Source organism: Teleopsis dalmanni, chromosome 1, assembly GCF_002237135.1.
Source record: "Teleopsis dalmanni isolate 2A chromosome 1, ASM223713v2, whole genome shotgun sequence".
In the NCBI taxonomy this organism is placed as follows: Eukaryota; Metazoa; Arthropoda; class Insecta; order Diptera; family Diopsidae; genus Teleopsis; species Teleopsis dalmanni.
In genome coordinates this window covers 196,144,142-196,279,562 of record NC_051846.1, presented here as the reverse complement: position 1 = coordinate 196,279,562, position 135,421 = coordinate 196,144,142, and the positions used below count along the sequence as shown (strand labels likewise).

General features: G+C 28.9%; 14 protein-coding genes and 1 long non-coding RNA gene across 20 annotated transcripts; 7 read left to right on the top strand and 8 right to left on the bottom strand.

Moving 5' to 3' along the window:
- The first annotated feature begins 15,402 nt into the window (after positions 1-15,402).
- LOC119671104 (uncharacterized protein DDB_G0283357) lies at positions 15,403-76,792 on the top strand. Of its 4 annotated transcripts, XM_038081617.1 has the most exons (10): positions 15,403-15,734; positions 46,897-47,475; positions 68,346-69,069; positions 69,532-69,691; positions 69,760-69,931; positions 72,515-72,633; positions 72,732-73,182; positions 74,014-74,667; positions 74,736-74,968; positions 76,178-76,779. In XM_038081617.1, exons 2-10 carry the CDS (start codon positions 46,986-46,988, stop codon positions 76,211-76,213), a joined length of 3,039 nt encoding a protein of 1,012 aa, XP_037937545.1. In that variant the 5' UTR covers positions 15,403-15,734; positions 46,897-46,985; the 3' UTR covers positions 76,214-76,779. The 4 variants fall into 4 exon arrangements, with proteins under 4 accessions (XP_037937545.1, XP_037937542.1, XP_037937544.1 ...); XM_038081614.1 differs by lacking the exons at positions 15,403-15,734; positions 46,897-47,475 and adding an exon at positions 60,440-61,864 and having other exon boundaries at positions 76,178-76,792; XM_038081616.1 differs by lacking the exons at positions 15,403-15,734; positions 46,897-47,475 and adding an exon at positions 60,441-61,864 and having other exon boundaries at positions 68,817-69,069; positions 76,178-76,791.
- Positions 76,793-81,639: 4,847 nt separating this feature from the next.
- Positions 81,640-83,786, bottom strand: LOC119671103. The gene is made up of 3 exons (XM_038081613.1): positions 83,631-83,786; positions 82,781-82,955; positions 81,640-82,705 (listed from the first exon to the last, which is right to left on the bottom strand). The coding sequence occupies exons 1-3, from the start codon at positions 83,657-83,659 to the stop codon at positions 82,151-82,153; spliced, it is 759 nt and encodes a 252-aa protein (XP_037937541.1). The 5' UTR covers positions 83,660-83,786; the 3' UTR covers positions 81,640-82,150.
- Positions 83,787-85,161: 1,375 nt separating this feature from the next.
- LOC119671102 lies at positions 85,162-86,889 on the top strand. Its single transcript, XM_038081612.1, has 4 exons — positions 85,162-85,795; positions 85,860-85,976; positions 86,448-86,785; positions 86,850-86,889. Exons 1-4 carry the CDS (start codon positions 85,448-85,450, stop codon positions 86,854-86,856), a joined length of 810 nt encoding a protein of 269 aa, XP_037937540.1. The 5' UTR covers positions 85,162-85,447; the 3' UTR covers positions 86,857-86,889.
- Positions 86,890-88,571: 1,682 nt separating this feature from the next.
- Positions 88,572-90,075, top strand: LOC119671101. Its single transcript, XM_038081611.1, has 2 exons — positions 88,572-89,159; positions 89,248-90,075. The coding sequence occupies exons 1-2, from the start codon at positions 88,674-88,676 to the stop codon at positions 90,004-90,006; spliced, it is 1,245 nt and encodes a 414-aa protein (XP_037937539.1). The 5' UTR covers positions 88,572-88,673; the 3' UTR covers positions 90,007-90,075.
- Positions 90,076-90,620: 545 nt separating this feature from the next.
- Positions 90,621-92,387, bottom strand: LOC119673221. The gene is made up of 4 exons (XM_038084466.1): positions 91,445-92,387; positions 91,274-91,387; positions 91,084-91,224; positions 90,621-91,028 (listed from the first exon to the last, which is right to left on the bottom strand). Exons 1-4 carry the CDS (start codon positions 91,660-91,662, stop codon positions 90,725-90,727), a joined length of 777 nt encoding a protein of 258 aa, XP_037940394.1. The 5' UTR covers positions 91,663-92,387; the 3' UTR covers positions 90,621-90,724.
- Positions 92,388-93,467: 1,080 nt separating this feature from the next.
- On the top strand, positions 93,468-95,601 carry LOC119673213. The gene is made up of 4 exons (XM_038084453.1): positions 93,468-93,913; positions 93,980-94,384; positions 94,438-94,524; positions 95,287-95,601. Exons 1-4 carry the CDS (start codon positions 93,569-93,571, stop codon positions 95,566-95,568), a joined length of 1,119 nt encoding a protein of 372 aa, XP_037940381.1. The 5' UTR covers positions 93,468-93,568; the 3' UTR covers positions 95,569-95,601.
- A 797-nt stretch (positions 95,602-96,398) lies between these two features.
- On the bottom strand, positions 96,399-105,424 carry LOC119671098 (thioredoxin reductase 1, mitochondrial). 2 transcript variants are annotated; one of them, XM_038081608.1, is made up of 6 exons: positions 105,241-105,424; positions 98,155-98,372; positions 97,961-98,091; positions 97,663-97,889; positions 96,842-97,598; positions 96,399-96,774 (listed from the first exon to the last, which is right to left on the bottom strand). In XM_038081608.1, exons 1-6 carry the CDS (start codon positions 105,254-105,256, stop codon positions 96,645-96,647), a joined length of 1,479 nt encoding a protein of 492 aa, XP_037937536.1. In that variant the 5' UTR covers positions 105,257-105,424; the 3' UTR covers positions 96,399-96,644. The 2 variants fall into 2 exon arrangements, with proteins under 2 accessions (XP_037937536.1, XP_037937535.1); XM_038081607.1 differs by lacking the exon at positions 105,241-105,424 and adding an exon at positions 104,391-104,614.
- LOC119671099 (C-factor) lies at positions 103,784-108,472 on the top strand. 2 transcript variants are annotated; one of them, XM_038081610.1, is made up of 7 exons: positions 103,784-104,209; positions 104,909-104,946; positions 105,013-105,193; positions 107,640-107,691; positions 107,761-107,951; positions 108,015-108,164; positions 108,223-108,472. In XM_038081610.1, exons 3-7 carry the CDS (start codon positions 105,068-105,070, stop codon positions 108,445-108,447), a joined length of 744 nt encoding a protein of 247 aa, XP_037937538.1. In that variant the 5' UTR covers positions 103,784-104,209; positions 104,909-104,946; positions 105,013-105,067; the 3' UTR covers positions 108,448-108,472. The 2 variants fall into 2 exon arrangements, with proteins under 2 accessions (XP_037937538.1, XP_037937537.1); XM_038081609.1 differs by lacking the exon at positions 103,784-104,209 and having other exon boundaries at positions 104,783-104,946.
- Positions 108,473-108,662: 190 nt separating this feature from the next.
- LOC119671097 (transcription factor Ouib-like) lies at positions 108,663-111,218 on the bottom strand. Its single transcript, XM_038081606.1, has 6 exons — positions 111,044-111,218; positions 110,383-110,978; positions 110,268-110,329; positions 109,990-110,062; positions 109,213-109,323; positions 108,663-109,148 (listed from the first exon to the last, which is right to left on the bottom strand). Exons 1-6 carry the CDS (start codon positions 111,158-111,160, stop codon positions 109,055-109,057), a joined length of 1,053 nt encoding a protein of 350 aa, XP_037937534.1. The 5' UTR covers positions 111,161-111,218; the 3' UTR covers positions 108,663-109,054.
- A 4,412-nt stretch (positions 111,219-115,630) lies between these two features.
- Positions 115,631-117,117, bottom strand: LOC119673203 (C-factor-like). The gene is made up of 5 exons (XM_038084443.1): positions 116,668-117,117; positions 116,409-116,460; positions 116,151-116,341; positions 115,948-116,097; positions 115,631-115,891 (listed from the first exon to the last, which is right to left on the bottom strand). The coding sequence occupies exons 1-5, from the start codon at positions 116,791-116,793 to the stop codon at positions 115,667-115,669; spliced, it is 744 nt and encodes a 247-aa protein (XP_037940371.1). The 5' UTR covers positions 116,794-117,117; the 3' UTR covers positions 115,631-115,666.
- A 439-nt stretch (positions 117,118-117,556) lies between these two features.
- LOC119673197 lies at positions 117,557-118,500 on the top strand. The gene is made up of 4 exons (XR_005252024.1): positions 117,557-117,804; positions 118,073-118,135; positions 118,296-118,393; positions 118,476-118,500. It is a non-coding gene; the product is annotated as an uncharacterized LOC119673197 (long non-coding RNA).
- A 1,650-nt stretch (positions 118,501-120,150) lies between these two features.
- LOC119673187 (C-factor-like) lies at positions 120,151-121,288 on the top strand. The gene is made up of 5 exons (XM_038084426.1): positions 120,151-120,376; positions 120,431-120,482; positions 120,539-120,729; positions 120,792-120,941; positions 121,006-121,288. Exons 1-5 carry the CDS (start codon positions 120,254-120,256, stop codon positions 121,228-121,230), a joined length of 741 nt encoding a protein of 246 aa, XP_037940354.1. The 5' UTR covers positions 120,151-120,253; the 3' UTR covers positions 121,231-121,288.
- A 288-nt stretch (positions 121,289-121,576) lies between these two features.
- On the bottom strand, positions 121,577-123,236 carry LOC119671096 (steroid receptor RNA activator 1-like). Its single transcript, XM_038081605.1, has 3 exons — positions 122,961-123,236; positions 122,454-122,897; positions 121,577-122,378 (listed from the first exon to the last, which is right to left on the bottom strand). Exons 1-3 carry the CDS (start codon positions 123,007-123,009, stop codon positions 122,098-122,100), a joined length of 774 nt encoding a protein of 257 aa, XP_037937533.1. The 5' UTR covers positions 123,010-123,236; the 3' UTR covers positions 121,577-122,097.
- Positions 123,237-124,234: 998 nt separating this feature from the next.
- LOC119673178 (nuclear speckle splicing regulatory protein 1-like) lies at positions 124,235-125,491 on the bottom strand. The gene is made up of 2 exons (XM_038084416.1): positions 125,465-125,491; positions 124,235-125,405 (listed from the first exon to the last, which is right to left on the bottom strand). Exons 1-2 carry the CDS (start codon positions 125,473-125,475, stop codon positions 124,241-124,243), a joined length of 1,176 nt encoding a protein of 391 aa, XP_037940344.1. The 5' UTR covers positions 125,476-125,491; the 3' UTR covers positions 124,235-124,240.
- Positions 125,492-126,212: 721 nt separating this feature from the next.
- On the bottom strand, positions 126,213-127,538 carry LOC119671095 (28S ribosomal protein S29, mitochondrial-like). Its single transcript, XM_038081604.1, has 2 exons — positions 127,505-127,538; positions 126,213-127,435 (listed from the first exon to the last, which is right to left on the bottom strand). Exon 2 carries the CDS (start codon positions 127,423-127,425, stop codon positions 126,259-126,261), a length of 1,167 nt encoding a protein of 388 aa, XP_037937532.1. The 5' UTR covers positions 127,426-127,435; positions 127,505-127,538; the 3' UTR covers positions 126,213-126,258.
- Positions 127,539-135,421: the final 7,883 nt, after the last annotated feature.

The window sequence follows — 135,421 nt, the reverse complement described above, 5'->3', positions numbered from 1 at the left end:
CCATCAATTTACCATCAATTTGTAAGCTAAATTTCCTTACAATTCAAAGTGGTTCTATGGAGGTCAGGACCTTTAATGGGAGTAGTGTGGTGACTGTGGTTAAAATCCAAAATAACGCGGGTAGAATGACTGTATTTATTTATTTTCATTTGATGTGGAGTCAGTATGTGGTTTTCCAACCGTGTTCTCTGACCCATAGAACAACAGAGGCATTAGATAAGTGTCGTTCCCTCTCAAGAAACAAACTATATCTGAACGTATGTCTTCAATTGGTAATGTTGTAATTCATTGGAATTCCAATTGGGTCTGTGGTTAAAATCCAAAATTACGCGGGTAGAATGACTGTATTTATTTACTTTGATTCGATGTGAAGTCAATGTGTAGTTTTTCAACCGTATTCTATGAGCCATAGAAAAGCAGATGCAATAGATAAGCCTCGTTCCCTCCGAAGAAACAAACTATATCTGAACGTATGGTTTCAATTAGTACTGGAATTCCAATAAGGTCGTGTATTATTGCATTCTACTGATATGTGCATTAATAACACAGTGTTGATAAGCCTAAATGGCAGATAATCACGTTAAAAAACTATGAACTCTGTATAGACATATGCATACTTAAGTATGAATGTAAGTAAATGTTAAGTTTGCTGAATTATTACATTTATTATTTTGATTTATATTTATCTATTATGTAGTTAAAAATATACCTATACTTAATTTCACTATTAGTTAATTGTTTTTCTTTGATTAATTTTTAATTTCTGATTAAATGGCAATTATAATTCGTGAAAATTGATAAAGATCGCTGTGTTCCTTTAAAGTTCTAAATATAATAATAGAATTAGAAGAATTGAACTCTAATTAGAAGTAGAATTTAGTAAAAATATTTTAGTCTATATCAAATTATATCTCAGTTCATATATTATATATATATTTTTTGATATTGGACATATAAAATAAATATTTTTACAAATCTAACGACCAAATGGCTGGCAAAAAAGCGCACGTTGCTTCTTATCAATTGTTTGCTGTCTACACAAAAATACATTAGTCAGTGTTTTTAATCTATAATTGTACTTTCTTTTCTACAAAATAAATAGTTGTATTAACTCTATCAGAATATGTCAGAATATATACACTAATACACATGACATGAGAACTATTTCGAAATGTACGGAGAGCAATAATTGCGCTTTGACTGTTGACTGCTGATTGCTAAATCAAAAAAATCGGAAAGAGCGAGCAATATACCGTTCACTTGACGAATGCATCAGCTGCTGAATTCTCCTCTCCAGAACCTTTCCATACATTTTGCTACGTGCCATCAAGCGTATTGTTTGTGTGTATATAGAAATATGGTTGCTGTCGTAGGTTCAGTTCTAGATTAGTTCATTCTTCAATTGACCTTGAAAAAGTTTAGTAACATTTTGAATATTTTCGTTTGTGTCTTCAATATTTTTGTTCGGTATAAAAAAACACACATATATATAAAAATTTATTAGAAATAAGACAACAGAAATTTTTTATTTTGGCACCTGATCGATCTTGACATTCATTTTGTTTTTGCAAATTGCTTCGAACCGTTCGCTTAGAGAGGCCATGAACGGAAAACATTACGCAGACCTAAATATGAAAGTAAATAAATTAGTTCAAGCAAAAATTATTATTCTTTTTCGCCTACTAGGTTATGGTCAAGGAAACTTAAAACAATTTCTTCGCTCTGCCGTTTTGTTGATAATGGGGCATTAGTAGAAAAAACATTTTCTATGAATGCTTACTTTTGCGATTTTATTGCGATAAAAGTCTATTGAACTTTAGTTGTATTATTTTCTATACTTTTTAGAAGAACTTGATAAGAATTTGTTTTTACTTCAGAAATAAAAGGGTGCATCTATGTGTATCTATATCTACCAAAAACTTTCAATTAAATAAAAGAATAAAATATTTTTGATGTCGAATACGTGTTAGATACTGAAGTCAATAAGCTATCAGTATTTGAAAGATATACAATTCTAAAAATAGTTGAACCACTGTAGGAAAACGATCAGATATAACCATGAAATCAATCAACCAATTATATGGCACATAAAAAAACGAAGCTTGGAGTCGATATGATATGTTAAACGTATGCCTAAAATAAGGGTATCATCATGAATATTAGAAAGAAAATTTAGAACAAGAAAACGAGGAAGATGGAGATCTAAACAGATTGATGGGATGACAGTGATCGGCAAGATCTGAAGGAGATGAGTATTAAGAAGACTAGAATAAGAAGAATTTGCAGATAATTGTGAAAACTACAGGGAGTACAAAGAAAAAGAGACAACACGACTTACCAAGCAAATTGCTCACGTTTTAAGATTACAAAATTCCTGTCTGGAAACTTATAAACTAACCATCACTAGCCCGACAATGTTGTCATCCTTTGAAATTAGGGACATGGACAAGTTTATAACCTTCTCAGGTTAATTCAATTTTATTTAGACGCTATCTAAGCCGACTATTTTAGTATTTATACTTGTGTTGAAGATCCACTTGGTCAGTCATACATTTTATTCTGCTAGGAATGAATATTGGATAAAAGTAATTAAGATTTGCATACATATATAAATTTGTAGGAGAATAAATATAATTTTGTTCCATGTTGTGAGGGACGATATCTCGATTAATATACTGATGTATCATTATGTGTTTTGTTACGATGATTTGACATATTACTGACTTTCTTTGCATTTATTAACGCCATGAAATCATAAATGTTATTATTTTCATAATTCATATAATAAGTTTATACTATTTCAAAATAAAATTCCTGCAATTTTTTATCCCTAAACATATATACATTCATGGGCGTACATAGGTATGGACAGGGCGATAGGCGCTCGCTCCCCTAGATTTCAAAAAGTTATTATTGTTTTGAATAAAAATTTAATACTGTTTACAAGAAATGTCTAAAATTTGTCTTTTCTTGTGAACAAAATCTAATTCTTAAATTTTCAATGAACTAGTGTCTTAGCACACTTCAAAATATATAATAATATCATATCAATATTCCAAGCACACCCCCTAATTTCGACCCTGGATACATTTAAATATTAATAAGTACTAATAGTAAAAGTCAGATTATATGAATAAATATAAAAAGTATATATAAATACATTTTATAAAATTAGCTATGTGTAGAGAACTACAGAAATATTATATATAATTGTCGTTAAAATGTATTCTAGGCAACAGCGAAGAAGAACCTAAAACCTAAAAATATAATAAATAATTACACAGTAGCACTCATTACTCGTTCTCTCTCCATTCCATTATATAGAATTTGCACGTTCGCCACAAAATTGCAGATTTTGTTTATATAAAAAAATATTATATATCAAACTAAGTTCTTAAATGTATGCAACATTCCATAAATAATTTAAAAAATAAAAAATTTGTGGAACTTTTATATACGAAGGTGAGATGATTTTTGCTAAAGTCTCTTTATTTGTTTTTAATAATTATAATTATATATCAAAAACTTATTAATTTTTTTTATATAATATTAATGCCTCATTATACCTTAAAAAACTTTCCTCTGTGCAAGTAATTCACATATTATATAATATAATATAATACTTTCGATAGGTAGAAGTACATTTCACCCAACCAATCTTTAACTTCATCTCAATGATATATGTCTAGGTTAGGTTGGGTTACACCGGCGATTCCAAGGGATCCACTTAGGCTTACAGGCCCATTGTGTTACCGTATAATTAAAAACTTAAGGGTTAGAATCACTTAGAACCTTTAGTAAAACTTATAATGCTATTCAGTAGGAGGTCTTGCAGTTGGTCCAGACTCTCAAAAAAAAAGCCCTAAAGTGATAAGGCAGCGCCGCTCATATGCTGGACAGAAACAAAAGATGAGATGGGAGACATTTTCATCGTTCTCTCCGGGACTACGGCAGGTATGGTTGAAAGGGAGATTTAGTCTCCTAGCATGGTTACCTAAAATACAATGACCTGTAAGTAAACTTACTACAACATTGATATCTACAGGGGCTCTTAATGAGAGAGTTTGATTTTCTATCGTTGGAGCGTGGCCAAATTGCATGCAGATGCCTGCATATTGTTGAGTCTTCTTATTTTCTTTTGTTAAAAAGTTTGACACAGGAAGAACTCAGTTTTCACATGATATGTCTAAAATATGTAAAAAATAATATAGTATAAAATAAGCCACGATATCGTTGATTAGAGCTTTTCTAATAGTAAAGGTCTTTCTTCTGAACCATTTTTCGAATTTGGAAAAAACAGGCCAAAGCTATTTAAAGTAAAATTTCAGCAAATTTCCAAATGGGAACTTTTATTTCCTTAAAGTGTTATTAAAGCGATCTATTAAGGTTTCGTAGTGATCATCATTGATAATATGTGTTAATCAATATGTATTCCAAAAAACTGGATATCTTTCTTCCCGATTATTTCGTAGTCTTCTCTGTCTTCAAAAATTGCTCACTCAGTGAGATCTATATTTTTGGCTGTGCCTTCATCTCTTACATATAGTAATTTATTCCTCTAATTACTTTTTTAGACCCTGTGATATGGTGGTTTGAAGCGATATACATGAACGTATTCTGTGTAGAAACGATATAAAATATCTGTCTACTGCTTAAATTAAATTCTTATTTGACTTATCTTCAAAAATTTTGTCGTTTTTACTATTTTTTGATTCAAGTAGGTAGATATAAGCCAACTAGAAGAAAGAGAGGAATAAAATAAGAAATGCTACGGTAATTGAGGACAACCTGTTAACCTCATTTCAATGTTAATGAAGCAATTACGCAATTATTTTTATGTTCCTATTTTTATCTACGTCTATTTATATAAAATTTGGAAATAATAAAATTAAATTTTAATTATATATAGTAAACCTATGACCAAATCAATCAAAATGTAGAAATTTTCAATGTTAAAATATTTTTTGCATATCTTACTTCCCCACCTATAATTAAATATTTCGTATTAATTTGTTTGTGATTTTTTTTCAACTTAATAACTTCCTTTCTAATTTTAATTTTAAAATATATCTCTTATATGTATTTATGTATTCCATATTTAACTATAAAGTTTTTAAAATATTACATTCAAATTAATAAAAATATTGAACGAACATAATAAATAATAAATATAAAATTAATTGATTTATTTATTTAAATATATTATTATTCTTTTTTGTTGTTTGAAAAGTAGAACGAAACCAGTTGTGCTTAAACTCTAAAATGGAAGAACTAGATACTCTATCAGTTAAAGGAAGAGCATATACATGGTTCATCCTTAATACATTATAACATAACAGTTTTAGTCTCGTCCCTATGAATACTGAATAATAACAGAGCAAATGGTCTGAGTTGTCTACATCTTCAAAACTGTATTGACTATCGATAACTCCCACGTTGTTATGTGTTGTCCCCTAGATTGTGTTCAGTGTTGACTCCAATCAGTACCTTGAGGTCCTTTCTCTTTAGGAGTTTATTATGAATTAGTTCAGTGTGGTTCAATATATTCTTAATATGATTTTCTATATTAGTACAAATGATAATTTAAATTATTTTCTAATATTTATAATAGTCATGCAGCAGTCATTAAGCTCCCCTAAAGCCGGAATTCCGATAAAACCAGGACAATTCATACATAATCAATATAAAAATATAGTAAAGAGGTTCGACAGGCCTAAGTGTAGGCTTGATATTGAGGATTTTGAATGGTTTTTTTTTTTGGGTTTAATCTTATCTCAGGTTGATTGTGTTTCTGCCTTAATGAGGACATAAAACAAGAGATTTACTTGAGTAAAAAAGCCTCCACTTATTTCATTTTTAATTTGTTGAGAGTGAGAATGGGAGATATAGTAATAAACTGGGAGGAAAGCATTAAATATCTAGGCATCACGATGGACAAACGATTCACACGGCTTAAACATGTTTAACTGAAAAGAATTAGCTGTGCCAAAATTCTTCATCACCTCCAACCGCTATTCAAAAATGAAAGTATCAATGCTAAGAACAGAAAGCTGTTCTATAACCAAATAATACTACCGTCACTTCTATATGGATGTGTAGCGTTTAGCAAAACCTCAAACACTACTATTCGCCAGCTAAAAATTGCACAAAAACAGGCTCTGAGAAGGCTTTTCAAGATACTATGGTACATCCTTATTATATGAAATGACATCCTCAGGGATCTCAAAATTGATCCGATAAAAAATTCATAAAGGATAGAACCCTGAAATTATGTATGAAAACTGACAGGCTTATTAACATCGCGTTATCGAATCTCAAAATGGTTACAGGCTCTTCGGAGAGATATGCAGATCTGAGGTCAATTATTGCTTAGTCTGATGAAGTGATAAACAATAATCCAATTTTGAAGAAACCAGTTTTGAGTACACTGACTCAACTAGCCTGTACATATATTTATATTTTTATTTACTTTTATTATATATTATATTATATATTTTTATATTATATGTATTTTTTATTTATTATGTTTATAATTATATGTTTTTGCACTATTTTCTTTATTAATTGGTCTTATATATTTTTATTAATGAAAAGCGACAAAACAAAAAAATTAGAAACCTTCAAATACTGCACGTTAGTCTTTAAAAATATTTATATTAAAAATAAATTTATTAAATTTATTTATAAACATATTTTGTTTTAATTTTATACTTGATGAATAAAAAACACTAGAGAAACGCATTTGCATATACACATGTATGGTATGTGCGTATGCATATTTAAAATTCATATTCATATACGTAAACGGTAAGGGTAAGGGGTCTGTGGTGACACCCACGTTCATGGTTATCACAGAAAAAAATATATGGAAAAAGTTAAAGAAAGTAAGCGCGCAGTTGTGAAGCCACTCGAAAGGCAATGAAATTGCAATTAATTATAATTTTTATACAAAATAAAATAAATTTCAAAACATAAAAGCCTTAACCTGAATAATTTATTTGTAAAAACAATTAAACACTCAAGTATTAAGGCGAATATATGGTCGCAAAAAAAAAAACAAAAAAAAACGTCAAAACAACAACAAAAGTAGAAATCAACATAAGTAAAACAACAAAAAATATGGCGTGCTTAACGCTTTCAAAGTCTTATTATTTTTGGCGCGTAAAAAACAAAAAAAAATTTGTTTTGTATTTTCTTTTTTCATTTGTTTTTCTTTTTATTTTTTATTTTTAATTTGAAGATTTGCTTTTTTTATTTAATAATTATTGTTGTGAGTTTTTACAAAACACCAAATATTGTTGCCAAGCTAAAGCAGAATGCTATAGTACGCGTATAAAAAATGATAGTAAAAAATAAAACCGTTTCGACTTGGTTCTTAATGATCATAAAGACCGGAAAGAGGTTGCGCAAATAAAAAAGAAACAAATAATAATAAATAGAATAGAACAAAAAATGACTAATTTTGTCTTTATTAGCTTTTCTATTAATTTGTGTGTTTTACTAAAAAAAAATTAATTTACACACATACATACATATACATATATATATATATAATATATTATAGTTGATGGTGATGATATTATAGTTACACTTTCTTTTGTCTCATTTTCAAGCGTTTTATATAATTCATACGATAAACACAGGTATGGTATGTAAAATACGATATATGCGATATATTCTACAAAATATGTGTTCTCATATGACGCGAATAGTGTTACACATCAGTGACTGTGTATCTATTATACATAGGTATGTAGGCTTTCTTTTTAACCAAATACAAATGTATATAAGTTTATAGCTTGGAAACAAAAACCATTAAAGCCCACTATATTTCTCTTATTATTCACAAAACCTTAAAAATTAGTTAAAATTATACATTATTTAGTGTCATACCGTATACAATTTTTAATAACTTTGTTCTTTCTTTACTATAATTCTTTTTTTTTATAAATAAATCATTTAACATACATAACGTATTTTGTATCTGATCCAATTTCTTTATTTAAATATTTGGATTTAGCTTTAAAAATGGGTGTAAACAAGTGTCAAAAATTTTGTCTTAATTCAAAACAACTCTTTTTCTTCAGCATAACTTACCTAATTTGTTATTGTGCTTTTTAACTTTTTAGATATGTTTAACCTGAATTAATATTTTAATGTTTTTTTTCGTTATTATAAAACAAAACGAAGAATTGCAGAATTATAGAATCGGTCTAACAGGCTTTTGTTGTGAGCTATTCCTATAGCTCACAACTTGTGGGTGTGAGACTTGAACCCACTAAAACCATCTCTTAGAAATGAATGAAGAACATTTCAGCACCAATGTGGAAACTTTCTTCCAGTAATCAGGAAAGAGAGAGGAGATCAGATAGACTTAATACCTAGCGGGCTAGAACATCTAAGCCAGAAAGCCTGGGTGTAATTAGGAAGATAGGATGATAGTGAAGGGGTGGGGTTATAGGCCAAGCGTAGAGGTAAGACTAGCGGTAAACTCTGTGACAAGAGTTACGAAAGCCGCGGTTATATAGGGGGATGATGTGGGGATTACAGTCCCACTCATCAAAGTAATAGGACAGGTATAAGGGGTGTTTGAAGCGCAAGGCTTGAATGCAAACATATTTCTAATAGTTTTAAATATATTTGAATTTAGATTTATTCATATTTTTTTAATTGGGCACACTTTTGTCAACAATCACTCTCTGAAGATGGTACAAAAGGACACTGACACTTACAGATTTTGTTAACTTGTAGGAAATGCTTTGCAATTGCCAGAAAATTTAAATGTAGAGAAATTTTTTTTTATGAAAAGATATTGTCAGGGTTATGATCTTATCATCTTATTTTCTAATGCTCTGCGAGTGTTAAAAAATTGGTTTAAGTTACTCTATAACAAGTAGGATCTAAGTCTTCAATGAAAAGATGTTGTCAGATTATGTTTTTTAATCATTTCTTTTCGTCCTCTTTATGTGGCAGGAAATGGATTTACCTTTTATTGAACGAAATGTGGTCTGTTGTCTTAAATCAAAAGATATTGTCAGATAATCAGTTATCTTTATTTTTTTAGGTAATCATAAAAGTCCACTGAACCATAAAATCTCTCTTGAAGTTGATTCAGGAACAGCTTGTTTAAATCATCAATCGCAAACTAATTAAAAGTCTCCGTTGATCCTTGTGGTATAACCAGTTAAGTATCTGACCGCAGTGTACTTTAGAAAGGAACTCTATATGACTGCTAACAATTTTATTAGCTCAAATAATATTTATCAATCCAGTGATATTCATTTCAACCATAATCCATTTTTTCACTGCCTGTCATATTGACTCATCTAGATTGTAGACTTAGTTCGACTATTGTATTGGCAAGTGTAGGGTATACTTTCTGTTTACCTTCAGTTTATCTGAACTTTTCTTATTTAAAATTTTTCGTGCACATTCCTATTTTGTTAAGGTAGAATTTATAATATAACTGAATTTGACACATGACAAAAATTTTTAGTGAAAATTTTGAATTACTGACTATTTACTTCATATTCTTTACAACATATGTATGTACATATACATATGTATATTTGCTTTATGCTCTTTGCGAATTGCAGAAAGACTAATGTATCTCAAATAAATAAAAATATGTACTTTTCGATGTCTCTTTTGAGCTTTTTTATTTTGTACCCTCAAGTTAAAAAAGTATCTTCTTAGTTGTAGTTATAGTACGCTTATTTGTAGAATGCATACATGCTTAAACGGAATATTGTAGATTCGGTAGCTTACAGATGGATGCTTAAGTACTTTTTTTCAATAATTTAGTTTTTATGTACATAGCCCATGGCTAATGTCTGAGGTTTTAAATTCTTTAATTTCTTTATTTTATTTCTCGTTTCCAAAAAAAAAAAAAAATAAATAAAAATAGGTTTATTTATTTTATTTTCATATGTTTTGTCATATGAGACAATGAAATAAAGAAAAATATTTTAGTGGCTGTGAAATAATTTTTAATGACTGCTTCTTATTATATAATAAAAGTCAATTCAATAAAGGATGACACAATAACCAGTAGGTACTAAAAAAATATATTTATATTTCATTTAAATGATTCCGTTTGTGATAAAATTCAAAACCAACATGTGGGAATAGGTATTACTTTTCGAAACATAATGTTCTTCCCTTCTCAGTGCTATAGTATGTCATATACTTCGATTTTTTTTTCGCTGTGTCACTGCTCTCGTCCTTTTTTCCGAGGACACAATTGACCCATTCATCAAGTATGCAATTTCGCTCGTTTGCTACTTTTATTTACTCTCTTACTCTCTTTTTCACTTAGCTTGCTCTCTTGAACTGATTTTTTCAAGATTTTCAATCGTTTTGTTGTATTAACTAAGTAAGTCAGATATATATTAGGGAATATTTTCTTGTCCGGTTCTGACATATACTTTTCTAAGTACAATAAACAGTTTACAGAATTTTTAACGCTCTTCAATACATGAACAATTCAAATGCTTCAACATTTTGTTTGTTAATTTTTTGAGAGCTTACATTTCGACTGTATATGTAACAATTGGGAATACTTGTACATTTATTATTCAAAGCTTTACAGATTCCCATATTTTTGTCAGTCCTCAAACGTAAGTCCTATTATTGCTTCAAGCCGAAACTTGGTAACGCATTGTTATGACCAAATAAGTATGTTAGTAAATAAGTAATAAAAAGACTAGTTAGTTGAGACTGGTAAACTTTTCTCGACTTGAGCTATCGTACTTACTTACCGCCTGCCAATTCTATCAGTGACTTATTGTCGCCGGTTCTTAGTACCGCTTTCCTTTCAATCATTTACTAACTGGTTTTTGTAATATAGTTCCAGATATCCTCCACCAAGTTTTTCTTCAGCTCTTATCAAATCAAATATCTCTCTGGTCGGTTAATTTTTATCCATTTATGAGGCACCAACCTGGAGAATCCATTGAATATTAAGTAAGATGTCGCAGCGCTGCTTAGCATTCGATCTAATTTTGAGAAAGTTTTCTCTTGAACACTTTTTATTATCGGTATTAGTTATTGTTCAAGTTTCTGCGCGTTATAACAGGGTCGGGATGATAGACGACTAACAGAGCTTGATTTTCGTTTGTCAAGAAACGGCTTTGTTTCTCAGTTACCGACTTAGCATGAACCATCGTCTAATGATAACAGTAAATCTTCGTTGTTTATCTTTGCTGACCCCATTTTGGATACTTGCGTTGACTAATCTACTAATCTTGAAATGAAAAATAGAAAATGTCGTCATATTAAAAAAGTTCTGATAGAGTGTTATTGTTATTGTTTTGTAATTGTTTGTTGTAATTTCTGTAAGATGCTCTCGTTCTGGTAGAGTGTTATTGTTATTGTTTTTGTGATTTTGTTGTAATTTCTGTAAGAGTCGTTGTTCCCTTTGTGAAATTTGTTGTCGTAAGTGAAATTGTAATTATATGTTACATATACCGTCAAATCGATATGCCTATATGGATCGGAAACCTGGCTTGCTAACTTTGAAACCGAAAGAGACTGCAATAATTCATCAATCGATGCCTGTGCAACATATTAGGAATATAGTGGCCTAGAACGATTTCAAATGAAGAGTTATGAAGAATAACGCACCAAACAAATATAAACAGCGAGATAAGAAGAAAGAAGTATGGTTGGATTGGACACACACTGTGTGAGCTTTATGAAGATATCGCGTATGCTGCATTTACTTGGAGCCCCCAAGAGACTAGGCGCAGAGGAAGACCAGCAATGACATGGAGAAGGACAGTTCAACAGGACACGGGCAAATAGTTTAACGAGTTGAGTGCAATAGCACGAAATAGAAACCAGTGGAAAACTTTTGTAGACTCCTTAAACTCGTAATCGAGTATGTAAATAATAATAACAAATCGTTTAATGAGTTGAGAGCCATAGCACAAAATAGAAACTAGTGGAAATAATAATAATAATTATATATTGTAATTAAAATTAAGAAGTGAAAAGACCTACTAATGTAATGTATAACTATCTATATCATTAATTACTGTTAATTAATTTAGACAATTAAACTGATAAGAAAGCATTTCAAAACAATAAACGGCTGTGTTATTTAATAGGTAAATAATGGATATAAAAATTGTGGTAGCTGGTGTTGTATTGTTTTATACATAAATAATGGATAATAGATAAAAGATATACAAAGTCATTAACAGGTGTTAACACATTTACTCCTCATGTACAAAGATTAGAGAACGTTCCTTTCAATGGCGTGATGCACGAAACCAATAAAAACAAAGCGATTGTTGCTTCTACAATCTTCATGAGAATTAGTCATTCAGAGACTGACAAACTTTTTCTTCTTATTGAAAATAAATAATAAATAATTGAATTTTTTTTCATTATTTTAATAACAATTAAGTAATATTGCTTATTATGAAAGAAATTTTCTCAAATTTAAATAACTTTTACACAAAATTTTTTATGTACATACCTATGTACATTAATTTACCCTACGAAAAATTATTTATTATTTATTTCGAAATGTCGGAAGATATTTCATTGTCAGCACCTCTGAATGTGTGGTTTTTTTGTGGTTGTTCTTAAAATTAGTCAGGGCGTTCTTTTAGTTTTCGCTTACGTCACTCTTGATGCCACCAAACCCGCTCGAATTGATGGAACAATTAAAAGTTGCCAACAAGCCAGTAAGCAAGCAAGCAAGCAAGCGATGAACTCAAACAAAGAGTAAAAAAGCGGTATTTGTATGTATATTAAGGCAAAACTAATTGTTAACAATGTAACGTGGTTAAAAGTATAAACCAGTTTTTATACTTTGCATGAAACAAAGAAATACGTTCACAAAGCAAAATAAGAGCAAAAGCTGTTAGACCAATTTCGCATGCAATTTTTTTTTTTGGTTTTCTTTTTTTTTTTTGTTTTTAAAAAATAAAATGCATAACATCAGAAGAAAAACAATAATAAACCAGGAAAGAGAGTAACTTGAAGAGAGCGCGCAGACGCTTTATCAACACAAAATAAATATTTTGTGCTTTTGGCTTTGAGAGGGGGCACGTGATTCAGTTTTCGCATTTTGATTGGCTAACACGCTTTGAAAGTGACACGTGAGTTGTTTAGAGCAGCAGAATTGTTGCAAACACAACAAAGCACAAACCATATCAACAGAGTATGACACAACATATGAACATAGTAAAGCGTAAACTAAGTAACATGCTTGCTTGTATTGCAGCAACACACCTTGCATTTTCTTTGTTTTGTGTTTCTGTTTTTGTTTTGCTTTGCTGTGCTTTGCTCTTACTGAGGCAGTGTTATTTTGTCTCTCAGCTCAAGTTTACAGCTCATCACAAAAGGCAATGTGCATAATAAGTTGTGTACGTGTTATTATGATGATTATTTCTTGTTTGGCTATGGGTGCGATGACGTTAGCGAAGACGAAATAAGATTGCCAACTCATTTTTGTATATAATATATGTAATTGTTATTAAATTAATCAATTTGTATATTTGATTTTAACTTAATGATTTTTTTTTTACAGATAACTTTGTCTGATATCACATTTTGAATTGGTGAGTTTATCATAAAATAAATTTTTTTTTATGCATAAAAATTTAATATTTAAGTTGACTATTTTGAAACTTCAATGCCTTTCATACAGTTCACAATGTTACTGTTACTCCCACGTATCCTTAACCCTCTTTTACTCCTAAATAAAACGCTCGTCTCTTACTACCATGCATACGTCTTTATAATTAAGTTCATATTATCTATTTAAAAGATGTCTGCACGCTACAACAACAACAATCGTATGAAAGACTTAAGCCTTATTCCTGTTATATTTTCAAAACTTATTCTCCGCCGCCCAAACGAAAGCAAGAATATCGAACGTTAAGTACCTCCTAATGTCAAAAGGGGCGAGTGGTTTTCGACCCAGTGACCTCCTCCTGACTCAGATCAAAGCTGCGCAGTCACAGAGAATGTGACTGGAAGTCTCGTCTGCTTCTAATTAGAGTCGAAAATCTATCTCTTCGGACAGACTCATTTTGTTAAGGTGATAACGCAGTCCATGGTGATCTGTTAAATATCCCACCAGCAACCTCAACTCTGTTCTGCTGAAGAAGGATACCTTACTGTGGGGATGAACCAGCTCTTTAGCCAGACGGTTACCTGGAATGTTGCAATAAATGCAATATAATTCCTTAATATTTGTAACAACTATCAAGTTAATTTCTATCAGTTGCTCAAGATTTGTTCTACGTTTATGTTAAGAAACCCAAATTCTATTATTTTTACTTTTCCTCTTATTTTTACTTCTGCACAAATAATTGAATGTATTGTTTTCCATAAGATAGAACGCGTTAGCTTACAGCACAACAGATTCAACTTAAGCTTACTGCTCTTAATATTGCCTACTGAAAAGTTTATAAATTAAATTAAGTTGGCAACCCTTTACACATTTCTTTTGCGGATTTTGTCAACAAAGAAATATATTTATATATTTGTACGTAATTGATTCTTGTCATAAATTACTCTCGGCGTTTTGCTTTAATGTGAGTACTGACTTTGTTTTGGCACAAATATAAATGTACGCTCAACAGATCTCGAGAGTAACATAAAATCATGCACTGCAACGGCACAAGCTTGTGCGTTTTAACAGCACACATACATACACACACTTAAACAATGCTTGCTGCTGAGCTCGTTTTGTTTTGTTTATTCTTTCAGTTTTTCTGTTATAAATTTTCTGATGTGTTTCACCACCAACGTTCGTGTTGCGTTATTTCATAGTATTTGTTGAATTGGCAATTGTTGGACGTGGTTCCGTTCGTCGCAAGGCAAAGTTTGCAATCGCATGTCGTATTGTACAGACGTAATTTAGTGAAAAATAAAATAAGAATATACAGTTAAATGAAGGAAATAATTAGAACAAATTCATGAAAGCAAATTAAAAACACTCAACTAACGTTCACATTATTTCGTAATTTTATTTTAAAAAATGTACACGGATTTTTAAAATAATTTTTTTAAAATTTTTTTTTTATAAATCAGTATAAAAATGTTTTGATTTTTGGCATTCAAATTATAAAAACAAAAAACATCACGTATAACATTTGATTGTGTGTGTGAACCGTGAGAGTAGTGCAGAACAAAGAAAATATTTTCTAAAAAAAAATATTTTTTTTTGAAAACATTAAAATAGGGACTTACTCTAATATAATATATAATTTAAATTGTGGGATTTCAATGTGTGCATATATATATAATTAATGTTTAACTTTTCAAAAATAAAAATAAAATCGTGTTACACAAAAAATAAAAACAAAATCATGCAACAGAAACTTTAAATTAACTGCTATTATTTTTTCGCATTCTATTTTTTTATCAAATCAAAATCAACTCCGCCAACTGATGTTATCTCTTACAATATTACAACTGTTTGAACAAAATAAGTTAGTGATTAACAAATGTAACATTAATTAAATGAAAAAATTAAGAAAAATTGTGTAAAATTTCTTTAATAAAAAATTCGACTATATTAAGTAAAAAATTGTTGCAACGTAATCAACACACAATATCGTCATCCAATAAGCATAGGAAAAACATAGCACACAGCTTGTTTTCTACGTACTCTTTGTTAAAAAATAATAAAAACAAACAAGCAACAAACAGCATATGCGATTAGTTCAAACCTAAAAATAATAAACTGAGTGGCTGACTACATAAAAACGGTAATTAAAATTAATATTGTATTTGCTATGCATATATATATAAATATATATATATATATGTGTGTGAGTGTTTCTACTCTTTTGATTGTGCCAACTCTTCACAACTATTTCTCTTTGTATATTCATAGAGCAAATTGTTTTTTTTTGTTTGTTTGTGTGAATGTGTGTGTTTGTTTTTGTTTGTTTCATGCTAATTTGATTTTAATGGAGATGTTTTAATTTTCTAATTGAAATATTAGAACGGTTTTACAAATAATTTTAAAATGACTAAAATTTCTGTTAAAGCATAAAAATTCGTCAAGGAAATGTTTCTGTTTCCTGGTATTTTTCTTTGTAATATTAGTCAAAGGTTGATATTATTTAATAATTTGGAAATATTTGCAGCAAAAAAAAAAAATTAAAAATGTATACGCAAATTTAAAATTTATTATTTGTTTTATATTATGTATTTGACACAATTAATTTGTATAAAAATTTAAAATATATTAATTATTTTATGTATTTGACACAATTAATTTGTTTAAAAATTTAAAATATAATATAAAATTATTTTATGTATTTCACACAATTATTTGACAAAGTGCAGTATGTTTATAAGTAGTTTTTTTTATAAAAGTGATTATTATTGTAATATTTCGATAATTATTGATATTTTAAGCATTTTATAAATATTTATATATTTGATAAACATTCGTATTTAAGTTTGTGTTAAACATTTAGTTGAAAAATTGTTGTATTTAAGCCTGTGTTAACTAAAAATTAAAATTATTAACCCATGCATTTTTGTTGCAAAATATTATTTGATGAAGTACTTTATGATAATTAAATAAATCAAATATTAACAAAAAATGTTTATTATATTTTTGCATGTGGTGAATAAATTTTTTTTATAATATATATTTATTTATTTCTTTGCAATTCAGGTTTTTTTTTTGTATTTTTTATATACGTTTTTCAATGTCTTCAACAGTAATGAACCTTCAAATCAAAAAACATATTTACATACATATTTATCTTATATTAAAAATAATATTTTACAAAATTCAAAGAAAGCCATTGTGAACATATGTTAGATAAATACAAGAGCTTAACAACAACTTTGCTATCATAACAAGAGTGGGCAGATATCTACCAGACACGAATAGTACTCGTCATAAGCACTGAGTAAATTTTAATATCGGTTTAGGCATCATACGCACTCATACTCTTGTTCACTTACTCACTCGTTTTAATATAACATAACTTAACATCAGCGCCTCATGTTATCATGAAAATTTTTTTATATCAACTTATTTTTTTTTTTTTAATAAACTACAATCTCTTTATATCGACACTTTGATTCTTTTTATATTATTTCTTTTTGTTATATTTTCTTAACAAGTTGAATGCAATGATAAATATATAAAAATGCATATAAATTCATTTACTCACACCCGCACGTACACACACACACAACACATACATACCACGGCATACATCATTTGTATTTATTTTGCTGTTAAATTATTGTTGATAATTATACTGAATAATTTATTTGTGCCGGACGACCATTGTTGTTGGTCCTGATATTTTTCCTTGTTTTTGTTCATTTATTATTGCGGGTGATATTGTTGGTTGAGTTTTATACTCGCAATGATGCTGGTTGAAAAATGCTTAAAAATTTATTTGTATTTGTTTTTTTGTTTTTTTTTTGTTGAGTATTATATGAATATATTATATTGAGTAAAATAAAAATAAAAAATCAATTTTAAAATAAAATATGTGAAATAAATTATTTCGCTAACAAAAGAAACTTTTAATTATTTTTTATTATATTTAATATCAATTTTATCATTGATATGATTAAATGAGGGTTGTTTGAAGAATATTTTTTTATAAGTGACAAAGTAATATATACGTATAGCTTGTCTGGAAATGGATAATATATTTAATTGGAATTTATACATACGAGTACTATCCGACAGTCAAGCTGCTTTAAAGTTCTTTTTTGAATTCAGTCCAATTCACATCTAGGACGATTTTTGATTGCTACACATCGCTAAACGAGGTGTTAACACACTTTAACTTTCCTTTACTCTGAGTAAACGGTCATAAGGATATTTTTGGCAACTGCAAAGTACGCCTAAAAATTCTGGGCATATCGTTGACATTTGTGGAATTCTTTCTGTGCTGAGTAATTTAAAAAAAGATAAAAAAAACTGTATCAAAGCTGGTTACGTTGCTTAAAGTAAAAAATTCGATACTTTAATTGAGATGCCTCGTAAAGATATCCGTCTTGTGATAGATTTGTTGACGGGATACATTTGATTAGGAAACAATTGAATCTCCCTTTTAATCATTTCTGTCGTATTTGTAGAGAAGATAATGAAACTGTCTCACATCTACTTTGTTACTGGACCTTCCTATTAAAGAGTATTTTAAGCTTTGATAAATTCAAATTGAATGTGGTTTTTAAACCTTTGAATTTCTTATATGGTAACACAATGTGCTAATAGGCTTAAGTGAATACATAGGACCGCCGATATTATATATTATGTATTAATGAAACTTAATTATTACTGTTAAAGATTTGACATTATTAATAATTTCATATAAAATTACTTAAACATTTATACTTTATTTTCTTATTTTTCTAATGAGAAACATGCTGCTATCTTCACATGCAATATGTTTCTTTGATGCTTCATTTTAGAGACCGGTTGATCTGATCTGTTAACATTTTAATTCTTGATGGCATACCGACTTTGTCATTTCAAAAGATTTTGGGTATTTTAGACTCCAAAGCATACTAACTTAATACTCTAAAATTTTAGTAGCAAGAGAAGAATTAAGAAACCATGCCTGCAATCACATAAGAAAAATGTTTTAAGATTTAGACAAAAAACATACACAGACACGCTTCTCAAATCAGTTTACAGTTTTTACTACAAACTAACTAGAAGCATAAGTAACATATATATGGTAGATGTATAAAAAAGAGGATATCAAATAGGACACTATCAACTTACTTTTACTAATGGTATAAAAGAGAGAGTGAAATTTGACATTTTTTTCGAATTTTCATTAGTCATAGACAAAGTCATAATAACAGATCTACAAAATCTGATATTAACGAATTTGGAATATTAGTTTTTTTTTGTTTCTAGAAAATAGCATACATATAACACATATTCTTCATTTTAAATGCTGTTAGTGAGCAATCTAGTGCTATACTTGTAGTTTATATTACTTTGACTTTTATTATATGTTTAATATTGAAACACTACAATGTTTATTAACATATTTATATAAATTATATGACATTAGCTACAGCTAATGGTCTAATGTGATTCACGGAGGCTCTTGCCATAAATATTGGCCGTGTTTTATTTGTAGCGTTTATACGTTATCATAATTTCTTAATATAAAACACGCTTGCAAACCCATATTATGAAATGTCTAACTAAAAGTTAGCAAAATGAAATTGTATAGTTTATAGATATTGAACAGAGGAACGTGTGTTAAAATAAAAGTTATATATTTTCTATATTCTATTATTAATATTTTTTTAAATTCTAAATAACAAGTATGATTTGCTTATGTAGATAATTTGCTATTTAATGATATTACCAGAAATATAATGGTACTTAATATAATTAGAGATAAGCACATAAACTATATATTTTTAATATGTAGATAAGCACATAAACTACGTATATATCTGCTTTAATCATTATCGTATTTTCTTATTTATTTTTATATATTTTTTAATATATCTGTTCTGTTATTATTCAATAAGCACGTAGTTGCTTGTAAAAAAAAATAATTAATATGGGAATAGGTTTAGTACTTGTAATTAATTTTCTATAAATAATTATTAACATCATTTCTAATTAAAGCAATAAGTAAGACATTAGTAATGGCTTGAGTCTAGATACAATAAATCAAATTTTTTAAAACCAGAAAAGCAGCGATAGATGTAAAAGATATATGTTTTCAAAAGTTGGATGTCACAAGCTGTCAAGTTTAGTGCTGTAAATTGGTTACAAAAGTACAGTGATTTGTCATTGAAATATTTTTTTTTTATAATGCTTTAAAAAAGAAAATTAGAGTAGTTATAATCACAGTTTTGCCAGTTGTGTGTCGACAAGTCAACGCAAATTGTCTGAAAAGGGTTCAGGCAAAAATGTAATCAAAATTTTAATCTTATGAGTGTTTTATTTAAGTTTAATTTCAGAACCACAAAATGGTTAACCCTGTGTTTATTATTTAAGAGAATTTTCTTTATGAAAATCCCTCTCGCGCACCGCTGATTTCTTAATTATTAAACATTATTTATTTGCTCTTGAAAAATATTATTTATTTTATTTTTTGAATAATGGAAAATAATCATCCTATTATAATTTCTTAATGCGCTTTCTTTTAACGAAAAGTATAAATAATACTCTAGAATGACATATACATTTTAAGATAATAAAAATAAAGAACAATACTTTATTTACTTGTGTATATACAATGGATACATGTATGTGCATAAATATAAGTAGAATATTTGAACACATTTCAAGTGGTAAGGTACTCGTAAGTTTTAACGCAGATTATCACACCGAGGTTTCTCCCTTCCCAATTATTTACATGTTTTTAGCGGCTTATAAGCTGCTTCAAGAGGCAAATTAATTTTTCACTTTTTTCGTTCCCAACATGTTTTCATCTGTATCTCATTGTTTAAATTTATTTTGAAGTTGTTCGTTGTTTGATGTGAACTTCAGAGTGAAAAATACGACAATTTTCACTGTTTGCTATGTGACAGCATTCATACGAACTGGAAGAGTCTAGTGTATACAATTGACATGTCTGTAAGGAGGAGAGTAATGTAATTACAAGCACTTTGGAAGCGAGGAATTTCAAACTGAAATAGTATATATATATATATATATTTTACATATTAAAACTCTTTTTGGTGTACGAGTATAAAACTAATAGATAGAATAAAGTATTAAAATCCAATGTATGGAATAATGAGAAAATAATAAAGAAATGGTGGTCCCATCTTCTAGCTACCACCAGAGTTATCTATGTTTCTTCTTTTAGAAATATAGAAATGTTTTAGAAATAATACAAATTATGAACATGCAGAAAGATAATGTGATATCAGAACCGGTAGAATATTGGACCCAAGAGTTACACCTTATTGTTACCAATTGCCACGCACAATCCTTTACCTAACGCACGATTTACTACAGTACCTAACTACAATAACTAGAAATATCAAAATTTTATATTATTAAACTACACTAAGGGTCGTTAACTATTGTAGCATGAAAGTACAGTTTAATAGTGTTTTGGGCATCTTTCTGAGTTCCACTAGTTTCGGTCCCAAAACTTCGTCTAGAAAAAGGCGAACAGACTTTATCAACAAACCCATAACATAGACTTAATAAAAGATTTAATAATAGATATTTTTATTTAAATTTAAAGTTTGAATTATGAGCTAAGGATATTTAATAGTTAAATATAGAATTCTAAACAAATTAATAAATAAAAGGAATCTTTACAAATAATTTATCCCATTGAGTCCACTAAACACAAAGTTAGATTTCTTAGAATTTTTGCTAATGCAGTCTAGGTAGTTACCTAGGCTTTTGTTTTACAGCTCTATTTTCAACAATGAAAGTACTGAACAACAATGGCATGTTACTCTCGAACTTAGATTTGGCTGCTAGAGACCTGTAATGCTTTTGATTTATTTTCAGGGAGTAGTTTATATTGTTTTTTCAGGATACAAAATGACTGCCTGTAGATTCAAAATCAGGCTGTGATTAAGTTAGGGGCGATTTCTTTTGTTTCTTTAAGAAAAAGAGAAGAAACACAAAAGACAATAGTGTGACAATTTACCAGGGCTTTTGCAACCAATATTGATTAACCTTAATCGCTTTAAAGATTGTATGAGTTCAAATAAAAATAATATTAACATCATTGCAGAAACTCTGACAGAGCACTGTAAATTGAATTTACTCTAATAAAACTTGCGGTGTTTACTCGGCTCTGAAGAAAAAAAACGAAGAAGTCAAACAAATACGTGTCTTATAAATATCAGATAAAGATAAACTTGATAAAGAATAGATAGAGTAGATTCGATTTTACAATTTATTAAGAAAAGTGGACAGATAGAAACACTCTCAATCCATAAATAATTTTTTAGTTAGCAGTGCACCTCCAAATTTATTGATAATGATCGTAAGATATAAAATAAAACGACTCGTTCAACTTACATTTTGATTTCTTTTAAAACTTAATAGCTAGGTATATATTTATTTGATTACATGGTTAATTATTCTCAAGTTCAAAGGTGAATAATTATTAATTCCATTTTTGTTTTTTCTCCAATTGGAGGTTTGTAAAAGTATCAAATCGTTGATTTGTTAATTTATTTGGATGGTCAAGGAGTTGTAAGAAATATCGGATGTTTAAGTCCTTACGGATATTTCTATTTTTTTTTTTAGTTTTATTAACGTTTATTATTCATATTTAAAATTTAATAAATAAATTTGTTCTGAGATATGTAGAACAGCTCTGCCTAAACTGTAGTTATAAGTAAACTTATAATAAGAATATTTTTGCTTAGCAGACCCTTCGAGAGGATTTGTTCAAAATGGAAAATAGGTCTAAAATAATAGTACTAATGATATGAAAAATAGTTTAAATATAAAGAATATCCCATTCCAATTATATATATTTTTTTATAATCTATGAAAAATATATATTTATATATCATATAATTTATGATATTTTTATTATAAATAAAAGAATGCATATAATAATTAAATAAATTTTTAGGGTAGTAACAGTAATAAAAAATAAAGTATTACTAATTATAGTTCAAACTTTTTTATTTTAATTTATAATAAATTGGATATATAAATACATTTTAAAAACAATTATATTGGAAAATAATAATGCATAGCACAATTTAAGATAAAAATGTGCATACTTCGTAGCATCAGAAACAAAAACAAAAAACTGAATAAAAAAATAACAAGATGGAAAAGTATCTGCATACGTATTATTGTATCTAAAAATGTATCTTTATGTTTGTGTTTGCTGCTACGTAATATAATTTGAAATAAACAAATATCGTGTAAAAGGCATTCAAGAATAAATTATAGTACAAAAGTAACAAATAAGAAAAGCAGCAGTAATACGAAAATGAAATACTAAAATACAAACAAACGCATCGGTGGCTACGGGTTAAAGCAATTTTATATGCTGTCATTGCTATTCTTTGAAGTGTTATTCTACAGTCTTCTATAAAATAATTATCCAAAGTATCTCTTATCCTATTTTGCCGTTTCTTATTTTGTATATAGTATTTTCGAGTGTTTTAATGCTTAATGCATGAACTTCAATATTTATTATTAATATTATTTTCAAAGAAATCAAATTATTGTTTATTTTTGATTAAATAATAATATTGAAATTTAATTAATCTGAGTACATACTTAAAGGATCAAATTCGTTCCATGTCTGGTTAATGAGTAACAATAAAACGTGTCATGTGGTTTTCATTCAACCAAAACAAATTTAAAAACTGAAATCGAATAGGTTAGGTTATTTAGGACTAGTGGCTTTGTGCCTAAATCCCACATGAGCTCAAATAATTGTGATATCACGGACAATCGTTGTCCACACGCAGACCAAAATATTTCCATTCAAATATAAGTGAAGGAGTTCCGCTTATGATGACCACTGATACAAGAGTACAGTTTTCTCTTCATCCGGAGTGCCACAATTCTGATAAAAGTCATTAAAGGTTAGACCCGATGGTAATGAGTAAGTTACGTTTTATTTGAAACAAGTGACTGATATGTTTCTGGTTCAATTTGGACTAGGTAGATTTTGAGATCTGGCAATAGGGTTCATCTGTCCTAGTTTGTTTAGCTATACGCAGATATTTTTGTGTGATTGTAAGCTTGGCTGTTACAAGTGGGATACCAATAACCGAGAAACAAACGTCAATAACAGTTCATTTGTTCTGCAGTTGCTCGTGTTGTTCCTGTGTCTAGATACCCATGTAAGCTGGACACTCACACGCATAGCTAGCTCAGCATATAGCTAAAGCGCATACCAAAGACTTGATGGCTGCTTGACTAACTAAGAAAATTATGATATTTACAATGAGGGGGATCGAATAACATTGTAAGATTTATTAGACAGACTTTACCTTTGTTCAATTAAAATAACTATTTTTTTTTAGAGATAACGCAATAGTTGTTACAAGCCCCGGTATACCACTTTTCTTTCCGTAGCAATTGCACTTTAGATTTCAAAAATTATTCTGTGATTATTGATTATTGAACAAAGACTTTATTCTTCAACTAAAATAACTAAGAATTTTTTTAGAGATTGTGCAGTAAATATTACTGACCGCGGTATCAAAGACCTCAAAAAATTTAACCCAAAGGCACTTTGTAGGTTTTACCAATTGTCTGAACTTCTGTACGGGTTGAATAAGAAACTGATTTTAAGGGAACCACTTTCTACTCTGTACTAAGTTATTATTTTAAATTGTTAAGTTATTGATTTCTCTATATTATTTCTTTGCAAAGTGTAAAAATGATGACGCTACATTTTATGAGATATATAATATTTGTTTCCGTGCAAACTTATGATTGACACTTTAAATCTAAAGATTCTACTAACCATATATTCCTATAATCATACGTACACTAATCTGTGAATAAGCAAATCACAAAGTACTTCTACGTTGTGTGTAGATTGTATATGAATTGATGGATAGATAAACAGACATCGGTGCAACTTGAGTGCGCTCTCATCTGTGCTATGCACAAATGCCTGCTGCGTTTGTAACGTGTTGTTGTTGCAACTTATTTTTTTGTTGGCACTTCAGTCGTAAATGATAACAAATACATGCATTCGTCACAAAAAAAAAACTTGTATGTTTTTCAACTGAAAGCATATTTATTAGATGTTACTCATACGCCTCGTTAACAAAACATACTCTTTGTCACTGACTTCTAAGCAACAAACACTGCCATAATCTTTGCACGTATACATAAATAAGTGAGAGCATGCAATTTTGCAACAACAACAGTGTAGTATTGCTGCTACATACATTTAGTATGCATAGAAACAAACACACGCAAAAGGAACAAAAAAAACGAAAAATAAAAAAGTTTTAAATGCGGTTGTAACTTTAAAAGGTGGTGGTGTTAAATGAAATGAAAAGTTTATTATGATTCACAAAAGTGATTTTTGTTCTATAACTGTTTGCAATAAAAAAAAAAACAAAAAAAAATATTTACATTATAAACACATATCAATGTTGTATGTAGTATATGTTGTATGTAGTATGTATGTATTCCTCCACTTGTGTTTGAATGAGTGCGGCAACGTTTGTCCAGCACATTGCCATAATTAATGCTGAATATCCAAAAATATGATTACATTTTGACAGACTGATAAGTGTTGATGGGTTCATGAAGAGCTTTAGCATTGGTAATGTGCTTGAATGACTTGAGCCATACGAAAAAGATTTAAAAATCACTCGTTGCAATTATCAGTAGCAGCGAGTAGTAGTGTACGAACGCTGTTTGTCATATGCATGAGCTGATGTTGGCAAAAATTTTATATGTACATTGTGTATACTCGTGTATTTACAGAGGTCTGTACATTTACATATATGGCTGCGTACTTAGCATGATTGATTTATGCAACAGACCGTATGCATATCTGCAAGTGTGCAATTTTACACCCTCACTTGTAGGGCAGAAAACTCTTCCTGTCATAACCGAAAGTTCCGAAAATCAGAGAAATTTTAAATTCATATATATTTAAAGTTCGTTCAAGTAAATAAGCAATCAGTCACTTAATTATTTATAAAATTACTCATAATAAATAACAAGTAAGTAATTTTAAAATATTTTTTAATTGCTTCCTTTTTAATAACAAACCGACAACAGTTAACCGATAACAGTCAGTTAATGAATGATTTAAAGTCGGATATTTGCTCGGACGTTACTTATATTTTATGATTTTAAGGTAATTTTAAATTTAAGGTTTGTAATAAATGACAGATACAAACGTTCTTAAAGGTACATCAGCATATTATCCAATAGATCTTTTATGCAAAAAGTTCAAATTTTACAAACAACGTACCAGTTAATTGCTTCAATTTAAATGGAACCAATTTAGTAGTACGGTATTGATGTTGACAATTCACTGCGTATTAGGACGGTATGCAATACAGGTTGGTCTTTCCTCTAAAGAATTTTGTTAGGGTCGTGGCCTTACGGATAAGTCCAAAGTGGAAAAAATTCATGGCAGTTAGCTGCTTTAACTAAAGTGGAACCAACTCAATACTACGGCGTAAGTGCTAGTAGATCATTAGGCATTAAGTAGGCATGCAATTAGACTTGATCTACCATCTAACGACTTTTGCCTAAGCCGCGAAACTGCAGATCAAAAGAAAACTGTACTTAATCTTTCCATCTCATGTGTCAGTGTCAATTTTTGACTAGAAGAAGATTTGGTGTAAATTTTCTAACTAAGATTTAGCGTGCTTCATAGACTGCTCAGTTTGTTTTCCTTCTATTTGAATTGGGAAGTTACGCTTTCTCAAAGAGACATGCACTATATTTTTGGGATAACTATTTTTAAGTTGGTTCTTCAGTTCTGGCATATGAATGGTATCTCATCCAAAGCACCATAACAAGACATTATTTGTGCTTAAATCAGTACACCAGGCTGCCAATTTAACTTCACCTTGGTTTTATTCTATATGAATGGCAGAGTTGTGCATTTCAAAATAACTCACTTTATACTCTAAATTTTTGGGACTTTTAACTTTGAAGAGTGCTTTGCATATGGATGGTGTCTCATCCGTGTTTTCCGAACAGGCCATTATTTGTGTCTAAGTCACTGCAACCTTACCTCATCCAACCCTCTAGTCCTCCTGGGCTATATGTCTGTCTTACCTATTACTTGGTTGTTTTGTTGTCAAAAAAAAGGAAATAAAAAAAATTCCGAATTTAACATTAATTTGTATTTCAAATGCATTTTAATATTTGACACTAAAATAAAGTCAACTCTTGGGATCTAGTTAATTCGTTTTAATTTTTTGACTTTCTAGTATTCAGACATTAAAATTGTAAATTAAGTTAAGGAAGCAGTTGAGTGAGCAAATGTATTACAACTCTTTGCAATATTTTGCAATATCCTTCTTTGACAAATGTATGTATTCAGGTATATTTTTTACAAACCAGCCGAGCTGTAGAGAAAAATTTGTCAATCAAACATTCCCGAGTGCTTAAGTGGGTGGTTGATTTGACATGGTTCATACGTTTTATAACAGAAATATATGAGTACGTACACGTATAAGAAGCATTTGTTGTTTTGGCCCTAAGCTGTAAAGTTTTTCTATTTATATTTATATGCTTTTTTCTCGCTTCATTGGTTCTCCAACACATGCATAAGAACAAAGCTACATACATCTATTTAATATATGTTTACACACAGGTCTCTTTGCTCTTTATACCATATTGTAACAACGTTTTAAAGTACTAGGTATAGGGTAAACCTGCATGCACATGGACTTGGGGAATGATAAAAAAATTATGCTACAAAACAAACTTAACACGTTGCATGAGTTCCTTTTGGAATGAAAGTATCCATGCAATCGCCTAAACAGAAGTAAAATAAGAAAATAAACATGCCAAAAGGTTCAAGGCAGCACCATATCGCATATTGTCTGGTCTGTGAACTTGTTTACATAGCAGTTGTCTTCGCATATCTGCATATGTTGAGGTCTATGTAAATACGTGTGTTTTGTGTATAGTTGCATAAATATGCATGTTAAAATGCATTTTTCAACGTATACATTCTTAAAAATTGTACACAAATTTTTGACATGTTTTATTTTACACGCTCACACATATCCTTACATATCCTTACATATCTTACATATCTTTAGTACATAGACGTAGTAGATGTAGTATGTACATGTTTCTATGTAGCAATTATTGATATGAAACGGTTAATTTTAAGCTTTCATGTAGGATTATTATCCTTGTAAAATTGCATTGCATGTATCCTGCTTGCATGCTCGTTGCAATATATATTTCCAGGGATGTAGGGAGCATTCGTTATTGTACTCTTTGTGCGACACCAATTAAGTCTGGTCGGTTTCTTTAAAAAGCGCTAATTTTAATTTACGTAAAATCCAGACAACGTGGAATTTTTTATTTTAATTTTCTTTCCTTTTTCATTTGAAATGTTTCATTGATGGAATTGAGAGAGAACTGCAGTTCTTGTCGCTCTAATTAAAATGTCTCAAGTGGTCTATTGACATTTACGTAAATTAAGTAAAAAGTATTTATTGCTTAAAATAAGTTTTATCTTTTACAAGGCATTTACAAAAATGTTTTATTTTCATAACACTTAATGTTAAAAGAAATCCAGTTCCAGATATTAGTTTCAGTACAACATTTCATTCCTTCTAGCTCAGGATTGCTCAGCCAGACTAACAATAATGTAGAACTACTGTGATGTATGTGTATGGCTTCTTTAGTTATGTGATGTTCATTACTGTAATTTTTAAACTGTTCTATAAAAGTACAAATGATTTCATAATTAAGTATTGAATTACTTAAATCGGGTTTTGGCCTAATACAATCACTCCTCTTCATGCGCCTCTGCTGCGTATGCGTCTTATCCAGTCCAGACCATTATCCAGATTTTTGCCGATTGTTTATTATTTTTCCAGTTGCACATATATATCTTCTATCCGTAGCTTATCCTGATTTTCAATGAGTTATTAATCAATTTTTTTTGTGTCATGATTTCCGACTTACTTAAAATACGACCAACCCAAGATACTAACCGATATAGCTCTTAATTGTATCTTTTTTTCTACATATTGTCATTTTTTTCTACATGATCAAAATTTGTCTGATTTCCCTTTTTTGTTACACATTGTACTATCTTTTTTTTTATATTTGATCTCCTTACGTTTATAAAACCAGCTTAGTTATGAGTTTGGGAGTTAGGTTATAGATGAGTAAATAAGTAATAAAGACATACTTAGGTCATATATACATTGCTTTCGAAAGCAACTGTAAATGAAACACCCTTAACATAAGATAGAATATGATTTCAAACAAATTTTTATTTCAATATATTGCTTTGATCTAACTAATAGCTGTTAAAGAATCCTTAGATCCTTTTATCGGCCATAATTTAATAAGTGTGCGATTTCAAAGTTTAGACAGTTCGATAAAGCTCATCGAATTCATATCACCAAACTGTAAAATCACACGACTGATGAATTTCTCTTGCACCAAAACCAAAAGAAGACGTTAGTTAAGGTCTGTGGCACAGTCCTCTTAAAACCAAATATAATAGGACCTATTGCGAATTTAGTAGTAGTAGTAGCGATCAGAATTCTTATTATTACCTTAAATTGTTTTGCAGCATCAAGCACTACCTGTTTGTAATGTTTTTACAATTTTAATGCTTTCAACGGTTGTTAAACGATCCATATTGTAAAATGGCAAACCTTAAATTATACATTTGATATCCTGGATGTAAAATCGGTTGAACATATATCACCAAAACAGTGCTACCAAAACAGGACCCTGAAGTGGATAAACATATATTATTCAACAGAGATCTTATTTAATTTAAACTGTAGGGATTCAATTTAATATATTATATTAAATGAATAAACGATATCGTGTTTTATAAGAAAAATTATTTATTTTTTGTATATATTTGTATATTGTAAAATATACTTTTTGCTTGGTACTTTATGATATTTTGGAGATAAGTCAACACAGTATCTAATCACAGTATTAAGTCGTGCCTCATGCTATTTATTCACTAGACACTCACCTCACGCATATTAAAGCACGCCAAGAAACTACTACTGCGCATGTGTGCTCATTGTATCTCATGAATTGCACATCTGTCAATGCACTTTTCAATGTTACGAGTGCCGCGTTTGGCGAATTAAATAATGAAAAAACAACTTGAATGTGTAATAACGAAACGAGTAAGTATGTATGACTAGTTAAACATTTAACTACATACTTAAAAGAGCATAAAAAATTTAATGCACTTTGTGTCAATAAAAGAATATTTTAAAATAATGCTTCTAACATTCACAACTATGCAGTTTACAGTTCACTTTTGTTATTTAGTTTATCAACATTAAATAAATATATATTGTGCTATAAATTGTATAGCTTGATGGAAAAATCGGTTACATTTCTATATATAACTTTATTTCCTTTTTGAATTTATTGTCTTTTTGGTATTCATATTAATATTTTATTTTTGCACTTTTATACAAAATATTTAAAAATTATTTTATATTGTATTTTTTGTACAACTTTATGCAACCTTTGTAGTCTTGAAATCTATGTTTTTAAAATACTGTGTTCCTTGATAAGTCCATAAAATAAATACAATTAAACTTCTATAACTTAAACTAATATAACTCGAATTTTCTATAACTTAAATTTCTATAGCTCGAATTTTTTATAACTTGAACCTCTATAACTCGAATTTTTTATAACTCGAACCTCTATAACTCGAATTTTTTATAACTTGTACTACTATAACACGAATTTTCTATAAATCGAACTAAATAGAGTTCAATAGGATTTATAGAGCAAGTTACACACAATTACAAAAAAATTCTTTAACTCGAAGTCTTCATAAGTCGAATTTTTTCTTTACAAAATAGTACTTCGAGTCATGGAAGTTTGACTGTATTAGCTTTGTACAAATTTAATACTATTGTCGTTTTCGATTTTGTAATCTAGATTTGCACTCAATCCGTCACTTTTTGCTCGAATTTTATGACTCAATCAAACATGTTTAAGGTTATTCCCAACATTACAAATACATTTGTTAAATAACATAAGACAGCTGTTAATTGTATAGTAGTTTTATTAATTTGAAAAAAATATCTAGTGCTATAAATAATCTCATATAAATTAATATATATCGTGCTTTAGATTAACCAATTGAAAATGAAAACTGCATTAAAAGTAAATCTCGAGTGGTGAAAAAGTTACTCTAGATCTGCTAATCGAAAACGACCTAAGTTAAAGGTTACAGTCAATCCTTTTACTACTCTTTTATATTAGAGTCCTCGATAAACCTGTCAACAATAATAAACAACATTTCAAAAACTTTGTGTTAATTTTACTTTTACTTTATTTTACATATGTACATACATATGTTGTTAACACAACATTTGCAATTGGGGTGATGAGCTACATAAAGAGTTACTTCCCTACATGCATACTTAACACGCTCTCATACCCACCAGCCATACTACCAGCTAACTAAAGAGCGAGCACAAAAACTAATAACGTTTTTAAGTTTATTTATTTTCACAGACTTGCTCAAAAAGAGGTCCAAATGTAGCCTGATAGGTTTTTCATTTAACTTGAATATTGGCTGGCAATATGTGCCCACTACACTTCACTACTTCTTTTCTGCTGCGCTTCAACTGTATTCTTCAATATGTATTTAGTATGGCTTATCTCTTACTCCATTTTAAGCCAATCGCTTTCAATGTAACTTGTTCTGTTGTTTTCGTTGTTGTTGTTGTTGGTAATAATTTTTTGGTATAAAAACCAGAAAGTCAAGCCGGCAATTTCCGTTTTGAATGCCACAGTTGTAAATATTTTGTACGTCACGTCCATACACACTTACATGTGTATGTATGTAAGTGTGTTTTTTTTTGTGTATATATCTATGTCCATGTGTTGTTTGTACTTACATTTGCAATGATGATGAACAAGTCCAACCTGTATGAAAAACAAAGGAAAAAGTAAATGGCTTCCTTTTTAATATTTTTACAAATAAATACAACGCAAAAACTGGAAATGCAAACTTAAATTTGGTTTACATCGGCAACATGCAAAAGTATTCATTGAAGGTTCATTGTTGACAAAAGAATTTTTACTAAAAAATAAAATAAAACAAATATAATATAATATATATATACATATGTATACTTAATACATATAACAAATTTCTGCATTAGTGCAGAGAGCAAAAAGGGCTTAGGCTTTTGCATAAAAAATATGATCATCATCCGTGTCTATACAGTCCATGTAGGATCTAAGCCTGTCTAACAACAGTCTTCCATTCTTCTTTGTTTTTTGCCTTTGTTTTCCAATTTCTTATGTTTATTTTTTCTAAGTCCTGCTGCACACTGTCTTTTCATCGCTTTCTTGGTCGTCCTCTTCTTATACTGCTTCCTACTTCGTTCTCATAAATTTTAAGCGGTACTCTCCTATCCGCCATTCTTATCGCATATCCAACCCATCTTAATCGCTACTTTTTCATACATTTTTTTGGTTGTATCACCTTCAGCTAGCCGTTTTAGCTCGTGGTTGTATCTTATGCGATACATCCCGTTTTCTTTCACCGAGCCATTAATTTTTCTGAGCATTTTCCTTTCAAATACTGCTATCTTGCTTGCTTCAGTTTCAGTTAATCTCCATATCTCGCAGCCATATGTTACTACTGAGCGAATCAATGTTTTGTACATGTATGTACAGTATGTAATTATACAGTATGTAATTCTTAGTCATAGTCATTATATTTTAATACAGAATACTCCTTGAATGAGTGTACCAATTGCATTAGAGTGTTATACTTCAGATCCTCTATCTAAAAGGTTGGAATTATTCCTTCTGAATACTCCTAGCTTTTTTATGTTTTACTCATCAATCTTATACGAGCTGGCCAGATGCGTTGTTTTCTCGATAATAGCTCTTCTATTAGTTCCAACAGTCAATCAATAGACTTAGATGTCAAGGGGTCGACTTTAAATTTACTATTGCAGTTTTAACTTACTGTATAAATTAGTACACAGTTACTTTTAATGGCACAATTTAACACAAGGTCACATAAACTGGGTTTAGTAATATTAAAAACAATGAAGAAGAATTTCAATATTATAATTAAAGTCACTAACTAAACAGATAATTTTGATTAAAACAAGTAAAATAAAATATTTTTAAAACCAACAAGTCACACAATTTGATCATGTAGGTAGGTACATTCCGCATACTAATAAAATCAGACGTGTTTATCTAAAATAAAACAAACGAATAGTTAAACCAAGTTTTTCTACTTTTTGCAAGTACCTAAACGTACCTATGACCGGCCCCCTACTTCTCCGATTGTGGTTGCAATATTTTTAACTCGAATATTTCATAATAATTGTCAATATATTTGTTTCTGTACACACACGCATATATAATCATTTATAACCAGAGAGAAGCCCCCTATACTAAGTTTAGATGTAATTTAATTCTTTCTTTAATACATAATTTACGTAGATTTTTTTAAATATTTTTTTGCCTAAATTAGAAATAAAAAAATGTATAAAAATATGCATGAAAATGTTATGCTTTAGTCTCATTATTCCATTCCTACTTTAAAGATTCTCTTTTGAATTTTATTTTAAATGAATTAGTCATTGTAACCCTGAGCCCGCCGTCAGCGAAGAAATATTATATTTTGAAGACTGATGCAATTTCTGTCAATTTTATTGAAAATTGATACTTTAAACAGTACTATCAATTTTTCTTAATAGATTTTTTTTTAATTCTAAAAGTATATTATTTCAAAATCAATATTATTGAATAATATGTAATTATATTAGTTTCATTTTTCGTAAACAAATTTTATATATAAACAAAAATATTTATGTATTATTTTTATTAATGATAGTAGAATAAATAATTCGAAGCAAAGTAAAATCAAAAAGAGTTTAAGATTTAGGGCATGGCATTCTATAGAACCTTAAAATGTGTTAAACGATATGTTGTATTTGTAAAATTGTAAATAAAATGTTAGAATTGATATCAAGATTCATAAAGTTTTACATATTCAAAACATAATTTAACTTATTTCTTCAAGTTATTTATTTATATTGTAATAAATATGTAAAATATTACATTTTTTATGTTTTCAAATAAATAATTTTTTTTTTGTATGAACATAACTATGGTTTTCAAAAACTTTTCCGTTCTTGGCCCAACATGTATTTAATCGGCAACTAATTATAGAATTATCTGAACTCTATTCTTTATAACGTCACATTCTCTTTACGTGTCTCTTACACTATGCAAACAAATTTTTGACCTGTGTTTAAAGCTCCCTATAAGCTATTAAGAACTGTTCACCTCAATTTGCTTCAACTAAAACGTAACCTGCTCAACTCTACGGTGTCGGTGCTGATGGGTCACAGTTTACTTGTAAAACTTGTTTTGAGACTGGGTCTACCCTTAAATGACCTTTATCAGAGTTGTGACTCTGCCGATAACTTGAAAACTGTACTTCACTTCGCATGTCAGTGTCCATTTTTGGGTAGAAGAAAATTTAAAATTTTTAGGGCCGCTTGTCTTTCCAACCGCACAGAGCTGTCATCTTGCAGAATTAGAATATTGGCCAAATTTATAGACTTGTTAAGTATGTTTTCTTTCACTTGAATGGGAGAGTCGTGCTTATTTGCATTGTTAGTACGCTGACCTCTAGTCTGCTGATGAATAGTGCTAATCCGTGGTATCACAACGGACCATTATTTGAACTCAAGAGAATTTTTGGTACTAAGCCGCCAGTTTCATCTAATCTAATCTTATCTCATATCTATGTAGCCTAATATCAATACCCAAATCAAACTTTCCAAATGTTCTGTTCTTAAACCAGTGTTTCTCTCGCAACCCATCACAAGTATATGTTTTGTAATTTATTCATGTTCCAGTTTTGAGTGCATACATACACATTAAATTTATTTAAATCTTTAGCTAACCATACAATTGTTTTGGATCCTACAAAAAATCTTACCAGCTATCTTATTTGGCTATATTCATATTTAATTATAATTAGATTGTTAACAGAAACTTTATTCACATATATTAATAAGTTTAAAAAAAAATTTTTTTTTTATGCCATTAAAAAACTAAAGTACTAGGCTGGAGTACACAAACTTCAAAATATTGTCACACATCGTATGTGCGTATATTTTTTCTTTATGTTTTACTGAGTTTAAATGAAATTATCCCCCCTCTAAATGTCACTCAACATGCCTAAGGGACAAAACTTGTATCTAAAAAATAAAAAAAAAAACTTGCAGCTTTGTATTGCAGAATTTAACACGTTGCAGCATAATTTATTTATAGTTACAGCTCCCACCTCCGCACCACTACATTTTTGTTGTTGTTTACTGTTTTTTATTTTTTTTTTTCAATTGAGAGTAATAATTTGTTTATTCACCAGATTCAGATTCAGTTTTGTGGGAAGCTTTACTCTTGTTTTTATTTAGGTGTTCCGTTTCCATTTCGTTTCCTATTTACGTATCAGTGTCAAGACCTTTTCCAATTGGCAAACACTAATAATACCGGAAAATAATTCCTTAACAAAGCCATATTGCAAACAGTTTTAAAGCATTTAATGAATTTTTTTTGAAACAAATGCAAAGAGAATGCATGTTAGTTACGTTTTTATATGTTAAAAAGTGGTGACCTCTTCAGGTTGAAGTATTCTGAAAAAATTAAATTAATATACACACATATGTATGTATGTTTGTATTATATATGTATATTCAGTTATTTTTATTAAGGAACATAGTCCGATTATTTCTATTAACGTAAATTTAAGGACTAGTAGTACTTTTTCTGTTTGAAATTTTTTGTATTATTATTTTTTTTATGAACAAATATAGTGAAATAGGCTTTTGTTCCTAAAATATAAATTTCATTAGAAGTCAATAATAAAATTCGAACTACGATTTCAAACAATTATATTAGGATTTTATTCATATCAGACAATATACAAGTCTTAATTCATGCGATTTGTCCTTTCTTCATTACATCCAACAAGACATCTTTATACCCTTTATTATTGTTAAAAACCGGATTTTAAAATTAGTAAAAGAAAACAGATTTAATTTTTGCGTATTGGACTTTCTTACCCTTCTACTTGTGAATGCATGCAGAGCACGGAAAATTATTTTTCTTTTCATTGACGCGCTTAAAGCGCCTTAAGGAAAATGATGAAAACTACTCATGCAACATTTGAACAACCGACTTAATGTTTATAGTTTTTCTTCGCTTTTTATATGCAATATTCGTTCCATTATTACAATTCATTCCCATCAAAGAGTAGTTTTTTGTTACCACCATTCAACACCACCAACCAGTTGAAAGGTGGTTGTTTGTTTTTGTTTTCTTTTTTTTACTCAAACATTGGTGAAACTGTTCTGCAAAACAAAATGATAATAAAATAAAAAATACAACAAAATAATGAAAACAATGCATTTCTGCGCATGTTTGCTTTTGTTGTCATATTTTCGTTCAGAAATTCGCGTGCTTTTCTTCTTTGCTTTTATCATTCTATTCTTCTTGCGTTGTGTCGTACATTTTTACGTTCAACTACTATTGTTGTTGCGTTTGCGCAGATGTTTGCTCATCTTACTACCATATTCGGCTAAGTCCTCTACGAGCTAACTGAGGCAGCAGCAGCAGCAAACCGGTATTTTGTGGTAGCGAAAGGAAAGGAAGTATGACTATAACGCATTACGCTATCACAGCAAAAATATCAGCATACACAGGTTTTCTATTACTGTGAATGCTTATACTGCTGCAGCTAGCTAGTTGGATTTCAACGAGAATGGTGTTGCTTGCTTAATGTTGCTGCATGTTTACCGAAAATTTGTTTTTGCTTGGTTTGTTTTGTTTTCATTCTATTCTGCCGCATTCTATTTCGTCTTTATGTTTGTTTATATTATAGCCACGTCGCTTACTACTTTCTTGGTGCTGCTGTTTATGGTTGTTTGCATGGCATGATAAATTGTATACATTTTTACTGACTGAGCTCTTGCCTGGTTTAAACTTAATTTTAACTAAACTCTCTCTCTCTCTCTCTCACTCTCTCTCTGTTAATTAAAGTTCCTAATGTTGCACATACACTTAGGAGAATATGTATGTGCATAAATTTAAAAATATTCTTATTAGCATATTGTAGGCATAAAGGATTTATTTGTTTATTTTATTTAGTTCCTCTGTCTGTGAATTATTTTGTATAAAAATCTAATACATATTTGCTTTCCAGACCAACAGTAGCCCTCAAAGTTAAAATCAAAATAAATGCAATAACTTTTGTAGTTAATGACAAATAGCACATTTGTTGTTTGGTTGTTGTTGTTGTTACAGCCCGCAAAAATCTACTCGTGTAGTAGTCCGTTTTGGAAGTGCTGAACGGTAATTCGTCAACGAACGCGACGGGTGGCTCTGGAACGTAAAGGTGTTCCGGCCGTTCTGAAAACCTTATATGTAATATTTACATATACAACAGATTCGTATCATGTTTAATAAATAAATAGTTTTACATATGGTACCTATTTTAATAGCTTGATAAAACATAAAAATAGACAATTTATTTTAAATATACTTAAAAAGTGAGGTAATAAATATTAGACATGCTGCTTTTATGTGTTAGATTTCATAATAAAATTGCTAAATCGTTTGCAAAATTAAGCCATATATAATTTTTTTTTAATTTATGTGTTTTCTACAAACATTTCGAAAATTTTGCTCTCAATGTCAAAGTTCCTTCACTTTTCACATTTGTTTGTGTCCTTTTTGTCGTCCTTTCGATTCTCTTTCTCAGTAGAAGTGTAATTGAATACAGTTCATTACGCACAAGAGCGTCTCTACCGTTTTAATTAGTTCTGTTTCGCTTTGCTGCACACAAATAACATTCTCCGATTTGCCATTTTTTACAGTGTATTATTTTTAAATTTAAAAATTTTTTTTTTACTTTTCATTTTCAAGTCAATTTTCGAACCAATTTCGTATTATATTTATTATTATTAGATTTAAAAAATAATATAAAATAAAAAATTTTTCATGCTTTTAATAGGCTGCAAGCTTTTTGATTTTATTCCCTTTGTGTGCTGCAGGACATTTTGAGCACACTTTGACGATTTCCTGTCTTTGACGTCCTGTGCAAATTTATTGCAGGGACCTACGCGCATATGTTCAAAATGCCCAAAAAAAACAAAAACAAAATAGTACACATGTGTGTGTGCAAATAAAGTTTTGCTCATACGTATGCACTTATGTGTACTTGTAAAAGGTTTTGTATATCCTGAGAAAGCAGTATAGTGTGTTGAAGTACTTTTTTCAATTGGTTTCTTATATTTCGGAATATACTTTAGATTTGTTTTTTTTTTCGCAATTGTTAATTTTAATATAATTCATTTTGTATATGATTAAACAGACAGTAGACAGTGAGGTCGCTTTTTTTACATATGTATGTATATTTTTTTTTTCAGAAACAATTCATTATTTCACATACTATGTACGTTTTGTGATATTTTCTGGGGAGTCTCTTAAATCCTGTATTTTGCACGTTGAACAATTGTTGTTTATCTTAACAAAATCTTCTCATATTTGTTGCTACTTTATTGTTATTTTGATTTTTCCAATTGGAGCTCATAAGCTTATGCAAAACATATAATTATTTATGCACGCAATGTTTTTTTATTGTAATATTTCTTAGCACAGTGCATATTACTATTTCACTTCATTACTTTTCATAATTTGTAACTCAGTTTTGGGTTGAGTTCAGCAATTGAGTAATGTTGCCGTATTACAACTGCTGCTGTATATGGCTATGCACACTGTATTTGTTGTATGTTAGGCACAAGAGAATGTTAACATACATTTTTATACTCTCTTTAGGCAGTAGGCTTGTGTACGGGGAACATTTTAGCATAGAAACATGTAAACAAGTTCTGTGTAGCTGTTAGCTTTGCTGGCATTGCTTGCTGCTGCTGACTGATGTCTTAGCTTGTTTGGAAATGATTGAGTGGTCTTAATTGAGTGTGTGTTTGTATACCCGTATTGTTGTTGTTCTTCTTTTATAAAACCGGGGCGACCTTTTTTTTTAAAGTTAGAAGTAATTTTTTGCAAATAATTTTTATGTGCTACAAATACAATAACATCTTCAGTTGTACTTATAACTTTATAAAATTTACTTAATTTGTCAATTTAAAAGTATGTAAAAAAGTACAATTAATTATTATTAGTTTTTTTAATATAATCGCGGTACTGCCTGGAATCATTTATGGTATGGTAATCGTTAATATAATATAATCATTATAACGGTTAATATAATATAATATAATTAATATAATAAAATTATAATAAATAATTTCTAATAACATACTGGATATCTTATTTCATGCTTAAGTTATAATTAATAATTAATTAATTATAACAATAACTTAATTTTATATTTTTTAAAACTCTAAATTTTTTATTTTATTTCATAACAACAATTTTAGTCTGCATAATGTGTAAAGCTCGTTTTGTTTAGTTTTCATATTGTTTCACTTTTAAACAGAAAACAAAATATTCCCAGTCTCACTCACGACGTACTACAGTAAAATTCATAACAAACAACACAACATAATTTGAGTTCCCAGTTATTCCAACAGGCTAGTGTTGGGCGTCATGTCAGTACAATGTGCGATTTGTTTTTGTTATGATAGTGCAATAGACCAACCGACCGACCGGTCTCTTTGTCTATTCAAAAGCTACCAACATTATTTTTCACTTCTTTTTAATTCATATTCTCCAATGGAATTGAAACAAACCAGAAGCACAAAGTATATACATATATTGTGTTTTGTTTGCAGCCGTCAACATCATCATCATCATCATTATCATGTTTTTTTTGTTTTTGTTTTTGTATTACAAACCAATTCCATAGGGAATTTTATATAGTACGTTGCAATCATTCAGTAGTGGTTGTGCCATCGATGAGTTAAGGTATTACGTGTTTACATTTTGTTTTGCAACAACTGCTCTTATCTTTGCCCATTTAGAAACAAAAGAGCAAATAAACTCTTTCATTATTTTTATTTTTCAATTTTTCTATTTAGCAATGTGTAGATAGCAAGTAGGAAAATAAAGAACTTACTGTTTTGTGTTGTATTTTTTTTATATAGAACGCGTGTCGCAAGCTTATACATGTGTATATATGTATACATATGTGTATATGTACGCGTGAGAAGTGTAAAGTTTTTTTTATATTTTATTAAGCGTATTTCTTTGTTCTTTTCTCAATTTGTTTCCAACAACGCGCAGAAGCTTATAATTTTTTTTTGCTTTTATTAATTTCCTACTCTTCTACAATTACGTGCAGGCTGGCCCATGCCTTGCCATTTACTGTCGAATCATGCGTTGCGTCAGTTTTAGTTTAAATTTGAATTCGTAGTGTAAGGAAAAAGAAAATTATTTCGTGAAAAAGTGCAAAGTTTAAATCAGAAAAATTCTTTAAATTATTTAATTATATTTTACAAAAAAAAACTTCCATAATTTATTAAATGAAAAAGAATAAAAAAAAATATTAGTGTAAAAAATTAATAACAACGTCTACATTTATAAATGCTAATAATAATAGGTAATTAAAAAAATATTTGTGTTTAATTTGTTTATTTCGTAAAATCATTCAATTAATTATTATGTGCATATATTGTGTTTATTATATACACTTGTATACATATATTTTTTTCATTTTGGCAAACCTACAAGTAATGTATTCGTCCTTAATGTCCTTTACTGTGATTTATGTGGAAATAAGTTTTCTATTTTTATACTGTTTTGGCTTGATTTATGCGGAATTTTATTTTATTTTTTTTTTCGTGTTAATAACATAAATAATAATTATGAAAGTTAAAATTTATTTTTATAGATACACTTCTGTTTTAATATTTTTTTTTTTATCAATTCGTGATTTTAGTGCGTTTTTTATTTGTTTATCAAATGATGAATCTATCCAATTCAATTGGCGTATGAACGAAGCTGCTGACGAGGGCTTCCCCTCATATTTTATATCTCGCAATATTTTTATTGAAATGCGTATTAAATATAAATACTTTGTTAAGTTTATTTTCTTAAAACTTAATGGTTTCGTTTTTAATATAACAGTGTTAAAAATAATTTTTTGTAATAATTATAATATTTAAGCTTCAACATAAAGTTCCATTCCGTACTAGTTTATATGCAACATAGCCAACAGAGACCCTTATTTGCAGATTAGCATTAAAGCATAAGGTTTTAGATTTACTTTTTCGAAAAAAGGACGAAATTGTGGCTTTGTGAATAAAATACTTATATCAAATAGAACTAAAAATTATTGGAAATAGTAGTTTATAGTATATTCTCACATGTGCGCAATATAGTTGAGTACGATTTTTTTTGTTGCGACACAAAATAAAGGAGCAACAACGGATTTCTTTGGGTTGAATACACATCAACCAGATTTAGTGAGTCATATTTGTAAGACTCAACGCCAAAGTACAAGTAATTAGTGAAGCATTTCAATTATAAAATTAGAGTTGTTGTTGTAGCTCGCAGAGATCTATAAATTAGATGAAAGGAATCTTAAATACGTATGCATGGGTTACAGTGTAGATAGGTAATAGTAGTGTGTAAGAGAATGGTGAGGAGTGGATCTAGGAGTGATATTGGATTGAAGATAGGTGGGATTTATATTGAAGTCAACAAAAATCAAAGCATAGAAACCCAGTCACTTCTATGGTGTGGCTTCAAAGATCAATTGGACTTAAGTTAGTGTGTGTGCATTGAGACAGAAAAACAGTTGGGTGAGATCATGTAGGGTAGAGCTGCATACATTAGGGATTGATACATCTTTGTGTGATAAGTAACTTTAAAGGAACTACACAAACGTGGATTTAGTCTCCTTCTTTTGCTCTTATGCACATTTACTTACCTATAAGTCAAACGTTTTAATGCCTGGACTTTAAGTTTCCATCATACTTTAAGTTGTATGATTTTGTATATTTTAATAAATAAGCTTTTCTTAAATCATATTTTGTAGTAATATTATGATTACATTAATTGTATTTTGTTGCTGTTGTTGAAGCCCACAATGATCTGCGGTACATCACTCTCAACAGCACTTGGTCGTTGAATTCCGCACGCTCCTGGAATCTAAATTACTTGTATAATTGTATTTTACATAAACGAAAAAATCTTAACTAAATTTTAAAACAAACACCATACTTTAAAGTCATCTAGAAAAGTAGGTAGAATATTAATTAATTACTCACCTCTAATAGTCCTTGTTTGAAAAATTATGTATTATTTTATTTGACTTTTCTGCTTATAATAATATAATTATGTACTTCGTTTTAATTTCCCTTAAAATATAAAATAGCAACCCTAATAAGTATCTACGACCCCTACAGTTATTTTTACATCAGATTATTAAAATCATAGAAACGAAACACAAAATAAAAAAATAAAGGAAACCCACAAACAAAAGAATTTTTATCCCGAGTTGTCAATAGTATTTTAAATGAAGAACGTGACTTTTCCAAAAAAATAAAGGAAGATACTCTTAACATTAAGAAACCGAAAAGAAAATCTCAAAGAAAACACCAACCTGACTAAAACTTTTAAGTAATTTTCTGATTCAATTCCGTAAATTTGCATTTGCTTAATTAAATGGAAAAATTTACAGACATGCATGCATGCTCACTTCATTCTAAACCCAAACCTAACAAGGAAAAAATCCTAAAGTGTTGCAATTAAATAACATCTAAAGTACCTGAACCATTTTTATGGTGAACAAACAGTAGAATAGAAATCAGTAGAATAGTTTCTGTCCTTCCAAAATGACACCTTTTACTATTGAATTAACTTTTAGGAAAATTTAATAAATTCAGTTCTTTAATATACTTTGTAACATAAATATATTATTTATTAACTTAATTATAGTCAATTTGCATAAATTATAAGCTCATCATCTCTAATTCTATAATAACAAAACAAATTTGTAAAATGGTTTTTCCCGGAACATATTTTTATCAACTTCCTCTCCATACCTCCGTCAAGGCAAGCAATATTTTAAAACACATTTCCCAATGAAGCCTCGTATCCGTGCATTTAATAGTCGCATTACCTGTACAAGTTGTTGTTGTTGTTGTTGTTGTTGTTTTTGTTTATGGTGGTGTGGTACCAAAAGTTGGTAATGCCAATTCCATTATTAATATTTAATTACGTTTGGCTTTATCATCTTTTGCCGTTTACCGAGCTTTCTTATCAAGGTGAGAGAAACTGTATATGAATGTGTTTGGCTTCCTCCTGTCATACCTAAAAATCAGCATGCCAACTTCAACATGCAGTGTTGGTTCTCTCGTACTCTCCCGGATTTGTTTATATTGTCAAATTCTTATTATCCTACACGCGGCTCTCTAAACATCACACATTTCTCAGTGTTTTACATTTTATTCATTGACTAGCTGTGTTCCCAGCTGCTTCTCTTGGTATTGTCATGGGAAAAACAACTTCGTGCCATACATTTTTATCATTGGTTGCACACACAAATGCCTTAAGCTACAAATATTCGCTCAGGAAGGAATTTTATAAACGTGTGAACTTGAAAGTGTTTTTTTTAAGTTGGCAAAGAAAAATACATACATATGCAGAAGGTCCTGAGCTTGTTTTTATTGTAATTTTTTTTTTTGTTTTTAATGCGGAGTAGAGCTAACGTCAGTGCAAAGTTCTGGAAAAAAGAGGAGAGAGCAGAGCGCATTTTGTATTCTGCGTAGGTTGCAAACGCCGTACGTAGAGCTTTAGCGTGTTAATGTCCTTTGGATATTTATGAATGACGTTCTATCCTAAGTGTATTTACATACATCTAAATATAGAAGTATTTATTTTGTTATGATTTTTAAAGGTGGTGTAAGTCAGTAATACTTACTTTAATAAATTGAATGCAATGAAAAATATAAAAAAAATGTAAATTATAAAATGCATATAATGTTATTAAAACTTTTTATTAGTTGTAATAATTATATATTAATTAAATTCTATATATTAATTAAGAAGTTGAATCACAATAGAAATCATAAAATATAATAAAATCAGTTTGAACTCGATTCTTTCTTTTTTTTTTTGGTATGTAACTAGTCGTTTCTGAAACTAAGTTTAGAAAAAGAAACAAGTTAATTTACGACGTTATAATTGGTTGGTGTCCATAAAGAATATATACTTGTTATCAACGGTAGTAATCGCGAAATTAAACACAATACATAGGACTTCAGTTAAATCTATTTCCGTTGCAATATACCTCTGAAGTATTTAGCATTTATATACTAAATACTTCAAAAAGATTAGACAAATCTTAAGCCTAATGTCATACTACAAGCATGATTAAAGCTGTCTACATTCAAAATGATGTATTTATTCAACTTAAATAATCAACTTATTGGCTTTAGATAGATTTTGGCACTCTAATATAATATAATTTTCACACAATTTATTTATGAAATTTTTGTCCAAAGAAGAAAATACCATTTATTTGTTTTATCACTGTCTGGTACTTTGAAGACATCAACTATTTAAACATTCTATTTTCTTTGAAGTCTATTTTCTATGATATATCCGATGTAGGCCTGAGGGTCGAGTCCCGTTTTTTAGAAAGCATATCATCCATTTTAAATACTCCTGTTTTTTTTATACCTATATAATGTATGCATGGAGATACATCTTATCCGTATCCCACATCCTAAGCAACAAGTGAGTTAATTGACCCAGCATATTAAGTTTCTACGTACATTTTTAAATTTAATTAGATTGTCAAGAGTTCTTTTTATATCTATATCTATATTTGTTATATAAAATTAATTAAAACATCTGACTGTGGTATAACAATGCATCCATTTCTTAGGGTCTAAGTAAGACGCATCTCTTGCGACGCTATTACTGAGCAACTGAGCTGTTAATAAAACAATAATAGTTTCTTTTATTAGAAACTTACTCTCTCTATTAGAAAAAAATATATCAATATACCTACAAAACTACTGGCTGATTTCACAGTCATAATTTAAGTCTCAAAACTGATTAACATATGAATAAAGTCAGCAAAGTTGATGTTTTAAACAAAATTGAAGCCAGTTTTGAGCTTTAAATTAGATTATAAAATCAGACCTGAACTTGCAAATAAGACCGGAAAGTTAAATTCAACCACAAGTCTTTATGGACACATTTGTGCTTTTATTAATTCTTACCAACATACATTTCTCAAGAGAATGAATACGAATAATGAAAGTACTTACTTTCTCCCTTAGTTAGCCAATACAGCCGTGAGTCTTGACCGCGTCCAGTAACCTCTGCCAGCTAGTCTGGTCTGAGACTTGATGTCGCTAGTTGATAGTACTGAGTGTCATCTAGTCTTTGTATCAATGATGTGAACGCCCTATACAGCGTTTTCCACCAGCGGGTACCGCATAAAATACCTTTCTAGTCGGAGAACTTTCTTCCACTCGCAACACATCACCAAGTAAGTGAAGCCGTTGAATTTTTATGCGTTTAACTCTGTTAATGTTTCGGTATAGCTCGTTCAGTTCATCGTTCCATCTAACCATCTAATACGATACTCGTTGCCAACGCGTAAGAGATCATAGATCTTCCGAAGATAATTATTAATAAAAATATTTTAATCTACAAAATTGTTTACCAAAAAAAAAAAAAGAAAATACAACGTAGTTTTCTAAGTAGTAACAACAGTCATGATGGGGTTAATTACATTCTAAGCAAAATACAATTTTTTTTTTGTATTAACACGTCTACGTTTCCCGAATTAATTAAAATTTTTGTTTTAAATACAAATTATTTAGTAAAGTTCATATGTAAAATTTTTGGAAACTTGTCTGAGTTGATAGCGTTTATATCTACATTTTGTAGGTTAACAAATTTTACTGGTTCTTTTCATGTGTGAGAAAGGTGAGAAATATGTAAAGAGGCCCATACCCATACCCATATATTGGTGGCGAAAGACGTAGCTAAAAATACTGAAAAAAAAAATTTACGCACAATAAAGTATTTTAATATTCCAGGCAATTAGACCACATCTGCATAATTTTCTTATTTCTCGTTCTTTGGTAACTTCTGAATGGTGTCATAATTATAGATACATGTAAAAATAAATATCTTTTGTAAGCACTATTATGTGTAGCTTTGCATATATGAATGTATAAACTTATGCATAAAATTGTTTTCTTCTTATAAATATTATTAAAGTGCAGAGCATAGATCACTTTTTATTCGCTCTATGAGTTTCAACTGAAACTCATGAGAACGTACGTCGTAAATAGAATATAATACCACAATTCTTTAAGGGCTTATATTTTATGTTGTATGAATTTATACAATATAAATTCATGCAATATATAAATTTGTTTTTGGCGACAATTTACCGGTAGGGGGTTCAGTGTAACCTTTTTGTTTTTTTTATTTTTTTGAATTGTTTAGTAAATGCGGTCACTTACATCACTTCATTTTTCCAGGTTAAACAACCAAAGCAAAAATTTAAACCACCAAGTGGTTCGGTTTGGGTTAGTCGACAGTCTCAACAGTCTCGACGGTCGCATGTACTCACTTCACTTCACTTCAATTTGGTTTCGGTTTTATTTATTTGCCTTTTTGACATTTATATAATTTTTGCTCGCTTGCTAAAGAACGCCGTTTCAAAAGATACTTGCAGCGACATACCAAGTATGTTGAGATACTTTTTTCCTCCCGTTTCTCTGTTTGTTGTATTGTTTTCGGTTTGATAAAATTTTCAGCTCGTAATGAAAGTAGAGAAAAATCATTGACCCGCGTTATATTTGTAGTGCATTTTTGTTACATGCTTACATTTCACATTTTTACATCTTATGCGAGTTGTGAGTATCTTTCGCTCTTCGCTTTGATGGCAAGAATTTTGTTTATCTTTATCGGGGTTTAATTGTACTCGACTGTTTATTATTTTTTCTTTTCCGCTTTCTATTGAAAACTATAAATTTTAATGTCAGCAGAAAAATTTGTTGAGCGAAATATTAAATGAAACAATGTGTGCCCGTTCCGCTCGTTCGACTACAAATAAACATCTGGCGTATCAGCTGCACTATCAAAGATACAATAAGCAACTGTAAATTAACAGATTCTTAAGATATTAGATGCTGCATAAATTATAGAACCATAAGAATATTTACATTTTTCAGTTTATACAATGTATTAAAAATAATAATAATCTTTTTTTTCTTCTTTTTTTTCAGCATTGGTTTGAAAAATAATTGGAAAAATAATAGATATATATACGTCATAAAACCTACAATCTTAATACCACCGTAAAATTTTTCTTGATATGGGAAGTAAAATAGATCAGCTTATTCTAGCTGCTCAATTTCTTGAGGAGCGAGATAAAAATAAATTATCACCGCATCAAACTGTTCCGACAATATATAGTGAACCACATTATATCTTGCATAGTAGTCCGTCTGGTACAACTGCAGGTGGCATTTATGATAATAATAATATTATCAATAATACGAGAAATTCAAATTCGCGCCATAATAATCAAGTGTCATCATCAGCACCCGCTGCATCAGTAGCAATATTTCATCGCGCAAATGGTTTGACCATAACGAGCACCGGTGGTGGCAGTGTTAATGGCACTGGCAGTAATAGTCAATTAATAGGAACAACAAATAATCAACACAACAACGATTTTGAATTTAGAAATGGTAATGTTGGTGTTACGGTGTTGAGGAACACATCTTCAGTATCATCTCTGAGTACAGCAACAAATGCTTCACTAACAGTAAATGGCAGATCTAGTGAAGGACGCTTAACTGGTGAGTCTCTCATATTTTTTGAACAATATGTATTAAAAATTTTATTTATTTTTTACTTAACCGTTTTGGCTTAACGCAATTTGTTTAAGCTTCATTCTTATATGAATATATTATTAGTAATCATTTTAAAGCTTTCTAAGTCGCACATTGGTTGGTTGTAACATCTGTCACATATAAATCCAAACTTAATTTTATTACAAATGTCTCATTCATGTTCTCATTGAAAGCAGTCCATAAACCCATGTCCCAATATATCATTTGTAATATCTAACATTGCTTAAAAGAGCAGTTTTTTTATACATACAAGAATTCTCACAGCAAGATTGCTAACACAGACCAAAATATATATATTTTTAAATTATTATAACTATTGAAAATGATTGAAGTATAAAGCACATAAAAAACACATATATAATATGATATAAGAATATTATTTTTATATATCACATATTATTATAATGTAACCCAGTGGCGTAACCAGGATGGTCCGAAAGCGGGATAAACTCGGAAATATTTATTTAGACAGTATTTTTGCAGCGTATTATCTGTAAATTATATTGTCAAAGGAGGGGTGGGGTACCCATGCTAGAAAGGGGTTACAATATTCATGAGATATGGCATGCTTGTCGTAAGAGGCGACTGAATTCCAATAAGCACCACCCGATATTGTGTGGCAGTGGTGATGAGTTTCACTTGTGGTACCGTACCACAGTTGTAAATCTATTCCCATAGCAGTAAGGGTCCATAGAAGTATCATGGTGGCTGTGGTTAAAGACTAAAGTTAGGAGGGTAGAATGACTGTATTTAGTATTTTCAATCGATGTGGGTGCTGTATCTTAATGAACAGTAGAGATGTTAGATGGGCCTCTCTCCCTCCAAAATAAAAAACTATAGCTAAATGTTAGCCAAACGTGTAACTTCAATTGCAACCGGAATTCTTTGAAATTTCAAGAAAGTGTTTGATGTTTGATTATACTGATATGACAAGTAATCATGTAGACTGCAGACTCCTTCAAGGGAGGGATCTCACCCTTATTTGTTTCTGGATACGGCACTGATAAAACATATTGTTAATTTATAATGTAATATATTTAAAATTGCATTGTATATCACAAGAAAACTCGTTTAAGGAAAGTAATGTATTGCCTTTCTATGGGTTTGTTTATCTCCTACGTATTAATGTGGATCTTTCAACCGTCAGTTCGCATTATTAGCACGTATGGTTTGTAATATAATGTATATTCGCCTTAAATGATATTGTATTTCGGAAGAATATAGAGCAAAATACATAAAATTTTTTACCAGTATTTATAAAATACATTGAATATTTTTCCAGCACATAGTACGTTTTGGGTTAAGAAACACTAGCCTATATAGAATCAGAAAATAAAAAGTATTCATGAATAAACTAATGCTATATAATATATAATTCAATGATAATAACTTTCAGTTGCAGAGATTTATTCAGTAGATATATGAATGGTAATATAAAAGAGGAGTTTTAGTCTCGTCTCGACCCAGATTTGGTTTTATTAAATGAGGTCCATGTTAACCGGGAAATTAAGTGTCTTCCATTTATTACTGACAAGCTGAGTAGAAAGTAGAAAGTAAGAAAGTAGAGTTAAGTAATTTTCTAAACTAACTCTAGAGAAGCATAAACCGGTACCCTTAGCGATACATCTAGGGAAACACAAAGGCGGGTCAAACCGTCTGCTTTTCATTCCGTCCAAGATGAGAGATTTCCACGAACACTGATAAGAGTGATATCAAATAGCCCGTTTAGCTCGTCAACTGCCTGCCTCTCTACATTCTTTAACTAGCTTTGATTTTATGGTGAAGGATTGATGTGTTTTATTTGCCGCTTGACTAATAATAAAAATGGCAACATTATATCTGTTGATGTGACTTGAAATTAGCCGATTTGCTTCCCTAATTGCTAAAACTTCAACCTGCAAAACCGTCTCCTCATGAAGTAATCTAAGGAGTGGTTGATATCTGCAAATGGCGCATATAATCAAAAAGAAAATGTTAGATAAACTTCATGTTAATCTCTGAACAAAACTCGTATCATATTACTACATTAATTAGATAAGTAACGCCTATTTTGAACTATTGCAAAAAATATTATCAGATAGATTATTTATCTGAAACAATTCGTTGGAATTTTAGTTACTAACATAATAACATACTTATCGTGTTTTTTGTATTAGTTTCGTTTTTGGATATGATTAACTTTTTCCAGTTGACAAAGAAAACAGCTGTTTAACCTCATAACTAAAATACTCAACTAACTAATTTTTCATTTTTATCATTTTTTTTATAATGATTACTTATAATATAATACTGATTATACTTGCATATATGTATGTGTGTATATTCCTAGAGTGGTGTGTCATTAATTTTTTGCTTCTTCTTCTTTATTATTATTATTTATAAATGCTTACATATGTATAAATACTCGCTTGCACACATTATCATATGTGCATTAAAGTAAATGAACGATATTACAGTGATAAAGAAGCAGAAGCAACAATGAACCAAAATGTATGAAAATCTAAAAGTAGAAACTTGTTTTGACCTTGTTTACTACATGCGCACATGGTTGCAAGCAGCACACAAAAACACAAAACAAAAAAATTCTCATACATACAAAAATTAAAGTTCAAAAAAAAAACAAAAATAATAAAAATGACAATAATACAACCTAAAGAAGCAAAAGCACATAGCACAGCAGCAAGGCAGGCAAGCAAAGCAAGTACGATACGATGAACAACAATAACAAAGGCGCAACGTGCACTTATTTGTTTTTTAAATTGTTTTTTGTTATTTTCATATTTTCATACTCTTGCGCAGACTTTTTTGTTTGCGCTTGTACACAGAATGAGTATAGAAAAACACGTACAATAAATTATATCTCTTTGAGCGAGTTTCATTACAACACTTATGGAGAAGTATTATCCCATACGAATTAAGAGTAAATATCAGTTTAGCTCAACTGAAATTATAAATAATTATATTAAACTTAATTAATTTAATTTATAAGTAGCTATATATACATATGTGTAATAATGCTGATCTTAACATTTATGTTAATTAAGAATTAAAAAAAAAAATAATTTATGAAATTTTTACATACAAATTGGACTTTGACAAAAAAATATAATAAATTCGTTTTTTTCATGTTTTACAATCGCAAATATGAATCATTTTATTAGCTTTAAAACAATAAATTAATTTTAATACACTAAAGTGGTTGGTGTTTAGTACAAAAAATAACTTTTACTTTATCTCATAGTTATACGTACATACATACATATGTATTATTGCAAGAGTTGAGTAATGAAAATTAAAAACGTAATACGTACGTATATGTGTATGTGTATTTTAAACATTAGCATTTTAGTATGCCACAGAAATAAACGTAGGGGCAGATACTCTAGCTGTTGAACCGTGGCGGCTATTTGTCTCACTGTGCTTCTGTTGCATGTTTATTTGTTTACCCTGCATTAATTTTTTGTTTTTGTTTTTGTTTTTGCATTTACATTTAAGCAATTTTTAAAAAATAAATATGTAAAATTGTTTTATTCAAACCAAACTCTGCCGCCGCATGCCTTTGGTATTTTTTATATTTTGAGTTTTTTTTTAATAATTGTTTTGGTTTGCTTTTTATTATGATTGTTTTTATTTATTTTTTTGTGTTTTGCTACATTTTTAAGCTTAACTGGCCTGGCCTGGCCGACGGTAACATAACCCTAATCCATAACATTATTTTTAATTTTCTCTTTCTCGTGTTATTCTCTGTATGTGTTATTTTAATTTTGCACTCATGAAATACACTGTATTTTTCAGTTTATTTATGACTAACGTTACGCTAAATATACGTGCAGTGCACACTTCTCTGCGCAAACTCGTCTTCAGTACATCAACTGACCGACCATGCTTCAGTGTTATTATTTTTTTTAAGCTTTTTAAGTTTTCGATTTCTCTTTTACAGTTCGTTTGTTTTTATTTACACATTTTGCATATATGGGTGTGTACGTGTGTTATGTGTTTTTCATTTTTTTCATTTTTTTCGTTTTAAACAACATATTCTCGGTCTCTTTGTTAAATGAAAACATTTTTATTTAGACTGTGAGGGGGAAAGAGCTTTTTGCATGTCAACGAATATAAATGTGCATATTTCGAAAACAACAAAAATAATTTACAAATTTACAGTCGAAATTTGTTTTGAAGCCAAATTTGTTCTAAATGTATTATTTTTTCTATTTGAGTATGGATTTTGAGTCTATAGGTTTTGTGGGATGCTTTAAATGCGTTATCAATAAGACTACTATCACTTATAATTATTTCGAAATGTTTGGCGATATTCATAATGAAACACATAGATGATTATTAAATATAAAATTGGTTAGATTATACCGGCGATCCTATGGATCCGCTTATGACTACTGACCGATTATGTTACTGTATAAAAAATTTAGAGAATAAAAAAACCATCTTAAACTTATGGCAAAGCCTAAAATGATTTTTAGCGGGAGATGCTGGAGCTGGGCAATCCTCCTAAAATCTTTAAAAAAAGGAAACGCTTAGGAACATCATGAGCATAATTGTTGCTGTTTTCTTTCAATGTGAATTACAAAATTAAGAGTGAGAGAATAAACAATATTCTCAATATTCAAATCATGAGAACCGAGGCTAACTACAGTTCCTCTTAAATTTAGACACAACCAAGAATACAAAAGTAGTAGTAAAAATACGAAATTGGCAATACTGATGTGACACTCTACATATCATGTATTTTCATCATATCCCGAAAGAGCCAATTTTGACGTGCCCGTGACACTCTATGTATATCACATAGCCCTTACAATAGTTAATGAACGCTTCTGATGCTCTGGGCAGTAACGAAAGGAGATAAGAAAGTTTTATTATCAACAACTGCAACAGGAATTATTAAACTGTGTATTCAATCTTTAACCCCCTAATTGACCTTCATTCCTCAACAAATCTGCTACAAAATTATGGGTTTTACATGGTATTTCAATGAAAGTGTTGGAGGTCACGGCCAATAGGTTACAATTCTTGAAAGGTTCAGCTCTTGAAAGGTAATTTGCATACCCTGGGCGACTTTAATTTGGTACTGAAACTAAAGTGTTTCTAATTCATCATTACATAACACATAAGTTAGTTATGTCTTTAGGTATATCACTGGATTATTTTAATAACTCGCGCGTTATTTAGGTATTTGTATTATTTACAAAAAAATATAAAAATATAAAAGTCACAAAAATAATATAATATACATAAAAAAATTATATATAAAAATGCGTACATGCTATAAGACTAGCTCTGGGTCTATCCTATAATAAATTTTGTCGTGGTTGTGACTCTGCGGATGAGGATGAACCTGTATTCCACCTCATTTGTCAGTGTCCATCATTGTCTTGGACAAGATTTAAAATCTTTGGGACCCTTTTTTTTACACATTAATAGATCAAATATCCTTACTGATGTATAGAATAAGATATTAAGATATTCTTAATATTCTTAAGATATAAAGAAATTGCGGTGGTTAGTTTCGGGTAAGACATCTGCAATGTCATCAGAAAATCGTAAATTATTATGACATATCAACTTTGGAAATTTTTATATTTTAACATACATACATATATAACACTCTTATCGTATAAACAAACGCTAATTTTCACCTGCATACATACACTATGATTTGTAATTTATTCTTATAGTCAAATAAGTTGACATACATAAATATTCTCTTAATACACATATAACATTTAAATATGCTATTTAACTTACATATTCAATCAAATATATTTTTCTTTTTGTGCTCTTAAATAATAATTTCGCTTCTCTTTAAACGCATTCCTAATCTTATGCTGTTTAAATCAAATCAACAAACATTAGAACAGAAGGCGGCTATTTTGTAATCATTTAAATGCCACGTGTTACCTATACCAAGTGAGCCACCCCAGCCCCAACCGCGCTGCTATAAAAATTTATAAAAATTTCTTTAAACAAATATGTACATATGTGTATATGTGTATATAACATATTAAGAAATCTTTGGCAACAAAATCAAAAACATAACAAAAACTATATATATGTACAAATATTGTAATTATTATTTTTGTACATACATACAGATTTTTTACTTGTTGCAGAAAAATGTAAATTTATTTACGTTTCTGTTTACTGCTTTTGCATTATGATGTGTGTGTGTATTGTGTGCTGTGTGCTTGTGCATTTACACATTTCTAATGATTTTGAACACAAATTAGTCATCTTTTGAGTAAAATGAGCGCAGAGAGTTTAAGAGAAAGAGAAAGAGTAGATGTATGTAAGCATTTAATTGAGTTTGTATATGTTTTTTTTCACCACGTACACTGTTTTTTTATTGCTTTTATTTGCAAAGAAAGAAAATACATACAGCAAGAAGAAGAGTGGTGAAGTAGTGTAAAAGTAAAGTCAATGAACTTTGTACGAATTATTTGGGCTGTTTTGTTTACGCCGCGCTCCTTATTTAATTGTTTTCTTGTACTATTTTACATTATTTTATTGTTGTTACTAGTGAATTTTCCTACTGCAACATATTTAACATATTAGCAGCTGTTGAGCGAGCCATAATAGCACAATCTCTTCATACGTATGTATCTGAAAGTATTTCATTTATTTCACATAGTAAAAATATAAAATTTGTTTACGCATTCATCATTGTAGTATTAAAGGGAAACCATATGCATTTTTCGCACTTGTGTTACGCAGCGGCGGTAGCGGCAACTTATGTACGCTGGTATTAACAATTAACCTATTGTTATGTAAATTATTAGTTACTGTTAGAGTTAGAGTCATAGTTCTTTGGCCATAGCCGTATATTGTATGTAAATATAATGGCAAAGGCTGACAATTACAACTTTAAATATTCTTCTATTGTAGAATGTTCAATATAAGAACGAACAACACACACATTGTAAAGAAAGCAAAGCAAGCGTAGTGGTGTTGTTGTTGCAAAATAATAGGCAAAATAAGCGAGTAGACAAGCAACAAAACTTATTCAGTAGTATCGCGTGGTATTGTCAACAGAACTTGTCTTTGCAACACATGTGCATTACAACGTGACTTTGTTTACAACATACATGCTGCTTTGTGCATTTGCTAATTGCCACAATTCTATTGGTCAATGGGGTGAGGCGTGAAAGGCACACTGTTTGCTGTTTGCTGGTACGTCGAAGAGTATCAATTGTAGTTAGTTGAGTTAGTTGTCATGTGTTGTATGTCAGTGGCAGCGCAGACAAGTTACTGCAATAAATTATATGACATTCTAAACAGGTTTGCTTGCTGCTGCTGCTGCTTTCTTTTATGGATATTTGTGTTAATAAGTTGTCAGGCAATATTCTCGCTTGGTGTTTGAGGTATTGACTGACTGACTGCTTGCTGATTAGTTTTCTCTTTAATTTTCTTATTACTCTTTACTTGCGACTATATGATTAGTTAGTTGTCATGTGCGTTGATGATTAGCATGCAATTAACTGGTTTTTTTTTTCTTATTTGAATGCGACCATTACAGGTTACTCTCGTTAAATTTGAAACTTAAATCGAAAATTTAAGATACAATACAAATTATATCTAGTTATAAAAAATTAATTAGTGTAAAAAAATTTTATTGGTAGAAAAGAAATGTATTGGTTTAAAAAAAATCTATTGGTGTTCGAGTAAATTGAAATTTCCCAGGGATTTTTTGCACTGCACTTATGTAAATATTTATTTATTTATTGACATTAATTCCGATTTGATGTACTGCAAATTTATCGTTTATAGCAAATTACGAATAACTCTTGAAACAGAAACCGGTATAAAAATTGAAAATAGTACAGGTTAGATGAGGTTGGTGTGGCAACCTTTCACACCAGACTGACTTGAGTTTAAATAGTGGCCCTTGGCATACCAAAGATTAGCGTTGTTCATACGAAGTCCAGAAACCCTCCAAAAGGAGCACACTGTTAAGTGTACAAACAACGCCAAAAGGCACGACTTTCCTATTTAAGTGGAAGTGAACCAACCTGATCAAAGTCCTTGATTTTGCAGTTCTGTCAGATCAGTAAGAAAAGGGGCTCTAACGATTTTAAATCTTCTTACCCAATAAAGGGTAAATAGTTAGATGATTTTGATCGATTTTATAAATAGAAATATTATGTATTAAAAATAGACAATTACTTAAGTTTTTTTTCTCAATCAAATGTCATAACAATAATTTTTGTATTCTTACAGTAATTATTTTATTTGACGGAATTTTTTAAACATGATTTTACTGTGATAATGTATTCTATAATATAATGTATATGATTTTATTATAATCGTATACTGTTACAAACAAACACATGTTTGGTTATTATATTCAATTGTGTTTATTAATGGTCGTAGGCGAAATTGTATATATTTATTTATAAATAATTAGAATATGTATTTTCTATTATTTGTTTTCTTATTTCTACTATAATTATATCTTAGCTTAGGTTCGTCGACTAATTTCTGTATATAACAAATCCAAATAATCGTTATATTTATGTGTTGACTATATTTTATTATAAATGGTGTATGGTTACGTGTGTGTTTTTCTAAGTGTAGAAGTTCATTCTGTTCAAGACGATTAAGTTCAGATACAGTAGATTGCACTGTGCGGCTAGGGTAAATTAACGCAGTTGACACTCAAATTGCCAACAGCTGTTTTATCTTTGAGATATTTCCACATATTCCTTTACTGGCGATAATAATAATTTTTTTGTTTGCTTGTTGTCAGCTGCTGCAATTTGAAGCAACGTTATTGAACTATAATAAAGTAAATAGTTTTAATGCATAAAATATAGAGTAGAAGTTTATGTAGGAATTTTTAAAAAGACAACATAAAAAAAACCAATGATATACAAGGTTTTTGCTTCCATTGTTCCATAAATTCAGGATATTGTTCTTTAGTCAAGAAAATCGTTTTGATAGCGCTTGGGGGATTTATTGTCAGTGTTAACCACTTTAATCGGTCAAGTAACAACAAAATAAAAAAACGATATACAGGGTGTTTGCTTTTGACATTCCCTAAGTTCGGGATATGGTACTTTGGTTTGAAGAATAGTATGCACCAGAAATTTTAAAAGTGAATTCTAATAGCGAAGCATAAGAACTAAAATCTCTTTTTGAAACTAACATAAATCGGTTTGAAACCAACAAATACATTGATATCAGCAATAAAAGAATCGGGATCAGCAGTTAATAGACATTATTTCGAGCTGTATGAATAGGTTATAATGTTAAGAAAATATTAGATTAATTTTTTTTTTTTTAAAAAAGTTACTTGAATAATAACGTATTGATTGGTATCGTTCCTGTTTTAGTAAAATACATTGTCAAATCCGCCTGCCCGAAAATCGGAATCGCTCTCATTGATCTAATAAAAAAGAAAGTAGAAAAAAATTTTAAAAATAAATATTGATATCTATTTAGGGTGTTTTTCAACAAAAAAAATATACACAAATATATTGTCTATTTATATTGTTCATTGCATAAAACTTATACTCTTGTTAAATAATGCATTTCCATGCATCGTTTAATTTGAACATGTACAACACCCACCCTTTTACAAATAGACGCCCACACACCTATTCGGTGCAGAACCTTAAATCTAAAAATAGAAACTTTAAGCAAAAGCTTAACTATTTTTAGAGTGGCATGCAGTGGAGTACTTGTGTATGTCTGTATATGTGGTAAAATTCTCAATGAAGGACTCTGCATTTATGGGAGAGAAGTAGGGAAATAAAAAAAGCTTTACTTTCCGCAAGTTGCAATTTTCGTGCTGTTGCATGCCTAATGCTGATATGCTCCGGTAAACCATGCTATATTATGCAATACATGTCAATTCGAAATGCTTGAGGTAGCTATACAGTAATAAAATTTTTTTATGAAATGCGTAGGACTTAAAAAGGACAGTTTATTATATTAACAGACCGTTTTGCAGGATAGTAAACCGTTCATACTTTTTTGCTTGCAATATTAATCAAGGTTTGGAACCGATGTCAAAAAGATTCCTTTTTTCTTATATCATATATGTTATGCAATAATTGATGCCCACTAAAAGCATTTTATATTGCCGAAAATAAAATGTAGATTGGATACCAAGCAAAATTTTAACATTTTCGCATTAAGTTTTTAACGACCTTAACTTTAATTTCAATGAAGTTTGTGAGAACGTTTTTAGTGGGGTTTAAAAGACATTGGAGCCCATATATATCAACTTATATATTCAATATACAATATCCAAGTGTCTGTTAGTATAGAAACTAGTCTATTATTAAGCTAATTGCAGAAAAATTTATCATGAACTTTTTGTAAAACCGGGCAGTTTAAGTAATTGTCGTGGCATTAAGTTACTTTGCTGCTACGATCAGATAGTAAGGTAATCCGAAAAATTTATATACGGTCACTTTAATAACTACACTTTTTTTCGGATAATACAATAATATTTCCGTAACCATTTTCGTATCATCTTATGATTTTACTGACATCTATATCCATATGGATCCCAAGATAACATTTTCTTTGTTAAAGGTTGTTACAATAAAAACAATAATAATAGGGGTTTTCACGATATTGAGTTACGAACTCTACTAACATTGTAACAGTGTTAAATGCCAACAACAAAATACATATACTCAAAATGTATTTCACTTGGTTACCGAGGTTGTACATACTCCTAGATTAATTTAGGTTGGAGTAGCGGCCTTGTGCCCAAAGTCCATTTGAGCTCAAATAATGGCCCGTTGTGATATCACGGATTACCATTGTTCATACGCAGACTAGAGATCAGCGTATGAATAACGTCGAAAAGCACGACTTTCCCTAAGGTGAAAGTAAACCAATATGACAAGTTTTTAAACTTGACCAAGTCAATAACTTTGTAGGAAGACAGTTTAGAGATTATTAAGAAAAGAAGCCCAAAAATTTTTAATCATCTCCTAGCCAATAATAGGCACTGACAAATAACGTGGAATATAGTTTTCTCCTCATCCGAATAGCCGTAACCCTAACAAAAGTCTTAATAGTATAGAGCGAGTCTCATAGCATATCTTCCTAGTACAATTCGACCCCTCACAAGTTGAAATCTCGAAATAGACGGTTAAAAACTTTCTTTTCACTACGGGTTGAAAAACTCATTTATTAGACCCTTTTTAAGGAAAATTCATATAAATCATTGAAGCTATTAATGAAAGTATGTGCCTGTAACGTAACGTACTTTTTTCATCCTTCATCAAATCCAGTTATTGTTGAACAAAAACTTATGTTGAGTGTACATATTAAATAAAAACTACCGTTTAAACTTTTCAGTTCGTTTTTTCTTCTTGCAAATTTTTGAGACTTTTTTTACTACTTTTTTCTTTTGACACCCTGTATCTTGTTTAATATGAAAATTGTAATTTAGGATTAATTTTGAGGCCCAAATACTTCAAAGAATTACTCCCAGAATTTATGTACAGTAGAAACTATTATTATTGTTTTGAATTGTATAAAACAAGAAATGGTACCTAAATTAATACACAGATTGTTTCTTGACTGTTTAACCCTCTAGTTCTCAGGTTTTGTTTTGAAGAAACTACTGAAGATAGTTTTAAATTAAATAAAATTTGGTGGTTTCGTAAAATATTTAGTCGCTTATGGTTTAATTTTGTTAATTCTGGATACAATCTCAATAGTTTAATTGTAGGCTGGCGTTCACAAGCATTCTTGTGAACTAAAGGGTTAATATAAAAATTGTTCAAGAAATGATACCAAAATATAAAAACCAGAATGAAGCTAGAAATTCTCACTATATGCAAATTATTAAGATTTTTATTTGATTTTAAAAAATTTTTTGTTGTAATATTTAAAATTCAAATATTTAAGAAAAATTAAAAAAAAAAAATTTTTAAAAATTTTTAAAAATTTGAAAAAAATTTTTGTTTTTATTTTATGAAAAAAAAATTTTTTTTTTATTTGATTTTATTTTATTTTGTTTATATTATATATTCTTTATGTATTTTATTTTTTTATATTTTATTTTTAATTTCAATTTTTTATATATAATTTTATTATTTGATTTTTTTTTAATTTCATTTTTATATTTAATTTTTTTATATATAATTATTTATATATAATTTTTTTTATATATAATTTTTTTATATTTAGTTTTTTTATACATTTTTTTAAATTTTTTTCCCCTTTTTTTTGTAAATTTTTCTTATTTTTTTAATATATCACTTTTTTTTTTTGTTAATCGCCAACTTCTGCCGATATTGTTTAGTACGTAAATATTTTACTTGTTGTTGATTATTCACGTTGGCGATGGTAGTTTTTCTTTTTCTTTTTGTTTTTGTTAGTGTAGCTGTTGTTATAATATTTGTTTTTGCTTTTGTGTATTTGTTCTCACCACAAAATGCGAAATGTAAAATGCAAAATCAAAGGCTTTGTTGAAGGTGTTTTTCAAAGGCGGCATTCATTCGCTTTAAAGTCGTTCATGTGAATGGTTTTCTCGACTTTGCTGCTGCTGCCGTTGTGTTGTTGTTGTTGTCGCTGTCGTCATTGTCGATGCACGCATACTCGGTATAAATTGCAAATCAGCAGCAACAAAAGAAACTTGTTTCAATAAAAACTTTACATATAGATACATATATATAAATTTGTATAATAAAAAAAAGGTTTAACGTATTAAAAGGCGAAAAAAAAACAATATAACCAACCAACAGTAACAACAATAAAATAATCAACAATGCAAGGTTGTCAGGTTCGTCAGACAACAATAAAGAAAAATTGCAATTTTTAACGCGTTCGAATAACAAAAAAAACAAAAAAAAATAAATAAATAAACTAACAAAGCTAACGATTTAGTTTTAAATTATAATTTTTTTTAATTTGGTTAATTTTTATGACTGTGACTTTAAAGCTGTAAAATGCTTTAATGCCGGTTAACTGAAATGATTAATTTTGCAGATAGTGTTGAGTGCAATTTCCGGTTGTAAACTACTTTAGTGTTTATTATTATTTTGCAATTGTAAACCGTGTGAGTTGAAGCACAGACCGACAACTTAATTGAGTAGCAACCAGCCAGGCTACTCAACTTAACCAAATATGTGGGAACCAAGAAAAGATGCTTTTGTAACAAGTGAAACTCAAACAAAAACAGAAACAGAAACATTAAAAACAGAATCAATACAATTAAGTTATTTACAAAAAATGCAATTAAACGAATTATTAAACACATTACAATATTATAACACAACGCATAGTGCTGCCAACAATGTCAGCAACATGCAGTTAGAGCAATTTATACGCAACAGGTCGTTGCTAACATCACCTTGGCAATTTACCAATACTGGTCATTTACATGGTGCCGCTACCGCTGCTACTGCTGCTGCTGCCGGTACAGGTGATGGGAATACGTCGTCATTGCCATTCCTAACACGTTCCAATTCATTGCAAACAGCAGCAACACCAATAAATGCTATTACACCAACTCCACTAACAACAACGCCGCAAATATTTTTACCACCAAATACACACACCATGAACAACTTGTTGCACGCAGTCTCAACTATAACACCAACTGCAGCTGTACCAAAAATGTCACAAATGTCACAAACGGCAAAAACGCCAGCAGTATCAGCAACAACACCAATGACGCCATTTAGTTTTGATGTGTTGCCAATCAATTTGTTAACCGACATTTTTTTACGTTTGAACGCATACCGCATTAAAAATGCGTCAACTGACTTGCCTCAAACAACAACAAATGGTGCAATGACAACATCTTTTTGCGCACAACCAACATTTTCACTGTCATCCGCAATGCACACAATCCCTATCGTACCCACCGCCACCGTCGCCTCCGCTGCCGCCGCCGCTCCTGCTGTTGCTCTCACTGCTGTTTCTGGTGCCGCTACTACTTCAACACAGTCCACAGCACAAGAACAAGTTTATAACATCTTGGCAGTGCCTGCTGTTAGCATGTCTGGTGGCTATGTCGATAGCAATGTAGATGTGGATGTGGATGTAGATGTGCATGTGGACATGGATATGGATGACGATGTGAATACCGCTGCAAGTGACAGGCTTTTATGCAATGTGCGGCAACATAACGTTGTTACTACGAAAAATGAGTTCGTCTTGCCGCCACCGTTACACAATTCTAAAGTTTCGTCTTCGGTTTTTAAACGCAATTTACGAAAACGTGCTCAACGTGCGGAAATTTATTCGCAATCAGCGTTTCAAACTCAGAATGCTTGCGAGGAACACGAAAATGATATAAACCTATTGCCGCCACCAAAAAAGAAATGGATACGTCACTATTTGCAGGGTATTTATCCATATTTTTGTTATTTTATGGATATTTTAATTAGTCATTCTGTTCACATTTTTATGAAACTCTTCGTTCTGAATACAATGATTATCAATTTCTTTAAGAAAATTTAAAAATTGATTTAAATACATTAACCCTCTCATCTGTCACACTACTATTTTACCTATCCACATCTTAAACCGTGTATACATCTTTGTAATTTCTTTCATGTTATCTGCTTTATAGATCTCTACGTCTATAGATCTATATCTTGAGATGATATATAGTTTAGGCTAGGTTGGAATTGCTGAGCTCATATAGAGCTCATATGATTATTAATTGTGATAAATTGAATGAGCATTGTTGATATGCAGATCAGAAGGACCCCTAAAAGGTCGACAGTGTTCGGCAGACGAACAACACTGAAGGGATACAACTTCATCATTCAAGTAAAAGTGAATCAATCTAATAAGTCTATAAGTTTGTCCAACTGTTTGATTTTTGTGGATTTCAGTCTATCAGTATTTCTTCTTATAAATACAAATGCCGAAAGTATGTTTTAGATCAATAAAATAAAAATTTCAAAGGGCAGAACGAAATAATATTTTCAATATATACCAAGATATAAGTTGTCAATAGAAAATTTACAACCTTTAAATTCTGAAAAATTGTTTATTTAAATAGCTTAATTTTTATAACAATTTTAGTTCATTAAATGTTCGCTAATTTGGTGCTTTATATAGAGCTTATTTATTTTAAGAGGGCTTACTTGTAAATTAATTTTTAAGAATTTTTTCTTCTAATAAAAGAGGTCAATCGCCTATTTGGTTTAATTGTAATAACCCATTTAATCGAAATCGAAGCAAGTGTATTCATTTAATCGTGGCTTATACCATTTCTTGTTAAAGTATTTTTTTTTTTCGTGTTTAAAATTATTTTCATTATTGTACTTCAACTATTCAAGAACTTCAATAATTGCATCAATCTTCCGTGTTTTCATTAATACTCTGTTTTTACTGTAAATCGAATTTATTCTGATGGGGCTTAAGTTCACTTCTCTGCCTATATATCTATCTAATATGTTTTCGTAAATTAGTTTGAAAAAAGTTTTGATGACTAGAACATTATTTTATTTGAAAGTAATAAACATATTACACCCTACTAATCTTATTGTTTAAATCTAAAAAAAAGGGCTTTTTTGTTTTTTTTTTTGTTTTTTTTTTTTTAATTTAAAATCTTTTTATGGAAAATATTATTATTTATTTATCAATATTTTTGCAATTTTTTTTGTATATTTTTTAGTATTCCTTATTATTTATTTATCAATATTTTTGCAATTTTTTTTTGTATATTTTTTAGTAATCCTTATTATTTAAAAAATATGTTTTACAGAAAAATTTCTTTTTCGACCTAAGCTTAGCTTATAGTGGCTTATCACTATTTTTTTTTAACAAAAACTCACAAATTCATTGGTTAATACAAATACGCACTTAGGCAACAGTCTTTGAAGGGAATATGCAATCTTCTGCTTGATTCCTAACATAACTATAAGCGAAATTATCTGATGACTGATATGTCAGAATTTTCTTTCCATTAAATAGGGACGAATTTACGTACAAATGTATGTATATCATTGAATCTTCGTAATGCGTTCATTTACACAATTGTTAAAACTTATCTGCTATTTAAATATTCTGAATAATATAATATTTTATAAATATAATAGAATATTAGAATACACAATACATTGTTTATTCATATATACTAATAAAAACTAATAAAATTTTCGTTTATATTAGACAACGTGTCGTATGAGTAACTTATTTATTGCACTCTTAAAATAAAGTTTTTTCATATTTTTTTTGTTGCTTTTGTTGCTTTTGTGTGGTGTTAACTGAATAATGGAAATCCGGTAATTGCAACTATAAAATTACTAAGTACGGGTTCGTTAAATTGCTCGTTGTTAATCAGCAACACGTGAAGTGCAAATGCATATGTTTAACCAATACAATTGTACTTAGATACAGAGATACAATGTATACAATGCACTATACTTATGCACGTACGTAAAGAACAAATATTTTAAATAAGTTGCACATGTTTTAGAATAGAATTTTTTGTTGTTGGCACTAATAAACTCTGTCAGCGCTTTATAATTGCATTAATTTACAACAGAGAAATGAACACAAAAAAAAAAAAATAAAAAATAAAATTAAATTGCATATGAATTCAATTAATTTACAGCTGTGTAACTGAAGTCATTTACTTCATTTTGTAATGCAATACTTGACATGTGCACTAAATGTTTAGCACAAAAAACAAAAAAAATCAAGAAATGAACTGTTTTTACCTCGCACAACTTTTCAGAGTCTCGGTAACTGATTTAAATTTTAAATTTAATAAACGTTCACTCACTTATGTCATTTCAGTATTTTTCTATTATTAATTATTTTTCTCCACGTTGTGTGTTGCAATTGCTTAACCACGTTCTGCATAAATTTGATTGTCTATTTTTGCAAATATTAAAAATAATTATTTTGCTTTCCATTTTGTTTAAGCTTTAAGCAGCTATCTGAGAATGAGTTCATACTTTCATTGTCTGGCAATGACTCAACTCTTTATTAAATTCTTAATTTATACTAATATGATAATGATATATTATATGATTACAAACATAATTGATAATGAAACATTATTTCTGCATCTTCCGTTATTCTTGTCATTAATACAATCAGGAAATTTGTAGAGTAGAACCAGAAATGTATTATAAGTCGATCAATTCACATAATATGATGGTGAGGTTGACTTACTCACGTACTATAAATATCAAAATCATTAACTTGTATCTTTTCTTAATGCTCTTGTCTTTAAACCGTTAGGTTGTAATGACAGTCAGTCTAGTTGATAAACACGCTGGGATCCTACAGGTTCCTTGCCATGCCAAAGCAACTCACTTTGATGCTATGGATCTATTGTGATAACTAAACCATTACCTTAGCTTTTTTTTATATTTATGTAACTAAACCAATAAGTAATTATGGCAGTCGGTTTTATTAACTTACTCAAACCGTACGACGTCATTATGATATTTGAACCAGTAACCCTAGGAGTCCATTATGATAACCGAATACTTTTATACTTTACTTTACCGAATACTTATACTTTTGTATATAAAGCATAAGGTTATTGTGCAATCAGTTTAGTTGACTAACTCACTTCAACTAAAGAGGTCTATTGGTTCAGAACTAAATCAGTAAGTTTTATTTTTAGTCCTCATACTTATTATAGCAGTAAGTCTAGTTGACTTACTATGACCATACGAGTCCATATTGACATCTTTACTATTAACTTATGTTTTTCTCTTTATACTAATCTATTTAAACCAGTTAGATTATTGTGACAGCCAAGCTAGTTGACCAACTAGTTTAGACGCTACTAGTGCCTTATGATATCTAAGCCATTTACTTAGCATAAACTATTAGATTATTATGGAAATCGGTCTAGTTAACCAACTTAGTTGGACCCCAGAAATTTATGGTGAGTAATATCTGCACCATTAACTTATATTTTGTATTTTTGTACTATTATCTGCTTGTAAGCAGTGTGATTGAGATGTAATCATTTCCGATAGTTATTATTTTCTAAAATAATATAGATAAAATCTTTATTTATTTTCACCCAATATCTTAAAATAAAACTGTTTTTTATTTTTTTAATATTGATTATATATTTTAGTTCATATAATCATTTGAAAATTTCCAATATATACGATATTTTCCTTATTCTATACTCTTGAACTTATCATAAGATTCGATCAACCGATGTTCTGTTTCTCCATAATTAGAGTGGAGGTATTATGATCCACCTAATCGTGGTCAGCAATTAATTCCATACAAAACCCAGTAACTTATGTGTTCCCGTACACGTAATCACTAGCAAATCATGTCAATGTACTCAACGCAACGTCAATTTGAAGGCGAAAAAATGAACATGTGTGTGTGTGATTACCAACCAAAAACAAAAACAACAACATATAAAAATTTAAGCTGCAGGTCGGCTTAGCTCATTTATCTTTTGTATTAACATATATATAAAAAAAAATTAGAAATAAAAAAGCAGCACACAATTTTCGTTATCAAACATTGAAAAAAATTTATATATACACAGTTTATGTACGCATAAACATATATATACACAAACGTTTAAGCGCATAACATTCATATTTTTCAAATGCATTTAAATACAATTTAATGAATTCCGCTCATGCATTCGTGGGCCCCGATTAGCAACGTGATAAAACTTAAGTTCACGTGGCTTTTTGCGTGGGAGAACAGAGGGGGTCGCACAGTTACTACAGTATTGCAAATATTTAACAAAAAAATAAATAAATATCTAAACTACTATTCTTTAATATTAAAAATGCTTTTTTGTTTAAATTATTTTTTCTAAATTATTTCTAAGGAGAAAACAATTGTATATAAAATATTTTTAATACCTCATATAAATAATAAAGATATTAGAAAGACAGTTAAGTATGTTATATATATATATACATATAATGGATGTTGAGACGAGTGCATAGTACACACAGCAAGATGCTGTCTTCATCGATTAACGGTCTTTCCCTTGCCATATAGCAATTTGTTGTTTTCATCTTGTTTTCATTCCTGTAATCTGGCTTTTTTTTTTGATAATGTGGTCCAAGTGAATTTATAGATTATAGGCACATTGTGGAATAACTGTTTCAGTTTAGCTCTGTAGGGAATACATGACGTCTTTGGATTTTAGGAGTTCAAGTACAATATATTGATCACTAAGATCTGAACGGTCAAAGTCAGCTTATGTGTTGTGCCAGAACAAAATGAATTACAGTAACATTGTCGAATAGCTGTTTCACTTTAAATTTGAAGCGAATTCATGACATTTTCCAGTTTTAGAGTTCTAAGTACATTATATGGATCACTAAAACAATATGTAACAATTAAAAAATTTGAACTATCGCTTCAAGTATCCTTATGTTATTAATAATTAATTATTAATAATTAATTTAAATTTTACATGCCAACATTTTGGTAGATAATACGAATTTTTTATTTCTTCATTTAAATTCGAAATTAATATTTTTTCTTCTTTGTATTATAAACATCTTGACAAACCTACCATATCCCTCATCCACAATAGTGCGAACGATAATAAAAAAATAAAAGAAATTAACTATATCTTCATTATAAAGAAATCAATATCTCCTCCGGTAACAATTTAATATTAGTTGCATATTTGAAAGGGGTGAAAGAACATGTATTCAATTTAATTCAAATGTAATAATTGCATATTTATAGGGATAAAAAATGTATATAAAAAAAGATATATTTTTCTGGTATCCATTATTAAAATTTAATAATTGATTTACCCCATCAGGATAAGAAAGGATACTAATTAGTTATAATTATATGTAACAAAAACCCATTTATACAAAATCAATTTAAAGCCCTGAAATTATTTATGAAAAGTGACAGGATTACCATCATCACGTTATCAAATCTCAGAATGGTTACAGGCTCCTCGGAGAGATATACAGATCTGAGGTCAATTATTGCTTAGTCTGATGAAGTGATAAACAATAATCCAGTCAAGGCTTAGAGAGGGATTATGAAGAAATCTCCCAGTTAATAGAGAGTAAAAGAGCTCAAGTGCACTGACTCAATATAAAAATTTATATATCTATATATAATGAATTTAAATGTATAGTAGATATTAAGTGGTTACAAGTGCTTATAAAAAGTATAACAAATTTTTTTTTGTTTTATTTCTATGAATTTATCTATACTTTTTATATATAAAATGCGTCATCGTAGTTATAATTTATACACCTGCAAAAATATTGCACAAATAAAAACAATAAAACTTGCCCGCACTTTTGTTGAATTTCTATTAGTGCATATCTGTGAGCTGACAGGGCTTTGTTAATGCATTTCCAATCTTGGACTACAATTCTCAATAATAGAGTTTTGTATTGTATTTTACTTATTATTTGTCTATTGTTCAAACTATATAAGTATGTATTGTACACAGAAAAAAAAATATCCATTTACATGAACAAAGCAGATATTGTCAGCTTAAATGAATTTGGTATATAAACTCTGTCTGTTTGTATTTTGCAACCACAATTGCAACTTGAAAAATTGTTAAGATAAATATATTTGTTTCAAACTTACAATGATTAAGTCTTATCACAGTTCATAAAATTTATATATCTTTTTAATAAAAAAAAAATCATAACATTATACATAATCTCATTAAAGCATTGATTGCTAATAAGTTTTGTTAATACATTTCACCCCACGCCTCTCCTAATTCATTATGCTTTATTCTATGTTGTTTTGTTTTGTTTTGCATTTGTTGTTTATTTTATAAAATAAAATTCCTATTCTACATTATTTTTTTAAGTTATAATTCTAATTTCTCCTTTTTTTGTTGATTTTTTTTTATTTATCAATAGAGGATGCAATTCCCTCAAATGTTTCCATCACTGAAAATTCATCTCCCAATTCCAAACCTATTAGCACTTTGCTGCCATTACAATTAAGTAATTTACATGAACAGCAAAATCAACAGCAACAAATAATTGAACAACAACAAACTACAAAATCCCATACGCAACATCAACAACAACAACAGCAACAAAGTATCAGCAATGTTGCTGTTATTGGTAATGCTGCTGCTAGTAAACAAATGTTATTAAATGGTGGCATACGTATTGCTTCAGCAGCGGCAACAATTGGTGGCACTTCAAAAGCCATTAATATACCAACGCAAAACAACAACAACAACAATCCAAGCTTACCCATATACAATGTACCGAGACATAAATCCTCCCTACCCTTAACACCACCACCAATGTCGACTAGAAAACTAATAGATAGACATTCTCGTATAAGAAGTTATTCACTTTCTTCCAATAAAATTTCAGCAAATCAACTGTTACTCCATAATGGCAATAGCAATAGTAATCACATGATTGTGGATGATGCACACATGGGTTATGTATCGAATTCTGTAAACAGTAGTAATAGCAATCATTCGCCGCCGCGTCAAGCAAATGGTGGAAATCATTATATGCAGATAATGCCAACAGGGCAGCAAGGATCTCAATTGACACATGTTACACCTTCTATTGGTAGTGGAAGTGGACGAAGACGCACTATTAGCTCTAATAGTAATGGGTAAGTTTATTTTTTTTGTTATTCAATTTATTTGAAGTTAAAGATAAGGAAGAAAATACACATCATCAGTACACATCAGTAAAAATATACATAAAATAATGTTTTTACAAAAATAGAGTACAGACAAGTAAAATAACTAAAGTAACAAAAATAGTTAATTACATTTATATATAGCTTTGGTTTATGCGTTTGTTCTTATATAACGCAATAAGAAAAATTGCTGGTCAAACAAATGATCAAAACTCTAGGTTCCAAGAACGGTCGGGTCTACGTACCGGAGCCACTCGTCGCCAGCGACGACTAAGTGCCGTTCAACATCTCCCAAAGGGACTTCACAAAGCAGGTCCCAGCGGGTCACTACAACAACAACACACATACATATTTGTTTACTATTTACTTCATTCTATTATTATTGATATTATTTATTTAAATTATTTTATTTTTATTTTTTTATGTTTTTAGTCCCGGCACCCGCGAAGTACACAACAAATTAGAAAAGCATAGACGAGCTCAGCTTAAGGAATGTTATGAAGCTTTAAAAAATGAACTTCCATTAAGGGATGAGGATCGTAAAAAGACTTCGAACTTAGCAATATTAAGTGAATCAATAAGATTTGTTAAGGTACGTATAAAAATGACTTAATTAAAATTATAATTATTATAATATACATATATAAATTTATATTTCAGGAACTTAAAGACAGAGATGAAAATTTGGAGACGGAAGTAGAGCAACTTGCAAAGAAGAAAATTATGCTTCAGAAAAAAATAGTCAGTCTTAAACGAGAACTAGGACCAAAATTTGAACAATTGTCTGGTATAATACCAGACATTGAACTTGCTGGCATTCCAAGTGAGAGAGGTCAGTCTAGCTATAGTTAACATAAAATAAAGATTTTTTTTGCATAAATTAAACAACACGCACATGAAATTAGAGAGACAAAAATAGGGAAGCAATATCAACCAAAAAAAAAAGTAAATAAATAAGATAAAAAAAATAGAAAATACAAGAAGCATTGAGTAGTAACATCAACCATGAAGTTAATATAAACAAATGATATTCGTAAAATTAAAAATGAATTTATTTATTCAAATAATGTCCGACTTTCAAAAAGTAGATCAAGTATTGAATATTATTTTGAGCCATTTAGGAAATAGTGCACACTGCACTTCAAAAACATTTACCAAAATTGCACATTTAATTCGTAGATAAATTTAATATTTATTATTTAAAAATGTATTGGAATCAATTTTATTTTTTTTTTTTGGTTGCATAAATGCTTATTTGGAACATGAACTTACATTTGAGATACGTTGAAACAGTATTCGTTATGTAGATAGTAAGAATTGTATAAGACTGGAATGAGATGTGGAAGATATTTTTCAATAGACACTAACATAAATATTTTCTAATAGTCGTTACAATGACTATATAGAGAGCTTCATTTATATACAAAAATTTTTTAATTATTATTAAAATAATTAACAAAGATATATAAATATATATATAATTCTATTGCTCTTATATAAGCTATGGTTGTATGATAATATAAAAATATATTATTTAAAATCATAATTAACATATTTTATATTCATCTAGCTAGTTTTAATATTACTATTAAGTATAATTCTAAAAATTTAATATATCACGGATTAATTTAACCTCTAAAACAACTACAAAAAATATTCTAATGAAAAAAAATTCTGTATTAATTTTATATTATTTATTTTTTTATATTATTTTTTATATATTTTATATTATTTTTTTTTACTTTATATTAATTTTTATTTATTTTGTATTATTTTTTATTTATTTTATATTATTTTTTATTTATGTTGTAAGCGAATAAATGTTTTATAGTTATATTAAATTCGCCTACGCTTTAAGTTTATTTGATTTATTCATTAGAACTTTATAACAGTTTATCTTTTTAATATAATTTCTCTTGAAATAACATTTAATTATTATTAATATAAAATTTTTTTTGAGAGTACTCATCTTATCTGATCTTATTATTCCAATATATATATATTGTTAATAAACATAATAATATGTGAGGTTTATTAGTATGTTTTGAAACTTTTGAAAACACTTTGCTCCATTATATTTATTATATATTTAATTTAATTATTTTAAAGAGGTTTCGTAAAGTAATGTACTACAACAACAAAAAAATTTTTTTTTTATATTATTTTAATTAATTGAATTCTTAGCTGATCTAACCGAATAGCTGCATATTCGAGTATTGTCAAATACCGATCATCAGTGGTCTTGAAAATATTTCTTCTATTTATTTATTCGTAAATAATTTTTTGAGACTGCAAGTACCAGGGGTTAAACTCGTGCCCTGCCAAATTTGAAGCTCAGAGTCAGTGTTCAACAGTTTCTATAAGTAAAATAGTCACTACAGTCATATTGACGAACGCATCGAAGTATGTACATTTACTTTTTAAAGAAACGATATCGGTTTATCTTTTCCCTAAAACAATTATCAACATTATTTCTACTATATTCAGATTATTATGTTTTCCTATCATTATCATACTGTAATCAATCACAACAAATTCACAATTTTCTTTAATCTTAAAAAAATCAAGATAAACTTTAACTTTATTGCAATTTTTTGTTTTGTTTTTTTCCCCTTTTTGTTTTGATTTCACAAAATGTGCGTTATTTTCCATAAAATGCAATTATTTAAGACAATTCGCATCCATCAGATGGATTTGTTCAGCGAATATGGCTTAATATACGCACATAAATTGATATAAATTATTCCATATATTCAAGGATAACAAATATTGCTTCATGGCGAAATGAATAGCATAAATTAGCATTTTTATTTATGAACGAAAAGTTTAAATTAATCGGAAAACTTTTACTTAACAAAAAAAAAAAGAAAACTGTGCTGTTTTACAAAATCAGAACAGTTTTCTTATTATTCAAATCTAATTTTTTCTAATATATTCATACATACATATATATATTTTCAATTTATTCAAAAACCGAACAGTTATAATGAATTACATATACATATATATGAGATGTTTTAGCAATTTAGTTGTGGTTGTAGTAACCAACCTAGTAGGTGGGTCACTACACCTAATAAGTGGATCACTTCACCTCATAAATGGGTCACTACACCTAATAAGTGGTCACTTAGTAGATGGGTCAGTACACCTAGTGTTGTAAGGGTCTTAGTTTTCACTACTAGGAACTTACTTTTTTGAGGCCCTGTTAAGAATAGTGAACTACTCCTGGTCGTGTGAAAAGACTAAAAAGGCTCTTCGACGTAGAGGTTCTTCGAAGCTTCTTGCATATGTGCATATAAATGTTTGATCTCTCACTTCGTCATTAAAGATATATCTTTATATAAATATTTACAAACAAATTTATAATTTCTTGTTTTTAAAATAATTAAAAAAATATTTGGTTTTTGTTTTTTAGATAATCTAAACGATTCAAATTCGCTTTCTTCTGGACGTGGAAGCATTTTGTACAGCTCATCAAGTTCATTATCCAGTGGCGGTAGCAATAATACAATGTCGTCTCCAATCGGCGCAGGTGTAAGTAAAATCAATTTTCAATTTTTAAATTAAATTCACATTAATAACTTTTAATTAAAAATTCTTATTTAATATTATGTTTTTTTCTTACGCAACAGTTACAAACCGCCATGCCCACTGCAATATCACCTGTGATAACTAAAAACCACTCAAATTCAACAAACTCCTCCACTACATCACCCGTTTCACCTAATATGTTGCAACATTATGTCAAAACGAATGGTGCTGCCCAATATAATATAAGTCCTACGGGAAGTCCAACATCTGTATTAAATGGCATTGTTAATATGAATAGCATGCCATTATCACTTACCGCTACAGCACTTACACGCGGTTCACCAACGCCATCCACACCATCTCCTTCACCGTCCTCATCAAGTGGTGTATCATCGTCATCATCTCTGATTTCATCATCTCCGCCCATGAACGGTGTGATCAGCAGCCGTAATAAAGCCGTCAACATTCCAAATAGTGGCGCTATAGGAAATGGAACCACCATCATAGCAACATCAGCACCCGGAAGTGTGGGCATTGTTAATAACAACAACGGTAAGCATAAATTATTGCACTAAAGTATTTTTCAGTAAAAGTAGTAGCAGTAGTAGTATTAGTAGTCAATCGTTTTCGCTCTCTGATACGATCTCTCTGATATTTCACACGAAAAGTGTTCTTTGAAGCTAAATATCAGTAAATTAATTAGTAATTTTTTGAATTTATTTTACAAAAAACAAAAACAATAACAAAAAAATCAAAATATTAGCAAATGTTTTTAATATAAATATGAACTAAAATAATTGTTCATTTTTATTCAGCATTTGCTAATGTTTTTGCATTTTTGTTATAAATGCTCAAAATTAATAATAATGGCTTCGATACACTTTCGATTGATTAGCAATAATGCTGCAAGCATTAAAGGGCTGCCACTTAGTATAAACCAACGCAGATAAGAGATGGGCTTAAAGTACATGGAATATTCTAAATACCTGGACATATATGCAAAACATTTATAAAACGGAAATATTGCTAGAGTAGCTGAACTAAAAAAAAAAAATTGTATAAAGAAAAATGCAATCAAATTTAAATTAAATACTATTTTACTACACTTCTATATATCAACAATAACAATAACAAGAACAACAACTTCTACAACTTTACAACTATGAACTATACACCCTATCCTTTCTATGCTTCCACAAATTAAGTCCTTAAATTTCGAAAAAAAAAAAAAACACCCATAAACTTTGACTCCCACTGTACCACAGCATCATCTGCCACAAAAATACCACTACCACCATTATAACCATCAAGTACGCCATCAGTTGCCACGCCCACTGTTTGTACAAATTGAACCAACAACAATTGCATTTTATATCTTCTTAGCCAATCAAGCCGTCAACCAAAACCAAAACCAAGCTGACATCAAATCACTTGTAATATCCACAGCACCAACAAATATAAATAATGGCTACCGCAGCAACCGTGGACGAAAAACAAGTTTATCCATTGGTGATGGACTGAAATCAAATAAAACCAATTCCATTAGAAATGCTTCAAAATCAAATAGAACAACCTATGACGATGGTGAAAAATCTGCCAAATACGTTAAGGTTTATAATGGTTTGCAATCAACAGAAAATGCTAGAACTACAACGATCAATGATGACAGCAGTAAGAATGCAAATAACCAAATGAAATGTGCAGTAAATAATATCGCTACAGTTAGCCAACAACAATTATCACAGGTTGTCAGCGGCGGAAGTTTAGTCGTCAATCACGCCTACACCAATGGTCGCAGCACTAACGACAACAGCATTATAACTGCTAACGACCATATCAATCGTTTGCCTGGTGGAGCGGAATTGAATATATTAGCAACGAGCAATAACAACAACAACAACATCAACATTGCGAGCAGTGCAAATGGCTTCAAAACAAGTGGCGCACCAGCGACTGCTTTTTATCACGCAAATGGCAAGTTGACATTTGTAAATGGAGGTGCCGCCGCTGGCTCCAATAATGGCATTCTAATAAAAGGTATGTTCTTAATTTAGTTTTTTGAGAAATCTAGTTTTAAATTGTATTTTTGTTTTCATGACACAAAGCAGATAACACAATTGTCTCTGTTACAACGCCTTCCGCTGCAACAAGTTTACCAATTGGCACTCCACTGATATTAGCAACGTCGCCAGCTCATATAAATGGAGTAAATTACGGTGGAAATTTTGCGCAATTAATTGCAGCAACATCCATTGTTGGCGGAACAGCACTGACGCATGCGCAGACAGAAGTCGCAGTTAATGGTAGCTCACCACCAAAGGAAAACATGAATAATAAAGTATGTATGTTTTAACTGCATAGTAAAAACTGCATAGTAAATATTAACTATAACAGCTTAGGTGACCCGGTGGAATGTTATATTTCCTTAAATTCGTTTTATCAAAACGAAACATAATAAGGCTTTATCTATTCAAAAGTCCTATAACTATCCAGCGTTTTTAAAAACTTGCAATTGTATAATACACGATGAACTCTTTAGGATTTAATTGAGATCATCTTTAATTAGAAGAACTACTATTAAGCTTAACTCAATAATACTCTGTTTTTATCCTTCTTACTTAAATTAGCCTTTTTATAAGGTTATTTCAATCGCAAAACCGCTCCACGTGTATTTTCCATTCATTGCATCACTATCTGTCCTTTTCTATTCATAATTTTTAGCATATTTATTAGGGGTCACAAATCTCATTGCAATCCATTGAATTACGGTTCACACATGTTTCAAGACTCCTCATAATTCATCACTATCATGTATTTTATGTTTCTGTGTACCAATATTAAGAGATATAAAAAATAAACGGTATTGTAACCGTAAACATGCTTATTTTTTAAAAGGTTACTCCTGGTGCCTAAACCAAGTTTGAAATGACTTTTAATAATTCGAGTTTTTACTGCTTCACAAAAGATCAATAGACTTAAACCATGATAAACGAAGCTTACCTATTAAAAACCTCCACACATATGCAGTACCACGGTTGCATTACAATAAAGTTCTCAATATGCCTCCGCCTAATATGTCCTGAGTAGAAAGACGCTTTCCACATACAGCAAGAACTGTCCTATCTCAACTAAAATCACGATATAGCTTTTGCTGAATAGTTGCTTGTGACCAATAAATGCGTCAATTCTCAGTTTTCTAACTGCAGTTTTACTCCCAATTTTCTCGCCATCTGTTTTACTGTCCCAATGCACATTTCGACTTGAGCCTAATCGATTTTAGAACCCGCTCTGTTAAGTGACTAGATTTCCCCGCCTCAACAGTTGTTATGTATATAAAAGTATATACGTAACAACTGTGATGGTACAAAATATCTGTTAAATAAAAGTATTTAACAGATGTTGGTCTACTTCGTAGATAGACAGTCTCAGACTATCTTACGACCTCAAGCCCGATAAATTTTAAACACATAAACATTTAATTATTATTTGAATAAATTGTAATTATTGTTGAAAATAAATAAATTAATTAATTTATTATTTCTTATAGTCATTTAGTTGGCGCGCAGGCACTACAACAAATTAGCACACAGTACCTAGGCATACGAATGCTAAAGTCCATGGTTGTAAACGTAGCTTCGATTGCTGCATTACCAAATGTAATAACAACACCAAATGTAGTACCAACAGTGGTCAGAAAAGGAATCTAAAACGAAAATAACTCCCACCTCAACACTAGCACATATAAAGGAAGTCTACAGCTACAAAGTCATACACCATCAACATTTGTAACAACATTAGATAAAAGCATAATATACGAGTATAACATATTTACATAATATCATAACAATCAACATTGTAACATTGTAACTTAAAAAATCAACAATCCGCCCATCATTATCATCGATAAAACATTTTAAATTTCAAAACAGCAACAACCACAGCAACAAGAACATCAGCAACAAAATACCATGTCATCAGCGATATGTAAATATACTGTTGTAACAGGTACCACCAATGGTAACGCTTTATAAGGAAATAAAATTATATATATTATAATAATAAAAAATAATAAAAGTGAAAACTTACAAAAAACAAAAGCATGATAAGGAAAAAAGAAAAGAAGTTATATTTTACAAATCAATTTAATAGATAAACACCTACTGTAAAGTACATCAATAGGTAAAATTATATACTAAGTAAATTTATTACAAATTTTAGTGAAATGTTTTAAGAAAAAATAAAAAAAAGTTTTTTAAATCTGTAATTAAACACATTTGTTTTTAAGTTAAAATTTTAACAGACAGAAAAAAAAACAATAAACAATGCTAAATGGATAATTTATTTTAATAGATGAAATAATTTACAATATGTGGAATAAATAGTCAAGCTACAAATATATCATAAACTATAATTATAAAATAATATTTACATGAATGTTTATATGTGTGAAATAATAGTAAATTAATCATTTTAACGAGCAGTTCATATAATTAAAGTCTACACTTTTACAGAGAAAAAAAATATAATACGAATACATATGCCTCAATATAAAAGAATTCTTATTGAAATAAACAAAAAAACAAAAAAAAATATTTATATACATTAAAAATGTATATAAGACACATAACTATTTTCTACTCAAATCTATATACAAAAAAGACACTCTGACCACACACACATATATATACGCACATAAAAGCATATACATATTTATATGGAACAATAGTTTAAACAAATGAAAAACTAGAACAAAAGTAATTTTTTAAACAATTTTATACCACAACAACAAAGTAATTCTAAATAAAAACTAAATATTTTACAAAGAACAAAGAAAAAAACAAAGTTAAAAAAGGACTACATTGTGGTAACGTTGGAATTTATATGATGGACCCTTTTCCGCTAAACTAACTATTTAAAATTGTTCTTTACTAAGACAATTTAATGTAAAAAAAAGAAATAATATAATTATTAAAAATTATATAGATTTGAAGCAAGTTTTTTTGTTTTTAATTCTAACCCATATTACTTTCTTTTCTTTTTTATTTTATGTATTATTTTTTTTTTTTTTCAAATCAAAATTCACTAAAAATTAAACAATTGTGATTTATGTGTAAAAACATATTTTTAACTCTTTAATCAACACGACTAAAATATTTATTTTACATGAAAATTTTTTGCTAGTATTTTATTAAGTTTAAAACAAAATAAAATACTTAACTGTGAAAACTACGAAAATAAAATTATAAAATGCTAATATAAGAAAAGAAAACAAAAAAACAATATAAAACTTTATATTATACAATATATTTATGTATGAAGTACGTTGTAGTTCTTATTATTGTGAGTGTGTAGTATATTAGTTAACTTTAAATATTTAACATCATGAATACAAAAAAGAAAAAAATAAAAAATAAAAAAACAAAAAAATCAGAAAATAATTATACTATGTGTGTCAATAAAAATTAAAAAAAATATATATACAAAAATACTAAAGAAAATTTATTATATAAATAAAAATAGTTATGTAAGCTTAAACTGAAATTAATGTAATACACAAAATAGCTCTATAAAAACCACAGATCTTAAATCAGTTTCATTGTTTCAAAATGTTAAAACAAAATTTAATTGTTATTAGTTATTGAATTTATGTTTATTATGTGTTTAGTTTAATAATTTAGACTGTGATAATTTTATTGAAAAAAAATTTTTTTTTTATTTGCATTTCATAATATTATGTTAAATTGTTAAAGTAAATACGAAAGTCTAGCGTATTTAATTTTATGTAAAATGTAAAATATGCTATTTATTTTGAAAATTTAGTTAAAATATATTTGCATAATACCTTTGTAAAATATGTAAGATCAGCACGTAAAATAATTTAATTAAATATTTTAAAATCCCATAAAAATATCAATATAGTGGTAAAAAGATATTGAAGAACACTAAAAAATAGGTGATCTGAAGAAATAACTTACTGTTTGGTTTCTACTGTTTAGTTACAGTTATCTACCATCAAATAAATAGAGACAATTTATTTCTCATAAAGACAAACTATATAAATCTAAATGGATTATCTTTGTGTAATAATATCTATTATAAATATTACTAAACTACATCAATCTAAGGAGACTATCTTGGAGATATTTTTATTATTAATATTGCTGTACTGCAAAAATCTAAAGAGTCTGTCTTGCAGAAGTAGTATCTATTATTAATATTACTAATCTACAAGAATCTAGAGTCTGTTTTGGAGAAATAATATATTTTAATAATATTGCTGAATTGCAAAAAATATTGTTTGAAAATAATAATTCCATAAGACAGAGAAATAAAAATCTTAAAAGTGACTGGAGTATAATTCTTTGAAGAAAAAAATTTCAAATGAATAAATTATTTACTTTTAACACCAAATATTCTCGAAAATTTTACTTTTTGAGAGAAAAATATACCATTTAGTTTTTTTTTTTAAGAACCGTGTGCAACATGGGCTACAACCAGAACAACAAAGAAATATACATATATTGAAATCTTAATGAGAACGGCCTTTGTCAAAATAAGAATATCAAAAATAAGAGTCATATATTGTCTTAAACCAGATAGAAAAATAGAGAAGTAATTTTATACAACAATAAATGATAGTTTATCTAACACATTCCTGGATATTCACAGAAGATAGACTTTCTTAAAAATTAATTGACAAGTTCTGTTGTAAGAATTGTAGTTCTATATATACAGATACTAGTTCTTATCCAATAGTGTTTGACATGAAAATATGTCCACAAACAATAGTACACTTAATCCCATTATACTCAATAATTGCAGATGTGCTGGTATTGAAAGGTTAAATCATAACTGGTAAAAATATTTTTATGTTCATTCAAATATTCTTAAATAATTTAAAAAAATAAAAATATGCTAGAATTGCAGTCTAAATTATTGCTAATTTGCTTATAAAAAACAAAAAGGTTTCGTTCTACTTTCTTTACTTTTTCTAATACTGTACTCCATATATCTATATCAAAATCTATGTTGAAAAATCAATTTTACACAAATCTGTTTCAAACAATAATTATTTTATAAATATAAATGTTTAAAAACATAATAAAAGACTATAAAAGTTAACCTTTTTAATATGAACAAAATATATATGCATATTTATGTGAAAAAAAAACAGTTGATTTGGTAAATGTATACTAACTTTATGGTTAGACAAAAAAAAAACAAAAAAAAGAAAAAAAAATAAATGAATAAATAAATACTAGATGTCTTATATTTTGGAGCATTTTATTAAAGAAAAAAAGTATTAGCCAAAATTTTTTCATAAAATTAATTGTTGTTGCAAGTATTTCATATGATAATGAAAAAATAATTTTTGCAGCAATTATGTAAATATTTAAAAAAAAAATGCATCATGTAAACACTTTTAATTTATTTTATATTAAAAATATATATATATATATATTTAATTTATGTAAAACTCATGTATCTATCTATCTACTCTTCCTTTTTTTTTTAACATATTAACTTAATTTTTATATTAATTTTATTAAATTTTAATTTTTAAAAAATGAAATTTTCTAAATTGTAAATTTACTTTCGTACCAAAATTAACAAAATGTAAAACAAAATTGTATTATAAATGCAGAGTAAAGATTGTTAATATATTTTAATATAAATATTCTTTTTTGTTACATCTTTTGAAGAATTGATCTGTTTTTAGTTTTTATTTATTTATATAACTACTGACAATTATATTGTAAGTTTTAATAAGTTTTTGTAAAATTGTATATTGTTTTAAAATTAGTACTAATTTTTTACTCTGCTATGTTTTAAGAAGTATCTTTAATATAGTTGTTTATTTATATATTAAGTTTTAATTAAGGCGTTTTAAAAATATTTTTAAAAAATTTATTTCAAATTTATAAATTACATTAATTAGGTTTGCTGTTTGTTTAATAATAAAAAAATTCTAGTTTACAAAAATGTTTATCTTACAATTATTTATAAAAAATAAAATATTGTTTTGTTTATTTAAATTGTAAAAATCATTTTCGATATAAATTCAAAATCTATATACATATATATATATATATAATATATATTTTATACTTGATATAAAAACCAATTATTTTTTCTAACAAATATATTTCTTAATATATATGAACTAAATGAACAAAATCGGGAAAAATGCAAAAAAAAATATATTAAGACATTTTAAATAATGTTCGAAAAGTTATAAATAATTGAAAGAAAACCTTAGTAGTATATTAAGTTAATTTTAATTTTAACGTAATTTTAATGTAATAATAAAAACTTAAAAGTAATTAAATACAATATAACTACAAAGAAAATATATATATTATATAAATGTGTAAAAAATAACAAAATTAAAAAAAAAACAATTAAATTTAAAAAAAAAGAATAAAATTGTTTAAAAAATGTAATTCGTTGTTTTTCTTATTACGTGTTATTTTAAAAATGAGCGTATTAAAAAAATGAGTAACTTTTAGAAAGAAATGCGACTTATAGTTCAAGTTATAGTAAGTTGGAAGTCATAATTTTTTTTCACAAAATTTGTATTGAGAGGCTTCAAAAAGTAGTGAACTACAACAACAAAAGTTGTTTTTTTTTATATTGTTTAAATTAATTGAATTATTGAAGCTTATAATTAAAAGTTTTTGCAGATACAACGTTAAGACTTTATCAAAGATTGAAAAGATAAAGTTGTAAAAATGTCTGAATGAATGTTATCACGTTTACGTTCTACGTACATATATATACATATGCTTCCTTTCACAGAACATTTTATTTTTGTTCACTTAAATTTTATTCATTTATAATGTGTGGAATGTTATTTGCGAATGTTTTAAAAAAATATAATATAAAAATATGATTTTTCAGATACTACATAATTTATATAATTAATTTTTACAATAAAATCAATAGATGCTAATAATGAGTTGGGCAAAAAGTTTTCAACGTTTTGCAATCAATCTAAAATAATTTTTATTTTTCATTTCGAAAAAATGTTCGAAAATGGGGATGATAATGAAGATTATACTTCTGGTCTTTGAAAACACCTATTGGTTTAATAATCTGTGTAATGTAATAAAAATAATAATATAACAAATCTTTTCAGAAACCTGTGCTTCATATGCAATAACCAATTATTGTGTTATTTTTCAAGCATAACGAACCATAGCAAACAAGAAAACGTCGAATGGATTTTTACCCAAACTAACGCATTAGACTATGCGCGTTGCACGAAAGTTATGGGTAATGTTTCTTTAAATGTATATATGGTAGTGAATTTAAAATTGTAATATAATAGTTTAATTCTAATTTGAATAAATTTCAAATAAAAAATTGTGCATCCATTTAAGTTTAACTTAATCTATAAACTTTTTAAATATTATTCACATTAGTATAGCATCCAAACTTAACAGATCATTTTATGTATGATATAATGTATATATCAATATTTTTTTTATATTGTGTATACAATATATTATTGTAAGTTTTAATTATTTTTCTTCGATCTTTGCAATTTCCTTTCCTGTAATTCCACTATTTTCTGGAACTTTTTCATTTTAAATTCAATTTCAATTTTTTTTAAATTTTCCATTTCCAAATTATGTCTTTGCATCTCTTCGAACATTCGATCTAAGGAATTTTTAATGCTGTTTGTATTACTAAGCACTTCATTATGTAAAGTATTTAAATTTTCCAGTGAATATTGTGGGATGTTATCTTCTTTTTCTGTATTATTCTGAACTGGTTGTTCCGTTTCTTCATAATTGCTGGAATTTGAGTCCTCATTCGTTAAGTCTATTTTGGGTTCAAAATGTGTGTGATTGTTAATGGATTTAGTGTATTGCTCTTCGCTTAATTCATTTTGTGCTGCGAGATCTATGTTATTATAATGTGGCATACATTCTTCATCTGAATTTTCTACTCCCACATCAAAAAAATTAACTGAAGTGTTTTCATCTGATGATAATATACATCCATCTTCAAATAACTTTTGGTGAGTAGTAGCTCTACGACTCATGTAACGTTTTTGATCTCTCCAAGCCTAAAAAATAGGAGTTTTATTTATTTAAAATTATTTTATTATTTTAATATAGTATATGTATTTTAATTGCTTTACCTTACGCCATTCACTAATTGCCTTTATAGGCGGACCAACATTATTTAATTCTTTTGCAAGTCGTTCCCAAAATTGCTTATGATGTTCACTTTTATTAATGCTATCAGCTGCATCTGGATTTGCCTCAACATTTTTAAAAAGTATTTGTTTTTGGACACTGTTTAGTGGCTTATTTCTAAAATAATAAAAACAAAATACTCAAGAAAATTACTAGATTATTAATAGAATATTGGTATTGGTTATAACACAAAATACTATTTGGTATAACATAACAGAGTTAACAGCAACAAGGAACTGGCTGTTAAAACAACCTGTTAGAGTTATGGGATTTCTCATATTAAGTTTTTCAAAGGATAGTGTCACTATATTTATGTCTGGCGTTACAGCTCTTTGCTTCATAAGAATGCATGAAACTGAATTGAGTGACCCGAATAAAAACTTCAGGATAAAAATATACTGTGTCACTGTTGGGCTCAATGGACACAAAGTGCTTGAAATTTTCACTTTGACAAATTAAGAGATTTGAACACTTTTTTGACTTTATAAATATGGTTTGTAATTGAAGGTAAATGCTTTATTATAGATTGTTAAAGAAAAGAGCAAAACTCCACATTGATACTACGACACCTAAGACTATGTAAGTCCCAATGTTCTTATGTTCAAGTATACCGTAAGAATAATAATACTGATTTTACATCTTTAAATAAATTTCGGTTGTTATACTAATAGCTGTGTATTTATTTGATTATTAAACCCACAATTCATCACAGGCATTTGTTTGTATTGTAATTTACAATTTAAATCAAAGTAATTTAATATTGTGTAATGTAATTTAATTTTCTATTTTTACCTTTGCATTATTATATTGTGATCAACCATAATGTAATTCGATTCGAAATAGAATAAGAATTAACTACATACACTTTTGTTGATAAACAAATTATTTCATATTAACTTCTAACAACATGAGACATCTTTAACCACTCCAGCATTTTATGTGCGAGCTGTCAAAAGTTACTACGTTTTGACAACACTACTATTTATATGGATGTTACACTATGCGTGTTTGTAGTTATATACAACATACACGAGCAATTTTTAGCACTGACAAATGAAATCTCTGACGAATTTATATTAAAATTTATATAGAATAATTAAACGTACTCTATAACTTGATAAAATTTAATGTATCTATGTGTTATTGTGAAATTATAACTACAACGAATTACCAAAAATTTACGTGTGTTAACATTTTTGGCATTCGGTTAAAAATCAACTGATTTAATTTCATAATTAAAAAAAAATAGAATAATAAATATTGATAGAAACAAAAAATTATATAAAAAAGTAAGTTCTATTTAAATTTAAATTTTAATTATACAGTCTTGCAACTTTACCCATAAGAATATAAACAGAAACGTTCACATATATGTCAACTTAGCACTTTACCGATTATAAAGCAAACTATGCGGAATATCCTAGTTGACAGTGGAGTACGCATAGAAGAAAAGAAGGGTTGGGGTTAGACAATATAACGTGCAGTTAGAAAAAAACTATACAATTCTGATATGTTATTTTATATATTAGTACTAATGTTAACATATAAATTTTGAGAAAACTTTAGAAATACTGAAGAAACTTATTAACTATGAAAAAAACATAAAAAAGTTGATTCTGGTTTTATATATATATATTATGTCTAGGAAATAACAAAAAGAATACTTCTTATTACGTATATAAGTCGATGTATATATAAATGAAACTGTTGCTTAAACTTATTACAATTAATTAAATAAATTGTAAATTAATCTCCATAAAAGTGTTTTCTAGTATATAGCTTTGATTTGTTGTACGTTTTTACGGACTCGGGAAGATATTAAAACCTATTAGCACATCCTACGTCATCATCGATTACATGAAAATAGGTCTTTCATTTTTTGTGCTAAATGAAGGAAATATTGTAAAACGACAGTTTAAAATTATTTGCGAAATTATTTATTAATGAATTATATCATATACTTGCTAATAAAAAATTTGTAGAAAACCTACAAGCAAAAATTTAATTATAAATGATTGTTTTGTAATAATGATTTTGCATTCGACACAGTATATAATATTATTTTATACTTTGTTTTAATTATCTCATCTTATTAGCACATTTTTATTTAATTATTATATACTTTTATTAAATCAAAGTTAATTTCGATAATGTAAACGTACTGTACATACATGTAACATTGTACTATTCGTCGTAAAATAATTTCTTAATAATAATTATTTTACATTTTACAATTTAAATATAGTAAATACTACAAAAAATTAAAAACACTAACAATACAGTAAAAATATAAATAATATGGCATGTACATATAAGAATATTACTGTTCTGGAGAAAAAGTTAATTTGACAAATTCGATTGTCACTCATGTATGACGATTTAAAATGCTGCACATTTTCTTTCAGAAATGTCAAAAGTCTTTCGCAATGCGCAACGTATAAACATCTTTATTCCTGAATAAAATCTTGACTCGAAATTGCAACTTGTAAATTGGAGAATTTATTGGATAGATTTTTTTATTTAAATTACCGTTCTGTAGTATTTGAAATCGTAAGAGGTGCTTTATAAATCGTATTTTCGTGACAAAAACGTATATAAATAATTTAATAATGGATAAAATTTATTGGTCACATGAAAATCTTGCTATATTAATTAATTTGTGGAAAAATAATCCAAATTTATATGATCTCAACCATAAAGATTATCTTAATAGAAATCGGCGTGAGAAGTCTTTTTGTGCAATTAATATGGAACTCAAAAAAAGAATGCCTTATCTTGACATGGAAGATTTACGAAAGAAAATGCAAAATTTACGTACACAATATACTAGAGAACATCGTCTAGTTCAAAGATCCATACGAACTGAATCAAGTACTCCTTACGTACCAAGATTGTGGTATTTTAAAAGGCTTTCTTTTTTAGAATATCATCTTCGTAGTGCGGATTCCAATATTGCAGTATATAGATAGAATAAGCAATAATACAATAATTAAGTTCAACTACAACATATATTTTTTTTAGGATGATATTGATCGAGACATATTTTCGGAATTTGTTGATGTTAATGCAAGTTCAACCGAACATTTACCCAAACTTAAGTCAGAACATGAATCTTATTACAGCGAGAAAAGAAAAGCAGTGAGTTTTTTTTTATTAAAAATAAATACAACTACATTCAGATTAACGCAAATTTTTACACGTTAAAAATTTCAAATATAAAAACATAATATATTATAATCTTATTTTATAAATGTTAGTTTTTAAAACATATTTATTTACATATACATCTAAATTTTGTCTATTGATTTGACTGAAATAGGGAACGATTTTAAAGAAACCTCGCAATTAGTAGAGAGTAAAAGTGCTCAAGTGCACTAAATGTCAGTGGAAGACACAGTATATAACAACAATATCTAATTTTTAGCTACACGTGTAACTGGATATTTGGTACAAATTTCTTTAGAACAGAAGACAAAGTACAAATAGATTTATAAACCCGAAATCCAAAGATAACAAAGCAAAATTTTTATTTATTTATCGTGAAAAAAGTTGTGAATTACATTTTATATACATTAATAATGATTTACATTATTAATCTATTTTTTTCAGATTCAAATTGAAACACAACATTTACAAACCCATTTGGATCAATTAAAAGACCACATATGTGAAACTAATAAATCTAAGTTTGAGTGGGTCGGACAACAAGTCGTTTATTATATGCGAAAACTTAATGATCCAATACTTCAAGAAGAAACATCCTGTCAAATTCAATTAGCGCTTAAAGATTTTATAACGAAAGATCAGGAATTAACAAAACAAAAAGAGAAAGTCTATAACATTTCACCAGAGCATAGCTGGGATGCAAAAAGTTCAGAAAGATGTGAAACACCTATTAGCATTGATGACTCGCTAGGTGAATATTTCTTAGAGTCAGATGAGTTGGTGTAAGTGTTCATTGTTTTATAGGAATATTTTTTAATTTATTTTAATTTTTATTTCTTTTTTTAGAGAATAATAAATTTTGTATGTATATATTTAAATTTTGAGGATTAAATTGATGATTGTTAAAATATTTTTATATTGTAATTTTACGTAAAAGTGTGAATTGGAAATTATATTTGTATTACTATATGAAAATAGACAAAAAACATGAAAGTAAAACAATAATATTTTATTTAATAATATGCGCTTAATAGATAATTGTGAGCAATATATTCAAGTGATGTTAATGAATACAATATGATTAAAAACAAAAATAATTACTTTTCAAAAATTTTATAAAACATTTTTTATTAACATATTTTAAATACAGAGCGATTGTAGTTAATCTGGCCTACCATGCATACACAGTAAAAACTCAGGTAATAGGGCTTCACATCAATACAGTGTGTAACCTTTAAGATTAAATACTTTCCATGGAAAAAGAAAAAAACATAATACACACAGCAGACATAATTGATATGAAGTTAATTATATTTACTAAAACATCAGTACACTGTTTAATTAATTGCGTACCTGTAGATTATAAGAAAAACGATATAAATATTATTTTTACGTTTTATGTATTTGTTAGATAATTGAACTGCTTTAAATACATTTTTAACAAAAATAAACTTGGAATTAGTAATTAAAATGGTTTTTTCTCTTAAAATCAGATTTTTACCTGTGTTTACTGCAACAAAATTAGGTAGTTTGCAGAATTTGTATTATTGATAAATAACTAACTTAGTTGGAAAGCAAATCTTAAATAAATTCAAGCAATAATTCATAATGGCTTGTAATTATACGAATGGTAAAATCACAACAAACCACAAATTTTTGAGCAAGAACACAGAGTTGGTATTTAAATAAGAATATTAGGCTTAACCACATTCAAACAATTCGTAAATTTTGTCGTATTTTTTGTTAACACAACCAATTGCTCTATTTGTAACATATTCGCACAACACAAGAAACAATTACTTTGGTCGTTCAATTCATTTTATAAAACTTGTTCGCACAGCAAACCTTAATTCGATATTTTTTGTTTTGTTTAGCAATTGTACCTATTGTTAATTTAATTTGTGAATAAAGTTTAGGTCTGTTCCACGAGCTACTCGTAGTAACTTTGAGTAACTCTGTGAATACACAAGTGAGATGTGTCTGTAATAATATAGTAAAATAAATTTTTACATAAAGCTGTTCCATGAAACTTTGTGTAAAGAGCGTAAACTGGCGCTTTATTTGTGTTACGCTCTTAGTTTGTACTTTACTTATATTTTCCTCGAGTTTACTTAGGAGTAGCTCCTAGAACAGGCCTTTTATATGTATTTTTGTGAAATTTGTGATTCTTTTAGTTTTTAATTTGATTCTAATTGTTTAAGTGTTGCACAAAATTTAAATTTAATTTGAAATTTTAAATATTTACAGAAAAAATATCGATGGAAATAAATATTGTATAAAACAACGTTTACTTTTATTTCGCATTCCTTTTTCCACTATTTCTTGATATTTTCTCGCTTTTATATAAAACAGAACAAATAAACAAAGTCAATTGAATTGCCACTTGCCAATTGATTTTTACAACTTTTCCGTGAAAGAATTAAAAACTACAGAGTATACTGAGAAAAATACGAATACTCCACAGTATTAATTACACTTTATCGTACCACAATTTATAAATAGTTAACAAAAAATGAAACCATGTAACAGCCCTGCGTTTCTTTAATATCTTTATGACATTTGGTGTTAAAACATTTAGCAGGTGATTTCAACTCGTTCGTTTAGTCCATCTTAGGGCGCAAATTTTGGTTCTTTGAAAGTATATTACAATATAATTTATAAAATTGAAAAATGGATGAAGTACAAAAAGAACAGATTGTGAAAGATTTATTAGAGTGTACAAATATTGCGCTCGATGTATTCGGTACAAGAACTATACAAAAAAGAAAACTTATTACTGATATGTTGACTTCCTGTGAAATTGCATGCAAGTTACCAGCGAAAAAGAAACGATCCGTATGGGTAAAAAGGCGTAGGTCATTTGAGCATCGCAAAGAATCGAATTATGATCGTGAAGAGATTGGCATGAATCCAACTTGCTTTAAAATGTTGCTTAATTATATTCGTGACGATGTACAGAAAAAGAATACCACCATGAGAGAAGCAATACCAGCTGCTGAAAAGTTTGCCAGTATTTTAAAATTCTTTGTAAGTGGCGAATCTTTTAAATCCTTGTATGAAAGTGAAAAAATAAAACTATCAACAGCATTTATATCAAAAGCAACACCTGAAGTTTGTAAAGCTCTTTGGAACAAATTAAAAGACACATATTTAAAGGTAAATGAAGTATTAGTGAAGCAATAAATGAAAATAAAAATTTGAAATTTAATTTATATAATGTAGTTTCTATATTATTTCATTTCAGTTTCCCTCAACTATTCGAGATTGGAAAGCAGTTGCTGAAGACTTTTCGAAAAAATGTGATTTTCCCAATTGTTTGGGTGTTTTGCAGACCAAACACATTTATTTTAAAGGTTTACGAAGAGATGGAGATTATTATCGCTCAGCTTCTGGTCGTCATAGTGTAAAATTATTGGCCTTAGTAGACGCCAACTACAAATTCCTTTATACAGATGTCGGTGCCACAGGTCAAAAAAGTGATGTTGAAACACTTGCCCAAAGTACACTTCAAGAAATACTGCATGAAGCCGATGATTATTTTCCAAGAGAAAGAATCATTGGTAATAATCGAAAAGTTCCGTATGTCATTGTTGGTAGTGACTCAATGCCATTGCATAAGCATTTATTGAAACCATATCCAGCTGCCAGTATTCTTAAAAAACATCAAGTCTTTAATATAAGATTGGCGGTAGCAAAACATGTTGCAGATCACGCATTTCATTTATTAGAGAACAAATTTAAATTATTAAAAAGTGTTATAATGCTACGTGCAGACACAGTTGAATTAATAACTTTAACCATGTGTATTATACATAATTTTATGTTAGAATTTGATGAGGAATATAAAAATGAAATTCATTCAGACATTTTAATTCAAGCTGATGACAAACAGAGACATATGGATGACTTTAGTGACCCAGAAGTACACGAAGCGGAAGAAGTACGGTTGGATTATATGGAGTATTTTAATGAGGAAGGATTGATAGAATGGGAAGTGGAGTAATGAAAAAACTAATGATAATCAATTTATTATTTCATGTCATAAATAATTTTTTCACTTATTTAAAGAGAAGGCTAGTTAATATATGTATCTTAATTTAAGTTAAATAAACATAATTTAATGTAATTAAAATAATCCACTTAGTTTAAGTATTCTTTGTTTTCAATGCTGCGCAATATTGATTCATTTTTCTACTGAAAAATTTTAACTGTACTTATTCACCTCATTTTAGTGAACACGGTATAGTCGTTTTTTACGTAGTGATATATGCACTTAAATGATTAATGATTCAGTTTTCACTACTCTGGTTGTATATTGATATTGCATTCACGTGTTTGAAATGCTAAGTAAATATATGATTTTTTAATTTACTAAAAGAATCCATTTTAAACAAATATGCAAGAATTTCTCTTACCATAAAACATTTAATCATTTAAAATTAATGTATATTTTAGTACACGCCTTAAAACCCAATCGATGTACTTTATAAAACATTTAAGTATATTCCATTTCATTTGATAGAACATATAAGGTTTTTATACATAACATATCTTGTAACTTTTAAAGTTTTTTTAAACTAACGGTATTAGTTTAGTTTTTATTTTATTTACATTTAGGTTTATTTATATCTATGAGTTGCAGTTCTTTACCAAGCAATGAAACTCAAAAGTCATTACTAATGGAATAAAGTTAAAATAGTTTACATGATCTAAAATTCAGTCTATGATTTTTTTTTGAATTCAGCTATAAATGCTTGTTTAAATTCTGCTGAATCTTGCACATATTTTTTTAATTGTTTTAATTTCTTCTTTTCGATTTTTAATAGTTTCGCGTCGTTTACTTCCATCAATTTATTCATCTTTGCTATTTCATTTTGTATACCACCAAGTTTATCCAGAAGACAGTATTGAAAATCTATATCCACTTTTTCGTAACGTTCTGATGGCGTACGAATTTGGTGGGAGTCATTACTAATTTCACATTCTGACACCGAATTTAAAGGTGATTTTATATTTTTCTCAGTGCTACAAACATTTTATAAGTAAAATATTAATGTTAATAATTTTTAACATAAATTACCTATATTTTTTGGCTTTAATAGGCATTTCAATGAACTCTTCCCCACTACCTTCGGTTCTAATTAAATGACGGTTGTCATCATAACAATCTGCCCATTCTAAAGAGGAACACCCTTTCGATTCTAATTTTGTCCTCTCAGTGCTGTAAAAGTATCTTAAGTAAATATCCCAATAAAAAGTATTTATTGTACCATTCCTCGTTGAGTTTTTCGTTGTTTTCAGTTATATTAAGAAGTTTGTGCATATCATGATAATGTGGCCATACGGAATGTGAACCAGAGCGTGTCATGTTGCCTTCTTCAATTCTATGAAAGCTTAATAAGTATCAATTGTGTATTCTAAAATTTGATAAAATACTTTACCGGTATTTATGTACTAAATTATGCATTTTATTTCTTGCTTCTGTCGCAGATATTTTAACTCCAATAGATGCAAGTTGTGCACACATTGCCAGTACTACATGATTATTTCTTCTTTGTTTTCGAAGATGATGTCCATTTTCAGCCCAACATTTAATAAATGTTTTTTCTTCATTTAAAGACAAATGGCATCGTCCTCTTTTGTATCTTCTTTTTGACATAATATTTATATTTGCATTGAATTACCGCCAAGGAATTAACTCAGGTGATTTCCATTTATTTTCGATAAATCGCAAAACTTCGATAACAATTTGTAAAATTTCATTGCTGCGTGATATGGTTTACATTGTCATTCCATCATTCAAAAACCCTTAAATTTGCTTGACATTATAGTGACGTATTTAGATTTTAATATTGCCTAAACGAGTATTATACATTGCAAATAACACCACAAATTTGCAGCATTATACTATTTTACATATAATATCTACTTAACACGTATGTATGTATATTAGTTCCCTCAGAGCTTACGAGGAGCAAAGCGCCACTTTTTGTTCTTATAGTTTCGTTAGTAATTAGATAAGTTTAGGTGAGCAGGTGATAGGTCCACCGCACCATTTAAAACGTATATAAATGAGGAGCAAAGATCCACTTTTTCTTCTTGGTTCGCTAATCAGATAGTTTCAGGTGAGCGAGTAATTGGTTCATTGCACCGTTCATAACTATATATAAATGAGGTAATAAATTTTGAGAGTTATTAATGTAGTATTAATACCAAATTAAAAATAAATAATTGATTCACAATCTTTAACTGTGCTAGGTAGTTGAATAAATATTATTAATAAAGGATATCATGTCTATAGACACTACAGACTAGAATTTGGACCGTTAGTATTTTTTAATTCACGGTCTTGCGTTTTCACAGCTTTGTAAATCTATTTCACCTATAAGTACTGTGTGCTAATTAAAGAAAGAAAATATAAACTTCATCGATAAATTAATAGAAAAAAGCACAGGCATACTACGCCTTTTCTGAACCTTTACGTTGATTTTACACTTTTTCTTTTGTTATTAAAAAATAAAATGTAATACCCACGTTCGAGCTATTCTTTCTTCAATAATATGCTCAGAAGCAGAAGAAACTGGTTGGAGAGCGCGTAGAAATATTTGTAGACCAATAAGTTTCAACCGTGGGAAAACATTTCCTTTGTTTTTAAAAATTCAATATTATTACTTTCACTTGTTTTATTTAAGTATATTTGAATGATTGTCGTGACGATTGTTTTTAATGAAGAAGTTTCAATCATGGGAAAACATTTTCATTTTCTTGTTTAAGTAGATGTGAATAGTTGTCGTGACGATTGTTTATAATGAAGGAGTCTTCAAGTTCTGAAAACAGAACCTATTTAAAAGTAAAAGAATACAATGAAATCTGTTTCAAAGTTAATTATTTTTGCTGAAAGCTACGCTTCTTAAAACCACAAAGAAGCTATTTTTAAAAGTTAAAATGATTCGAATAGTAAAAAAAAGATAATAACAAAAATTTATTTTCATTAGTTTTTTAGAAATCTGTTTTATTTGTATTCGATAGGGGGTCGACATTTCAGTATTATGTAGTGCTCTATTCTTCATTCGAATTATTAATTCTGTTCGATTATCCTGTTCAGAGTGTCGCCTCGCTGTGAGCTCAAAACCATGTTTTTGAGAAGCGAAACGATTTACCACTTTTTAACAATTAACCGTAAAAATACTTAAGAATTTTAGCACGAACTCAACATATTTTTTTTTCTGTAGGAACTATAAAAAAATGAATATTACTCAGTACAGAGCATTTAAGTTTATTAATACCAAGCTTTTAACGAGTTAAAATCAAACATTTTTCTTCTAATTCATATAGAAGATTAAAAAGGCATGATGTCTCGTGTATTTCGTGCCATTGCAGCTTTCAAACTGTGCTTGAGAATGGACACAGGATATTATTCGTTACGGTATATAACGTGTTATTTTTTGAGTGGTGCCAAATTCAAATTATATTTAAGTGGCATTTGAATTCTCGTTTGTTGGTTCGTTTCCGATAGACTTCAGATAGACTTTTCTAGTGCATTATTTTTTGCTAGATTTGTTAAAATGCGTGGGAATATGTGGACTCGTGATAATATAAAACAGTTAATTAAATATTGGAAAAAAAATTCTGTTTTGTATGACTGCAGTCACAAATTATATTTTAACCGTAAAGAGCGCAGCCGAATTTTTGAAAAAATTTTGGCGAATCTAAAGAAAGATATGCCATCCTTGACTATAAATGATATAAGAAAAAAAATGCGTTATTTACGAAAACAATATTTAATTCGATATTACAAAATAAAAAGATCTATTAGAACTTCAGGAAAGTTATGTGAACCAACTTTATGGTTTTTTTGGGATCTTTCCTTTTTGGAACAACATCTTCAAATTGAAACCGCAGCTATTAAAGTAAGATCCACGGTTATTTAACAAATAAATTTTAGTTAAATTAAATAAACAAATTTTTTTTATAAGGATAATTTAGTAGATAAAAGTGCAAAGGTTTCATCAGAAGAAGTCATTTCAAACGATAAAAAAAAGTTACTAGATTGGACACGTGAAAATGTATTAAAACTAATTACATTATGGGAAATGAATCCCGCTCTGTACGATAGCAATCACAAGTACTATAATAATGTTGCGAAATGTGGAGAAATAATGCAACAAATTACTGAAGAATTACAATATTTTATGCCTATTATAACTGAAAAAGAAGTTACAAGAAAAATATCAATTTTGAAATCAAAATTTATAAGACAATATAGCTTAGTTGAGAAGTACAAGGATATGTCCGATACGGTATATAAGCCAAAGCTATTTTATTATGACAAGCTTTTGTTTTTGGAAAAACATCTTGAAGTGGAGCAACCTACTCCTAATGTAATATATTTGCAATAATAAATGTATTTAAATAATTAAAATTTTTTTTTTAGAATAATGAAGTAACTGAATTTGTTGATGTGAATGCAAATTTTAAAGATAATCATTCATATTTGTTACCAACTTTTGGTAGAAAACAGGTAAGTTGTAGGAATATTTTGAAGTTCCACAGAAATTTTAAATTATTTTAGTTTGAACAAAGTTATTTTAAACTATAAAAAATTACTTTTGCTTTTATAATTTGTCCTATCAATGCCACATAACAGATTCAAAAATAGCATTCAACCTTCCTCTATCGTTCAATAATATAATATTAATATATATATATATATATATTAATATAAAAACTCATCAAAATTAGTTGGTTAGTTTCCATGTTATTATAAATGAAAAGATATTTGTAGTTAGAGTTTTTTGCAAAAGCGGATTTCAGACAGTTAGAGTTCCTAATAGGGGCCCAGATATTATGATCATTATTGAGCCTCTAATATTTAGTTTAAATTAAATTTAAATTTAATAGAGTGCATAAATGCTAACTTAGGCGAAAAATACCGTATAAGATATTGTTGTAAACATTTCATTATCTTTGTTTTAATTAAAATTATTGTTAGGCTACATTAAGTTATACCGGTGTTCCCTAGGGGATCCACTTAGGCTTATTGGCCCATTGTGCTACCGTATATAGAGGAATGTTAGGGTTTAAAACTACCTAGTACCCTCGGCACAGCTTAGAATGTTGTTTAATGGGAGTTTCTGTAATTGTTCAAAATCCTTAAGAAAGGGGGTTCCTAAAGTGTTGAGTCACCGCCGTGCATGAGCTGGGCTAAAATTATTGTTAATTGTTATGAAAAATATTAATTATTTTATATTATTTAATAATACATAAATTTAAAAATTTAAAGGATCAAACTGATGCAACTGATAATTTACCAACACAAGTTAGAAATTTGAAAAAAAATGTGACCTTAAAGAGTCATAACCGACTTAACTGGGTAGGAGGAGAAGTCTCGTATTATATGAAAAAAATCAAGAACACCACCATTTGCGAAGAGGCATCTACTCAAATAATGTTAATTCTAAAAAACTCTTTAATACAAGATAATAAATTAAAAAATGAAAAATCAGCAACTAAGGATTCAAAAGTTGATGATTTAGAGGACGATTACATTGATATGTTTATTTAAACCAAAGGAAAGAAAAATGATTTAATTTTTATTTACCTGATATAAGGAATTAAAAGTATAATTAAAGCATTTAGAAATAAATAATTATTTCAAATAAAAACTATTGTGCAATAAAGTAATGTTTTTTTTTGTATTCCTACGTATTAATCTTAGTTATGAAAATATTGTGAGTGCACCGCAAGCGATAAAATATTTGTGCAATCCCTTCTTGCCAACTATAGCAATCCTATACTATTTATAAATCTGTGCACTGCTGTGGAATTAATTTTATATAGAATATCTAGTTCTAAAGTAAAGTCCAATCTTTCAAATTATTTATTCGGCATTTAACCGTAGCGAGAAATTAAAAAACCGCATGCTTGATTGCTTGCTGCTTGAGCAGTCTTAACTTCTTTAAGTGGTAATTGAGTCTACTATGTCCAATGTCAGTTGTGAATTCTATTTTTAATCCTATTGTGTACCACTACAGAGAGATTTTGATCCAATGAAGGGGTTTTCTGAAGGGGTTTTTTTTGGATAAAAAGTTTGTTTTTTTTTCGCCTTGATATCTCGGTATGGAAATTATCGCAGACTTCCTTTCAGATAAGGTTCGAAAATGTTCAAAGCGTTCCTAAACTAATTTTGAGTTAATCAGATACGCTATTTGGAGGTGATAGTTCCCCCCACGAGAACTATCATTAAACAATTAACTTATATACGACTCCCGTTAATACATAAAAATATTACTTCGTTTCTATTTAAATTTTATTAAAACAGCAACTTTAGTTATTATTTATAAATTCTTTTGTGTTTTAGTACGATTACAAATTTTGTATTTTAATTTATGATTGGTGTAATATTGAAAAATTATATTTTTCATCAAACATTAATAATTAAAATGCTATGCATCTTCTTATAGTTCAAGAGTTTAAAAAACTCATATTCATTGAATTTGTATGAAATTTATGTGAGTAAGAATACAATAAGCATAAATCAATTATTCATAGTTTAACAAGTTGGTGTTTGAATTTTGTTTTTACTGAGCGCGGATGTTTAAGTATTTGAATGATTACAATAAATTAAAAAGTTTTAAAAGTTTAACTGCAGCAAGTGGCTGGTGTGGGATCCAATCCTGAACGTTTAGTTATGGAAAGTCTAGTGAATTCTTCAGCAGTAGTTGGATGTATACCAACAGTATTTAAGAGAATTTTCATGGTTAGACCAGATCTAGAATATTGAATAAAATACATATATCAATTAAAAATATAATTAAAATAATTTTGTAATAACTTACTTAACAGCCGCTGCAAATCCTTGTATTACTTCACCTGCTACAGGTCCAATATAATGTAATCCAAGAACCTTTTGATCATCGCTACGTAGAGCAACAGCTTTCAGATAACAATAACGTACACTCTTTTGTGGTACGAAAAATTCTGTTGGCTTGTAAAATCCATGGAATACTTCAATATTATCTTCACCATGTTGCCTAATAGCATCTTCTTCAGCCATGCCAACACAAGCATATTCCAATGGCGAGAAAACAGTTGTTGCAACATCTGTATAATCCATTATTTGTGTTGAACCAGCGAATATACGTCGCGCTAATAAACGACCAGCGTGTATAGCGACTGGTGTCAATTCTGGTCTACCATGAATAATATCTCCAACTGCATAAATATTAGGCACGTTTGTTTCTTCAGCATTGTTTACAATAATTTTATCTGCTTTTGTTTCTACATTAACGTTAGAAAGATTAAGTTCATTAACTAAACCTTTACGCCCAATTGCCCATAAAACAGTGTCGAATTCATCAGATGATTCAACATCAGTTTCGGTGTTATAATATTTTACTAGATAGCGGCCGTTTCCATTTCTACAAACAACTTTCGGAATAGTTTTGTGTAGAAATTTAATACCACGTTCTACCATAGCATCAGCGACTATATTTGCCATTTGTTGATCAAAACCACGTAAGACAATTGATCGCACCATAACAGTCGCGTCATAACCAAGTCCATTTAGAAATCCTGCACATTCCAAACCAATATCTACAACGAAATAAATTTTTATTCGTTTTATATTTTATATTTCTTAATATAATTATCATCTTACAGCCTGCTCCAACAACAAGTGTTTTGCCTGGTGCGTGATCTAAACTAAACAGATCATCACTTGTAATGCCAAGATCAGCGCCGGGGATTTCAGGATAACGTGGACGACCTCCGACAGCAATTACTATATTCTGTCCTGTTAATAAGCGTTCGCTACCATTTTTAAGTTTTGCTGAAATTGTATGTGGGTCCACGAAAGAGCCTAATCCATTAACATATTCGACGTTCCTAATTACAAATTCAAAATTATATATTATTTATCTTTTTTATAATTAACATTTGAAAAATAAATGACTTACTTATCTCTTAAGTCGACTCTAGTCACCCAGTTAACAGATTTAATGTGGTTTTGTACTGATTGCACTAATTTACCCCAATCTGGTTTGATTTTCTGTGAATCTGGAATTTCCCAACCGTAAGATTCGGCTTCCTACAAGGGAGTAATATATTATAAATAAATCAATTTCAATATATTTAAAATAATATAACTTACATGTATAGATTCACCAAGTAACGCTGCTTGATGCATTAATTTTTTTGGTATGCAGCCAACATTAACGCAAGTACCACCAATACCCCATTTTGTGCCGATTGGAGTTGGTATAACATAATCCAGGCATGCCACTTTTGCACCATTAACTACAGCCTCTTTAGCACATGCTAAACCGCCTGAACCGCCTCCGAGCACAATTAAATCATATTCGTATTGATCTGTAAACCAAAATAAAAAGATCAGGTAAATGTTATTAATAATTACTCAATTATTGTTTATGTATATTTTATAAACTAAAAAAATTTATAAATATATATACAAACTCATACAATTAGATAAATTAACAGAAATTTTATGAATTATTAATAAATAATTAAATGTTATTATTTAATTAATTAGTCCTATTAAAATCAAATATATAAGTTCGAAAGATCTTTTCATTTGCAGTGAGAAAATGAAAACTTTTGTTAACTCTATTGTAAAATTATTACTTTTGTTTCTAAATTTATTTAAAAAAAAAAACAGGTTTGATGATGATTCATAAAACTATTTTTAATTAAATATTCAATCAACAACAAAAAAAAATAATAACAAAAAAATTTTATTGAATAACTGATAGATTTTATTCTAATAAATAAGCTGCAATATCTTTAGTAATACAGAATATTATAGTGCGTTTAAGATAAATACGTTAAATGTTATAGAATTAAATAATTTCCAGTCGTTAAAACATTAAGATAAATTCAATAAAAATAGATTTCAGAATGAGATTACCAATTTTTAATAAAACCGAAATCAATATTGATTTAAATGTGAAGAAACATGAAATTTCTATAAATTGCAATCAAACGAATAGATTTATAATAAATTTAATAGATCCGAAAAACAACGTTGATTCTATAATAGATCTCATGAATGAATCACAAATAGATAGGCTATAAGTAGCGCTTAATGGTTTGCAAGAGTAATATCGAGAATTATTGAAAAAAAAATAATAAAAAATAAATAAAAAAATAGGTGCATCTTATTGTACGATTCTCCACAGCAAATGGGAAATATTTTTGAATAACTTAAGGTTAATACCATTTAAAACCAGGTTAGAAAGAAAGAAAGTTTATGAAAGAACGGAAGGTTTTATCTATCTGGCCATAAGCTACGCATAGACTTGTTGGTTCCTAACGATGCCAGATAAATTTACCTCACCTCTCCAGATTTTGTAGTAGCAATTAAAGAATTTCTTTAAAGATTTTTTATAAAACGTGTTTAGACCTTAGTGGGATTTGAACCCAGATCTTGTGTGTCATAAATTCGACCCGCACGCAGCGTGCGACCTGCTTTTGAATAACCTAAACGATTATCTATAATTTTTTTCATTGAAACTGATTAATAACTTTGGGTTTTCCGAAGTTTTCTCTCAAGTGTACTGCATAGTTACAAGTAAATGTACCTTGTATGATTCAATGCTGTACATAATAGACTATTCCTTCCATAGCATCCGGTGATATGCACAATTCTTCGCTGTAGTAAAGCAATACCAATTGCCTTATATATTGTGTCTTGTAAAATAATTTAAACAAAATATAGTAGTTTTTTATTATACATATAAAGAAATAAAGATATTTATCATATAAATTCGATTTAATATAATTGGCATGTGTGACTTCAGAAGTAACCTGCAAATTATTAGTTGGCATGTAGACAATTTTACTACGACAGAAAATTAATTAAGTTTAATAAACAAAAACAAATTTAATAATGGACATGGAATGTATAAAAAAAAATTGTCAAGTAATAAATGACGTCACAGTACGTCTACAATTAGCTGCGTCATTGTTTTGTTTTGTTTGTTTTTCTCTAGAAATATTAAAATACATAATATTGCATTTAATAAAAGTCCACAGTGTTTGCATGTTTATTTTGCAGATAATGAAGTTGAAACAAATGACATGGCAGTTAATTTGTTATCAAACTAATACTAATTAGTAATTGAGGCAACTAAAATGCACAAATTGAAGTGTTTAGATAATTAATCAAAAACAAGAAAACTATATAAATAATAGAAATAGAATAGCTGTTAGTGAGTGCATTACTCACACAAACAGAAATTTCTAGAAATTATACTAATTAAACCTAAATTAAATACAAAAATATAAATAGTTATACAGTATACGGCGCTACACATATATGTATATCTGTATGGCAATATTCTCTTTGTAATTTAGATTTAGTATCGGTATATTTTCTAGATTTTACTACAACGTAAGCGGTAACATACCAGCATCTCCATTCTCTGACCTTGACATTTCTTCTGAGTTTGCCCGCAAACGTATCTCAATATAGTCTGATTGATAAATTGAACGTCGATGATCACGCAAAGATTTTGCCTCAGAAGCAGATAAAATCTCAAAAATACGCATACGTACTCAAAAATTCACCAAGAAACTTGACTTACTACACAAAAGCAAATTTACTCTATGTTCAACGTACTGCAGTTTATACACGAATGAGTTCTTTAATTTTCTATGCCACCAATTACGAATCCTCTGAAGAATCATAAAAAGCTATTGCAAATATTGATTTTAATGGAGCAAGTACACTGAAGTCAACCCAAGTGGGCGAAGGGAAAGGAAAGCATGTCTTGCTGCAATTGGAATAATAAAATAATAATATGAATTAAACATGATATCGCAGATATTTGCAATTTAATCACATTTATTTGCTCGTATATTTGAAATAGTTCACTGCGTGCCTTAGATTTTTGATTTACGGATAGTCAGTCAAGTCAGTTAGACCCGACTATTTTCTTTATTGATATTTACTTAATTTATGGTTGTGGCTTTACTGATTGTCACTCTAACATTTGCTTTATTAATTATAAAAATTAAACACAAGCACAAGATATAGTAGAGCAAGCACACGTGTTAAGTACGTTTTGAGGGCTTGTTTTGTTTGCGATAAGAAAGGATATCTAATTAAACAAATCTATCTCTACGAGCACATAGAGTACGAAGTGCTTCTAATTGCGAATTGTTATTACAGCTATTCACACACAACTATAACATATGTTGCTATCCTAGTGTTATGGCCATTTGTTGGATTTTCTATGGCAACGTAAAACAATAAAATTTTAAACCATATGGATCAACATAGAAATAAAATACAACTGTCGAATGATTTAATTAATATAATAAGAAAAAAACTCTTAACTATGAGTTCATCAAAGCTATTAGGAGGTACTGTGTATACAATATGTTAATTCACAAAATAAATACAACATAAACTTCGTAAAAAGTACCTTGAATAATTACTATAAAGGATAACAAAATTTAATTAGTATACTAAATATCTTTATTTCTTGGCAGCCATAGCTGGACCTTCGACTTTCATTATTATGGAAGAAATGATTCATTTTGGTAAAAATTGAATGGAGGTTAAAATAATTGATGAAATAATAACAATTTTTATATAGAATCTGCGGGCATTTACCAACATTTGTGGAAATAATCAAAATTTCAGAATCCATTCACACTAGCTCGAATGAGGTCACCTTTTGACGAATGAGGTCTTTCGATATTTTTACCCATTCCCGAACAATGGCTTTCTTCAGCGCATAAATACTGACTTTTTTAGTCTTCACCTTGCTCTCTAAAATGGCCTAGATGGAATAGTCCATCTGTTTTGCATCTGGCAGATTCGTAAGCCATCGGTGTGAATGAAATGAAATGTGCAACATGATTTTTTAACCATTTTTGGTACACACGAGCTTTATGAGACGCTGCCAAGGCTTGTTGGCCATGGTCTACGGCCGAGGGTTGTTAAAATTGTTTATACTTTGACTCGGGCCAATCTTAAATAAGCTTCACAATCGAACTAAATCTGTGAATGCTTAGTAGTCCCTTTAGTTTATGAGTTACTTTTAAATATATAGCAATTTTATTTTAAATTATTTTGTATTGTGTTACAAAATAAAAAGTAAAAACATATTATTAAGGATCAGAAAAATGTAATTATAAACAAAACATAAAAAAATCTCACACAATCTAAGATTTTATGCTTAAATTGTAGTTTCTCTCCATTATCTACCATACAGACATCAACTCAACTATATTTACAACTATATTCACAAACAAGGTAATTAACTTTCTAAAAAAAAAAAGTATTTTGTTGGGTTGTTTTAATTATAGTATATTGATATTATTGAGCTGTCACCACTGGTAGTACGATGTTTCAAGAACTATTTTTTTAAATTTTTAATAAATAAATATAACGAGAAATGCTGACACCACGTTCTACCTATTGCACAGATAAATTAGCCTCGGCAAGTGCTAAGTCAATTAATAAGTTCAACGAGACTCAATTAATTTATTCTAATTGCATTAAATAATATTTTGAAATGATTGTTGGCGGATTTTCATATTCTTAGAAGACACTGTAATTACTCAACTATATATATTAGGTATATATGATTATAATTTTTAATATACATATTAGTCCCGCCACCTATCAAAGCTATCAATAGAAAAACTCAGAATCATCACACAAATCCTAGCAGGGCACTGTAAACCAAAATACCACCTTACGAGACTGGGTACATATACGGATGCAAACTGTAACTTCCGTGAAGAGAATGAGGAGTCAACCACATATGTACTCTTAGCATGCACTGCGAAATAGGCTCCCAAAAATGTATATTCTTACGGAAGAGGCAATAAAACTCTGTAAAGTATATTATACTTATACTACTTTTTATTGACGCAAAAGGACTTATATAATTACTCTAAAGCTAGAAGGGGGCACAATAGACCCGACGACCACAGTGCCAGATTCCCTAACTATAATAGTCCCGCCACAAAAGGTGTTGAAAACCACATAGGCAAAGGGCGCGTTCTGATATTTGATATCACTGGGTAAAGGTACACATGATAATGAACGTACTGGTAAATATCAATTAAGTAAATTTAAGTACATAAAAATATAAATAAATTTCTATGTTGAAACAATTTGTAAACTAAACATTAATTTTCTCCATGTCACTTTTGTACCAAACCTGTCAAGGCAAAGCAGAAAGTTGCTATTTGTGAAAAGCAAACCAGCGAATGAATTACTAACGAGTGAATGTTTGTACCTAAAAGCAAGGATGTAATGCATATCCAACTGCAATGGACACATTGAAGTCCTTGCTGAAGATCTCTGATTGTATACATCTTAATATAAATTATTTTACGGTTAATCTAGTTAGCAGGCAGAATTTTAACAGACTTTCGCTAATGTCAACCGCATGGTTAAGTTTATCTTTCATTGAAAAGTTGAAATAAAAAAATACTTTATGGTTCTCAGTCATTAATATAATCATTTGTACAATCTTAAAAGGGAACTGATAACATTTACAATTACCTTGTTAAAAACTATTTATTTACAGAGAGTTAACAACAGAGAACTATATTTATTTATATGATGATACATAAATCTTATGAAAATTTTGCACCCATCAAATTACTATAATTAACAAAAATGTGCGATACAACAATTTTATATAATAACCAACAAATGGTTTCAAAAATTATTCAAATTGTTTATAAATACTTTAAAAATTATAATTATTTTTAAATAATTGTGATGACACAATAAACAGAAGAAAGAAACGAGTATTTCAATTTTGTAGCAAATATTTTTGCAAAAACTTGATGTTCAGCTAAAAGCACGTAGTAAGATATAAGAAAGTGGAAGCAACAGATGCGTTCAGTAAATGCAACAATAGCAACACGAAAGAAAAAGACAAAAGAAACATGAGAATAAAAAATATATGCGGCATTTTTCTAGTCTGACCACTTTTTATAAGTTTTTTTTTTCGGATTAAACAAAATAAAATTCTTATTGGAAACGTCAACGGCGTGGTGAAATAATTTATAAATATGTAATCGTATTCAACATAGTAAATATGGTTAGAAATGTACATTCGCGGCCAGCAGACAAATGATTCAGCAAATATTATAAACTGTATTTTAAATAAAACAAATTGAAAAATTCACTAAATCTTGCTTATTACATAATTAAAGTAAGTTACATACATATCGTGAATAATAAAGGCCATAAATATTGGAACTTGTTATCAATGTATCGAATGCTTTGCAAATTGTGAAATTAAAATTGATATAACACAATCAATTACACAGTAAACAATCTAAATACACTTCCTCATATGATTTGATGCTATTAATGTACATTTTCACACTTACGAACTAATTTTTTTGCTCTTCCACTCATATATCTGCTCCAAAATCTGTTAGTGTTCGCTGCTCCCATAGACGTCACAGAATTCACTACCTTTAAAGCAACTTTGGAGTTCCAACACAAAAAATATGACATTACTTCAAAATGTTTTAAAACTTTTTGATAAATGTAAAATATGTTTGTCAAAAACACTAAACGAGTTGATCACAATTCTTTTGTCAATTGAAATGAAAACATTAAAACATCGGCCATTCACAGTTAAATGCAAACACGAATGAAATGCGAAGCATGGAGGAGGCGACTACCGGTAGCCGCTACTTCTTACTTTCATATATTTTAGCTTTATACGCACTTCGTGCTAAATATAATTTATTTAATTAGAGTATTAAATATTATTAAATGTTTTATCATGCTTTAAAAATAATTTAATATATATTAATAAACATAATAAAACAATTCAAGCGCTTCAAAATTTCTCATTAATCTTTTATATCTCATTTAAAACGGAACGTGATTGGATAAGGGCTGCTCAAAGTTCGAAAATTTCGAAAACTAATAAAAGTATGATAATATTATTTAAAACACTTATAGAGCTTTTCTACATTTTTTTCAATTTTTGACGATTAGATTGTTTCGACGTATAAACTTAAAATAATACATATTAAATTGCTCCTGCTGCAACATGAACTCAATATTAATTACTGGTTGTAATCGTGGACTTGGATTAGGTTTAGTGAAAGAATTAATAAAATTAAACAACGCACCAAAGCACATATTTGCAACTTGCCGCGACTTAGCAAAAGCTACGGTAAGTCTACTTTTCTTTTTATACAAGAATTTTTTTATTTAACTTACGTGTTACTGGTGGCATTTTTTGTTCGTCTTCGAAAGTTATTTGCAAAATTAGAAAAAATATCAAACAAATAATTTTATCAAGCTAAATTTTAATAAATAGTTTTTAACGTAGTTATAATACACTGTTACCGCAACGAAGACGTTGACGAGAATACTTTAAAACGGTTAGCTCAATTGCTTTTTCTTTTTTTAATTTATATGACAAATTTTCGCTAGTCTTCTTTTGAAGTTTTCGTTTTCACCACGATGAGCGAAAAACAATACGAAAATAAAGTTTATTTTCATTCACAATAGATTTAATAAAATAATTTTAGACTTTCAATTAATAATCAAAACATACCTTTCTTGTATTCTTGATCTATTGCTTTTACTTAAATAAAAATACCATCTTTACATTAAATGTAAAGTTTTATAAAAATTAACTTGTATTACAATTAACCATTTATTTATGAACGATTAAACTATTTACATAACTACAAATCAAAATTATATATAGTTATATACATATGTACATATAGGCCGTGTGCGAGTTCGAGTAGATTGAGGTAAAGTAAATTGAAATTTCTTAGAGATTTTTTGCACTCCACTTATGTAAATATTTATTTATTGCACTTACTTACTATTTTTGGTTAAAAATTTCAAATTTATTTATTAAATATCTTATAAAATTTTCACAATGGTAATACCTAATTTACCCTATTCGAAATTCTGGTAAATACCAACATTCGGTGCCATACCGACATAATTTACTATTTCGCTCAATTTACCATCAATTTATTCGAACTCGCACACGGCCATAATATTAATTTTTTTTATAATTGCTTTCATTTAAAAATATACAATATAATAATAATAATAAAAAAATGTATATACAATAAAACTCTTTTGAATTATTTATAAAAAGATTTAACAATAACTAAATAAATAAATAAATATGAAAAATAAACTTACACATACGAAATATTTCATATAAGTTGGTGTATCTAACTACAATAATTCACAACAGTAAATAAAACTTTAATATTCCATAATTAACTAATATTTAAATACAGTAATATGAATTGTTTAACGCTTAAATTAATTAATTTAAAATTTATTTAAAAATATTTATGAAGTCTAAATATTTCCAAGCATAAAATCCTGGGTGCCGTATTAATATATTTCATCTATGCTACTGCGTCCTAATGTCGACTGAAATTTCGTGACAAAGTGCTAAAAGTCATTATATGTATGCTCTTTTTGGGTTAGAATAAAAAAATTCCGCAATTTATATTAAACAATAAGTAGTCTTATTACAGCCAATGTCTCTATGTACTGCTGTACATTGCTCAAAGGAGTAATATCAAAAATGTGTCCAAATTCAGCACTACAATTTTTAACTTGCTGTCATCGCATATTAACCATCTCTATAACATAATCAGCAGTAGGGTAAGCATAATCTTGAATGTGTCACAGAGTAGTCCCTATAGCACCACGAGAGCTCTGTACAGCTCTCTTCCTGTTCAATTTGCATACGTTGATCAAGCCCTACAACATCAGTGGGGTCGAGTAAAAACGAGGACTAACAGCTACAACATCAAGCCCTACAACATCAGTGGGGTCGAGTAAAAACGAGGACTAACAGCTCTCCATATCAAAATATTGTCTTCTTCAAGACCATGTTAAGATCGCAAAAAACTTCTCAAAATTTTTCTCGACCTGAAATATATAGAATACATTTTTCGTGCAGTTAAAACTTTCTTAATACACCAGACTAAGAAGGCCATCCCAGCAGGTATTAAGACCAAAACGGTCTACGCATAGACAACATCAAAAAGAACAGACACGAGTTTTCCATTTAAGTAAAAGCACTCTTATTATTAAAAGAAGGGATTGAGCAATGCGACCTAAAAGATCTATTGTACCCCTTAGTAGGATTAGATTGTTTCTCCAAGTCCGATTTCTTTAATGAAAGACAGTATAGAGTCTATTTTTCCTAGTCTTGAATCCTTATGATCCATAAAATACCCTCCTAGGTGTTTCTTCTGCTTGTGCATCAGTGCCGGGCACTCCTCTAGTATGTGATACGTGATAGTTTCTCTCTCTTCTCTACAGTATCTGCAGTGTGAGTTGGATTGAATTGCTAACTTTGATTTGTGATTATTCAATCTACAGTGACCGCTCAATAATACCATAATAATTCTTAGGTTATTTTTTTTTGATTGTGCTAAGCAATCTTCGAAGCATTTTAGGTTGTAAGTTCCTAAAAACATTTTAGATTGTCGAAGTCTGGGTAGCCTTTCCCAATAGAGTTCTCTTTCTTTTTTCTTTACGCCGTTCATAAGAATAAAAAAAACACTCTTATAAATATCCGTTTTTGAAAACAATTCTAAATATATTAATTTATTTTTCTTTCTAAGGAACTGAGGGAATTAGCCGACAATAATTCAAATCTTACGCTTTTCGAAGTCGGTGAGTCTTAGAAAATACATACATATATATATTTTAGCACCAATATTACTTAAATAAAAATTCGTATAGATTTGCGTAACTTCGAATATTACAATCAAGTTGTTAATGAAATTAATGAAGCAACTGAAGGCTGCGGTCTAAATGTACTATTTAATAATGCTGGTATAGCACCTAAGTCAACACGTATTAGTTTAGTTAAAGAAGAAGATCTACGAAATACATTGACAACAAATACAATTGTACCTATTTTGTTGACTAAGGTAATTATTAAAGGTCCAGTTAATATCTACTTAGTTTAGTTTTATATGCTTATTTATTTATAGGCTTGCTTGCCATTATTGAAGAAAGCATCCAAAAGATGTGCAAACATAGAAATGGGTATAAATCGTGCAGCTATAATCAATATGAGTTCTATATTGGGTTCCATCGAAGATAATAATATTGGAGGACTATATGCATACCGAACTTCTAAAGTAATAATGTAATAACTATATATTCGCAAATATTAATTTAATCGTCTATATATAAAAGGCTGCGCTGAATGCTGCTACGAAATCCATGAGTATAGATTTATTTCCTCATAAGATTTTGTGCGTTTCTCTGCATCCCGGTTGGGTAAGAACTGAATTAGGCGGTTCTAATGCGCCACTTGATGTTGATACAAGCACAAGTACAATCGTTAAAACATTAATGGAATTAAATTCAAGCCACAACGGTGGATTCTACCAATATGATGGAAAACAATTACCTTGGTAAAAATTATTAATATTAAAATATTAAGCTTATGCATATTATTATTAGAAATGTAAATTATGTTTATTATTAAAATCAAATAAACCAAAGTTATAATATAAATAATTTTTAATTACTTAAATAACATATTTAATTAAAATCGTTTACACAAATTTTAATTAAAAATTTGTATTTAAAAACATGAAAATATTGTTCATGTAAATACTACATATAGACGTTAAATATATTTCATATAAACAAGACCTTGAATTAATAAATAAATTTATTATAATTTATTTTTATACTATATGTTTCTTATATTAAATAAGCAGAAAGGAAAGGGTGTTATGGTGTTATGGTCCGAGGCCATTCGTGTTTTTAGACCAAGTGCCGCTCTTTTCTTTCAATAAAAGTTACAACAACAACATATTTCCAGCATTAACAGTATATTAAGCACAGAACCCACTTCTAAACTTAATTTATATTAATACATATTATATCAAATAAATAGAATACTTTTTAAAAATTTAAGTCGTGTCATTATTAACACATTAGGAATAAAGAAATGTAAGAAAAAATATAAATAAAAAAATTTTAAAAGGGTTGTAATATTTGGTATTTATACACCAAGCTATGTACTAGATACTTTTTTTTTATGTGACTTCGATTTATTATGAGCAGTTAAGTGGGTTCGACGTTGAAATGATTTATCACAGATAGTACAACTGAAAGAATTCAAATAGATTTTTGTTATTGCTTTATATGAACAGCTTAAATAATAATTTCTACCTGAAGTTACGTTCACCCGTGTGTATCAGCGCATGGTTCTTTAAACGGTCTGTTGATCTAAATCCTTTACCACAATGTTTGCATTTATAAGGGCGTTCATTTGTATGAGATCTGCGAAATAAATTAAATAAAGATTAGCTATTTGTCAGTTAAATCCGTGACAATATGGCACGATTCCGATTTTCCGGGAGTCTGTATTTTATAACTGATCTTAGTAGAGTCAGTTATTAGTTTTTAAGATATCGATCTTTAAAATTGGAATTTATTGCATGTAAACTGTCAGTAACTATTACATAAATCATCTGGTGCACCAGTTGTTTGCATAAACGAACAATTATATATAATTCTTGTGCTAAAAAGCGTGCGTAGTTGTCGTTAAGTGTACCATATTTAAATAGTTTTAGACGTTCGTAATGAAATTCGTATGTAAGGCGATGTGCCCAAGAAATCAGAATCGTGCCAGTATAACTTAAGTAATCTTATATTTATAGTTTACAAAAGTGCTTTTATAAATTTATACAATATTTTTAAAAATTTCCTATTATACAATACTTTATTTTACATACTATTCAATCCATATTACTAACTATAATGCATTATATACATAAAAAAATAATTATTTAAATTAATCCGATATATAGATCAATAATTGAATTACAATTACAATAATATTGTTATATATATTGTATTTTAGTGTTAAACACAGTCTTCATTAAAAAAATTTATTTAAATGTTATATATCGGATATTATTGTAATAACAATCTAAATCTCTGAACCTTTCATGCTGAACTTTTGTTGATAAATCGGAAAAGCTGCTTTCACAGTAACTACATTTGTATGGACGTTCACCTAAAAAAAAATTGTTTTAATGTGAAAAACCTATATTAGGTCTGTTCCACGAGCTACTCATAGTAAAACATAAGTAAAACAGAAGTAAAATTTACACAAAAATACTTGAAAATTTGCTGGTGGAACGCGCTTGTATATACACAGTGTTTACTCAAAGTTACTATGAGTAGCTCGTGAAACAGATCTATTATTTAGTTAATCTAACCAGTATGTGTGCGAACATGACGTTTAAGTTCCGTATTCGTAACAAATTTGCTAGGGCAATACCTATAAATTATATGTTTATTATTTTTATATAAACTCATTTTTAATTAACTTACGTGCAATGAAATGGTTTGTCTCCGACATGTCGTCGCATATGTGCGAGACATTGGTTCCAACTTGAGAAAGAATGACCGCACCTCTCACACATATATGGCAATATTTGATTTTTCTTTTTATTTTCGTTAAAAATTTTTTTCTCATCCTCTATTTCTTTAATTATTTGTTTTATAACCATATCATCATCTTCTTTATTTTTATTTTCAACATCATCTATTTCTGCATGGTTATCAATAAAATCTTTATCTTCACTCATTTTCACTTCCATTTCCGCTTCGTCAATCGTAACTTCTTCAATAGTATTTGTTTCTGAATCGTATTCATTTGTGTCACAATATTTGCTTTCTGTTTCTGTAGTTATATCTGATAAAACATATTCAACTTCAGAAGATTCATCCTTCACAATAACGTCTTCAATGACATCATCATGAGTAAGTAAGTCTGCTTGAGGTGATAACGCATTGTTACATCTTACTTTAAACTTTTGGCTGTTAAAATATTGTTGAGCTCTTTTACATCGTATTCGGAATTTATGTGCTTCCTCTACCATATTTTCGCAAATTAAGCAAATGTATTGTGGTAAAGAATCAACGAGCTGCACGACATAATTTACATATATAAGCACATATTATTTATAACAAATATTAAACAAAACAATACCTTAAAATCAATTACAGATTCAATTATTTCTAAGTTCTTTTTATAATGTTCTTTAAATATATCAATTGCGTTCGATGGATCTACAGTACTAACACATAATCTGCATAAATTCGTCATATTATTTATTTTTTATTAGTATCCTTTCGTATCATTAAACAAATTATGACACTTTGTAAACAAATGTAATATTATTGCCTAATAATTGCCATATTAAAACATTAACTATTCACAATAAAAAATGTAAAGCCAGTGACACCTTTCTTTAGTATTCTATGATGTAAAGCAAAATTTCGCAAAGTGATTAATAATACTGCGTTTACATTGTGAGATTAAAAGTAGATTAAAGCATACATCGATGTTAAAATACTAATCTAGTTGTTTAAATACAGATTTTCGATACAAAAATTAAACTCATTTTGGTCGAGATTAATTTTAAATCTCTTTAGAAACGGCGATTATTTCTCTATGTAACTCTGCTGATGTCTTAACACCGTAGTTTTTTTTTTACGACATTTACAGAAATTATTAAACACACGAAACAAAACACAAGAGAAACGTCAAAATTAAACTCCAATGTATAATGTAAATGGTGTAGATTAAAAATGCAGATTAACTTAATCTCGTTCTCTTAATATCAAAATGTAAACGTAGTATATGCATTATAAAATTATAAGGGCAGTTCACAATCTTAGTACGTCGTTTGCTAATGCGTTTTTTCAATAGGTGCTTTCGGTAGCTATTACATGTAAAAAAAAACAGCAAGCCTACAGACGCTAAGTGAGATATTGGCATCACTGGTGCCATCTGTCAAATGACATGTTTTCACAAATAGCAAGTCTTGCATAAATGCACATAACGCAAGCTAATTACATATTGCATGAAAATAAATAATATATATAAAATTAAAATAAATAATTAAAAGTAATGTTAAGAAGGTAGGAAATTTTAAAATATTCTTTTACAACAGAAGTAATATAGTTTAGAATATTTATGCAACTAATAAGTTAAAAAATTTGAAACTTTTTTCAATTATAGTTTTTCCATGTACTTTTATAAATTTTTGTATATATTTACGTATATATTTTTAAAATATTTATTTTTTACAGTTGTGCATATTTTTAAAATAAGACATTTTCACAATTTTCAAATTTGTGAAACATTTTAATTTTATTTGAATTTTTGTTTATAAAGAAAATATGATTATGACATATGATTGGAATGTTCGTTGAAATTTCCAATGAAGGTTCACAATAGTTCGCTTGTTGCGTTGGTGATTTGTCATGTTTACTGATATAGGCAATGATGTCAAGTTTTTCTTAAGCAACTAAAATGTTCTATTGGAGAATTCATGTCAAAAGAATACGCCTAACAATATCTAATATACCAACAATACACCTATTGTGTCTCATATTCGATATTAGAATTTCGCTCGTATATAAAAATGCTGATCACTGCAGCAATATTTGAATCTGCTTCGCTATAGTTTATTACGAATTATTTATAATATTGATTCAGATTTGTGTTTTTGTGAATTACGAATTAATTTATGAGATTTTTTTTTATTCAGAAGTTACATTGTACTTAAAAGATACGATTAACTTATATAAGAAATTAAAGTTATAGCGACACAGGCCTTAAAATTATTTAATACATAGTATGATAGGATGTTAGTGTAGTGATAATTTATTATGTATTGGATATGTCATGCAACACAAAAACAAAAATGAAAAGCAAAATTAGTATTAAATTTAAATATTCTTTGTACTTTCTGAGCTACAATAAAAACGAAAGTAATTGCTTTACCTAATCTGTTGAAGTTGTAGACTTGGACAGTAATACCCCGATTTGCGTCGTTAATTGGAACTGACAAAATTCGACGCAAATCGAAACAACGCAAATGGAATCACATTCTCCACATATTTAATTTCAAAAAATATTCTGGTGTTGAACCACTTGCTGATGGAGAATTACCTTTTAACTCATTGAATATCGACATAGACTTAATTTGAATTAACATTTCGTTCAATGGCACTCTTCTTTGACTCTGATTTTCTATCCAAATGGATAGAAGTTACATTTTTACAATTAATGAACTTCTAGTTTTTGTGACTTGTTTGGCCTGCAAATATGTGACAACTTTTCCGTAGTCCTTTATTTTTATCTTATAACTAAACCCAGAATTCTTACACTGTTAGCAGATTTTTTTCAATCTTAAAATGTTTTAAAAGGTCTGTAATTTTGTCTTATTTTTTTGTTGTTGTTACACTTTATAAAGCAGAAATTTATCTTTCCACTGTACCACACAAATGTAAACTGACACCTTTTAACTAAAAACTTACATGTAACTTACACGTTACATGCAACTTACAGGTTGCAAAAATGTATTTTGGGACGTCTGGTAAAGGAGTAATTCTTTTACTATACCGAGTCCTAATCCTCGATTGCATCCAGTAATTAGAATGGAATTCATTGTTGAAATGTTAGTATATAAAGCACGAACAGAACTAGTGGAGCTAGTGAAGCTAATGGAACGAATAAAAACTTCTGACTGCCGGTATTTATATGAGTATCTCTCAATAGCATTCTCTGAAAAATAGTGAGTAAGTACTTTTTATTTTATTAGTTGAAACAATTATTTTCAAAAATGTTCTCTATTGTACAATGTGAGTTTTTTAAAATTTGAAAATAAAACGTAGTATTGAAACCTTGTAACTTTTTCCACATTAGTGAACTCAATGGGCTTATTTACACTATCATGAAGGTGGTTTGAACTGGACGACAACATGAACTGTCACCCAGCGGCACCATTATACCAGCGCTGAAAAAGTAAGCGAAGAGGTAATAGCTCTTCGTTTTTATTTTTCTTTATTTTCGACATTTGTGTTTGACATAGGCAATTTCGGGGTTGAAATTATAAAAGAACGAAGAAGAAAAGCAAAGGAGTATTAAGAATTTCTTGTTTTGCCTACATTGTATACATTTAGTTCTGCTTTTGATTTTAGTGAAGTGCGTACAGTGAACAATTTTTAATTTTTAAAATCAAAATAAAATCAAAAATATAAATAATATATAATTTGTGAATTTATCATAAACTCACTGTAAGTATATGCAAAATTAAGTAAATATATTTAAAATGATAATTGAAATTTTTGTTTTGTATTATGTAGATGCTACTGCGTCAAGAACGATTAATTGAACAATGTGCTGCGAATGCAGTCATTCTAAAGCAAGGGTAAAATGCAGTCAGCTGTTTCAAATGGAAAATTTTACAATTCAAACTGAGTAGGATTTAATTCAATTTAATGAAGAAATCACTGCCGTTGAAGTAGTTGTAAGTTAAATTATATATGTTTCTTACTTTCAATTTCAACTTATTAATATATTCACATGTAACAATTTTACTAATTCATACATTTCTTTTCATCTATTACGTTATTTATAGACTGCATCAATGAGACGCGTTATTAAAAAACAACCAATTACGCGAAAAATTTCCTGGAATTTTGGAGAATGGTACCCAAGGCAAGAAGTCCTTAAGAGCGTTAGAGAATGTGACAGCAGCACTTTTTGGTATGGTATATTGTACATAATTAACTTTAGCGTATACAATAACATACTTTTGTATTTACAGATGCTTTAAGTACAGATGGTAAGCCGGAACAAGTGATCGAGTCGAGTCTGGAAATCTCTTCAAGGTGTTAGTAACAATTTCCAGAAAAATATTCATATATATAAGTATGTTATATTTTTTTATGTAAATATTAATATTTTAATTTTATAAAACATAAATATAAAATATAATTTATCCAAAAAAATTTATAGTATTTTATTTAAAAATCAATAGCATAGGTAAAATTTAAAAGGTAAGCGAACATGTCAGCGCTGATATGTTGCATTACAAATTCGAAAAGGTAAGCTAACATGTCAGCGCTGATATGTTGCATTACAAATTCGAAAAAGTAAGCGAACATGTCAGCGCTGATATGTTGCATTACAAATTCGAAAAGGTAAGCGAGCATGTCAGCGCTGAAATGTTGCATTACAAATTTGAAAAGGTAATCGAACGATTCAGCGCTTGCCCGCAATGACATGCACGTGTTAAAGTAATTAGGAGTTTCCTTTGAATAATCAGCGCTAGGCATTACCATTCAGCGCTGAGGGAATCGATTCCCTCAGCGCTGAAAGTCCCGCTGGGCAGTTAAGCTACGTAAACGTATAAAATGCTTGTGCGTAGCAGAGCACAGAAATTGAGAGTATTCAGTATTAAAAGGTAAATATAAACATAACATTGCATATGTATGCGTCTCAAGCTAAAGAAACGCAGCAAATTTTATTGCGTGAAATTCATGAACTCACATCACACTCTCTTCCCTCTCTCATCAATAAGCAACCGGTTTTCAAGTTCATGTTCATGATAGTGTAAATAGGCCCAATATTTGATATATTTTAAATAGGAAAAAGCATATATAAGCATTTCTTCATTATAATAAAATAATTATATGTTATTATGATCGTAAAGTAATCTGGTAAATAATAATAATAATAATAATACAGTTTCTTTACATATAAATATTTATTATTTAATTATTGATAACAACAAAATATTTGAATATTTTTATCATATTACCAAGGCAATTGTTTACCATCATATTGATAAAATTCACCATTATGTTTTTCATTAAAACTTATAACATTTTGAACTAATAATTTGGTGCTTGTTTCCACATCTAATGGTGCATTTGCTCCGCCCATGTCAGTTTGTACCCAACCAGGATGCAAAGTCACACATAATATTTTTTCTTCCTTCAAATTTATGCTTAATGATTTTGTTGCCATGTTCAAAGCCGCCTAATAAATTTTACTGTGAAATACTTCAAACTGAATATTTTAACAACTGAACTTACTTTAGACATACGATAAGAATATAGACCACCACTGGTATTATCATCAATAGAGCCAACTCTTGAGCTCATATTTAATATAGCAGCACGTTCCAATCCCATTGGTTTCTTTTCATTGGCTTTCGATGCTTTTTTCAATAATGGTACGAAAGCCTTTAAAGTAATTATAAATAATTTATTTTAAACTAAAATGTACATTAACTTACTTTTGCAAGAAGTAAAGGCGCAACAGAATTTGTTTCATATATGGAAAGCAAGTTTTCAGCCTCAATGTCATCAATACTTCTTTCCCACTTTGCTATACCTGCATTGTTGAAAAGCACGTTGAGACCTTCTCCTTTTGTGATTTCATCAACTTTTTGAACCAAATTTGCATAATCACTGTATTTTAGCAAATCTAAAAGTTATATAGTTGAAATAATAATTAAATTTTTTAATTTTTTTAATTAATAAATGTCTTATACCAATTTCCAATATATATATGTTGGAATGTTTAGCAGCCAGCTCTTGAAGTTCCTTGAACAAAAAAAAATCATATACTTGTAATATTATATTTTAAATTTGTAATATATTTTAATCAATACATATAAAGCTTTTGAATTCATTTATACTGAATCATTGCTTAAGTGCTGGTAACAAATACATATTTTCATTTTGTACATACAAAATGTGCATACATACATGTATACATAAAATAAAGATAAACTATTAATATTATCTTACTTTTGCTTTTGACTGATCACGACAGGTGGCAAAAATGTATTTCGGGACGTTTGGTAAAAGCAGTAATTCTTTTACTATACCGAGTCCTAATCCTCGATTGCATCCAGTAATTAGAATGGAATTCATTGTTGAAATGTTAGTATATAAATCACGAACAGAACTAGTGAAGCTAATGGAATGAATAAACACTTCTAGCGTGCCGGTATTTATATAAACACCTCTCAACAGCGTTCTCTCAAAGATAGTGACGTAGATAAGTTATATTGATTAGATGGAATTATTGTTTTCAAAAATGTTCTCACAAAAATTTACAGGGTGAGCCTTTTAAAGTTAAAAATAGAACATAGTAAGAAAACTTTTTACACGAGTATGGAAGAATTTATTATATTCGTCGTAACAGGTATGATTCAGAGAATGAAACGATATGTACATTTAAAGTTGTGATGTTATTGACAAGATGATAAAAATCAGTTTAATTATAATTTTACTACAATTTAAACTGAAAATCTAAATTTATGAGCTACTATGATGTTATTTTATATTAAAGTGTTCTGTTGATATACATATTTCTGGAATGAACACCTTGTGGAATGAATGAAATCAGATGATTACGTTATGTAGTAAGTGAGCATGGAACCTAATAATGATAATGAGCAAATATGATACCTTAAAATATTATTTAATTATGACTTAATGTTATTGTTAATAGAGATATTCAACTAATTGCACACGTTATAATTGTGTAAAAACTATGTTCAGAAATTGTTGTGACTATTTTATATAGAAAACATATATTTGTTTGTTTAAAATCTTTCATTTTGTATAATTGCTAATTAAAAATGTTATTGTGAATTGACAAATTTAATTGTGATTACCAGAGAACGTTTTCTTTGGTAATTACGCAGCAAAAAATTTTGATGAGATAAGCTATCGTTACCGGCTTTAGGAAATATTGAATTGCTTGAAAAACTAAATAAATTTATATATATAAATTTGAACAATAATTTATGTATGAATTCTGCACTTATTATCGGTGACAAATATGGGTTGAATTTAGGAGCTGTAAAAGCGTTGATCTCAATGCTACATCTACCAAAATATATAATTGCTACACTTCGGAACACTTCCAAAGCTAAGGTAAGCTGATTGTGACCAAAAGTCTATTAAATTTGTGTCAATTACAATAAGTTGTGAAATTCAAATTCAAGTATGAATACTATCAATATTGCATTTTAAAATAATAAATATCATGTGCTCAATGACAAACAAAAATGAACTCTAATGTATGTATTCATCCTGGAAGTTGACACAATTTTTCTAAATATATTTATTATTTTCAATATATATATATATATATATATATGAAATTATTAATAGTATATGAAATTAAACAATTGTGTTACAGATTACTTTAAATTTGGCGAAAAGATGAAGATGGATGTGCTTTTCAACAATGGTGGCATAAAGAGTAAGTAGTCTTAATTTTTATTAACACTCAAAGTTTAATAAACATTTTATAGATAAATACATTTACTCCTGTAATGCACAAAAGTACATGACATGACTTAAATTTTTATATAAATAACTAATAAGTGCATTTTTAAGTTATGCTTTCTCTATGATTACAGAGGCGTTTAAATCTAAACCGGTAGGAAAACGAGTTTATGATGAACTGGTGTTCTCAATATGAGCTTTAAAGTTTGTTCCATTGCAGGCAACATGATCGGTGGGTTACTATCATATCTTTTATCAGAAATATGAATATATATATGTGTAAATATATGTATATTATTTAATTTTATTTTTAGTTAATGTATTACATACAAAGCGGCTTAAAATATGGCAAATAAATCAATTTGCATTGAGTTGTCTAGAGATAAAATTGTATTTGCCCTATTCCACCATATATAGGGGGACAACTTGTATAATTTGAAACACACACAAAACAAATTATCTAAATTTTATTGATGATAGACAAAATTCATAAAGGACCAATATGATGTTAAAAAATTTGTGAAGACAATATTTAAAACAATATTTAAAATATAAAACGTCTATTCGAAGTATTATATTTATATAAGTATTATTTATTTTTGTTGATTATTTATTTTTGTTGATTATTTATTATAATGAAATGTACTTATATAAATAAATAAGAGAATACATTTAGAAAAAAAAATAAATCTTTTACAGTGTATTTAATTTCTAGCAACTTTCTTCTGGTAGTAGTTGTTGTAACATGCGGGAAGCTAAAATCATATAACATGAAAGATTTAACAATACGAATACATGAATTAGGAAGTGGATAGATAGTAATTGAAAGCAGGGCGAAAGGAATATGATAGAAGGATTGGATTGTGGATGGGTGAAATTGAATTGAAATCAACCCGGGTCGAGGGGGTGGGTCCAAAAGTCGATTGGATGGTGGTTTGTGTGTACGGTGGAGCAAGAATACAGATGGAGATGTCATGGGGAGTAGAGCTGCAGTTTGGGCAGCTTTATGTAACTGTTTATTAACTGTTCAGTACTTGCCTATGTCCTGATCTCAACTGAACTAGGATTGTTCTTGCTGCATGGAGAGTTGTTAGGCGGGGGCCTGTTGAAAACATTGTGAATCAACCTTGGTCTCGAAGAGGATATTACATCTATGTGGAGGGTTTTCTCTTTGGGTAATAAATAGGATTGATATAAGCACTTAAAAAACTTCATAAATAATTGTTATACCCATGGGCGTACACAGGTAGGGGCGGAGGGCGCTCGACCCTTTAGATTTCAAAATGTTATTATTGTTTTGAATAAAAATTTAGTACTGTTTACAAGAAAAGTTTAAAAATAAAAATCTAGTTTAATTTAAAATCTAATTTTCAAGTTTTCAATGAATTAGGGGTCAAATATACTAGCTAATATAAGCCTATACAATATATTTGAGCAGTGACAGAGTCATTGAAGGAGTTTACTTTATAGTTTATATAAATTCAATTTGGAAGTATATTTCATATGAAGTGAACATTTTCAATCTACTTTAAATAAACCTATCTTAAATAAATTAATATATTATGTTGAAGATTTTAGGTTTTCGATTTTTAGTGCTATTGTTTGGCATTTTTTGTGAAATTATATTCTTATTGCCTTTGCTTTAGTATTGTTAATTGTTTTAAGCACTGCATCATCATATACATAATTTTATTTATTCATATTGTAAATAGTAAAATTAATTTTTAAAACAAAATTAAAAAATTAATTTGTAATTTGCAAAATTAAATTAAAATTTTTAATTTGTAAATTTGCTTTAAGTCACGCTTATTTAAAGTCCCCAATATAAACTATTCAAGTTACAGCAAATTTTAAACATTTAGATAATAATTATTTCATTGTTAAATCAATTATTTTTAAAAACAAGTACTTTTTATCAATTTAACAAAATTATAAATCAAATGTCAGCTTTCGGTTTTTATTAATTTTACAACACTAAAAATTAACTTATTTCGTACTATTCGGTGAAGTACATTTCAAACTGAACCATATTTTAAAATATTTTTATTTCATCTTTGTGATTTAATTTTTAGAGGTTAGTTAATTATTTGAAATGAATGTATTAATAACTGGTTGCAATCGTGGACTTGGTTTGGGACTGGTGCAGAGATTTGCAGAGTTATCGAATTCCCCCAAAAATATATTCGCAACATGTAGGAATATGGAAAAGGCTAAAGTAAAATACACTTATTAATAATTTACAATTATAAATTAACTATGTATTTTAAAGGAACTACAAGACTTGCGTGCTAAACATTCTAATATACATATATTGGAAATAGGTAATTAGATGTATACATATAAATACATATATTATAGTAATTATTTATATTTTAAGATTTACAAAACTTTGACAGTTACAAAAATTTAATAAAGCATGTGGGGGATGTTGTTAAAAACGATGGAATTAATTTATTAATTAATAATGCCGGAGTAGGACCAAAAACTAAAACACTTGATGAATTGGAATACGAGGACCTTCGAGATGTACTTACAACAAACACAATAATGCCAATAATGTTTACAAAAGTAAATTCACCAAAAGTAATACATGGGTAAATTCTAAATTAATTTCCTTTACAAATATTCAGGCTTGTTTACCGCTTTTGAGAAAAGCTTCTAAAGCAAATCAAAATAAGAAAATGGGTATAGAACGTGCAGCGATAATTAATATCAGTTCAATACGTGGCTCCATTGCATCTAATACAGATGGTGCAAAATATCCGTATCGTACATCTAAGGTACTTTATTTACGCAGAACATATACATATACAGTCACAAATAAATCAATATCAAATTTTTTAGGCTGGTTTGAATGCTGCTACTAAATCTATGAGCATTGACTTGTCCCCTGATAAAATTCTTTGCGTCAGTATACATCCGGGATGGGTTCGCACAGATGTGGGAGGAAAGGATGCGCCACTTGATGTAACCACAAGTACTATGAATATATTATCAACTTTACTTACATTCAATGAAAGTCATAACGGAGGCTTTTTTAGATATGATGGAGGGAACTTGCCATGGTGAAAACTTTTTTCTTTGTTTAATTATGTGTGAAGTATATAGTATATATAAAAGGCTAAAATTTTAATAAAATTCTATAGCAAAACGGATATGTTTCAAATATGAATTATTTATCTTTTTGTGAAGAATTGAACAGAACATTTCTATATGTTTCATAAATCCTGAAAAACGCTTGTACACTTGTAGTTATGTTCATCATGCCACACATTTCATTAGGAATTATTTATAAACTTTATAAAACAAATATATTGATGATTATTATGTTGATGCTTACCACAATATTTAAAATTATTGTAAAATAAATATTGGAGACGCATATAATTAATATATTTTTACATGTATTTATTCAAGAGCTTTAAGCATAAATACAATATGAAGTTGAATATAAAATTGAAAGTTAAAAGTACCAAAATTTTATGTTATTGCTTAAGCAAATTATAAATATAAATTGCAAGAAATGAAGCACATTTTATTGCAGCAAAAAAATTATATAAAAATAGCATCCATAATTATTACTATTCTTACAAGATATTTTGACTAAATACACGAAAAGTGCTAACAAAGATAATACACAATTAGAATTCTTATATTTGTTATAATTCGTCATAAGTTCACAGTACACCAGCAATGAGTATATTTTAAAGCCGATAGCGACAGATTGCTTTAATTTGCTTTTTTTCCGTTAGTGTTGACAATATAAGAATGATTTACACAATACGTTTACAATACGTAGAGAATGCAGAAATATAAAGTTTCAATTCTAAATCTAGTTTTAAATATGTATTTAAATTCCATATCGAGCAAAAAGTATGTTAGAGTAGTCTAAATCACGAAAGTGCTTTTAAAAAAATTAAAATAGATAAGTTTTTATCAAATGTGCTGAATATCAGAATGGGTAATATTTGTTTGTGAAGCAATGTTTTGAGCATTTGTTTCTCTTAAGATATCACTGTTTACATCTAACTGCGGAACTCCTGGAACGAACATTGATTGTATATGTAACGCAGATGGTTCCTGTTCATTGTTGGCTGGTTGTAAAGTTAATATTATATGTTTTAAAGCCATACTCCAATTTGCGCATTCATTGGCATTATGTGTTACTAGTGTCATGTATGCTTTCATCGATTCATTGTAGTTATTGTCCCTTATTGCTATTAATATAAAAAAATAATAACAATAAGTAATAAGTATTGTATTAAAAGTTATGAGTTAACCAATTCATATACCTTCTGATATTCGATAAAGCCGTTCCTGTACCGGTGCACTCATACTTTGCCATAACTGTTCAATTGGATTAATACGTCTCAATATTTCCTCTCTTGAAACTTCTGCTGTTTCTACTATCGCTAAAATCTGTTCACGCAAAATTCTTAATACATATATAACATCCGTATATGTATAATTTCTTAAGGGAATTGTGCCTACGTTTGGCATTGGGTGTACAACGGCAATAGGTTGAGTTGTGCCAGCCACTGTCGGTGGTAATGACATAATTGGTGGCAAAGAAGATTGATTCGGAGGGACTATTGCAGTTGGTTTTGCGGTTGCTCCTTGTAGTGGAAAAGCCACCCGCTTATTTAGGTTTAAACGAGTTCGATTGTTGCTTGTTGTTGGTGCTAGTGGATTGTATTGTAATGTAGGAGGATCATTCCATCCTGGGGTACGAGAACCTGTTTATACGAAAAAAAAAATGTGGTAATGTTACATATAGATAAAAAATACTTTACAACAACCTGGAAATGGCTCTGAAGCTGGTGGAAGTACAGGAGGCTTGTCAGCCATATTTTTAAATATATAATTATTATATGAATTAGTTTAAAATGAATGAATGCAATATATTGTATCAATTACTTTTTGTTTTCGCAACAAATTCATTAATTCTTAAAAAATAGATATTGAAAATATTAAAAATCAATTTTGTTTTCACACTGTCTCTGACGTTTACACTTTTATGTTTGACAAGGCTGTATTTCACCACCATACCGTATGTAATAACATAGATGTGATCAAAATGTTTTCACCACAGATTGAAATTTTAATATAAAACAAATATTATATATTGAAGCTCATATTTTTCAAATCAATATCTCTCTCTGTTTATATGTATAATTATTTAAAAAAAATTGTTTCTTATACTTGATAAGAAATTTAAAATTATTTCGACATCACGATAATTTTTAATGTAAATCGCGTTTACTTGAAGTTTCAATAAAATACTTCAAGGGGTAATATAATTTGATAACTCACTTTTAGATATTTGATGATCTATTTGATGATATAAAATAATCTATATTTATGCTAAATATGTATAAATAAAATGACTCCAAATATTGAATATATGTTTTGTGTAAAAATTTAATATATTTGAAATTAATACTTACATTAAGACCGAAAAGTTTTCGGAAATTCTCATTTAAAATTCGCGCGCTGTATATTTTCCGATATTTTAAGTTTATGTAGTTTGGCAGCACTGTCCTTAATTACTATGCCAAAAATGAGCGCGATCTGTCAGACAGTTCGTTTACGGCAGCTGTTGAAACCAGTTCACCTCAGTAGGGCGTTGCGAAAAAAACAATGGAAAAAAATATTGAACAAAGAGTTTGCATCAAATTTTGTGTTTCGAACGAAATTTCGTGTGCAGAATCGTTGCGAATGCTACAAAAGGCTTATGGGGAATCAGTTTTATCGAAAACTCAAGTTTATGAGTGGTACAAAGCCTTCCAGGACGGTCGTACGACCGTCGAAGACATTTCGCAACGCACTACTGAGGTGAACTGGTTTCAACAGCTGCCGTAAACGAACTGTCTGACAGATCGAGCTCATTTTTGGCATAGTAATTAAGGACAGTGCTGCCAAACTACATAAACTTAAAATATCGAAAAATATACAGCGCGCGAATTTTAAATGAGAATTTCCGAAAACTTTTCAGTCTTAATGTATATACATATTTTTCTTTTACTAATAAAATTTTATTCATTTTTTGAACAAATAAATTTCTTTTTAATTACATATTTTATCCACTCTTGGCTGCTTTACGTTCAAAGTAACGCTGCACAGCTGCATCGAAAACATCTCCAACAGTTCGCTTTTTCCATATTTCACTTTTATCTATTTTGGGTTTAGTTTCTTTGATTTCTTTTGTAAATATCATATCGGTTACCGTTTTATTATCTTCATTTTCAATCGATTTAGTTTCAGGTTCATCGTCTTCCTTTCTTAATTTATCCAGCTTTAAAGCAAGTTTTGTTGAATCTATTTTAATTTTTGGACTAAGTTTCTCCTTGTTTTTTTCATTTTTTATATCATTAGTTTTCTTCATTTTTTTATTAGGAAGATCATCACGACCTTCATCATCATCAGAAGAGGAGTCTATACTAAAATCTGAGTCTGCATCTATATTATTCTGTAAATGCATTTTCTTGGTTTCTGATATTGGTGCATCCTTTTCCTTGACATCAGCATCATCGTCGTCGGATGAATGTCGTTTACGGTAGGTTCGTTGCGATTTGTGGGATTTAATAGGTTTGTATTCCATTTCATTATCATTTGAAGATACTTCAGGTAAGGTTGGTTTTTGCACTTCTTTGGGTTCGGTTTTTTCGGTTTTTTGTTCATACAAGTAACGATAAAAGCCATCAATATTTTTTTGCTTTTTGACGTCTCCAATGTCTTCGAGGTATTCATCACGTTTCTCACTTTCTTCTAACTTACGCATTTCTTCTAGTTTGCTGCGATATGCAGCAGTAACAAAAATTTCTTTATCCTTAAACTCTTCACCCTCAGCTTCGCGTTCCTTTTGGACTTGACGTTCAATGCGTAATTCATTTTCCAGTTTACGTCGTTCAGCAACTTCGAGTAGCCGTGTTATGTATTTTGATTTTTTTGGTTCTCTCTTTTTGATGTCTTTTTCATTTTCACGCTTATTTTCCATGTCATCATATAACTCATCATATTGAAATACAGTCGGGTCTTCTTCTAAGGCTTTCTCCTGTATACTTCGGGCCATTCGTCTTTCCATTAAACCTGGTCCCAGGGGAGTTTTTTTCATTTTCAAATGTGGTGGTGCATTATCTTCTTCAGATTCACTACTTTCATCAAAAACTGAAGGTTTGAAACCTTCGCTCGACCGAGGAGCTGGATTTGGCGCTTTCTTTTGACCAGGCAATATAAGTCCATATCTGTTTTAAAATTAAATATATTAATGTAATAAATTTTATATAATAATTAGAGAACCTACTGTTTAGACATCACAATGTTTTGTTTATTATTGACAACTGTTTTTTAGAGATGGTAAATTATAATGTTATCGATTACTTTTCGATATAGGGTATTCTAAATAATACAAAAGTTTACTTTGTCCGACAGAAGCTCATCTATTTTGAAATTTTTGTCTTTTATTAAATTTTTAATAACAATTAACGCGTTTCCAATAAAATAATTTGTTAATTTATATATGGTTTATATGGACGTTTTAGTAAAACTAGTTTTTTTTGGTTTTTAATGTGTATGAGTAAATTGAGGTAAAGTGAATTAAAATTACCTAGATATTTTTCGCACTACACTTATATAAATACTTATTTATTGTACTTATTTATTATTTTCTCAATTTTATTCATTTATTTAATAAACATCTTTTAAAAATTTCGCAATGGGAATACCTAATTTAACTAATTTTTATTTAATTTATCCTGTACGAAATTCTGGTAAACACCAACATTCGCTGCCATACTGACAAAATTTACTATTTCCCTCAATTTACTCGAAATCGCACATGGCCATAGATCTTTGCTATATAAGCGAACACGTTATTAACAAGAAAGTAAACTAAAAACAGTTAATTAACATAGTAATTTGTTTTAACAAATAAATTATACACTACGTTGACATCGTCGTATATACGAACTGCGAATTTTGAAATTTAGATAAGTGTTTTGAAATATAAATTTTGAAAAAAATTAAATTAAAATTAAGTTAAACAAAATATCTTATTTATTATTTTCAATGTTTATTTAGGCAACAGTTATTGCGAATTTATAAAGATCTTGTGAGATGCATTAAATAGTATGGATTTTTATTACTTAAAAACTTTAATTGTTCGTCAAATCCTTGGGGTGCTTTTTGTATCCAATGTCGATCCAAATAGTAATTAATACAACTCGCAAACTCTTTTTCGGTGTAATTACCAACATGTATTGGTATAAACGGATCTAAGCATTCAAAACCATCTTTACCCAACAAATATCGTGGCAGATAAGAATCCATATAACCTTCTGTCATTGCAATTTTATCAACAGTTACAATACAAACACCATTTGTCCAATTATAATTAGCTATATCTACAAATGGTTGTGTCAATGAAACACGGTCTGGTGTTATGATTTGTTTATTATCACCCAAAATACGAGTTTCTGGATGAAAAAATGCATTGAATCCATCAATTGCAACCATCACTTTACATTGTCCAGCTGTAGCATGTTGTTTAATTTCAGATAATAACGCAGCAATAGTTTCTGAAGCAAATTTAATGCGTGTAATACCATGTTCAACCAACTCAGTTATACTTGAACCAGCTGGTGTTGTTTCACGTTTGCTCCAGACATATTCTTTAGATGTCGTAAGTTTTAATTTAGGTAGTAGCGTAGAATTTTGTGTTTTAAAGTGTTTTAACCAAGCAGCCGCATCAAATGGTAAGTCTACATAACCTTCACGTTCTGGTATATTAGAAACTTCTTTAGGACGTTTCATCCAATTCGGTACCCACGGCACATGTACAAGTAGAAAATCATTTTGCAAACCATAGTGTAAGACATGTGCCAAGGTCAATGTCTTTCCAGCGCCGTTGTCACCATAAACCACATAACGAACAGTTGGGCGACTTAAGTCAGAACGTTTAATATAATTTATTATTTCTAGCGCAGGTGAACGTACTAGCAAACATGATTCTGCAAATGTTTTAACTTGTTCTTCGAATTTTCGAGGAAAACCGCCTCCACTAAATAATTGCTTTTTATCTTCTGGTGGAATTGTATAAAATTTCCCAATATGTACATCAGAATGTGCATCTATTTTACTTTGTGTTGTGCGGTAATCTGTCGGTACAAGTGCGATACCATTCCGCTCTAGTGCTGCGACTGTGCAAAACATATTTTTTGATATTTTTGGATACTGCAAACATTTCTTCAAGTGAACTGCAAACATTTTTAATTCACTAAAATAAAAAGAATTATTATTTTCTTTTTAATATTATTAATATTTGTTATTTAACAACTTTACTCACTTTATTTATACAAAGCGTGCCTAAATTGAGTAAAGAGAAATAATAAAAAATTTGTCAAAAACATATGTTTATTTAAGGACACAATTGTCACAACAAAATAAAAAAAAATGAGTTGGCAGCACTTTGAGAAAAGTAGATGCAATGGATAGCAGTTAAAGAAGATGTAATTTGTTATGTTTTGATTTTTATTCAAGCGATTGTTTTTGGAGGGAAATGTTGTGGATTGTGCGCAAGTACGTGATAAATGTCAAAATATAGAATTCACATTTTATTAAAATACGAAATAGTTATAAATAATTAAAACTGTTGTCTGGAAAAAAAATATAAAGTAAATTTATGGATATATAACTGAATGGTTTAAGTTCAATTAGAAAATTGCTAGAAACAGGTAAGAAAATCTACCAAGATTGGTTACTATGAAAATATTGTGGATATTAAAATATATCATCTATTTGTTAATAGAACAGTAATTTATACAAATTTTAAAGTGAAACAAATATAAAGAATTTTCGTGTAAAAAAACAACAAAGCATATTTTATTCTGTTTACATGATCTAAATGAATTATGTATACACCTTTATATCTGGATTGCATACATTATTTAAAATAATAATTAAATAACTATGTTTTGAAATATCGGTTTCAAAACAATAAGAAACTGTTTATTAAAACTGTTTTCACAAACAGTGTTCGGTTTTATTTGAATCCTACATTTAAACCCATTTTGTTTTGAATCTTAAAATTCTGGCCATATAAACAGTGTAAATATGTGTGCGTGGTTTGAAATTTGATTTTTATGTGTTTTATATAAAGTTTAGTGAATATAAAAAGGTAAAGATAGACTTTTCCAACTTTTTTTTACTTTTGCTTTACTGTTACTAATTTTTTCACCAGTATTGTGTTTGTGTGTATAAAACAGAAATTTCTTGTTGTTGTGGACATTTTATTTTCAATTAACATAGACCCAACTTTAGGAGTCTAACCAACGAAATATATCGTGGCTTTAAATCTATTTAGTAAAAGTAAATGCTACAGGATGATGCATTGATGACATCTTATGGAGTAGAAATGCAACAGGATAAACGTTGGAGATAGATGCGTACTATGTGACAAATATGCACATTTTAATTGAACCACTATAGTTTTATTATACGGGGATTCTCCGTTTTGGATGATTTTTCTTTCTGAGAAATTTCAGTTGCAAGCCTAATGAGTAACCAGTTGCAATGACTTCATGGTTTCGAAGAAGATGCTTCGTCGGTATATAGCGATGATAACTGCAGTCCGTATTTAACATCAAAGATATAAATTTTATATTATCTATTCCGCTTGATATTTGTTAACGAAGAAAAAAATAATGACAAAATCCAATTTACTAAAGTAAATTAGTTGCCATCCCTCAACTACATACATACCTACATACATATATTGTGTATATAAAATTCGTTAAAATATGTTTGTAACGTAGTCCAGGACACATCGAATGTGCTATATAACTCATATATGTACATATGTATATACTCAATCAATCATTTGTAAGATTTGTGTGAATGTAGAATAAATTTATATTATTACTGAAGGAGAAGGAAAAAAATTTGTTTTATATAATAGATGGGAATTGGAGAGGGAATTGATAAGATTTTGCTTTTATTTATAAAAGTTTATGTTGAATTATTTAAAATTGTTTATATGTGGAGAAATAATTCTCTTTTTAAAACAAATAATTTTTAAAATTATTTTAAGTTCATCTAAAGTTTCATAAGTCTAAAGTTAAGAAAAAAAAATGCAGTGGGCAGCAGTTATAATATAGATAAAATAGTTGACAACTTTCTAATAATTCTAGTCTTTCTCACTAAACTAAATAGAAGTTATTTTAAACATAGCAGCATGAAGTGTAAATAGCTTATGGCAACATGGTCTTGAACTTAAATATTTTCCATACCGTTAATAAATTACCATTTCACTATGTAACTTATTTCACTGAGAACTGAAAGGTTAACGAACTACATATAGTACGACATCTGTTTCACTAATCAAAAAGAATTAGAAGTTAAAAAGTATTGTTAGTATTTTGTTAACGGTAAAGAGCATAAAATGATAAATATATACCATATTTATAAGAAAGATAATATGAATATAGAAACCATATATCGTGTTAGTGAATGACATTAAAGGTACTAACTACTCCAAAACTGGTAGCGAAAGTCAGTGCGATAATCCTAATACATAAGTCCTAAAATAAAGTTAAGTAGGTATACTATTAAATTTGATTTTTAAACTCAATTATGACGAATTTTTAATAGAGAGGTATTTTGAGCAGCAATAAACTACAACAAAAAAAATTTTATTATTCATTAATTAATTGAAATTTTGGCTCACCATACAGCTGTTCCGGGTATTGCAAATTTCCCATTATCAGTGGTGTTTTGGAAATATTTCTTGAATTTAATTATTTAATAAATAATAAAAAATTTTGTTGTGAAGTTCCGGACTTTGACTTGAACACAAATAATTAATATACCAACTTTTATTTCGATCGAAAAAGTAATTACGAGTTCAAGACCAAATGAATTGGACTATTTTCAAATACTTTACTCTCTTACAAGATTATACAAGTATTTGATATAGGTTATATTGCAATTCTTGTGAGGTTTAGAAAGCTAACATAAAAAATAACTAAAATAATGAAAATGATATATCCTCTCTGAAGTAAATAACTTATACATTGAAAATATTACACTGCATATGAATTGCTAGAAGAAGATTAAAAATCTTCGGATCCCATTTTCTCACCGATCTGACCGAGCTGTCATGCTGTAATGTTAGGGACCTGGCCAAGTTTATAGAACTGTCCTTCACCTAATAGGGGAGTCGTTACCTTTCTCGGCGTTGGCTGTATACTGATTTAAATATATGTATGTACGTACCAATGCAATTCATGTGGTATCACAATGGGCCATGTTTTGAGCTTAAGTGGGCTTTTTGGAAATAAGGCCGCCACTTCAACTTACCTACCACATGCATTGTCATACTAATTAAATTCATATTAATTCTAAAGTAAACTTTCACTTAACATGCAGTTAATGCTTAACTTAATTGCACGCTTCCTCTTCGAACCTTGATCAGTCTTTTAATTACCCTGATATAAATAGATATGTTTATCTAAAGTAAAACACATATTGGAGTTGGGAATTGAATACAGATTGGAAAGTAACTTTGTTTTGATTGAAGTTCATTTGTCTAAATTGAGATAAAATAATGTGAATCATAAATTTTACTATGTCTCAAAAAATCTATGGTAAATTGATAATAATTATTTAATTAAGTTTATCTAATTTATTAATAATAAATTTACTCTCTAAACTAATTCAGTTACTCAGATTATTATAAGAGGTTAAAATTAAAAAGTGATATGAAAATATTTTAAATTGTAGCTTCCTACAGGTATACATACCATGGAGACGTACTGAGAACAATTAAATATATTGTATTACCGACTGTATAAGTTCGAAATTTTTAAATAAATATAATTTTCAATAATATGAGGATCTTGAAACAAAAGCAGTTAAAGCACAACAGTAAAACAATAACATATACTACTTATAATAATCAATTAATCTGTTTTTCTACTGATTAGTTTAAAAATAGAAATTTCTATCAGTTTCCATAACCACTCTTATTAGGTATAGTACTTTGAAAACCATATGTGGAAAAACTTTGCTATGTATAAAGTTACCATTATCACGTTTTAGCATTTCCAAATCCTTAATGGTGGTGCACTACGCATTAATATACCTTTCAGTTGAAAACATTCAATAAAGAATAGCTTGTAACTGCTGGTAAGCAACAAAATGTATATATACGATTAATACTGAATTAGAAGTACAAATTAGTTTTGTAAATTATTGTTAAAATAATGTTTTTTAAGTTTGTTTTATTTTAAGCAGCGATTAGTAAAACTCTAAAATTCATTTAATATTTACATTGAAAATCTAGGTCTCCGATCTATTAGAAACCATACATATCATACAAGTATCTACTACTTGTGTAATTTAAATCGTCTAAAAGCTAAAGTTTGCTCCTACACATTAAACTCCTGTAACCTGCCGTAATAAAAGAGCAAACATAATTTACGGTCACGAGGAAATATAGCGGCTAGAATATCAATATATGGTTACAGGGTTTATTAATTAAAACCAAATGTACTTTGAAGGCTATGGTGCCACTGTATTGTGAATTGGATATGCCACAATACAATTTCGAATTTCTTTAGAACTTCTCCAAATGTAAGAAAAAAGTAAGAAACGTTTATTATATAGTTCAGTTATAAGCTATACCTTCTGTTCAAAAAGTATCCGGATTTTGTTGTTTGTTAACGACTCCTTAAGTAATAGACCTTTATCAAAAAAATTTTTTTGTTATGTTGGTACACCCTTTCTTGATATATGGTACAAATTTTAGCGCCATCTGTTAATTAGTTTGTTTACAGCAGCTGTTAATGTGAGACTACCTCAAGTGCATTTAGCGATTTTTACTATGGAAAATTCTTGTTGTACTCGATTTTTTGACCAAACACGGCCCCACTGTCATCGCTCAGGCACCATATTCACCAAATCTGGCGCCTTGCTACTTTTTCCTGTTCCCGAAACTCAAATTGCCCTTTCGTGGTAAGCGTTTTGAGTCGATTGAATCGGCTAAAGAGAATTCGCCAAAGGAACTAAAAGTCATACCTGCACGGGCCTACGAAAAGTGTATGGAAGATTGGGTTAAGCGTTGGCATATGTGTATCGCTTCAGAAGGAGCATATTTTGAAGGAGATGAAATAAATTTGTAATAAAATTTAAATTTGTGTGTTACAAGATCCGGGTACTTTTTGAGCTGGAGGTAAATTATTGACATGGTCAATGAACGATTTGTTTTGTTGAAATATTTATTTTATTACTTAAATGTTCTAAATTCCAGATATATTTTTTGTAAAATTACAAAAGAAATCTTTTGCCCAGTGAAAGAAAATGTATTACTATAATAAGGGAGCCCCTCTGTGTCTACCAAACAGAGCTTTATATTCTGGGCCTCGTATATTTATAATAAACCGCAATTTGTTAATTATTGTTAACTTTGAGATTAGCCTTTTTTGTATTTGAGGCTTACTTCCACTTGGGGGGAGGTTTGACTTTGAGAAGTTTATGTAAATATACGTGAGTTTGGCAGGATTTCGGTGAAATTGTGAAGATAAATTTTATTAAACTTTTATCATTTTGTTTTTTTTTATTGACTTGTAATTTAATTTCACATATATGTAGTCAGCCTTTCTTAACGTCTATTTAGATGTTTGCTATTTTGTAAAAAGCTCAGAACCTTTTATCTATCAAAATCGCTTTAATAATTTTTAAATTTGATTTATAAGTTTTTGCGTTGCAGCATAAATTTTTTAGTACCTTTAACTGGTGCATTAATTTTAAACAAAAACAACTTAATTTTTTGTCTAAGTTCACTAAGTTGAACTATAGTGAATGGCAATCTGAACGTTAAAATCTGAGTATTAAAACTTTTAAGTGCCTATTATTATGTTAAAACTACAATTTTATAGCTTTCAAAAAAAAAAAGAGGTACTTATTTCAATAAATTCCTTTCCAGCATTCACGGTTTTTCAAAAGCTACAAAAAAAAACTTTCAAACAGTGAAATGTTAAACTTTGATTAGTGTCTTAAATAATATTTATTCTTAACGGTTGCAGTACAGTAATATGTTTTCAAAAAGTATTAACTCTATATAATTAATCGCATTAATTCTCGTAAATCATGCAGTATTAGATTACAACTACAGAAGGTCATATCTTTATATTGTTGTATATAATATATATAAATTCTATATATTTATATCTATAAGTGGCACGCCATATGTTCGGAAAGAACATGTTTTGCTATGAATAACTTTAAATTTCATTTAAAAAAAAAAAGATTGACAGTCGATACGATGAGAACAGATTTTCTTTATAAGTCATTAGAATTATTACAGTGAATCATTCAACCAGTCCAGCAAACGCATCAAGGTAAATAGCACACCTCACAAAAATATAACAAAATTTTTAATATGAAAACGTATGCCAGTCACAACTTATCATGTCTATTTCAGTTGCTGCCATTATGTTCAGTTCATCTCTGATGCTAATAAATTGGAGTACATATATATAAATATATATACTAATATATATATATTATATACGTATATATAAAATATGAAAAAAATGTAATAAATCAAATAATTTAGATGCTTTCTATTTCATATACGTTGTAATAATTGTTATTGAAAAAGATTTAATATCTAATATTTCTTTAGTAAAGATTACTAAATACTCAAAGATTCTATATCAAAAAACGTAATAAGTTTATAAAACAGCGAACGAAATAAATATATATGTAGATAATTATTAGATTCAATATGTTCAGTTGAAATATAATACGTCGACGAGGTTGTATATAAACACGTTTATAAATTTCAAGAAAATTCTATAGCTTCGAGTTCGTGAACACAATCAGACTACATTTTGGGTCACATAATGAAATCGAGCAGCGGAGCGATGAATTGCAAATACATTAAGACAAAAACGTAGCCTCGAAATTATTAAGCCCTTACCAAAAAGAAAAAAAAAAGACAGATACTCTCGGCGATTCTGTTTTGTGCAGATTCATACTCAATTTATCAAGTCGTCTTGAGGGGTTGCACTCTACAATCGGTCATTCTCGATATGATAATAGTTGGAAAATTATATTAGAGTGAGAGGTTTAAAAAGAAATGTACAGATATATGTTAGAAATAAATAAAGTTTATAAACTTTTACAAAATAAAGGAAATTTACATATAGATATCGTATCCTTATTTAAAATAAAGCAATATATATGAAAATAAATAAACAAATTTTTTTTTTTGTACATAAATATATGTATAAATCAGTGACGACGCGTGCCCTATCTGGAAGGGTGTGCGGCCCTTCTATAATGTTGTTTTTACATGTACCACTTATATTAAAATATATGAGATCTTTTATTAATAACTATATTATATAAGGCAACAATATATTCGCAATATTATATTAACAATTTATTAACAAAATAATATATTAAACAAATTAAATTAATAATTTATATATATATAAGTTGAATATTATATCAATATGGAAGAAACAAAACTTTTCACATAATTCTCGTAACATCAAACCAACTTTTTTCAAACAAAAGAGTTTGTACTTAGAACCATACATGTTTATGCAGTGATCAAACAAAATCAAACCCACTTGCAACGTATAAATGTGCGCACATGTACTCCGCACAGTGAGCGACAGAAATTCGTGGGTGCTACTGTTAAAAGGGGAGAGACGAAATGTGATAGAAATGTATGGCGAGATGAGCTGCAAACTTCAGCCGCTCATGCAACCACTTTGGCAAATCATCATGTTGGATTCGTATGCATGCAGTTGATATTCGAATAGAACAGAAAATTACTCTCATACAATTCCCAAATATAAATCTCTATTTCTGATATTACGAACGGGAGCACACGCACATTATTTTGTTCATATGCAACGTATAAATGTGCGACCACCTTCTTTGAACACAAAGGGGAGAGACGAAATAAAATAGAAATGTTCTGTGAATTGAGCTGCAAATATATGAGCACAACTAACAAGTATAGCAGCTAACAGAAGCAAATTGATTGAGTTTTCATAGACAATTATATTTAATTGTTTTTGCTAAAACTTTAAAAATGTGTATATATGGAAATGTAATAAATAATAATAATTCTTGATGTGAAGATAATTAATAAATTCCTATACCTATGTTATTTGACATTTTGCAAATTATGTTAGGGTGTTCACCGCACACCTCCGCACCTTAGAGCAGTCGTCACTGCTATAGA

Bases quoted from the DNA above. Each gene is read 5' to 3' on its own strand.
- LOC119671102 (XM_038081612.1), top strand. From the start codon at position 85,448: ATGGATAAAATTTATTGGTCACATGAAAATCTTGCTATATTAATTAAT. The intron at 85,796-85,859 runs GTATATAGATAG...TATTTTTTTTAG, and splicing joins GTGCGGATTCCAATATTGCA to GATGATATTGATCGAGACAT. The intron at 85,977-86,447 runs GTGAGTTTTTTT...TATTTTTTTCAG, and splicing joins ACAGCGAGAAAAGAAAAGCA to ATTCAAATTGAAACACAACA.
- LOC119671096 (XM_038081605.1), bottom strand. From the start codon at position 123,009: ATGGCTGACAAGCCTCCTGTACTTCCACCAGCTTCAGAGCCATTTCCA. The intron at 122,898-122,960 runs GTTGTTGTAAAG...TCGTATAAACAG, and splicing joins AGCTTCAGAGCCATTTCCAG to GTTCTCGTACCCCAGGATGG. The intron at 122,379-122,453 runs GTATATGAATTG...TTATATTAATAG, and splicing joins GCTTTATCGAATATCAGAAG to CAATAAGGGACAATAACTAC.
- LOC119671099 (XM_038081610.1), top strand. From the start codon at position 105,068: ATGAACTCAATATTAATTACTGGTTGTAATCGTGGACTTGGATTAGGT. The intron at 107,952-108,014 runs GTAATTATTAAA...ATTTATTTATAG, and splicing joins TACCTATTTTGTTGACTAAG to GCTTGCTTGCCATTATTGAA. The intron at 108,165-108,222 runs GTAATAATGTAA...TATATATAAAAG, and splicing joins ATGCATACCGAACTTCTAAA to GCTGCGCTGAATGCTGCTAC.
- LOC119673203 (XM_038084443.1), bottom strand. From the start codon at position 116,793: ATGAATTCCATTCTAATTACTGGATGCAATCGAGGATTAGGACTCGGT. The intron at 116,342-116,408 runs GTATAAGACATT...TATAACTTTTAG, and splicing joins CATATATATATTGGAAATTG to ATTTGCTAAAATACAGTGAT. The intron at 115,892-115,947 runs GTAAGTTCAGTT...AAAATTTATTAG, and splicing joins ATTCTTATCGTATGTCTAAA to GCGGCTTTGAACATGGCAAC.
- LOC119673221 (XM_038084466.1), bottom strand. From the start codon at position 91,662: ATGTCAAAAAGAAGATACAAAAGAGGACGATGCCATTTGTCTTTAAAT. The intron at 91,225-91,273 runs GTACAATAAATA...ATACTTTTACAG, and splicing joins GAAAAACTCAACGAGGAATG to CACTGAGAGGACAAAATTAG. The intron at 91,029-91,083 runs GTAATTTATGTT...AAATGTTTGTAG, and splicing joins ATTAAAGCCAAAAAATATAG to CACTGAGAAAAATATAAAAT.
- LOC119671103 (XM_038081613.1), bottom strand. From the start codon at position 83,659: ATGGTTGATCACAATATAATAATGCAAAG. The intron at 82,956-83,630 runs GTAAAAATAGAA...TTATTATTTTAG, and splicing joins CACAATATAATAATGCAAAG to AAATAAGCCACTAAACAGTG. The intron at 82,706-82,780 runs GTAAAGCAATTA...CCTATTTTTTAG, and splicing joins CAATTAGTGAATGGCGTAAG to GCTTGGAGAGATCAAAAACG.
- LOC119671097 (XM_038081606.1), bottom strand. From the start codon at position 111,160: ATGACGAATTTATGCAGATTATGTGTTAGTACTGTAGATCCATCGAAC. The intron at 110,979-111,043 runs GTATTGTTTTGT...TATGTCGTGCAG, and splicing joins AATCTGTAATTGATTTTAAG to CTCGTTGATTCTTTACCACA. The intron at 109,324-109,989 runs GTTCAGAGATTT...TTTATTTCGCAG, and splicing joins ACAAAAGTTCAGCATGAAAG to ATCTCATACAAATGAACGCC.
- LOC119671098 (XM_038081607.1), bottom strand. From the start codon at position 104,520: ATGTCATATTTTTTGTGTTGGAACTCCAAAGTTGCTTTAAAGGTAGTG. The intron at 98,373-104,390 runs GTAAGTGTGAAA...TTTGGTTTACAG, and splicing joins AAGAGCAAAAAAATTAGTTC to ATCAATACGAATATGATTTA. The intron at 97,599-97,662 runs GTAAGATGATAA...ATTTCGTTGTAG, and splicing joins ACTTGTTGTTGGAGCAGGCT to ATATTGGTTTGGAATGTGCA.
- LOC119673213 (XM_038084453.1), top strand. From the start codon at position 93,569: ATGCGTGGGAATATGTGGACTCGTGATAATATAAAACAGTTAATTAAA. The intron at 93,914-93,979 runs GTAAGATCCACG...TTTTTTTATAAG, and splicing joins TTGAAACCGCAGCTATTAAA to GATAATTTAGTAGATAAAAG. The intron at 94,525-95,286 runs GTAAGTTGTAGG...AAAAATTTAAAG, and splicing joins CAACTTTTGGTAGAAAACAG to GATCAAACTGATGCAACTGA.
- LOC119673187 (XM_038084426.1), top strand. From the start codon at position 120,254: ATGAATGTATTAATAACTGGTTGCAATCGTGGACTTGGTTTGGGACTG. The intron at 120,377-120,430 runs GTAAAATACACT...TGTATTTTAAAG, and splicing joins GGAATATGGAAAAGGCTAAA to GAACTACAAGACTTGCGTGC. The intron at 120,942-121,005 runs GTACTTTATTTA...CAAATTTTTTAG, and splicing joins ATCCGTATCGTACATCTAAG to GCTGGTTTGAATGCTGCTAC.
- LOC119671104 (XM_038081614.1), top strand. From the start codon at position 60,640: ATGTGGGAACCAAGAAAAGATGCTTTTGTAACAAGTGAAACTCAAACA. The intron at 72,634-72,731 runs GTAAGTAAAATC...CTTACGCAACAG, and splicing joins CGTCTCCAATCGGCGCAGGT to TTACAAACCGCCATGCCCAC. The intron at 74,969-76,177 runs GTATGTATGTTT...TATTTCTTATAG, and splicing joins AGGAAAACATGAATAATAAA to TCATTTAGTTGGCGCGCAGG.
- LOC119671095 (XM_038081604.1), bottom strand. From the start codon at position 127,425: ATGTTTGCAGTTCACTTGAAGAAATGTTTGCAGTATCCAAAAATATCA.
- LOC119671101 (XM_038081611.1), top strand. From the start codon at position 88,674: ATGGATGAAGTACAAAAAGAACAGATTGTGAAAGATTTATTAGAGTGT. The intron at 89,160-89,247 runs GTAAATGAAGTA...ATTTCATTTCAG, and splicing joins TAAAAGACACATATTTAAAG to TTTCCCTCAACTATTCGAGA.